This window comes from Nelumbo nucifera, chromosome 2, assembly GCF_055504915.1.
Source record: "Nelumbo nucifera cultivar China Antique chromosome 2, China Antique-T2T, whole genome shotgun sequence".
Classification (NCBI taxonomy): domain Eukaryota; kingdom Viridiplantae; phylum Streptophyta; class Magnoliopsida; order Proteales; family Nelumbonaceae; genus Nelumbo; species Nelumbo nucifera.
This window is the reverse complement of record NC_142650.1, coordinates 83,242,199-83,386,377: the sequence shown is the minus strand read 5'-3', so window position 1 is coordinate 83,386,377 and position 144,179 is coordinate 83,242,199. Positions and strand designations below refer to the sequence as shown.

At 38.5% G+C, this 144,179-nt stretch overlaps 2 protein-coding genes and 1 long non-coding RNA gene across 6 annotated transcripts; all 3 read right to left on the bottom strand.

The window, feature by feature from the left end:
- Nucleotides 1–25,940: 25,940 nt before the first annotated feature.
- Nucleotides 25,941–29,573, bottom strand: LOC104590636 (exocyst complex component SEC15A-like). Of its 4 annotated transcripts, none has more exons than XM_010249354.3 (3): nt 29,135–29,573; nt 27,657–28,528; nt 25,941–27,548 (listed from the first exon to the last, which is right to left on the bottom strand). In XM_010249354.3, exons 2-3 carry the CDS (start codon nt 28,522–28,524, stop codon nt 26,164–26,166), a joined length of 2,253 nt encoding a protein of 750 aa, XP_010247656.1. In that variant the 5' UTR covers nt 28,525–28,528; nt 29,135–29,573; the 3' UTR covers nt 25,941–26,163. The 4 variants fall into 4 exon arrangements, with proteins under 4 accessions (XP_010247656.1, XP_088754834.1, XP_010247655.1 ...); XM_088898708.1 differs by lacking the exon at nt 29,135–29,573 and adding an exon at nt 28,630–28,755; XM_010249353.3 differs by having other exon boundaries at nt 25,941–28,528; nt 29,135–29,499.
- A 22,603-nt stretch (nt 29,574–52,176) lies between these two features.
- On the bottom strand, nt 52,177–112,986 carry LOC104590635 (Cyclophilin-like peptidyl-prolyl cis-trans isomerase family protein). Its single transcript, XM_010249352.3, has 7 exons — nt 112,739–112,986; nt 98,484–98,507; nt 95,189–95,276; nt 76,308–76,400; nt 75,578–75,610; nt 52,538–52,594; nt 52,177–52,363 (listed from the first exon to the last, which is right to left on the bottom strand). Exons 1-7 carry the CDS (start codon nt 112,900–112,902, stop codon nt 52,253–52,255), a joined length of 570 nt encoding a protein of 189 aa, XP_010247654.1. The 5' UTR covers nt 112,903–112,986; the 3' UTR covers nt 52,177–52,252.
- Nucleotides 112,987–121,783: 8,797 nt separating this feature from the next.
- Nucleotides 121,784–130,044, bottom strand: LOC148802388 (uncharacterized). The gene is made up of 4 exons (XR_016082549.1): nt 125,553–130,044; nt 124,878–125,243; nt 124,333–124,431; nt 121,784–122,085 (listed from the first exon to the last, which is right to left on the bottom strand). It is a non-coding gene; the product is annotated as an uncharacterized LOC148802388 (long non-coding RNA).
- Between the last annotated feature and the right edge of the window lie 14,135 nt (nt 130,045–144,179).

Genomic DNA, 144,179 nt, shown 5'->3' with positions numbered 1-144,179 from the left:
TCTAATGCGTAACCCCGAAAGGATGTGGGTAACTCTGAGTGTATGAGAAGCGACCGGACCATATCTAATAAGGTCCTATTCCTCCTCTCTGAAACACCGTTAAGTTGTGGTGTAGCAGGAGGAGCTAATTGTGATACTATCCCACTGTCCTTTAAGTAGTCCCTGAATTCGTCAGAGAGACATTCGCCACCTCGATCTAATCGAAGGTCTTTAATTTCTCTCCCTAACTGTTTCTTGACCTCTTGTCTAAACTCTTTGAACTTTTCAAAGGATTCAGACTTGTGTCTCATTAGGTACACGTAACCATATCGTGAAAAATCATCTGTGAAGGTGATGAAATACATGTGTTGATTTCGTGTCCTAACACTCAAGGGACCACATACATCAGTATGTATTAGGTCAAGTGTGCCCGTACATCTTTCAGGCTTACCGTTAAATGGCCGTTTCGTCATCTTGCCTTGTAGGCAAGGTTCACAGGTGGGAAGATCTTCTACAGCTAGAAAATCCAAAGGACCATCCTTTACCAAACTTGTGATTCGGTCAACACCGATGTGGCCAAGTCGGTAATGCCACAGACACGTGGGATTAACTGTATCACAGGCTCTCTTCTTGGGGTTTTCAACTGACGTAGTTTCGGTTATATTAGTTTCTAGAGAAGGATGTAGAACATAGAGACCGTTCTCCAGTTCCCCGTATGCGATGAATCTGTTGTTTCTTTTAATAGTAATCGTATTACTAAAGAAGACAGAATAACCATCTGCACACAGTTTTGAGACAGAAATCAAATTTCTTCTTAAATTTTGTACATAAAGACAATCTTTCAGTACAATTATTCCTTCTCTAAAATATAATTCCACGGTTCCTTCACTCAGCCTTCTGCTTACCTTGAACCCCTGCAGTGAGTTACACGCATGAGTTGAAGCCCCGGAGTCAATACACCAGGACGCAGAAGCTACCAATAAATTGGTTTCTATAACACAAGTTTCGAAGTTACCTTTCTTGGATTCCAGGTAGGCAGGACAATTCCTTTTCCAGTGGCCGGTCTTCTTGCAGAAGTGACAGGCATCCGATGCTTTGTCTTTCTTCTGCTTCTTGCTTTTAGTGGCTTTCTTCTGAGGCTTCTTTGCCTTCCTTTTTCTCTTGCCTGTCTTGCCAGCTTCAACAAGCATGGCTACAGGCTCATCCTTTTTAATCAGTTCTTCAACTCTTTGCAACATATTGCTGAGCTCTTGTAAGCTGACATTCAGCTTGTTCATGTTATAGTTCATGATGAACGGATTAAAGGAATGAGGCAAAGAGTTAAGGATAGCATCTATCTGGGTTGCAAGGTCTAGCCCGGATCCAAGAGCCTCTAGTTCATTGATGTATCCCATCATCCGAAGACAATGGTCGTGAACTTGTTGACCCTTGGACATTTGTGTGGTCATGAACTGTTTCAAGACCTTTTGTCGAGTAGAACGATTCTGCTCTTCATACATTGTCCTGAGACTGTCCAATATGTCTTTGGCAAGTTCGATCTGATCGAACTGCCTCTGTATCGGATTGTCCAAGGAGGCAATGATGTAACACCGGGCAAGGGAGTTTTTCTCCTCCCATTCTTGATAGTCTCTCCTTCGGGCCTCAGAAGCCCTATCTCCCGGACGCTCCGAGGCAGGATTCTTTGCCACTTTGTCAAGTTTTTCAGAAGCAAGGACCAGCATAAGGTTTCTATACCAGTCAGCATAGTTTGGGCCCTTCAACTTGTTGTCATCAAGTAGCTTTGCAAAGGATCCGTTTGCCATTTTCTGATAAAAGAGCAAACATCAGTCCACGACCTAATTTGATTCATGTTCATTTCATAGATATGGATTTTAATCTACGATCCATTTCCATTTATTCGTCTTTGAGATTTCCCTCCTTTCTCAGTGACGGAGACCACGGGTTGTCTCTAGAAATGTGGGAAATCACATAGGGTGCATGAAGCCAACTGTTTCAGCTGCATAACCCCACCACCTTTCTGTGAAGGATCATATCCACTCATCATATGAGTTTTCCCTTTGGCCTCTGTCAGACAAGGTTCAGAGCCGTTTTCAGGTAAACCTTTTTGTCCAGTGAATGCTTACCCATCATATTCGTGAACGCCAAGGTACCGTGAGAGAGTTCCCATTTTCTGGTGAAGCCCCTCCCACATCGGTCTATGACGCCCCTATCATCTTATGAAACACTTAGACAAGCCCAACAGCAAATGGATAGCCCATTTTCTGGTGCGTTTCCTCATTACTGAAGGACCCATCCTCGTGCTAATGATGGAAGGCCTTTAGAGAGTTCATCATATGAATCTCCCTATCACATGCACTCATATCATCTGGAGGGAATAGATAATTATGCCCTAGTTCTATCTTTAGGTCAAACCAAAGTGGCTCCCACTGACTTTCATAAAGCCAGATTTTGGTGGGCCTAAATCGGCTAGGGTTCCGCACGAGTCCTCATGATGAGGTGTGGGGCCCACCACTGAGGGAGGTCATCCAATGACCAAAAGGGACACCATGGAAATAATGTGCATTCAGCCATGGTGTGCGAAAGAGCCACTGTCGATTGAGCATGGGCCAAGTACTTATGGCCCATGTACGTAGCACATCACACATACATCACATGCAGGGATAAATTGATCCAATCAATTAATTATCTGTAAAGCCCATTTTAAATCCATAATATTAACCATTAATATTATCTAGGTATATGGGCCGAACGGTTCAACCCATATAGCTTTATGTGTTAAGTGGGCTTTTAACAGTTTTAACTATTTAAAACAGGGCTTTTACAGGTTGGGCCGAATTAACCATTTAATTAAATATCAATCCTTAGGCCCATCAGTGGGAAAATTAGGGCCGACTTTCAGCCCTGATTAAACCCTAGATTCGGTCCAAACAGTTTGAACCAATCTTGGTTCGAATGGGTCTAGGGTTTGAATTTTAATAAAATCTTTAATTCAAGAAAATAATCTGAAATTAATTACTGATAAAAGAAAAACAACAATAAGTAAATCAGGGCTGTTCGCACAATCCATCCTGCAAAACAAAGGTTAGATCATAGAATGCAGTTTCACAAACTGCAAATCGCAGATGGCGATCCTCCCATCTGCGAAATCTTCTTCTCTGCGAAATCTCCCTTTCTGCGCCGCCATCTTCGATCCATAATTAAAATAAATAGAAATCCTATTTCTATTAATAATTACATCAGATCGAATACCTATACATTGAGTCTAGAAAATAAAAAAAAAAATTATTTATAGACCAAATGTAATAAATAAATCAAGAAACTGCAAATCTTGCAGGTTCCCTGCGCAAACCAAGATTTCGATCTCCTCTTGTACGAACAGCCCATAAATCAAGAAAATCATAAAGAACAATTCTAAATAATAATCAGATTTATATAAAATTAATTTCAGATTATTCGCCCATTAATTTTGGGAACAAATTCCCAAAACCCATATCTGCGCAAATTGGGTAGAACACCTTCTGCCCAATTGCGCAGGTTCAGATCTGAAACAAACTGGTTCAAGATTTGAACCTGGCTCTGATACCACTGAAGGGATGAGAGATCCATCCTATGGACGCCCAAAAGAATGCGGAATAAGGGGCGAATTTCAAAAATTTTTCTCTCCCTTCAACGGGGAATCGTATTCCCCATTTAGAAAATCATATTTTCAAGGATCAAATCTGAACCATAAACTGAACCAGATCTGAACCAAAAGGGAGTGGGAAGGATTATACCTGATACGGAGAATTAATATCTCCCAACGAAGGTGTTCATGCCCAAGGAAGTATCCAAAGACTGCTCCCACTGAAGATGGCGCAGTGCAGGTGGAGCAGAATCAGCAGTGTTCTTCTCCAAGAACTCTGTCCTTCGCAAGAATCAGCAAGATGGTACATGAGCACAGCTTCCTTTCAATCCTTTCTCAAAGGACTGATGTCAAGATCCAATCTTGACTTCTCCCACGAGTGGAGATCGAACTGGCAAACAGGGCGGCAAGAACAGGGAGGCGGCAAGAGAGTATTTGCAGGGAGCAGAATTCTCTCTTCTTGATTTCAGCACTAAAGAAAACCTGATGATCTGTGTGTTGTTTTAGGCTGCCGCCCCCTTCTTCTTTTATAATCTTAAAGGGATCTGCTCCTAATCAGATTAGGAGTTGCTAATCCAAATCATATTTGGGTTAGAAGTCCCTTTAAGTGATAAGGGATAATCCTTATCTTATCTGGAGATCAGATCAGCCATCTCCTAATCTGATTAGGAGGTTTCCAGATCTAAATCTTATTTAGATCTTGGACTCTCTAAGTGGATAGGGTCTAAGCCCAATCCTATTAGCTGATCCACTTCAGATTTTGCCCCTTTATTAACTAAATAAACAGCCCAGTTCGAAATGGGCTTTAGGCCCATTAAGCTTATGTGCTCACTTAACCCTCTTAACTGCTGCCCAGTTGGGCTTCCTTGTATGGCGTGGGACCCAAGCATTGATCTACACATCAGCCACATGGGTTCGGCCCAGCCTTTGTTACAAGGCCAGGCCGAATACACTGTTAAAGACAGTGCACCCCCTAAAACCCATCAAATGGGCTCTACGGGCCCAACACTTACCCTAAGAGGTCCCTGGGCCAAGCCACCTTGTAACACCCAGCGACTGTGGGTAGATGCAAGATTAGCCCATCAGATATTATCCTCAATGGTCTTACACATAACCACTCAGCCCATAATGATCATACACTCCCCGACAAGAGAGGACCTCTCCCTCGGCTGCAAGGAACAGTGTTGCACCCTCCACTCATATGGATCCCGGGAATTAAAACCTTCTTGCAAACATTTTAGAAACCATATATATATACTTTTATATCTTATATAAAATATATTTTGCAAAACAAATCTCAACGGTTGAAATCGGCTGCCGGCAGTCTTGGTTTCCATCAGTGAGAGTGCATCCCCGATCATTACCTTTGTCCGACAAAGGGGCTGATCCTGTCACTATGATCACCCACTCAGATGAATTCTCGAACTGTCCCAACATACCCAGGTTTTGACCCCCGCTAAGGATCTCACTGATTGGTACATCAAAGATAGCCCAATCCGACACCTAGTGCAGTATCATAATCGAGTCTAGGGGTCGGGTGTAACTTTCCAGTTTTGCCCATCAATCTCCAAGGTCCAGGGCAATACTGGAAATCTGGTCTAGTTCAAAGATTCAATTAATCCTACACTGTATGTGCCCATCAATCTCCAAGGTCCAGCTGAGAGAGGCCACCCCAACCAACTTGGTGGCACCACAGTGTCAGCCTTGTCAGGATAGGTCTCCCCAGACCGACCCACTGGCTGTGAACATTCTAAACTAACACGAGTCTCATTAAGTGTCCAGTTTAAGGGTATTACACAGAAACATACCAAGGGAACATGAATCAAATATGTATCTTTATTCATTTACAATAAACTCATAAAGTACATCATTCTGATTGAAGCTATGGGCATACAAAACTGTCTAACACCTACTGTTTTGGTTCAGATTTGGTTTGATTCTTGGTTCAGGATTGATCCATGAAAAATGCAGTTTTTCTAAAACAGGGAATGCGATTCCCACATGGGAGAGAGAGAAATTTTTGAAATTTTGCCCTACCTTTCTGCAAGGTTCGGCCATCCATATGATGGATCTCTCATCCCTTTAGTGGTATCAGAGCCATGGTTCAAATCTTGAACCAAATTAAATCAGATCTGAACCTACGCAAATGGGCAGAAGGCGTTCTACCTGATTTGCGCAGATTAAGGTTTTTCTAGGAAATCGGTTCCCAGTTAAAGGGAAAATGATCTGAAATTAATTTTTATAAATTTGGAATTTATTTAGAATTGTTATTTATTAATTTCTTGATTTATGGGTTGTTCGTACAAATGGAGATCGAAGTCTTGATTGGCGCAGTGAACCTGTGATTAGTAGTTTTTGTTTTTTACATTCTGGTCTGTAAATAATTTTTTTTATTTTCTAGACTGAATGTATAGGATTCGATCAGATGTAATATTAATAGAAATTAGGTTTTCTATTTATTTTATTTTCTTGATCGAAGATGGCGGTGCAGAAGGAGATTTCACAGATATCAAGATCGTTATCTGTAATTTGCAGTTTGTGAAACTACAAATTGGGTTCTGACATTTGTTTTGCAGGATGGAGGTGTGAGAACAGCCCTATGACTGATTCTTGCTTGTTCTTTAATCAGTAATTAATTTTAGATCATTTTCTTGAATTAAATCTTTAATTAAAAATCAAACCCTAGACCCATACGAACCAGATTGGCCCAAACTAGTTGGACCGAATCTGTGGTTCGATGGAGGCTTATGTTTTCCCTAATTTCCCACTTTTGGGTCAAGGGATTGATGGTAAATTAAGAAACTTAATTCGGCCCACACCTGTAAGGCAAAAGCCCACTATTTGTAGGAAAGCTATATGGGTCGAATTGCTAACTGCTATTCAACCCATATACCTAGATAATATTAATTGGTAATATTATGGATTAAAATGGGCTTTAATAATGGGCTTAACAAATATTAATTGATTGGATCAATTCTATCCTTGCATGTGATGTATGGATGTGTGATGTGCTACGTACATGGGCCATAAGTACTTGGCCCATGCAGATACGATAGTGGCTCTTATGCACGCCATGGCTGAATGCACAACATTGCCAGGGTGTCCCTAAAGATCATTGGATAATCTCCCTCAATGGTGAGTCCCACACCCCTGAAATGGATACGTGCAGAACCCTAGCCGTTTAGGGCCCACCAGAAATCTGTCTTTATGAAAGTCAGTGGGAGCCACTCTAGTTTGACCTAAATTAAACTAGGGCATAACTTTTGTTCCCTCTTGAAATATGAGTGCATGTGATAGGGAGATTCATATGATGAACTCTCTAAAGGCCTTCCATCATTAACATGAAGATGGGTCCTTCAATAATGAGGAAACGCACCATAAAATTGGGCTATCCATTTGCTACTGGATCTGTCGGAGTGTTTCATAAGATGATAGGGGCATCATAGACCGATGTGGGAGGACCTCACCAGAAAATGGGAGATTCTCAAGGTACCTTGGCATTCACGAATATGATGGGTGAGCACTCATTGGACAGAATGGTTTAACCTAAAATGGCTCTGAACCTTGTCTGACAGAGGCCAAAGGGAAAACTCATACGATGAGTGGATATGATCCTTCACAGAAAGGTGGTGGGGTTATGCAGCTAAAACAGTTGGCTCCATGCACCCTATGTGGTTTTCTACATTTCCTGAGACAATTCGTAGTCTCCGTCACTAAAAGAGGAGGGAAATCTCAGAGATGAAGAAATGGGAATGGAACATAGATTAAAAGCCATATCTATGTAAGTAACATGAATCAAATTAGGTTGTTGACTGATGTTTGCTCTTTTATCAGAAATTAGCAAACGGACAATTTGCAAAGCTTCTTGATGACAACAAGCTTAAGGGCCCAAACTATGCCGACTAGTACCATAACCTTATGCTGGTCCTAACTTCTGAGAAGTTGGACAAGGTAGCTAAAAACCCTGCCCCGGAGCGTCCGGGTGATAGGGCTTCTGAGGCCCGTAGGAGGGACTATCAGGATTGGGAGGAGAAAAATTCCTTGGCCCGGTGCTATATCATTGCCTCCCTGGACAATCCGATACAGAGGCATTTTGATCAGATCGAACATGCCAAGGACATATTGGAGCAGTTCAAGACAATGTACGAAAGAGCATAATCGTTCTACTCGGCAAAAGGTCTTGAAGCAGTTCAAGACCGCACAGATGTCCAAGGGGCAGCAAGTTCATGACCATTGTCTTCGGATGATGGGCTACATCAATGAGCTTGAGGCTCTTGGATCTGGGCTGGATCATGCAATCCAGATAGATGCCATCCTGAATTCTATGCCTCCTTCCTTCAATCCGTTCATCATGAACTATAACATGAATAATCTGAATGTCAGCATTCAGGAACTCAACAATATGTTGTAGAGGGCTGAAGAACTGATAAAGAATGATGAGCCTATTGCTATGCCTGTTGAAGCTAGCAAGTCAGGCAAGAAAAAGAGGAAGGCAAAGAAGAAACCCCAGAAGAAAGCCACCAAGTCCAAGAAGCAGAAGAAGGACAGGGCATCTGATGCATGTCACTTTTGCAAACAGACCGGCCACTGGAAGATGAACTGTCCTCAATACCAGGAATCCAAGAAAGGTAATTTCGAATCCTATGTCATAGAAACCAATTTGTTGGTAGCTTCTACGTCCTGGTGTATTGATTCCGGGGCTTCAACTCATGTGTGTAACTCACTGCCGAGGTTCAAAGTAAGCAGAAGGCTGAGTGAAGGAGAGGTGACTCTTTACTTGGGGACTTCTGCAAGTGTTGCAACTGCGGCCATAGGAACCGTAGAATTAATTTTTAGAGAATGATCCATTGTACTTAAAGATTGTCTTTTTGTACAAAATTTAAGAAGAAAATTGATTTCTGTCTCAAAACTGTGTGCGGATGGATATTTTGTCCTCTTTAGTAATACGATTACTATCAAGAAGTCGAGAAACAGTTAGGGAGAGAAATTAAGACCCTTCAATCGGATTGAAGTGGCGAGTATCTCTCTGACGAATTCAGGGACTACTTGAAGGTCAACAGGATTCCATCACACTTAGCTCCTCCTGCTACACCACAGCTTAACGGTGTTTCAGATAGGAGGAATAGGACCTTATTGGATATGGTCCAGTCACTTCTCGTACACTTAGAGTTACCCACATTCTTTCGGGGTTATGCATTAGAGACTGTGATATACGTGCTGAATCAGGTTCCAACCAAATCGGTTCCGAACACTCCTTATGAACTTTGGACCGGAAAGAAACCAAGTGTGAGACACTTGAAGATTTGGGGTTGTCCAGCACACGTTAAAAGAACGAGTGCGGACAAATTGGAATCCAAGACCAGCCATTGCCTATTTGTAGGCAACCCCAAGGGCTCTATGGGTTACCTATTCTATGACCCAAGTGAGCAGAAGGTGTTATACAATCGAAATGCACAGTTCCTGGAAAATGATTATATCATGAACAACCATCGTCAGGAAATAGTTCTTGATGATGAGAGCTCAGGAGTAGTGGGAGGTGTCCCACAAGTTCCAGGTATTGTCCAACCTAGAAGATCTACCCGAGTTTCCAGGCCACTAGTCCATTTTGGCTATGACCAGGTGGAAGCCATGACTAGTGAAGAGGATCACGTGACTTATGCGGAAGCTATGTTGGACATAAATTCCCTGAAGTGGGTAGATGCCATGAGAGCTGAGATGGACTCAATGGAGACCAATGGAGTCTGGACTCTAGTAGATCTGCCCCCCGGGGTAAAAGTAATTGGTTGCAAATGGATCTATAAGAGGAAGAAGGGCCCCGATGGTAAGGTTGAGACCTACAAAGCTCGTTTGGTGGCAAAAGGGTATACTCAGAAAGAGGGCATCGATTATGAGGAAACCTATTCGCCCATGGCCATGGTTAAATCCATTCGGATCCTGCTAGCTGTAGTAGCATACCATGACTACAAGATTTGGCAAATGGATGTCAAAACTGCATTCCTGAATGGAGATCTTATTGAAAATATCTATATGCGGCAACCGCAAGGTTTCATAGTTGTAGGTCAAGAACACATGGTATGTAATTTAAATAGATCCATATATGGACTTAAGCATGCTTCTAGGAGTTGGAACATCCGGTTTGACTCTATTGTCAAAAAGTTTGACTTTGAGCAGAATCCGGATGAGCCCTATGTTTATAGGAAGTCTAGTGGGGATAAGGTTACATTCCTGGTTCTATATGTAGAGGACATTCTACTCATTGGGAATGATGTAGGAATGTTAACTATGGTGAAAGTATGGCTTTCACAGCAATTCTCCATGAAAGATCTTGGAGAAGCCTCCTATATACTGGGTCATCGACTCTATAGAGATAGATCGAAGCGGACAATAGGATTATCCCAATCTGCGTACATTGACAAATTTTTCAAGAAATACAGCACGGAGAACTCCAAGAAGGAAAATATTCCTTTCGGGCACGGAGTCACTATCTCCAAGAAGATGTCTCCCAAGACTTCTGAGGAGATTGAGGGCATGAAAGACGTTCCCTATGCCTCATCCGTAGGGAGCATCATGTATGCCATGTAGTGCACTCGTCCTGACATTGCTCAGGTAGTGAGTGTAGTAAGCAGATTCCAGGCCAACCCAGGCCAAGAGCGCTAGACCATTGTGAAAAATATACTTAAGTACCTTCGAAGGACAAAAGAGTTTTGTCTGGTATTCGATGGTAGCTCACTACAGATCCAGGGGTATACTGATGCCGATTTCCAGTCAGATCCAGATGATAGAAAGTCTACATCTGGGTATGTTTTCACAATAGGATCATGTGTTGTTTGCTAGAAAAGCAGCAAACAGAGGTCCACGATAGACTCCACAACCGAAGCCGAATACATAGCCGCAAGTGAAGCTTCCAAGGAAGCCGTGGGGATGAAAAAGTTCATTCACGAATTAGGATTACTTCCGTCCAGCACATCACCCATCTCGTTGTTGTGTGACAACAATGGAGTTATCGCTCAGGCTAAGAAGCCACGAGCCCACTCATAGTCGAAGCACATCGAGAGGAAGTACCACGTATTGTGGGAGATTGTTGGTAAATGGGACATCCTGATTCAGAAGGTAGCGTCAGCGGAGAATGTAGCAAACCCATTGACTAAGCCACTCACATAGAAATTGTTTGATAAACACGTGGAAAGTCTGGGACTCTGGCTTATACCAGATTGGACTAAGCCACTTACTTAGCTCTAATCGGATTGATGTACATTATCACATTTAATGTAAATGAATAAAGTACATATTTGATTCATGTAATTGTTGTGTGTTTCTGTGTAATACCCTTAAACTGGACACTTAATGAGACTCGTGTTAATTTAGAATGTTCACAGTCATTGGATAAGTCTGGGGAGATTTATCCTACTAAGGTTGACACTGATGTGCCGCCAAGTGTTGGGGTGGCCTGTCTCAGTTGCCAGGGTGAGACCTGAGGTACATGCAGTGTAGGTTTACTTGAAACCCTGAACCGGACTAGATTTCTAGTATTGCCCTGGACCTTGGAGATTGATGGGCAAAACTGAAAAGTTACACCTGACCCCTAGACTCGATTATGATACTGCACTAGGTGTCGGATTGGGCTGTCTTTGATATGCCAATCAGTGAGATCCTTAGAGGGGGTCAAAACCTAGGTATGTTGGGACAGTTCGAGAATTCATCTGAGTGGGTGATCATAGTGACAGGATCAGCCCCTTTGTCAGACAAAGGTAATGATCGGAGATGCACTCTCTCTAATGGAAACCAAGACTGCCAGCAACCAATTTCAATCATTTAAAATTGTTTTGAAAAATATATTTTATATACAGATATAAATATATATATTATGGTTTCAAAATGTTTTCAAAAGGTTTTAATTCCCAAGATCCATGTGAATAGAGAGTGCAGCACTGTTCCTTGCAGCCGAGGGAGAGGTCCTCTCTTGTCGGGCAGTGTATGATCATTATGGGCTGAGAGGTTAAGTGTAAGACCATTGAGGGTAATACCTGATGGGCTAATCTTGCATCTGCCCACAATCCCTATGTTTTTATAAGGTGGCTTGGCCCAAGGACCACTTAGTGTAAGTGTTGGGCCCATTAGGAGTCCATGTGATGGGCTTCAGGGGGTTCACTGTCTTTTCAGTGTATTCGGCAAGGCCTTGTAACAAAGGCTGGGCAGAACCCATGTGGCAGATGTGCAAATCAATGTTTGGGTCCCACACCATACAAAGAAGCCCAATTGGGTAGTAGGTTGGAAGCAGTTTGAGCACTTAGACTTATTGGGCCTAAAGCCCATTTCGAACTGGCCTAGTTTGACTAGTTAAATAAAGGGGGCGGATATGGGATTAAATCAGAAGATAGGATAGGGTCTTACCCTATCCACTCAGAGAGTCCAGATCTGAATTCAAATCTGGAAGCCTCCTAATGATATTAGGAGAGAGTTGATCTAATCTGCAGATAAGATAAGGCTTATCCTTATCTCTTAAAGAGAGTCCAGATTCAAATAAGGATTTGAATCAGGAAACTCCTAATGGGATTAGGAGCTGGTCTCTTTAACCCTATAAAAGGAGGAGGGTGTGAACCATTCAGTTCATCCCAATGAGATCCCAGGCATCCAGAGATTAGATCTCTAGAACACCCAGGGAGAAGACAACAACAGTGTGACTGCGCCATCTTCTCCCTATGTTTCCTCTAGTTGCCGCCATACTGCCAGTTCGATCTCCATCCTTTGTAGGAGCGATCAAGAGGTGTCTGGACATCAGTCTTTGAAGAAAGGCTGATCAGAAGTCGTGCTCACTGCCTCCATCAAATTCTTGCTGAAGAATTCGATTCATTGGACGGACCCTGCTGATTCTACTCCACCATTCACTATGTCATATTCAATGGGAGCAGTCTTTGGAGTCTTTCTTTGGGCGTGAACACCTTCGTTGGGAGATATTGCATCTTCGTATCAGATATATCTCTCTCCTACTGTTTTGGTTCAGATCTGGTTCAGTTTTGGTTCAAGATTGATCATTGAAAAATGCAGTTTTTCTAAAACAGGGAATGCGATTCCCACATGGGAGAGAGAGAAATTTTTGAAATTTCGCCCTACCTTCCTGTAGGGTTCAGCCATCCATATGATGGATCTCTCATCCCTTCACCTAGGTATCAAAAACCTTATGGAATTAATGTGTATTTCCCATAAAGAAAAGCATTAAAAGCAAGGAAAACACAACATTGAAAGCAGCTCAAGAAACAAGATATTTAAGTTCATCGCAAATCATAATTGTAGATATTCTTCATACAATAATTTAAAAGCTTTTTAATAAAACATTCCAAAAACTTGACAGAGGTCTGATGGTTGATCTATTGTAACCGATTCCGTAATAGAGCAAACTACGCTTGAAAACTCCAGTAAAACACTTGATAAATTTGATGAGGGTGTAAAACGTTGCACTATCAAGTGCATGGCAGTGACATTAAGATGCCAATGCATGATTAACATGATCTTTCAAGATAGTATTCTCACATATGCTCCTTTTGGATGATGGGTAATTTGTAAATTCTGGACATGTTGCCACTTGTTTAGAGAATGGTGGTTGACCTGTTATCAAGCTTTTATTATCATCATTTCTATCTTCGATTTTTTTTTCATTTTTAATCATGATATGTTAAGTTGCAATTGAAAATAAAAACATTGATAAAAATGTGCATTATGTTGCAGTACAAATAACAATCCGTTGTAAGCCAGGAAATCAACAAGATTTATGCTATGCAATGATGCAAAACAATGCCAATTTCTTCTCCACAAGGGACTTTGATTCCGCAAGGGTCTTTACTGCCACAAGGGACTTTAGCACCATAAAAGACTCTGAAAAAGATATAATTTAAATGAGAAATTAATGTTTTTTTCTTAACTAAAGCAGATGATTTTTATATCTAATATGCTTTATGCCATAGTGCAAATAACAATCCACGGTATGTTGAGAAATAAGCAATAAAACATTGATATCTTAGCCACGAGGGACTTTTACTACCTCATGGGAATTTGTTTCCATGAGGGACTTTGCTGTAAGCATATTTCAAGTGAATGATTTTTAACTGAAATTTGACAAGAAACTAATGAGTTTTAACTTAAACATAGATGATTTCTAAGCCCAAAGGTAAGAGATTTTCGAAAACTGATGATTTCTATGCCCGAAGGCAAGAGATTTCAAAAACTAATGATTTCTAAGCCCTAAGGCAAGAGATTTCAAAGACTAATGATTTGTAAGCCTAAAGGCAAGAGATTTAAAAAAATAATGATTTCTAAGCCTGAAGGCAAGAGATTTCCAAAAACTGATGATTTCTAAACCTAAGGCAAGGGATTTCAAAAAATTGATGATTTCTAAGCCCTAACGCAAGAGATTTCAAAAACTGGTGATTTCTAAGCCCAACAATAAGAGATTTCCAAAAACTGATGATTTCTAAGCCCTAAGCCAAGAGATTTCAAAAACAAATGATTTCTAAGCCCAAAGATAAGAGATTTCAAAAATTGATGATTTTTAAGCCCGAAAGCAAGAGACTAATCATTTCTAAGCCCGGAGGCAAGAGATTTCAAAAACAAATGATTTCTAAGACCGAAGGCAAGAGATTTCAAAAAATTGATGATTTCTAAGACCGAGGGCAAGATACTTCAAAAACTGATGATTTCTAAGCCTTAAGGCAAAAGATTTAAAAAACTGATGATTTCTAAGACTGAAGGCAAGATATTTCAAAAAGCAGATGATTTCTAAGCCCGAAGGCAAGAGATTTCCAAAAATTGATGACTTTTAAGCCCAAAGGCAAGAGATTTCCAATGACTTATCATGGACGACGAGGAGCATTAGCGGCACGGCATATCAACTAAGGTCAGATTCCTACTTGTTCTTTTTGCTTTCTCATCTATAATTTTTCTTGTGTACAACTTTTGTATTTCTTCTTTTGTGTACTCTTTACCGTGGGAATGGTTTCCGGATTTAGGTTCAAATTTGTCAAAATTGTAGCCATTATATTTTGATTATAGGAAATATTTTTTGTATTTTAATTCACAAATAGAAATAGGTAGCCTTGCTTGTTTTTTGGGTTTGGAACAACAAGATTTTGGTTCAAGATGTTCATCTTCCATTTATCTCCAATTTCTTTATTTTTATTAGAATTAGAATTTTATGTTTTTGTTGCCAAACCTAAGCGGTTGAATTCGAATCAGTTGAACATTCGATTATTCACTTGAATTTGAATCCTATTAATGATTTTAAATATTCGACGGATATTGAATCAAATTCAAAACCTTATTTATCCAATCAAATTCAAATTTAGATATATCTTGATTCACTTCAATTTTGATCTGTGTAGATCCCTATATGTTACCCTTATCCACCTAGACTCAGGGGTTGTTAAATAGTATGTGCCCTTAGCTCTAATCAAATTGATGTACATAAAATATTATTAGTGAATAAATAAAGTACATTATTTTTTCATGTTTTAATCGATATGTTTTCTATGAATTATTCCTTAAACTGCACACTTACGAGACTCATGTTAGTTTAAAATGTTTTTAGCCATCGAATAGAGTTTGGGAGTTTATCTTAACAAGGTTGACACTGGTGTGCTATCGAACTGGTGGAGCAGCTTGTCTCAGCTGCTAGGGTTAGACCCCAAGCACATACAATGAGTGTTTAGAAAAAGCACTAAACCCAAACCAATTTCCAATTATGCCCTGGACCTTAGAGATAAATGGGCAAAATTGGAAAGATGCACTTAACCCTAGACTTGATTATGATATTGTACTAGGTATTGGACTAAGCTGCCTTTGATGTGCCAACCAGTGAGATCCATCAAGGGTTAAATACTTGGACATGTTAGGGTAATTTGGGAAATTACTTGAGTGGGTGATAATAGTAATAGGATCAATCCCTTTGTCAAACAAAGTGAATATCATGCTTTATACTCTTATAGAAACCTAAATTTTCAGTAGTGGATTTCAACTGTATTTGAAATCTGATTTAAATAATGTATCTATATGTTATATTACTATTTTATGTAAAAGGTTTGCAAAAGGTTTTAATCTCAGGATCCATCTAAGCAAAGAATATGACACTGTGTTTTGCAGTTAGGGAAAAAGTCTATCCCTGTTGACATTGTTCTAATGATTATGAGCCGAGATGATAGGTATAAAGAACCATTACAGGGTTGATTACCTGATAGACTTTATCTTACATAAGTCCAATATCCTTGGATCTTCATATGGTGGCTAAATCCAATGATCATTTTGGTGTAAATGTTGGACCCAAACTAAGGCCAAGCTTATTAGGTCAGGTGTTCACTACCCTGAGCAGTGAATCCGGCATAACCTCTTCTAGAGATAGGGTTGACCTCTTATGGACTTGTGTGAAACTTTTGTACGTCCCACACCATATAATATTCAGGACCAAAGTGGCCATGCAACACCTTGGGACATGAACCATTAGATAAAATGGGCTTAAGGCCCATTACTAATATGATTGGTTAAGTGATCACATGACAACTTGTCATGTGACTTGGGTTGAAAATGGGCATGGATCTAGGCATAGAACACCTATCCTCTTAAGAGGATAATGCTTATCAATTAAAGATGGAGTCCTAATCCAAATTTGATTTGGATCAGTTTCTAATTAGATTAAGAGAGTACTCTATATAAAGGAGAAAGAGGGGAGAATCCAATTCAACTAATTCTCTCAACTCTCTTGTTCTTTACTCTTCTCCCTTGCCTCCCAGATACCCTAATTTGACCTAGCATTGTTAGGGACTGATTTCTATCATTCCTTCACTATGTTTTTGCAAGAAAAACATCAAGGTACATTAGGTTCACAAAGCCAATTCGATCCAAGTAAGTTAGAGAATAATATTTGTTGAATCAGCTTCACATACACACTAAATCTTTAGTTGGAGGTTGATTTTGGGACTAATATTGGGTGTAAACTACAACTTTGGGAGCTGAATTTTATGGTCTCTGTATCAAGTATGATCAGTTTTAATTTGATTTTCAAATCTGATCCAGTTCAGTGCAAGAAATTAAAACCTGGTTCGGAGATGTCAAACTTCAAAATTACAAGGAAATCAATTCCTGGGTTAGGTTAGAAAATTTTTGTAAATTCGACTAGCCACCAAACCTGGTTCGGAGATGTCAAACTTGAATTCCTTACCCTTCCAACAAGGTGTGAATGGATTGAATGCAAATCGAATTAAACAATATCTGAATTCAAAACCGATTAGAAAAATTGATATCTGAATTCAATTCAATATCTAGTAGATAATGAAAATTAATGTTTGAATTCAAATTCAATTAAATATTCAAATATTTTATTCGATTCGAATTCAATCGATTAATTATTTTAGGTAATTAATAAAATGATTTAGTTAATATATATAAATTGTATAAAATATTTAAATATTTTGCATATTATATATCAATCGAATCTAAATATTTATCGAATCGAATTAGGTTATATTCGAATTGGATTTAATTGCTTAAACGGTATGGATAATATCCACCAACGCTGCCTATGTCATATTTTCTACATGTGGGATCCCTTTAGAAAAAGACAAGAAAAAGGCAGGTTTCTAATTGCCCAAGGAGAGATGGGATAGGAGAGTACATAATCCAAGTCATAAATTTCCTTGGTTTTAAAATTATCTCTTGTGAGCCATAACTTTCTCTCAGATATATTTCAGACTTCTGAAAAGGATCCACTATTATTGGGACTACCACTCTCACCCCAGATCTTAGTCCTTTTCAACTAAATTTTCTAAGCCAAACTGGTTGAAGATCATTGAATCCTTGTATAACCATCAACGTTCTACCCTAAGCTAAAATGAACTATTTATCTTCAGAACCTCCTAAAAGGGGCCAAGATTTTACAATTGCACTTAGCAATGCCCCCTCTTCACAACCTTCACAGCCTCTAATGTCTAAAAAGCAGGACAGCGAACACTTTACAAGAAAGTGTTCCCAAAGCATGTATTCTTCATCCATGCACTGTTCATAAACTAATAGACTTGATGGTCGATTAAAAAGTCAAAACAGCTACACAGCTAGACTTGTTTCTAGAATAGTAGAGGGATGAGATACAAGAAATAGAACAACCATGAGTAACTTGCACATCATTGTAGAGAAAAGGTTATTTAGTACGATGAAGTTTTTTAAAGAAAGGGTTAGGATCCATCATATGGATGGACGAACCATGCTAGATGGTTCTGCTAAATTTCAAAAACTTCTTAATCCTTTCAGGAATCGAATTCCCTACGTTTTGAAAAACTGCATTTTTCAATATTGGTCTTGCACTAAACCGAACCAGATTTGAAACCAAACAAAGAGGGAAATGTATACCTGATACGAATACCACAAAGGCAGATCCTTAGGTGAAAATTCATGCCCAAATCAGTCCTAAAACCAGCCTTCATTGAAGATGGCGTAGTGTACTCCTGAAGTCGGTTCAGCAACGTAATTTTCAACAAAACTGCAATCCAACTGTTTGAATCAAACTGGGGAGGTGAGCACAAAATTCCTCTGGATTTTTCTTGCAAAAATCAGAGGAAAACTGATTTCTATTAGTCCCAAATAAGATGTAGTAGCTAGGAAAAAGCTGGGAGACAAAAGGGTGTAGAGAGAACCAGAAATTACAAAAACATGAAGCTATCTTGGACTAGTCTGCCCCTCCTCTTTTATAATCTCTTATGGAACTATCTCTTAATCTAATTAGGAGATAATCCAAATCTAAATCAGATATGGACTCTAATTAGAGATAGACCTTATCTTCTTATAAGATTAGGTGCTTCATACCTAGATCCAAACCTAGATTCACCCCATGTCACATGTCACATGACAACTTAAACTATCATGTGATAGCTTAATTAATCATATTAATTATGGGCTTTAGGCCCATCAACTATAAGGCTCACGACCCAAGGGTGTTATATGGCCAACTTAGGCCCGATTTGTATGGCGTGGGACTCCACAATGACCCTACATAAGTCCACATGGGTTCAGCCCGACCTCTGTGAAAAGACTTGGCCGAATTCATTACTAAACACAGTGAACCCCTAAGCACATCACTATGGGCTCAAAATGAGCCTAACATTTACACTTAAATGATCATTGAATTCAACCATCCTATGAAGACCCAAGGATAATGGACTTAAGTAAGATAAAGTCCATCAGGTAATAAACCCTATAATGATCTCTTACACTTAACCTCTCGGCCCATAATGATTAAACACTACCCAACAATGAAGGATCTCTCTGTTGGTTGCAATGTGCAATGTCACACTCTCTGCTCGGATGGATCTTGGAAATTAACATTTTGCAAACATATTTCGTAAAATATAATATATATATATATATATCATATAAATATGTTTTGCAAAACCAAATCTCAAACACAATTGAAATCCACTACCGACAGTTTAGGTTTTCATCAGAGAGAGTGTAAACCCTATCATTCACTTTGTCCGACAAAAGGGCCGATCATATCACTATGATCACCCACTTAAGTGAATTCTCAGACTGCCCCAACATATATAGGTTTTGACCCACAGTGGATCTCACTGATTGGCATATCAAAAACAACTCAATCCGACACTAGTGTAGTACCATAATCAAGTCTAGGAGTTATGTGTAACTTTTCAGTTTTGCCCATCAATCTCCAAGGTCTAGGGCATAACTGGGAAATGGTTCGGGTTCAATGTTTCAACCAACCCTAGCAACTAAGACAAGCTGCCCCAACTTCTTTGGCAGCACATTAGTGTCAGCCTTGGTACGATAAACTCCCCACGTCTATCCAACGGCTGAAAACATTCTAAACTAACATGAGTCTCATAAATGTTCAGTTTAAGGGGTAAATTTTATAGAAACATATCAATATCAACATGAAACAATAATGTACTTTTATTCATTTACAATAAATGTATATGTACATCTATCTGATTGGAGGTAAGGGCATACACTATCTAACAGTTTTGTCTAACATTTGGAAAGCATTCCAAAGCTTACTACCTATAGATATGTTAATTGCTAGAACACCCCCTATAGTTTTATAGATTTGTTTAAAGTTTAAACTTATACTATAGTTTGCATTTTATTAAAACACCCCTTATAATTTGCAACCTATTTTCTTAATCGACCTTTCGTTAAAAACTATTCCTTTTGCTATCTGAAAATAATAACATGATCACCTAAACTAAGTAGAAAATGTTCAAGGGCATGAATCAATGATTGTTTATTCCAAAAATACCCCCAAACAGAGTGAAAAATGTTTAAGGGTATATATCTATGGTTGTTTATTCCAAAAGTACCCCTAACATTTTTTTGTATAAAAAACAAAATTGACCAAATAGAGAAAAAGAGTGATTGTCCATGTTTTATTAGGGCCAAAATGATATTTTTGTTTTTATTTTCTTTTGATTAAATTTATTTGAATGGATGTTAGGGTTAAAATTATAATTTTCTGCTTTCTCTAATAGAAGGTCGATTAAATAAATTGATCGCAAACTATAGGGAATATTTTAGTAAAACACAAACTATATGGTAGATTTTAGTAAATTCATGAAACTATAGGAGATGTTTCAATGAACGACCCTTAAATAAATCAAAAACATGTTTACATCTCTAATGCAAACCTTCAAATTAATATGCTCCAACTGCCATAGAGGATTGTGAAAAACATGTTCTGATAATTGCATTACGGATAATAGAAAAGAAAAAGGGAAAGAGCCACCTACTAAAATAAATCAAGAACATGTCACTCACACGTGATACTTTATACTCAAGCATGTCAAAAGTTCAAAACCCCCAAACATGCGGTTACTAGGAACTCATATTGGTGCATATAATATTCACTTTACAATGTTAAAGAACTTAAGAGTATTAAACAAAAAAAAAAAAAGAAGCTAAAGAACTTAGATAACAATTCGACAGAGTTATTAGCATATGTAGACATGTAACGAGGAACATTTTATCAACAAAAACTAGTGGGGACCTATGCGATGCACGGGATTTATTGACAGTGTTGATCCTAATGTTCATTTAAAGAAATTTAATCAAAAGAAAATAAAAATAAAAATACCATTTTTGCCCTTAATAAGACATAGGCAACTATTCTGTTGGTTATATTTGGTCAATTTTGTTTTCTGTACAAAAAATTGTTAAGGATATTTTAGGAATAAAAATTCATGGGCCTAATAGTAAAATAAACACTCCTTAATGAAAGGTTGATTAAGTAAATAAGTTGCAAAATATATGGGATGTTTTAGTAAAATGAAAACTATAAGGTAGGTTTAAGTAAATATGTAAAACTATAAGGTGTGTTCTAGTAAATGACCCTAATAGAAACACATAAGAGTATAAGATTGTTTTATATTTTCAACTTTTTAAATAATTAATAATTATGCATATTTTCTATACTACTTTTAATAATTTTTTATAATACAAAAATAACAATAATTAATTTTAGTTAGGTTTATTCATCAAACTAATGAAATTGACCAACCCGATTAACTCGACCTGAGTTGGTCACTTTTCTAGTATTTTAGGTTGGATTTGTTTCAAAAATTTCCCAATTTGACCAAGTTGGATCAGTTTCACTTTGGCCATTTGTAAACCGACCAAAATCAAATGACCTAACCATGGATATATATTAATATTTTATATTTTAAATATAATTCTTAATATGGAAAAATGAAAATTTTCTCATATTTCTTAGTCTAAAATGTTTTATATCATAAATCTAATTTTTAAATTTATTTTTTAATAATTGTATTGTAATTTTTAAAATTAAATTTAACTTTTAAGTTTAGATCTTTTGAACCGACTAACCAAACCAAAAAATTAACCCAAACCGATACAACTTGAGTGTATCGATTTTTACAAAAGGTCAGTCGATTTCAGCTGACTAACTCCCCAACCTGACCAGGTCATTCGGTTGGCCAAATAACCTACAACCGAACCGAGCCAACTCATGAGCACTCATAATTTCAACTAAATTAATAGTCTCATATATGACAAAGAACAATAGTTTAATCTCCAATAATTATTGAAAATTTATAACAAAAATACACAATTATTGGAAATATATTGATAATGAAAAATACAATAATTACAAAAAATACAATAAGTACTAAAAATATATTAACTTAGTCAATAAATAGTATAACCTCAAATAATAGTTTAATCTCTAATAAATATTAATCAATAAGTTATAACAAAAATACAATAAACATGGTTTTCAAAACCAAACCGAATTGGACGGTCAGGTCGGAAAAACCGAGATGTGACCGGTTCCGTTTTACCCCAAAACCATTAATTTGCCCAAAAACGTTGATTTGATCAACAAAACGCTAACCTTTTTAAATTTTATTACATAATTTTTTTATTTTAACTATTTAAAATCTAGTTATGTTAAATATTTTGTTATTTAAAATATTTAGTTATTTAAATACTAAAATAATATGTAAAATATTTAAATTTTAAAATATTAATTATTTATTGAATTTAATTATCCATAAAATCATAATTTATACTATTACTACATAATTTCATTATTAATTTTGTAATATATTAAACTATTATTGATTTCAATATTATGCTATAATTATTTTACTTTGAAGAAATTTTTTAAATTTATTACATAATTTTGTTATTTTAAATATTATTAAATATTTGAAAAACATTTAAATTGATAATCAGGAAATACATAATTTAAATTGCTAGTACATAACTTCATGATATATTTTGTAAAAATATAAAATTATTTTTTTATGCTTTTAATATATATTTTAAAATTATTATAATTTGTTAGAATATTTAAATTATTCTTAAATTTTTTAATCCAAACTTTATTTAGATAGATATAGATAAAAAGTAGGGGAGAGGATAAATAGGACTTGGAGATAATTTAGGAGATAAACACTCTGGTAAATTAGAGAATTTTGGAGATAAATAGGAATTAGAGATAATTTAGAAGATAAAAAGGAATTAAAGATAATTTTGGAAAAAGTGGGGGATAGTGGGGGAGGTAGTTTAGGAGAAATTTCATAAAAAGAGATTATTTAGGTTTTTGGGAAAACGCATCTCATTGGTTGTTTCAAAAATGACATTGAATTAAAAAATAAAAAATTCAAAAAGAGAAAATAACAATAATTTGTTTATTGAGAAAAGCTAAGCAATAAAACACACCAGAGTATACAATCGTTTTATATTTCTAACTTTTTAAATAATTATTAATTATACTTTTAATAACTTTTTACAGTACCCAAACCAATACAACTTGATTTAGTTGATTTTCACTAATGGTTAGTAGATTTTGGGTAACCAACTCCCCAACCTAACCATGTCAATTTGGTTGGTCAAATAGCCTACAACCGAACTAAATCAGGTCATACAATAATTACAAAAATTACAAAAATACTAAAAAATATATTAAGCTAGTCAATAAATAATGTAATCTCAAATAATAGTTTAATCTCTAATAAATATCAATGAATAAAGAACAACAAAATACAATAAATACAATACGTATATTAAATTAAATTTAAAAAGTTAAAAAAAATTAGATTAATAAAAAACTATAAATAATTACTAAAAATACAATAATTATTAATTTTAGTATATTAAATATATAATAAATATAGATTAAGATTTTAAAATCATTATTAATGAATATTATGTTTTTGAAAGTTATTTTTCAAGAATTATTAAGTGATGTAAGTGAAATTGGTTATTTAAAATATTATTTAGTTATTTAAATAATATCCTTATTTAAATTCTATAATTTTAATTATTTATTGAATTCAACAATCTATAAAATTATAATTTATACCATTATTACATAATTTCATTATGAATTTTGTAAAAATATTAAATTATTATTAATTTGCATATTATGTTATATTTTTTTATTTGAAGATATTTCTATTTTATTGCATAATTTCATTATTTTAACTATTTAAAATATAGTTATGTTAAATATTGCATAATATAATTATTTCGCTATTTTTAGTATTTTATTATTTAAGATATGTAGTTATTGAAATATTGAAATAGTATCTTATCTTTTTAATGTTAAATTGCTATTATTTGAATAACATTTAATTTGAATAATCTGGAAAAACATAGTTTATATTGTTAGTACATAATTTCGTGATGAATTTAAATCTATTGTAATTACTTCTTGTGTTTTTAATAAATATTTTAAAGTTTATACTATTATTACATAATTTCATTATTAATTTTGTATTATTATTAATTTGAATATTATGTTATGATTTTTTTATTTTAAGATTTTTTATTTTTTAATAATTTCGTTATTTTAACTATTTAAAATATAGTTATGTCAAATATTTGGTTATTTAAAATATTTAGTTATTTAAATATTTAAATAATATATAAAATATTTAAAAATACTCATTTGAATTTAAGATATTTAGTTATTGAAATATTTAAATAATTAAATATTTTTCTATATAATTATTAGCTATTTTTAGTATTTTATTATTTAAGATATTTAGTTATTGAAATAATATTTTATTTTTTAATGTTAAATTTCTATTATTTGAATTACATTTAATTTGAATAATCAAGAAAATCATAATTTATATTGTTAGTACATAATTTCGTGATGAATTTTGTAGAAATATAAAACTATTAATAATATGAATATTATTAAATCTATTATAATTATTTTTTTGTCTTTTTAATAATTATTTTAAAGTTTATTAGAGATAATTTGGAGAGAAATGTTGTTGTAAATTAGAGATAAGTTAGGAGATAAATAGGAATTGGAGATGATTTAGGAGAAAGTGAGGGAGGTAGTTTAAGATAAATTTTAGGAGAGAAGGTTGTTAGGAACGTGTGGGTAAGAAAGAGATTTTAGATAATTTTTTATGAGGAATGAGACCATCTCATTGGTTCTTTAAAAAAATGACATGGAATAAAAAAATCAAAAAATCAAAAAAATGAGAAAATTTCTTGACTGCTTTGTTTTAATATATATATATATATATATATATATACTCTCATGAGATTCTGCCATACCTACCATGACCACATAAATTTAGACATTTTAAATCAGACTCCGCCCTTCATGCGGCTCACTAAAATAGAGATGGTGTTGATTTCTTTCCTGCAAGCTTTCTGCTTCACTCATTGATAATAGTTACTGCCACTTTAGCTTGTTGTAAGCTAAAAACTGTAGCTGATCCCTGCTACTTGTCAGAAAAAATCATAGCATATGCATTAGAAGACCATCTAGATCTCTTCATTATCAACAACAATTATTGTCCACGGATCATGACATAATAACTATCTGACAAATGGTCTCTGGTTCTACCCTTTTTTCTTTTTTCCAATTTCACCATTTCAGCACAAGCAAACTTCATAACTTCATTAAGTTTCCTTTTCTTTAGGTAGGCAACAGTATAAAAAGGAATATAAATAAAGAACATAACAAAGATACACAGCCCCTAAACAAGTTCACTTAACACAGGATCAAGGTTTACAAATCTTACTCCTAGAGCAGAAAAGCAGAGTATACAGCAAAAAGAATAGTATCTAATCTGTGAAAAATAATTTCATAGAAGTTAATATAAGCTATTAGATAAAAATTGCTAAATAACAATAATATATGTATACCATTTTTCCATGATAAGTCAAACTTGTTAGCACTATGCAGAAAGACTCGTAATAAAATGGTTGAGATAAGAACTTTGGACAAATTGAAGATTCAATGTTCCAACAAAATTATTAGAATTTGGTGCATTAAGGACCTCATAAGGCCAAGATTTTATGAAGTGCACAGGATCTGGACAAAAGTTCATCTACCTACCTTCAGAAGGGAGCACAGCCAAGCCAAGAAAATTATAGACTGGGATCTACACTAAGTAGTTTATAAACTAAAGAGAAAATTCAAAACAAAGATTACAGTGTTTATAAAGCTTGAAGTTGAGATTAAATCCATTTCACCCCTAGAGTCCTGTAAGATAAAAAGTAAATTGATATTGGTAATGCAACATAACTAAAAGGAACATGGCAATATTGGTCTGGAAGTACCAGAAGAAACAAAGGACTTGCTTTGTTTAAGTGAATATGATAATAGATATTTCATTTTATTTTAACAACAGATATGGCATTGAATAGAGATTACTGGCAGAAAAGGATTCATGTAACGGACCTCTTATAGTTGGGACAAAGCTTAATGGAATTGTATATTCCATTTTAAAATTTACCAATAAAACTTCCGCATCAAGATTAATCAAGTATAAAGCAAGTCAAACAGTGATTCACAATATCGTTTTCCTCCAAATAAATATCATCATTCTTCAATTTAATAATCCAAAAAGATATCTATAAAACACTAGGAATTTCAAAATCATAAGTCTGCAATAAATACCAGTACCATGCCCATGTTTCCAATAAATACCAGTCCTTGCCCATGTCACTGTAAATTACAGTGAAGGATGCAAATAAAGAAACAGAAATAGGAGTAAGAATCAAAAAGCACACTTCAAGCTTTCTCAATTGAAATCCCTTAGTCTTCTTTTTAGCACATCCATTGACTTCTTCCGGGCATTTTGCTTTGAATTCCGGCTTGAAAGGCTTCCAAACAGCCTATCAGGTGAATCCTTATACTTTTCACAGATACTAGCAACCTTTTTATAGTCCAGTGAATTGTAGTTTTTCTCCCTTATCACTGGATTCATGAAGTTCTCTGGTTGGCTGCTTAATAATAGGTTAATCAATTGTCGAGCTTCAATCAAGCAATCTCTTAAACTATTCTCCTTACTCAGGCCCATGCTGTGAAACCTCCCATCTGCAAAATTTTCTAATATCTTTAGATCATTGTCAAGGCTCATGATCGCATTCACATTGAACCTTTTCACGCTATCACTTAGGAGAGCTGTCACAATTGAGTTGGAGATGTGTTTAAGGGCAGCACTACCAACTTTAAATAACGCATCCAAAGGTAAGATCTTCTGAGCTGTGGACATCACAGTGTCAAGGTATATCACCACTTCATGTACATAGTCATTTCCATCTTGTGGTATCTCCTCTGCTGTCCAATTGATATTTTGGGTTAGTGCCATAAACTCATCCAATGCAAAGTTAATAAGGTTCATTAAAGCATTATATGCAGTATCCTGTGATGTCTTTAGAACCCCCTTGGCAGATAAACTTGCATGAGGCCTCTCAATGGATTGCACAGGGATCCCACAGTGTTGAGCTGCCTGTTGCACAAAGAGATCGCAAGTTTGCTCAAGAACAGTTATGTTGGCAGCAATCTGCATGGCTTGAGAAACACCAGTTGTGGAACTATGAATAACTTTCAGTAGAGCTTCATTCAACACTTCTATCAAGAGTTTGTCGAGGTATTTCTTCACAACATCATAGAAGTTCATGCGCCCCCCATAAGACAAATAATTGACAGAGTCCTCAATGAATGTTCGAACAATGCGGCAAACATCAGGAACACTGGAGGAGAAAGGAGCAATATAGGGGAAAGCTGGCATTATATCTGATGTTTGGAGATGTAATGCCAAAACATTCTTGTTGTACTCAAGTTCTTTCTTTATTACCATCTTCTCATAAGTTTCATTTGCAAAAGCATCAGTCATTTGACGACAGCACTCCTCTAATAGGAGTTCATGGTATCTATCTTTGCTAGTATCAAGAAACTCCAGCAAGGGACCTACTTGGTACCCATATTGTCTAAGTGTTGCACCAAGAAGAGTGACATTGTCCTTAATCAGAAGTAAATGGCTTGCAACATCCATACAGGAAAATTGTTCCTCCAACACTGATGTCATCTTTACAACAGTCATTTTCCACATTGTCTCCATTTGATTAGTAGACAAAATCCCCACAGCAGTCCGTAGGACTCGATCCTCCACTATGAAGTGCCCTGCAATTTGAGCAAAAAATGTCTGATGGGATTCAAGAAATGGCTGTACTGAGGATATTTGTAAGTCCGAATTAAGCTGTAACAATCGATTCTTATAGTAATACTCACGGAACTTTTCTTGGATCCCAAGACAAGTATGGATGTGATATGCACGATAGACAGGTGTGAGATCAAACTTCAAAACTGAACCTTCATCAACTTCCTCGACATCTAGAGTGTATACATAATCACCTAATCCTGAATTGCTCTGCTCCTCGGCTTCCCTCTGACGATTCCTCATCTCTTCATCCCTTTGACGAGCTGATGCAGCTTGTCCTATGGCTATCTGGCCAATTTCCCTAGCCTTGTTCCTTATGTTAACCAGCCATTCATTGAACTCACTACATACTTTCTTCTCAATATGTGACTTTATTGATGGTATTCTCTTTTCAATTACCTTTTGCAGGGCCTTTACAGGGACATTCTGCAAGAAATTTCTCTCTATTTGATCAAGAGTCTTAAGAGCAGGGTAAAATCGACCTTCCTTTACATGGTCGTTACACTTTAGACAGAGGTCAAGGGCTTGAATGCAGATCTTTGACATTTTTATAGCCTCATTAATGTTCTTCCTGATTGAGTATGACTCAAGGAGATCCTCAAGTTTCAACAATAGGGAACTCCCAACCTCCTGGAGACGAAAATTATCACTTGAGAGTTCACTTTTCAGCTCTTCAGCATCAACCAAGACTCCTCGGAGTTCATCAACAGCAAGAATAAATTCCTCGTAGTGGAGCTTGCAGAGTTCCTCGATTTCAACTTCCTTCTTCTTTACAACATTCTTAAGTTGATACAACAGGGCCTCAGGTCTTCCCATTTCAAATGCATGCCTAACAATTGGACCCAAATCCTCCCCTTTCACAATTGAAGTGGCAAGGACCAAGTCTTCTCCACCATCCCCATTCTCATTAACGACTCTCCTCTTGGCTTTTGCTTGCATGGTTCTGATCAAGGTTCATGTAAAAAACACAAAAACAAAATGTAAGATATGAAACATAAGTAAATTAAGAATTCAAAACAATTCAATAAATTAGCTTCTTGATACCCATCAAAAATAAAACCTTCTTGAGGAATCCCTCTTCAAGTTCAATGAGGCATCTTCAAACATGATTACCATGAAACAACTCATGATGAAAAGAGAACAGTTTTTTTCTTACGGCTGCAGGTGGGGGAAAACTGTTTTTGAAAAGATCTATTAGCAAAAATAGATTCTTCGAAACAACCAAATAAACAGAGGAAAGAAAATCGTGCTAGAACCAGCCCTCCTCCTCCCAAAAGAGAAATAAAAAATTAATATCCAAATCATTAGCTAAAACTAGTTTGAGATAAAATGGAAAGAAGAGAGATACTTGAACAGAATGATGCCCATAAATCATGAAATATGCGATGAAAAATATGAATTTTCTTTTCATAAAACCCACCCACTAGTAGGCAAAGAAATTTTGAGTTGTTAATACCCAAGAGAGCAATAAATCGGGAAAAAAAAAAGAAAATTGAAACAAAAAAATGAGAAACAAGGGTTTCTTCTATCGGTTTCTTTGAGTACTTACAGATGAAGATAAAGGCAACAGACAACGACCCTGTCTTCCAAGAGAGAACGTTGAGAAACACGAAGAGGAAAAACCGCCGAATGAAGAAAAATCTCTCGTTCAACTACTGGTCCTCTAGACCATGGAGAGAGAAACAAGAGATTTTATTAAGCATAAACTAGTTTCCACTATTCTCTTTTCGCTAACTTTACTTTCTATTTCTGCTGTGTTGCTTTTAAATTTGCAATTTAATATTTAAATTGTATTTCTATTAATTAATTAAAGCGACATAAACGAGGATGTCCGGTTGTTTTGCTACCGTGTCTCTGTCTCGTTGAACAACCAACATCGCTGCAGCGTTCGGCCCGAGAGAATCCAATTAAATGAAGCCTCTGGCTTAGGTCATGCCAACAACCTAAACATTCCCTCCGGTCTCAAGGTCTCAAGTCTGAATTAGTCCATTTAAATTTCAAGTTATGTGGAGTAATAAATGTGATGATCTCAATATGATATTGGCAAAAATGCTTGGAATAGAATGGACAACAGATCAAAAGGGAATGCAATTGATTAAAAAACTAGAGGGAAATTTTGAAAATCGAAAAATGAAACAAATTTGTCTTTGGAAATACAATGGAAAAAAGAAAAATCTATTAATTCAAATCAATGAATTTCAAAAAGGAAATTATAGTGAAACCCAGGGGATTGGGAACCGAGTGAAAAAGAGATGACTCTCCAAATGCTATTTTCCTTAAAATAGGGAAATTTTTTAGGCTCTAATATAGCGAATCAATTAGGATAAAACTAGTTGACAAAAATAATAGGTTTTTCTCTTTCATAGGCAAATTTACCGCTAAGATTGGGTATAAAAATTTAGAGTAAATTTCTGTCCTTATAGTAGTTAATTAATTAAGTGTATCTTTACTTTTTGAAAATTGACCAACACTACTTTTAGTGTTTCTCATAATTGACTAACTCTATTATTACCATTAGATTATGTTAATATTCCGTCAAAACTCATAAGTACATGATATGTAATTTTTTAAAAATCCAATTTTACCCTCCACCACCGACCTCGCCCTCTTTCATTTTACCCTCCACCTCCAACCTCCCCCTCTTTCACTATAAATCTTTGATGTCTTCCATTTGCTCTCATTCTCTTCTCAAGAATTGTCATAACTGTAGAGGTTGAATGTTATAGGGGAATCGCAGTTACGACCTTCCCCCTTTTCCTTTTTCCTCTCATTCTCTTCTTCGGAATCACCGGAACCGCCGGAGCTATAGAGGTCGGATGCTAACATTATGTAACATTTTGCTCCTACAAGTGTTTCTCAATCATCTAAAACTCTGTTCAATTATTATGCCAATGAAATAGATGAATACATATCCAACAAGATGTTTGTTGGGTTTTCTGTATCAAAGGACACTTCAAGAGAAGCACCGAGGATTTTAGCTTGGAGCTTTAGTAATAATGGTGACTCTTTTCCTGACATAAACACAACGAAATTGCCAAGTTGTACACCACGTCTTCCACATTCGCAGTCTTCATATTTTGTGGGAGCTATATTAGGAATTGTTGTTTCTTTTTTCGCTGTTATAATTTTAATCTTTTCTAGTTCTTATTGGTTTTGGCGAAGGAAGAGGAAAAGCGAAGAGGAGGACAACATTGAAGAATGGGAGCTTGAGTACTGGCCCCACCGGTTCTCCTTCCAAGAGCTTAACAAAGTAACAAATTAATTTTCAAAAGAAAATCTTATAGGGTTCGGTGATTTTGGCAAAGTATACAAAGGAACTCTACCCAATAACACAGAGGTTGCAGTCAAATGCGTCAACCATGATTCCAAGCAGGGATTGAGAGAATTCATGGTCGAGATCTCAAGCATGGGTAGGCTGCAACACAAGAACTTAGTCCACATGAGAGGGTGGTGCAGGAAAGGCAATGAGTTGATGTTGGTTTACGATTACATGCCTAATGGTAGCCTCAACAGTTGGATCTTTGACAAGCCGAACTAATTGTTCGGGTGGGAAGGACGGCGAAGGGTGCTCGTCCATGTAGTAGAGGGCTTGAACTACCTGCATCATGGGTGGGACTAGGTGGTGCTGCACCGTGACATCAAGTCTAGCAATATATTGTCTTCTCTGGAACCGCCACTCTTCTCCAGAATCGCAGAGGTCGGCGCCCCTCTCGTTTTCTTCTCTAGAATCGCTGCAACTACAGAGGTCGACGCCCCTCTTGTTCTCTTCTCCGGAATTGGCCGCAAATTCAGAGGTTGACACTCTGAATGTTCCACTGGTTACGGTAGTTAAGAGGTTGGGGAGCTTCAATTTTTCCTTTGGCCTTCGTTCTACTAGTTACGATAGTTAAGAGGATGCGTACAAGGACTGGAGGCATCACTGCTTGGACAATTCCACGGGGATAGTGTTGTAGTGGACTAATGTCTTTGTGAAGCCTTCAAGAACAATGCCCAGTTTGTTGTTACTTTGAATTAGACCAAAGCCCTAGGGCTTTTTGCTGCATATGAGGTCAACCAATATCTGAGTATCTCTCAGATCTGCAAGGAACTCAAATCCGGCCATTATCCGTCGTTCCGATAGTTTCGGCGAAAAAAATGAAAGAGAGAGGGAGAGATCTGGGTAATCTATAGTGGAGGTTAAAATAGTCTTTTTCATATCTTTATTGACGAACGTTAAGGCTTAAGAAGAATTAGTCAATTGTTAGAAATGATAAGAGTAGTATTAGTCAATTTTCAAACAGTAATAGTACACTCAGTCAATTAACTAAACCATAAGGATAGTTTAAGAAATTTACCTCCAAAACCACTGTATTCATTTAAAAAATATGCATTTTTTTCTTTTAAATTCTAAATCTCCATTTACTCGACCATCTCACATCCACGTCATCCTAATCTTGTAACATTATTTTGAAATACCCAAAATGCCCCTTTTACCTTATGACTTTTGCCCTTGTTACAAAATACCCTCAACTAACCTCTTGCGGTAAATGTAAATCTTTAATTTTTCTCTCTCCTCCCTATTCACTTTCATTCTAGCCTCCGATTGAACGAACGTCCTTATTCAGTTCTTCCGATCTCCGGCGATTTTAGCAATGTCTCTAACAAGTAATCGGCTGTTCTAGCCCCTTGGTTATCCTCGCATGTTGTTGGAAGAATTAGAATGGTTGTTTCCTTTTGTTTTGTATGAAAGAAGTTGAACTTTTTGTTTTTTGTTCTTTTGTATTCCTTTGTTTGATAATGTATTATAGCCTACATGGTGACGAAAGGTTTGTTTTTTTATTATTTGTATATGTCTACCAGCCTAGTAATACGTTTCTTGTTGGAGAGTCATGAGTTCGCAGTCAATATGAGGTTTCTCCTCCCACAACTATCTTAAGTATGAGATTAAGTATTGTAAGTACCGGAGGAAATGTATTATCCGGGCCTCCGAAACTCCATGTAATCCCAATAGGATTTTCTACACTTGCCCTGGAAATCTTGAGGTAAATAATAATATTACCAAATATATTTGATGGATATTTGAAGGTTTAACACTCGTATTGAGTCTATTGACCTTTTTTGCTCCCGATGTGAACAGGGCAACTTGGCATTTCTTAGGCAGTCGAACCATCCTCACACAGAGGCACACATGGAAGGTCGTTGCAACTATTTTCGTTGGGCAACTCCCATTGGACCAGATGATGAAGCTACTTCGCCGGTGACACTTGGAGGAATATTGGCAACCGCCTTCTTGAGCTGGAGAGTGGGGTGTTTGATTGTCATAGACAAATGGGGTCTATTGTGGCATCTCAAGAAATACTGTTGGAAGGGATGAAGACATATAAGTGTATAATTATCTCATGTGTTGTTGTATTTCTATTTTCGTACATACTTAAGAGCTAGAAGTGAGTGGTCATGTAATAGCTATCTTTGGTGAACCTTATGTTTGAACAAGTTTTAATATCTGGATCCAATGTATTTTGTATTGTTATACATGGTAATAGACAGGGGTTGACAATGTCACCTTGTCAAGCAATGCATGCAGGATGATGTTGATCTATCTAGCTAAATTGGTATCCACACACACTGGGGTAAAGAAAGTAGTAGACTATGTTCACGACTGATTTCAAACAATAGGATTGATCCCAATTTATCTCACCAGTGTGTGGTTGCACTCAAAAGTTGGTCTCTTACAAGGATGAGTTAATAACTGAATCATGAGTGAGCATATCCCCTAAACTGGATTCTATGGTGGGCTTCTTGGACTGGCGTGCATCTTCATGAGCGCACTATGCCATTTCTATTATTAACCAATTGCTCCTTAAAGGCTTAAACCCCATGTAGCTATAGAACTGTTTCTTTTTGTGTCGAAGCTTGGTCCAATAACGACATCTAAGGTCGAAGTTGTCTAGGCGTTGAACTCTAATACAAGTAATCCTTGTGCAGGTTATGTATATTATGCTTTTCTATTCAACCTTTCCAATGGTCTAATATTCATGGCGGCGTAGATTATCAAAATAGTACATAATTGTCTTGCAAATATTTCCACTCTCACTTTTCTCTTCTTTTGTTTAGTTGTTTCGAATGGAGGATCCCTTTGAGGTCGAAATATCTTTATTGGATATTCTCAGGCAAACTTCCATTGCCTACCACCTCCTATGCCCAAGATGGATTGTAAATACGATGGACGAAACATTTTATGTGGTCGTCACTGTGACCGCTTGGGGCAAAGTGAGAACCTTCTATGAGGATATAACTGATACGTCTAATGCATCGGTTGAATAGGATGTCAGAGTGGCCATCCAATATCTGAATTCACGCCAATGCATCAACATAAAGGATGCAAACTTTGATGTCATGAAAGAATATCAACGCATTTGCTTTAAATAGGAAGCTGAACTATAGAAGATGAGAACAGAAAATCTTGCATTGAGACGTGAGATTCGGTAATTACACCACAACGTTAAATGCGTGCAGAATATGGATACATGAAACAAGTCAAGATGGCCACCATTTCTGGCATCAGATTAGTCTCTCAATGGAAATTGTGGGCGGAGTCACAAGATGAAGATGTTCCTCTCACTAATCACACGTTTTACATGTAATTGGTGTATCCAGGGGGATGGCCAATACGGTTTCATTTGACTTTTCTTGATTCATAACTATAGTTTTATTTGGTTAGTCTTTACTCTCTTATGTTAACACATTTGTCCACATGCACCGTGAATGATTTCTCTTCATAAATGCTTCATGTATATCTATATGCAGGCATGGACAACCATGAAATCAAATTTAGATTGTCCAGTCATAACATATAATCCTTTAACAGCTAAAAATTAGCAGACATTTTTCTGAATAAATGATGGAGTACCATAACAATCATAGCTTTACTAATAAATTACGTGCATGATTAAAAGTGGTTTATTGCTAACCTATATGGCAGTGTATATGGGTGATTGATATGACATCAAAAGAACATCGAGCATGTGTACTTCCTTGCATTGTAGAAGCAAACAAAGTGCTCCATTTTAAGACCACCAACCATCGCCCAATATAACATATACGCTTAGTACCCTTTTCAATGTGGTTCAAGCGCCCAACAAATAGCCTTGTCCACGATACTATTGACCTTATCCGTTATTTTCCTTTACTGGTTTCATTCTTGTCCACCGCTCGCCTCAATTTTTGTGCCAGAGGTCCCAATGAACGGCTGAGGCCAACTCGGGCCCATTTAGCCTTGTCTCGGGTGGACATGGACGAAAGCAGTGAACGTGTATTATGGTAGCATTATGTGCGGCCTAGCGTAGTCCACATTCGGTGTATCATTGCTTGCACCAACTAATATGGAATGGCTCATGGCTCATCACAATGCCAGTGTTGGAGGACCTATGTAACGTGTCAAGCCAACGGAGTACACGGTCGACATCGGGTACAGGCAGATGTGGCTCGATGGTCTCAGCCATGGGATAGACCTAGGAATTTATCTTGCCAAGGCTGACATTGATGTACTGTCAAAGAAGTTGGGGCATCTTGTCTCAACTACAAGGGTGAGACCCGAAGCACATGTAGTGTGTGTTTGGTTAAAAATCTGAACCCAGACCATTTTCCAGTTATGCCCTGAACCTTAGAGATTGATGAGCAAAACTGGAAAGTTACACATAACCCTAAGACTTGATTATGGCACTGCACTGGGTGTCGGATTGGATTGTCTTTGATATACCAATTAATGAGATCCTTTAAGGGTCAAAACATGGGTATGTTGGGTCAGTCTGCGAATTCATCTGAATGGGTGATCATAGTGATAGGATTAACCCCTTTATCGGACAAAGTGAATGATAAGGTTTGCACTCTCTTTGATGGAAACCTAAACTGCCAGTAGTGGATTTCAATTGTGTTTGAGATTTGAATTTACAAAATATATTTATATGATATATATATATATAATATATATATATATATATATATTTTATGAAAAATGTTTGCAAAAAGTTTTAATTCCTATGATCCATCTGAGCAGAGAGTGTGACATTGCACCTTGAAGCCAGGGGAAAGGTTCTTCCCTGTCGGGCAGTATTTGATCATTATGGGCCGAGAGGTTCAGTGTAAGAAACCATTAAGGGCTGATTACCTTATGGGCTTTATCTTACTTAAATCCATTATCCTTGGGTCTTCATAGGATGGCTAGATTCAATGATCATTTAACTATAAATGTTGGGCCCATTTTGAGCCCATAGTGATGTGCTAAGGGGTTCATTGCATTTAGTAGTGGATTCAGCCAGTCCTTTTCACAGAGGTTGGGCTGAACCCATGTGTGCTTATTTGAGGTCATTATGGGGTCCCACGCCATACAAATCAAACCTAAATTGCCCAAGCAACACTCTTGGGTCGTGAGGCATATAGCTAATGGGCCTAAATCCCATAATTAATATGATTAATTAAGATATCAGATGACTGCTTAAGCTATCATGTGACATGGGGCGAATTTGGGTTTGGAAATGGGTATGGAGCACCTATCATCTTAAGAGGATAAGCCTTATCTCTTAATAAAGTCTAGATCCAAATAAAGACTTGGATAATCTCTCCTAATTTGATTAGGAGAGGTGCTCCATAAAGAGATAAAATAATAAGAGGGCGAATTGTTATAGAACACTTGTCAATTTTGCTCTCTCTCTTCTTCTTTTGTCTCCCAAGAAACCCTAGCTCGACTACAGATTTTGGGATTGATAAACATTAGTTCTTTCTCTGTTTTTTTTTCAAGAAAAATTCAGAGAAATTTCGTGCTCATTCCCCAGTTCGATCCAAGCAGTTGGATTGTAGTTTTACTGAAAATTGCATTGTTGAACCAACTTCAACATCAAACTGCGCCATTTTCAGTGGAAGTTGGTTTTAGGGACTGATTTGGACGTGAAATTCCACCTTGGGATCTACACTTATGGTATCCGTATCAGATATACATTTCCCTCTTGGTTTGGCTTCAAATCTGGTTTGGTTTCAGTGCAAGAGCGATCCTAGAAAAATGTAGCTTTTCGATTTGTAGGGAATTCGATTCTTGGAAGGTTAAGAATTTTTTTGAAATTTTGCCCAGCCATCTAGCATGGTTCAGCCATCCATATGATGGATCCTAACCTTCTTTCAGTGGTATCAGAACACCAGGTTCAGCCTTGAACTAAACCAAATCAGTTTTAAACCAAAACTTAAAACGACAAGAACTAGTCTAGCCAACTTGAGTAGTTAGCAGTTTTTCTGAGAAATCAGTTCTCAGAATTGGGAAAATTGATCTAAAATTTTTGTGATTATATTCTAATATATTTTAGAACTTTTCTATTGTGAATTCTTGAATTTTTGGGCTGAAATTGTGATGGAGATCGAAATCTTTGTGGTGCCAAGTTCAATGTACTCGATATTCATTGTTTTGATAATTTGGTTTGTAATAATTTTTTTCCTTTTTAGATAAATTGTATTAGGTTTTTTCGGATGTAAGTAATATAAATTACAGTTTTTTATATTTTTTTACATCAAAAAAATCACTAGAGCACGCGGAGAAGACAAGATTTGTAGATAGAGATCAATCTGCAAATTGCAATTTTTTGTAGGGTTGCAGTTTTGTCCGGATCGAATTCAGACCATCACACTATCAGCCCTAGCTTTATTATTTATTGTTTTATTGTCTTGATTGTGAATCTTTACTGAAAATTTCAAATCATTAGTTTTGTGAATTGCTACATGTTTTGGACACCAAACCCTAGGCCGATTTGACATAGTTTTGGTCCAAACTAGTTGGGTCGAACCTATGGTTCTTTGGGGTCTAGTCATAGCCCCTTGGATCATGTTTTAAGTGACTTAAAATCGGTTTTCGGCCAGGGGTTTGATGGCTCATTGCATGGACGAATTCGGCCCTCACTTGAAAACCCCTTTTATGGTATATTAAAGCAAGACCAGCCCATTTCAGCATGGACTACTCTATGGGCCGAACTTCCTTTTGCAGTTTAGCCCATATACCAAGATAAATTTATTAGATAATTTTGGTCCATTGATGGGCTGATTATGTGTTAATTTAAATGGCTATGGGCTTTACAAGTCTTTGAATTGATTTGGATTAATTTTTGTGTGTGCTTGTGATGTGTTGAATGGATGTGATTCGTTCATGGGCCATAAGTGCTTGGCCCATGTATAGAATTATGTGGGCTCTCTGCGAACATCATGGCTAAATGTACATCATGGACATAGATCATTGCATGATCTCCCTTTTTTCTATGGGCCCCTATCTAGCTTCCTCCCCAAGAGGAACCCTAGCCTATTATGGGTCCATTCAAATCTGACTATATGAAAGTCAGTGGGAGCCACTATTGTATGACCTAAACCAGACCTAGGGACTGTTTTACATGTTCCCTCCAGATTAATATAAGTGCAATGAGATAGGGAATATTATAGGATGATTTCTTTAAAGGTCTTTCGTCATTAGCATGAAAACGGGCTGAATTGGTGGGTGGAGATGCACCATAAAATTGGGCTATACATTTTAATGATGCAGTCAGTGGGATTGCTTCATGAGATGATAGGGGCATAATAGACTAAGTGAGAGGGGCCTATCCTAAAATGGAAGACCCTTCCATGGTACCTTGGAGATCACGATATGACGGGTCTACACTTACCAAACAGAAAACTTTAACCTAAAATGGCAATGAGCCTTGTCTAATGGAGGCCAAAAGGAAAGCTCATTGGATGGGTGGATATGTGATACTTCACAAAAAGTTGTAGGGTTATGCAGTTGAAACAGTTGGCCCCATGCACCTATGTGATTTTCCTCATTTCTAGAGACATGAACGGTGTCTTCGTCACTGAAATAGGAGGGAAATCTCAGAGATGAAGAAATGGAGATGGAATATAGATAAAAGTTCATTCTATATAAGAAAACATGAAACAATATTATTGTCGTGGACTAATTAGTGTTGCCTTTTATCAGAAATGGCACACGAACAGTTTACTAAATTGTTAGACGACAACAAATTGAAAGGCAACACTAATTAGTTGAGTGGAAGCCTTGATATTCCCTCCTTCATCCTTTGTTGCCATTCTTGATATTCCCTCCTTCAACAAATTGAAAGAAAACAACAACAAATTGAATCTCTTGTCATAGAGACTAATATGTTGGTCACTTCTACATCCTGGTGTATTAATTCGTAGGCTTTCACTCATGCATGTAACATATTACAGGGGTTCAAGGAAAGAAGAAGGCTAAATGATAATGAGGTTGTGCTTTACTTGGGGACAACTGCAACTTTTGCGGCTACTGCTATAGGAACAATAGATTTGATTTTAGAGAATGAGTTGTTACTTTGAAAGATTGTCTTTATGTACCATTACTTGGAAGAATTTTGATTTCAGTTTCTAAGTTATATAATGATGGTTATTTTATTTTATTTAGTAATAAGATTATAATTAAATTTAATAACAAATTCCTTACTCATGGAGAACTTGAGAATGGCCTTTGTGTCCTCCATCATTCTCTAGAAACAAATATAACTAAAACTACATTGGAACACATCCCCAAGAAAAGAACACGTGATACAGTTAATCCCATGTGTCTGTGGCATTACCGACTTGGCCATATAAATATAGAACATATCACAAGATTGGTGAATGATGGTCCTCTAGATTTTCTCACTGTAGAAAATCTACCAACTTGTGAGCCTTGCCTCCAAGGCAAGATGACAAAAAGGTCATTTACATGTAAGCCTGAAAGATCTACAGGCACACTTGACCTGATACATAGAGATGTATGTGGTCCCATGAATGTTAGGACACACAACTAACACTGTTATTTCATAACTTTCACCGATGATTACTCTTTGTATGGTTACATAAGTCTGAATCATTTGAAAAGTTCAAGGAGATTAGACAATAAGTCAAAAAACAATTGGGGAGATAGATCAAAACCCTTCAGTCATATTAAGGGGGTGAATACTTCGACGAATTCAATGACTACTTAAAGGGACAATGGAATTATATCACAGTTGTCTCCTCCTTCTATACCACAATTAAATAGTGTATCAGAGAGAAGAAATTGGACTCTATTAGATATGGTATGACCACTCCTCGTCCATTCTGAGTTACCCATATCCTTTTGAGGGCATGCATTGGAGACTACAATATACGTGTTGAACCGGGTTTCAACCAAATCAGTTCCTAAGACTCCTTATGAGCTATGGACCAGAAAGAAACCAAGTGTAAGACAATTGAAAATATGGTGTTGTCCAGCACATGTTAAAAAGAACAAGTGCGGACAAATTGGAATCCAAAACCAGTCGTTACCTATTTGTAGGCTACTCTAAAGGCTCTATAGGGTATCTTTTCTATGACCCAAGAGAACAAAAATTGTTTGTTAGTCGAAATGCCTACTTCTTGGAAGAAGACTATATCCTGAGCAATCATCATGAGGAAGTTGTTTTTTATGAAGAGAACTCAGGAGTAGTGGGAGATAATCCACAGATTCTAGATAATAATACCCAGTTTAGAAGATCTACCTAGGTTTCTAGACCTCTAGTTCGTTACGGATATGATCAAGAAAGTTACTTGTTGAAAGCTACAAACAGTGAGGAAGATCCCATGACTTATATGGAAGTTATGTTGGACATGGACTCCTTGAAGTGGGTAGATTCCATGAAAGTTGAGATGGACTCGATGAAAACCAATGGAGTCTGGACTTTCATAGACCCATCCCCTGGGGTGAAAGCAATCGGTTACAAATGAATCTACAAGAGGAAAAAGGGCTCTGATGGAAAGGTTGAGACCTATAAAGCTCGACTTGTATCGAAAGGGTACACTCAAAAAGGAGTCGATTATGACGAAACATTTTCGCCTGTGGCCATACTCAAATCCATATAAATTCTATTAGCTCTAGCTACACACTATGACTATGAGATTTGGAATATGGATGTCAAAACCACGTTCTTGAATAGAGATCTTACTGAAGATATCTATATGCAATAGCCACAAGGCTTTGATGCCTCGGGTTAGGAACATATGGTGTGTAAATTGAACAGGTCCTATTATGGGTTGAAGCAAGTTTCTAGAATTTGGAATATCCATTTTGACTCAACGGTTAAATAGTTTGACTTTGAGCAGAATTCGGATGAACCCTGTGTTTACAGAAAAACAGTGGGAGAAAATGTTACTTTCATGATTTTGTATGTAGACGACATTCTACTTATTGGGAATGATGTAAGAATGTTAACTACGGTGAAGGTAGGCTTTTAATAGCAATTCTCCATGAAAGATCTTGGAGAAGCCTGCTATATCTTGAGACTTTGACTCTATAGAGGTAGATCGAAAAGGATAATAGGATTATCCCAATCTACTTTCATTGACAAGATCGTCAACAGGTACAACATAGATAATTCCAAGAAGGGATTCATTCCTTTCAGATACGGAGTCACTCTCTCGAAAGGCATGTCACCTAAGACTCCAAAGGAGATAGAGGGCATAGAAGAGGTTCCCTATGCCTTAGCCGTAGGGAGCATTATGTATGCCATGTTGTGCATTCGGACAAACATTGCACAAGCCATCAGTGTGGTAAGTAGATACCAGTCAAACCCAAGACAAGAGTTTTGGACCGCTGTGAAAAACATACTAAAATACCTACGAATGACTAAAGACTATTGTCTTGTCTTCAATGGTAGTTCACTACAGATGGTCGGGTATACTAATGCTGACTTCCAGTTTGACCCAGATGATAGAAAGTATACATCTAGATACATCTTCATGATGGGGTCCTATGCAGTTTAGCTGGAAAAGCAACAAACAAGGGTCTACAACAGATTTCACGATCGAGACTAAATACATTGTTGTAAGTGAAGCTACCAAGGAAGAAGTATGGATGAAGAAATTCATCCATGAATTAGGAGTTGTTCCATCAAGCACATCACCCATTCCACTATTGTGTGACAACACTAAAGCCATTGCCCAAGCTAAGGAGCCAAGAGTCCACTCGAAATCCAAGCACATCGAAAGGAAGTATCACATATTACGAGAGATTTTTGGTAGAGGGGACATCCAGATTCAGAAGGTAGCATCAGTGGAGAATGTGGCAGACCCATTGACTAAGCCATTGACACAGAAAGTGTTTGACAAACACATAGACAATATGGGACTAAGGCTTGTACCCGATTGGACCTAAGTGCAAGTGGAAGCTATTAGACAATGTATGCCTTTAGCTCAAATTAGATTGATATACAGATACATTTATTGTAAATGAATAAAAGTACATTATTGTTTCATGTTAACATTGGTATGTTTCTGTGGTTTAGCCCTTAAAGTAGACACTTATGAAACTCATGTTAGTTTAGAATGTTCTTAGCCATTGGATAGACCTGGGGAATTTATCCTGCCATGGCTGACACTTAGGAATGGCAACGGGAAGGGTATGGGGTGGGGAGCCCCCTCCCCATCCCTACCCTGTGGCTAAAATCCCTTAACCCGTCCACACCTTGTCCTCTGTATAGGGTAAAGATTTAATCCCCATCCCCGGCCCCGTCGAAGATGGGGAATCCTCGACATGTCCTCGCCCCGCAACCACTGAACTTGGGGATGGTTAATCCCCGACACATCCCTGCCCGAATGTGGAAACTTAACCAGCGAAAACTCTTCTCTCCTCTTTTGGGCTTCATCACCTTTTACTTTCATCCTTTTCTTTTTCTTTAAACTTGCAAGTTGCAAGAATTTGTGGAGTTTTACAACTTATATGGTTTTCTTTGATCTTCTAAAGCAGCTTGACTTTACAGATTACAGGAGAAACTGAAAAATGCAGAACTAGGAGAAACAACAAAAATGGTATCTAATAGCATTGAAGCCCACGAAGACATGTCAACCAATACAAAAAAATTCTTATCCAAAGTAAATGATTCGGGCTCTATAATGTGATAGTATACCCACGGGATACTGAAATCCATGAAAACTCTATGTACAACTCGGGCTCTGCTACGGCGGTGGCGGTGCCCATCAGTCAACGGACGAACGGAGAGAGGAAGAACGAAGAGTGAATCATTGATTCACTATGAAGATCAAAGGAAGACTAGGAAGTCTCAAAGGAAAAGAGTGAATCACTGTAGTGCCATGTGGTCGCCAATTTCTCTATGCTACGACAGCGGCGACGCCCGGCGGTCGACGGTTCCTCTTCTCTCCAGTTGGCAGGCAAGGCAAAGTGTAAAAACTCAAAACTCAAAAGACCCAAATTCTCAAAACCATCCTAACCTAATGCCTTATATATAAAAGGGTATTTTTATAATTCATAACTAGGGTCGGGGCGGGTTTGGGGATTTATAAGCAAACCCCGTCTCGTCCCCGGTTCGGGACAAAAGAAAAATCCTCAAACCCGACCAATATACATTTGTAACCAGGGAAAATCTGCCTCATTCGGGGCGGGTTAAATCGGGACCCAGTTTTATGGGTAAAATTGCCATCCCTACTAACACTGATGTGTTGCCAAAGAAGTTGGGGCAGGCTGTCTTAGCTGCTAGGGTGAGACCCAAAGCACATGTAATGTGTGTTTGGTTAAAACACTAAACCCAGATCATTTTCCAATTATGCCCCAGACCTTGGAGATTGATGGGCAAGCTGGAAAGTTACACATAATCCCTAGACTTGATTATGGTACTGCATTGGGTGTCGGATTGGGTTGTCTTTGATATACCAATCAGTGAGATCCTTTAAGGGTCAAAACCTGGGTATGTTGGGGCAGTTTAAGAATTCATCTGAGTGGATGATCATAGTGATAGGATTGGCCCCTTTGTCAGACAAAGTGGATGATAGGGTTTACATTCTCTCTGATGGAAACTTAAACTGTTGGCAGTGGATTTCAACTATGTTTGAGATTTGGTTTTGCAAAATATATTTATATAATGAATATATATATATATATATATATATATATATTGTTTTATGAAAAATGTTTGCAAAAGGTTTTAATTCCCGGGATCCATCCGAGTAGAGAGTGTGACACTACACCTTGCAGCTAGGGGAGAGGTCATTCCCTGTCGGGCAGTGTTTAATCATTATGGGCCGAGAGATTAAGTGTAAGAGACCATTAAGGGCTGATTATCTGATGGGTTGTATCTTACTTAAGTCTATTATCCTTGGGTCTTCATAGGATGGCTGGATTCAATGATCATTTAACTGTAAATGTTGGAACCATTTTGAGCCCATAGTGATGTGCTCAGGGGTTCACTGCATTTAGTAGTGAATTTGGTCAGGCCTTTTCACAGAGGCTGGGCCGAACCCATGTGGGCTTACGTGAGGTCATTGTGGGGTCCCACGCCATGCAAATCAAACCTAAATTGCCCAAGCAACACTCTTGGGTCGTGCTCCATATAGCTGATGGGCCTAAAGCCCATAATCAATATGATTAACTAAGATGTCACATGACTGCTTAAGTCTAGATCCAAATAAAGATTTGGATAATCTCCTAATTTGATTAGGAGAAATGCTCTATAAAGAGTTAAAAGAAGAAGGGGGCGAGCTACTCTAGAACACTTGTCAATTCTGCTCTCTCTTTTCTTCTTTTGTTTCCCAATAAACCCTAGTTCAACTACAGGCTTTGGGACTGATAAAGATCAGTTCTTTCTTTGATTTTTTCAAGAAAATTCAGAGAAATTTTGGGCTCACCTCCCTAGTTCGATCCAAGCAGTTGGATTGTAGTTTTGCTGAAAACTGCATTGCTGAACCGGTTTCAATATCAAGTTGTGTCATATTAAGTGGAAACTGGTTTTAGGGACTGATTTGGGCGTGGACTTCCACCTTGGGATCTACACTTGTGGTATTCGTATCAGGTATACATTTCTCTCTTGGTTTGGTTTTAAATCTGGTCTAGTTTTAGTGAATGATCAATCCTAGAAAAATGTAGAGAATTCGATTCCCTAAAGGTTAAGAAATTTTTTGATATTTCTCCCAGCCATCTAGCATGGTTCGGCCATCCATGTGATGGATCCTAACCTTCCTTCATATTTGTTATGGTCTACACCCCCTTTTTATAAGGGGAGATCCTAATGCCCTTAAGGGAAGGAGCCAAAAAGTGGTTTGACTCCTATTTGGAAAGCGGATCTTCGATTCAGTATTGGTTATCAGGAGGACGCTGCTGGGGGTTCGCCACGTATCACACAAGATCTTCCAAGGATGAAGTTTCCTTTCAGTTGAGGATTCTCATAGTCCATGTGCGCTACTTTACTTTGTGGGTCTCCTGTATTGATGTGTTGCAGGTGACGTCAGAGTTAGTTTAATGTGTTCCGTTTAGTCTGCTAGGTGCCCTATTATCAGTGACTTTGGCTCATTGTAGTCGTGTGAAGGTCATTTCGTCTATCGCAGGTCTGTGATGGCTTCGAGCTCATCGCAAGTGTATGACGAGTTATGGGTTCATCCCAGGTTCACAATGGCCTCCGTGATGGCTACAAGTCTAAAGCATGACAGGTTTGATGCCTTTATCATGATCACCGTTGTAGGGAAACATATGTACTTACATCTAGGATTCTCTTAAGTCTCTCGAGACTAATCTCATGTGGAGGTCTTAAAGTCTCTCCCTTTTATAGATAAACCACTAAAGCTATAATGAGAAATGAACAAATAAGAACTTTTCTCATTAGGAAAGTGAACCATTATTCTCTATGTACCTAGTAGGTAAGCCTTGTTGGGGTTTCCCAACATATCCAATGAGGATCTTTTTCTAATGTGATTCCCCTTCCCTTAGAACTCTCACATGGCACACTTTTTGCTACAACCCTTTCACGCCTACTTGTGGTCATGTGGTAGGGGTAAATTTCTATAGGTGATGACATGCTTCATGACATGGCTTAGTCTAATAAGGTGAGTTGTCATAGGAGATCATAAGCATGAGGTGTTCACTAGAGCTTCAAGTGGCCATGGGTGAAGAATATAGGACATCACAGGCATATATTATTGTGTTCGTCATGTTAGAGTAATTCCTGATCATCACAAAGGTTTACGGTTGTGTTTTCTTGGAAAATTTTCACAAACACAATACTCATCGCATGTGCTATGATAATCATCTTTGTATCATTATGATCCTCATCGCAATCCCTACGATGTTGATCTACATGTACTTACACCATTGATTGGGGACAATTTGACTATTGAACCATTTGACCCGAGCAATGGTTTGCAGTCTAATCTACTTTATTTAAAATTTTCAAAAAAATGAAATAACAAACATATAGAGAGAAAAATAGAGAGACACAAGATCAATCTCAGATATCTTAGATCTAAGATCTAAGAGAGAGAGAGAGAGGGATTCAAGGGATAAATGAGAGATCTTAGGTTCAGAGATGAGATCTTATAATAGAGATCTCAGATTACAGATCTATAGGAGAGAGATCCATCGCCACTATAGGTCACCGTTATCGTTGCCTTTGTAGGTCGCCATTGCCATCACCATGTAGGTTGCCATTGTCGTCACCGCTAGAGGTGACCCACACCTATGCTTCCATTTTCTTTCTTTATCTCAACCTTCTTTCTTTCCCTTCTTTGAGCTGACAAAGCCCTCCTCTCACATTTATTACTTAATCTGCAATTATTGGCTACTATCTTAGTTGGGGCTTAAAAAGCCAGTATTCTTCCTTCACTCTAGAAGAGGCTCTCCTTTTCTTGTCCGGGCAGAGCAAACGCCTATTGCCTCAACTTCCCCTCGACAAGGTAAAATTCCATTTCTTCGTTCCAATTCATCCTTCTTTCTGTAGCGACTGATGTGTTTTCCTTCCCGGTCCTCCCCTCTCCTCTCTGATTTTTCTTTTTCCTTGTGTGCATTTCCATGAACTCTTAATTTATACGTTATCAGTTCCCATGGTTTCAATCACATGAGCTATAAGATCAAATCTTTGATGAGTGGAAGTGGAACTAGTTAAATGGATCGTTGTCTATTTCCATAAGGTTGTTGAAAATAATTTATAAAAGATTTCAGGGAAGTATAAGCATTAGGTCCGAGCAACAGGTGCACAAGGGTACAGATCATATGTTGGAAATTGGCCTTTGGTGTTGCCATAGGACTGCCATCGTGATCTTCAATTTTCTTTTGACGTTAGAGATGAATCCAATTGAGTTGGAACTTTGTGCTAAACAGATGAAGTAATCTCTGATATGAACTGTAAGAAAACTCATCGGATGGCCTACTTCGACAATTCATTCCACTGGGGAGAACGATATTCTTCCTCTTCTTCAATATCTTTCAAGCACAATTGATCACTACTTTGTTAAAGAATTCCAAATTTGTGGGCACCAGGGAAGAGACAATGAATAGTGTGTTTTCCAGTTCTCTTGAAAATGAATTTGGAATGAGGGAGGGGTAATATTGGGTTTTAAAAGAATTTTAAACACCATGTGGTCTCACGTGCATATGGGTTTTGATGAAATAATAACGGATGCTAACAGTAAATAAAGTATTAGTCAATTGTCATAAACAGTAGTAGTGTTAGTCAATTTTCAAACGGTAAGGGTACACTTAGTCAATTAGCTAAACCATAAGGGAAGTTTAAGAAATTTACCCTTTAAAAATTAAACACTTATTTCATATTGGGCATTTGGTAGTCTTTTTCTCTAATAAGCACTTAAATAAGCATTTGTGACTATTCTGTCCTTTATTTTCTTTCAAAATTTCAAAATATACTCTTTGAAAACACATTTATAAAAATACTTTTATGAAAGCACTTTTAAGAAAGCACTTTTACGAAAGCACTTTTAAAAAAATACTTTTACAAAAACAGTTTTACGAAAGTACTTTTATGCTTTCGTAAAAGTACTTTCATTGTACTTTCATATTTCATAAAAGTGCTTTCATAAAAGTACTTCCATAAAAGAGATTTCGTAAAAGTGATTTTATAAAAATACTTTCATAAAAGTACTTTTACAAAAGCGCTTTTGTAAAAGTACTTTCATAAAAATGCTTTCATAAAAGTACTTTCATAAGTGCTTTTATAAAACTACTTTCATAAAAGCACTTTTATGAAAATACTTTATAAAAAAACTTTTGCGAAAGTATTTTTATAAAATTCAACTAGGGATAATTTTATAAGTGGTATTTTAAAATTCAACTAGGGATAATTTTGGAAGAAAAAAATTGAATAAGTGCTTATTGTATAATCACTTAAAAAAAACTGGAAATTTAGATTTAAAAAATAAGCCCTTATTTTTAAAATGAGCACTTATTTCGGGCTTATTTCCCAAATATCAATAAGTGCTTAATGGCCCAAATAAGCACTTATTTTGAATACACACTTATTTTTAAGCACTCCCAAACATGGCCTAAGACTTCTCTATCTCTTTTCCTAGTCTATGTTTCCTTTTTGATTTATTTTATTTGCTTCTTGATATTCAACCAATGACCTTGCACTTAGTCCGCTTTTCTAGCTAGACTTAGGTCTTCTGCTTTAAATATTTGGTCATCTCTATGATCTCACATTATTTCATATTAGGGAACTCGGTTTGGCCCGAGTTAGCATACTGATTAGGGCTCAGGCCATCATACCAGCCCATTAAAATTTTGACAAAAACCCAACCCGAGCCTATCCAAGTTATACAGCCACTTTTTATGCCAATTCTATTTTTATTTTGTTTTATTTATTGGATTTCCTTTACTATTGATATGACGTTTCTTTGTTCATCATCATTATCAAAGCCTTATCCCAACCATATGGGTTGGGCCAGTCAGCTATATGAATCAAGAATCCTGTTTGGCCATTCCATTTTGTTGTTTGCCTGTTCCATGCCTCTAAAACATATACCATTTACCAAATTTGTCTTACAAGATTGTAATTTGCTCAGTTTGGAAGGAATACAAATACAAATATGTACAGTATAAAACCTTGCATTTTATATTATTTTGTATATATTTGTACCGTACATATTTGTATTTGTACTCTGTGCAAATACAAATTTGTAGAGTACAAAATCTTGTATTTTGTATTATTTTATATGTATTTGCACTGTACATATTTGTGTTTGTACTCCTTTCAAACTGAGCCTTAATCAAAGAAAGAGTACAAATATATACAAAATTACACATAACACAGGGTTTTACACTATATATTTATATTTGTGTACTCCTTCCAATTGAGCCTTCCGTATAAATTGTCTCTAATTAAAATCCACGAGGACATTTTAATTTTTGGGTAGTATTTGGTTTTCCATATGGTTCCAGTTTTTTTTTTTTTCTTTTTTATCAATTCCTCGTTTTCATAGAAAATTAGCTGCAAATGGTTGCAGTCAATTTTACATTGAAGGGGTCCTGATCAATAAGAATGACTCATGTTGAAATAGCAATAGGAACAACAATCAATGATTTCTCCCGTCAACGGATCCTCAGTAAATTTTTCATCTCACCTTAATACAGGCATTTTGATAATTTGGCCGTCTCAGAACACAGTGAGATGTATTACGTGAAAATCCTTTTGAACCAAACATCAGCAAAAACATACTGCAACTATTATGTGCCCGTTTGGGAGGTTTAAAGTGCAGTGGCTTCTGTCTGTGTGTTGGGCCCACATGGACAGCTATAAGCTTGTTGGTGAAAAGTCTGAAAAGCCAAAATGTGTGTTGCCAGAGTCCGGATCTCCTACCCACAACTCTACTCACATAAGGTCGCAATCATACATGGAGAACATTTCACGCCCTTACATGATGTTATGCATGGGAGATGTTCCCAATGCATGGGAGTAGTGTTTTATGGGTAGGCCATAGGTTTGGTAGGATTGTCGTGGATAAGAGATCCGGAGTTGTGTTGATGTGCCAGTTGAAAGGACGTAGATTATCTGAGTTCTTTCTTGGACAGATAAGCCAGTTGTCAACAAACATAGCTTAACCGAATCAAAGCTATCTTCACCACAAGCCTCCCAAATGGGACCTGTATATCGATGTTGGGCTGGACTCAAAAGTATTGGGTTCATGGTTCTAATTTTCTAGGAAAGGATGGTATGGCTCCAGAACCATACCAATGTTTTTTTTTTTTTGAAACCACAAAATGCAAATAGATTCGGACAAAATGAAAAAAAAGAAAGAAAGAAAGAAGGCTCAAAATATCGCAACCTACACATCAGTGAGTTATCATAACGTATTTCAAGTTCAGTGATATGCTAGTTATTGGATATTAGGACCTTTTAACATGTTTAAATGATAATATTCATGGTATAGTGGTTATTTGTTAATATAACAAACAGAAAATATAAGGAGTATTATATGGTAAAAACAACGTACAAGTACGTTGAACCATGACCAAACAACGGGAGTCTAAAAACTGTTGACACTACTAACGCCTTACATGGAAAGTCATGAAGCTATATTTGGTGAAAAACATGGAAAGCCCAGGTATGTATAAAATTACATTAGGCAATTGAGCTGAGAAGTCAGTTTTCCAGTGGAGCTAATTTTGACAGCTTCTGTTTATTTTATTTTATTTTTTTATTTTGATATCTTAGCCCTCCCAAAAGATAGTATATTAAGCAAAAAGACAAGTCTTTTGGCCGAACCCAGATCAAATCCTCACGGAGCGCGTCCCAATCCACAGCTGCAAGTGCTGTGAGAACAAACCCAGATTCTCCTCACACCAATCTCACAGCATGTTGCAGCCCCACATCGGAAACATCTCTGATCTCCCCATGATTTCCATGCAGTTGCAATTGTTGTGAGGTTGATGTCTCCCCATGAATGACAATATAGAAGTGTGGGAGATGTTCCCGTGTGTGAATGCAACTAAGTTTGAGTTGTCGCTCTCCTCTACCACTATCACACTACACCCCCGATTCCGAATCAAGGACAGACCCTCCACTGCAAAAACTTCCTCTTCGAAAGGATTTAAGATATATTTAAGTCATATCTAATTCATTTTATTAATAAAATACAATATTTTGGTCGATTTGTAGTTCAATTTATTAATAATATATAATATCTAAATCCAGTTCAGATCCAATCAAACTCTGACAGAATCTAATTCATTGGGTCAAATTCAAATCTAGGTAGATCTGAATCAAATCCAACCAACTTATGGCCTTGATCCCGGCCCTAAAATTTCCTCAACAAATGTGAGGCCAAACGGGAAGGCCTTTGATAATGTATAGTGTATGCCTAGAGGAATAACCAAAACTTGTATGCTGTCAAGGCACTAACTATGGAGTCTGATCCTATTAAATATGTAGAAGTAAAACCAGGGTAGACAGTGAGAGAGAGAGCTTGGTACTTCCTAATGCCATGGAAGGCTTCTTATGGCAATGTACCTTCTAATTTTTTCATCTTTGGGATTAGGGGTGGCAATTTTTCACCCAACCCGCTGAACCCGCCCAACCCACCCAGAATCTAACCCGCCCAACCTGCCCATTTACTTAGCGGGTTGTGTGATCAATCCATCACCCAACCCACCCATTTAAATGGGTTGGGTTGAGTTGGGTTATAGATAACCGTTGGGTTAACCATTACAAACATAAGTATTAATTTCTTAGCCTTTTTTTTATTTTCTTTATTTAAATTAAATAATTTATAATTAATGCATTAATTTTCTATTAATTATTGACTAAATTTAGTTTTGTCTTGAATCAACACACTTCACTTAACATAAATCCAAATCAATCTCACCCAAGTCCGATTCAGTTCAACGCAGTCTGACCCGATCAAACATATACTGATTTGGGTCAACTCGAATTTAAAATAGACCTCAAACGGGGTGGCTTGGTATCGCTTGCTTTGCCCAGTTTGGGTCATTCGGTCCAACCATTATTCACACAAGCTGATCCAGGTCGACCCAAAGCCGAAGCAAGTCAAACCGGGTGAAGTCTAAACCCTAAACCACCCCACTTGCTTTGCCCGGTTCGAATCATTGGTTCAACTCGATACAACCTGACCCGAATCCGACCTGGGTCAACAATGCTAGCTAACCTATATCCTTTGGAGCCTCTGGCTTGGGACCGACCTAAAACCAACTCGACCCGATCTGACCGAAGTGTCCAGTCCAACCGGGGTCTGGCCCGACCGAGTTGAACTGGCCTGATCGGGTGTGGCCCCGACTAGACTGAATCCGATCTGTTCGGGTCTGGTCCGACCGGTTCCAATTCGATCGGGACCTAGTCTGGTCGGACGGGTCCAGATCTAAACGATTCAACCACTCTTGATGTGATTAGCTCAAAGACAATCCAATTAGATAGTTCAAGTTGGTCTGACCAGTTTGAACCTAAGTGGTTCGTCAAATCCAGAATCCGAACATAGTTAAATGGCTTTGCTACTTATGTAAAAATAATGCATGTAATGTGATTTGAAGCTTCACCACTTGTGTAAATAACTATTATTACCACTAAGCTATAACCAACTTATTTATTAGAATGGAGTTTAGTTTTTGGTTTTAAGTACATAAATATAAGATTAATGGGTTTGGGCAGATTGGATTGGGTTAAAGCAGGTTTGGGTTGAACCCAACCCATTTAATTTTAAATAATTGGGTCATTAACGGGTTGGCGGGTTAAATGGGTTGTGTTGAAACTCAACCCAAACCAAACCCAACCCAACCCGCCCAATTGCCACCACTATTTGGGACTCATCTTTCTATTAAAGATAATGGACAGGAAAATAGATATAATAACAGTACACTTATACAGTTGTTTTGGTGTCAAGCCTTTTACATTTCCCCACATTCAGCTATAACACAGGCAAGCTTAGGCCGGTTGTTAGGTCCAGTTGCCACGTTCTCTATCTTCCTCACAACCAGGAGACCTTCCCCAAGCACTCTCTGCAAGTGCAAGCAACCACGATATCAGTAGTTAGGATGGTGAAAAATAAAAACCATTCAGACATGCTATAGAGCCTGTATTACATACCACCAAGTGCTATGAAGACTGCTTTTTCTGGCAAATATAGTAATCAGATAGATAGAAGCCAAAAGAAGTAAAGTTGAGAAACATACCCCAAAGACAACATGCTTATTATCAAGCCAATCACATTTCGAGCATGTTATAAAGAACTACAAACAGGAAAAGATATAAAATTCTGATTAGAATGCAGGAACAAATATAAAAAGTGCAGCCCAGTGCACAAGGCTCCCCTGCTAATGCAGTGTCTGGGGAGGGACAGTGAGGGAACAAATATCAAAGAACAATTTTTTCTTGAATGGTACACCAAATAATAAAATTAGAGGACATTACCCTTCTTTTTAATTTCTTTGAAGTTGTTGATGAGATGGCCGCCCACTTAAGGGCAGATTTGTAATTAATCCTACTTAAGTTAGATTAATAAAAGATTAGTGAGAGAGGAGAGAACATCATCAAACTCACTTCTCCTTTCTCTTCTTCACAATCTTCTTCTTCTTTTCTGTTGTATTCCTCTTTTCCTTCATTTCTATTGCTGTAATCAGAAATTAATTTCAGATTTAGAGGACAGAATCACATCTTAGTATCAGAGCAGCCCTTCCTCCATTTTTGTTGTCCTTATTTTCCCATACACCCTTCGATTAGAAGAGTGTATGAAGAGATAAGTTTATGATTGATCAGAGGATATTTTGCCTAGTTGGTAGAGGGTTTGGAGAGTCAAAATCTGGCTGTAGATCACCAAGAAGTGAAGCTGTTGTTTTTCGCCCAAAACCCTAGCTGGCTAGAGAGATTTTCAGTTATAGGTTAAAGAGAAGGATTGGGTCTGGTGCTCAAGGCTTGGAGGTTCCTTTTGATCTCCAAAAAGGGGTGGTTGAGGCCAGAAGAAGTTTGGAGAACTCTGGTAGGAATGACTTCTTCTCCCTTTCTCTCAGGTAGTCGGGTGTAATGAAACCCTAGATTTTGAACCTTCAGGTTCTGGACTGTCCTCAATTAGGTTCATAAAGACAAAAACTTATTTTTTGAATTTTGCTTGGTCAATGGAGCAATCTGGAAGTGAGATGAAGCAAATTTCAGTATTTGGGGTTGGTCCAACAGATTCTTTTTTGACTGGTGTGACTACAATTAAACTCCAGATGGAACAAATTACCTAGCTTGGGCATAGTCTATACGGATTTATGTTTGCAGTAGAGGTAAACCGGGTATCTCACAAGTAGTAAGGAGAAACCTACAGAGACTTATTCTACATATGAAAACTGGATGCAAGAGAACTACATAGTGATGGGATGGTTAGTCAATTCTATGCAGTCTCACATAAGTCAGTGTTAGAGTTGGTCAGATGAAGGTAGATTAGTCTTTTCATTATGATTAAGTTATATGATGATGTGGCAATTTTGGTTTTACTTTTGCAGTTCACTTGTCCCATACTTGAGTAGGGGCAGTTTTGACCTTGTACTCTAATTACAATATAATACAGATTATGGTCGACTAGTAGGGTTTACACTCTCTAGTTCGACAGCTACCTCTCCTACTTCTCTCTCTCTTTCTTTCTATCAAAACAGGACTAGTTCAAACCACTAAAACATGGTATCAAAGCGCTAAACAAAGGAGAAGGCTGCGGCTTCAAGTATTATGACCTGCGATCTCTCCTCTTTTCTACTTCTCTGGGCTGTGCAATCTAAGGTACACACCTAAGTGGCTGCGGCAATAGTTTTTTTCCCTAGGACTGCCGCAGTCCTTATTACAGGAGGTGTTAGGAAGGTGCGACAGACCTACAATATCAGTTTTAATACTACTGTCACCATGAGTGACACCCAAGTAGTCGTGTGTGGTGGTGTTTGTAGTGTTGACCCTCTATTGAACAGTTTCAAGAGGGTTCTTGGTGGTTGTTTGAGTTACAATCATGGTGATTAGTTATCAGTTACCAGTAGTGGTGTGAAAAGAAAAAAAAATTGGGCTGAAAGAGTGGCCAAATGTGTCTGAATGGTAGGTAGTTTACATCAAGTTTGTTGATTGTGGCTGGTTGAGAGACCGTTATAAGTGATTTGGAGACTGCTGTAGTGTTGAGTTGCAGAAGTATTTGTTTGGTGGCTGATGATTCAGAATTAGAAATAGTTTTGGGGGACACAATGGCAGCAACTGGAGATGGTGGTAGTGATCAGAAATCTGGTGTGATGATCCCTTCAGACAATATAGGTGTGCAAATGACTTCAATTAAACTTAATGGGAAAAATTATGTGCCATGAGCCAAGTCAGTGGAAGTTTTTCTCAAGGCATGAGGAAGGTGAAACATGTGAAGGAAGATAATGTTAGACAGTTTTGCCCTTAGCTCCAATCAGATTGATGTACTTATTGACATTTATTGTAAATAAATAAAGTACATAATTAATTCATGTTATTATGGTGTGTTTCTATGTAATACTCTTAAACTGGACAATTATGAGATTCGTGTTAGTTTATAATCTTCACAGCCGTTAGATAGACCTAGGAGGTTTATCTCGCCAAGACTGACACAGATGTGCTACCAAGAAGGTTGGGATGGCTTGTCTCAGCTGCCAGGGTGAGACCTGAAGCACATGTAGTGCGGGTTTGATTGAAACTCTGAACCAGACCATTTTCCAGTTATGCCCTGGACCTTGGAGACAGATGGACAAAACTAGAAAATTACACCTAACCCCTAGACTAGATTTTGGTACTGCACTAGGTGTTGGATTAGCTGTCTTTGATATGCCAATCAGTGAGATCCTTAGCGGGGGGTCAAAACCTGGTTATGTTGGGGCAGTTTGAGAATTCACCTGAGTGGGTGAATTTATTAAATCAGAAAATGTTTATTAAATTTTATAATATATCATATTCTACATTTAATATAAAAAATCAGAATAAATTTATTAAATTTTATACTAAATCATAATTTATTATAAGTTTAGTATTAAAAATCATAATAAATTCATTAAGTTTTATAAGAAATCAGAATTTATCATAATCTTAATACTACAAAAATGAGAAACAGTTTATTAAATTTATAATAAAACATAATTTATTATAACTTTAATATTTAAAATTAGAATAAATGTATTTCTATTTACTAGTGTGAAATAAGTATATTAGAATTTATAATAAATCAGAATTAAAAATAAGAAAAGAAAATATCAGATAACCTTGTAAAAACATCAAAATGCATAATAAATCAGTAAATCGTCATTTACTAATTTGTTATTGATCTTACTTTCTTAGCTTTATATAATGGTTGGGAATAAGATAATAGTCTATAAATGTGTATTAATGCTTATTTTATCATTTTACAAAATATCATTGCATATTTCCACATTTCATAATATTTCCACAATGTCTCTAATTTTTACAATATTTCCCCTCAACATTTCCGACATATGTCCTATATTTTGGTAAGAGACATTTCCATCGACATCGACATTTTAAACCTTGGCTGGACCCAGGGACCATTTAGTATAAATGTTAGGCCTACTAAGAGTCCATACTGATGGGCTCAGGGCTTCACTGTCTTCAGCAGTGAATTCGGCCAGGCCTTGTAACAGAGGCTAGGCTGAACCCATATGACTTGTGGAGATCAATACTAGGGTTCCACACCATACAAAGAGAGTTAAACTTGCCAGCATTTAAAAGGGAAAGTGAGCCATATGACTTAATGGGCCTAAAGCCCATTTCAAACTAGGTTTAATTAGATTAATTAAAAAGGGGCGAATCTGGTTTATAATCTGATTAGGATCAGCACTACGATAAAATAAGTCTTATCCACTTGAGAGTCCAGAGTCCAAATACAGATTTGGATTAACAAACTCCTTCCTAATTGGATTAGGAAGCTGATCCTAAAAGGGTTATAACTAAGGGGGCAAATTCCTCAATAGGTAAATTCTTCTTCTGTAGTTTTCTCCCTCAGCTCTTGCCGCCCCTACCCAGTTTAATCTTCATTCTTGGAACTGATCAAAATTAGATCTTGATATTGTTTCTTGCTAGAAGAAGCAATCTGAAGTCGTGCTCACATCCTGTGTGATTCTTGCTAAAGAGTTAGGGTTCTTGTTGAAGAACCTCCTTGCTAATCCTTTCTCACCATAAGATGTGTCATCTTCAGTGGATGTGGGTTTTGGTGACCTCTTTGAGCGTGAATACCTACGTTGGGAGCTACTTGTGTGGATTTCATATCAAGTATATCCCTCTCCCTCTTTTGGTTTCAGATCTGGTCCGTTTTGTTTCAAGAACGAACCTTGAAAATGTAGTTTTTCTAAAAACAAGGAATACGCTTCCTGGATAGGAGAAGGAAATTTTTGAAATTTGGCCCAACCATCCTGCATGGTTCGGCCATCCATATGATGGTTCTCCCATCCCTTCAATAGTATCAGAGCCATGGTTTAAATCTTGAACCAAATCAGACCTAATTTGAACCTGCACAAATGGGCAGAATCGGTTCTACCTGATTTGTGCAGATTAATGCTTTTCTGAGAATTCAGTTCTCAATAATGGGGCGTATAATCTGAAAATTAATTTTTTACTATTCTGATTTAATTAGGGAATGGTTCTGTGATTATTTCGTGGACGTGTGGGTTGTATGTGTGATGGAGATCGAAATCTTTAATGGCGCCAAGATTTGCGCACCCTGCATTTTCTATTATATTATTTTGGTCTGTAAATAATTTTTCTTTTATTTTCTAGACAAAATGTATAGGATTTGATCTGATGCAATTAATAGAAAATTAAGGTTTTCTATTTTTTTTAAATTGGAAGAAGTGTTGGTTCGCATGGAGGAGAAGACATTTCGCAAATACAAGATCTGCAATCTGCGATTTGAAGATATTGAATGTTAGGTACCTGCCTAACTCAGGGCTCTTCGAGGGGCCAACCTCCTGAATTCTTGGAAGAAGAGAGAGGAAAAGAGAGAGAGAGAGAGAGAGAGTTTAATGCCGAAACAATCAATGTCCTATTCCCTTCCCTGCTCTACTACTTATAGTTTTACAGTCTTGATTATTACAGTTTTTACAAGGAAGTTGTTACAAGTGGATGGTTAGTTGTGCTGACGTGGCCTCCTCTTGTAAAACTGCTTAACTGCCTTCTGTTGGTCTGTTCCAGCAGTCTTGACAATCCCCCCTTCCTTTAGAGCAACCTTGCCCTCAAGGTCTAATGTAGGAAAATTAGATTGCAGATCTAAATAGGATTCCCAAGTTGCATCCTCTTCCGGAAGGTTAGACCAAACAACTAATGCCTCTTGTATGACTCTGCCTCCCCGGCGCACCCATATGAAATCAATGATGCGGGTTGGCTCAGTCTGCACTTGTCCTTCTTCTGAAAATATGGGAAGGGTCGCACTTGTAATGACTCTTGACTTCAGCCCCTTCTTCAGTAAGGAGATATGGAATACAGGGTGCAGTTTGGATGTTGCCGGGAGGTCCAGTTTGTAGGCCACTGATCCTAATCTCTCCAGGATTTTAATGGGCCAAAATAGCGCGGGCTGAGTTTGTTCCACTGTCGGCTTGCAACCGAAATCTGCCTGAAGGGTTGTAATTTGAGAAACACCCAATCACCTACTTCATATTGGACATTCTTGTGGTGTTTATCATAGGTGTGCTTCATCCATTGCTATGCCTGCAAGAGATGATGTCCCAGTTCCCTTAGCACCTCATCCCGTTGCATTAGCTGTTCTTCAACGGCCACTACTGTGGTGGTTCCTTTTTCATAAGGAAGTAGAGGGGGAGGGTCCTGACCATATAAAGCTCTGAAGGGTGTCATCCCCACGGCACTATGGAAAGTGGTGTTGTACCACCGTTCGGCCCAGTGGATCCATTTCACCCATTGTCTTGGTCGATCTCCCACAAAGCATCTCAGATATGTTTCGAGACTCTTGTTAATCGCCTCTGTCTGTCCATCAGATTGGGGGTGGTAGCTAGTTGACTTGAATAGTTTACCCCGTATAGGCGGAAAAGCTCAGCCCGGAAACGGCTCATAAAGACAGGGTCCCTGTCTAATACAATTGAGCTAGGGAGCCCATGTAGGCGCATAATTTCCCGGAGGAATAATTCAGCAACTGTGGGTGCTGTAAATGGGTGTGATAGAGGTAGGAAATGACTGTATTTTGTCAGTCTATCTACTACCACAAGGATAACTGTTTTGTCGGCAAAAATAGGCAATCCTGTGATGAAATCCATTGATATATCATCCCAGACTTGGGTTGGTATTAGGAGTGGTTGCAAGAGGCTTGCTGGTGTTGTAGTGGCTGACTTGTTTTGTTGGCATACTGCACAATTTCCAATGAAATTGTGTGGCGATGCGCTTTTGTGTTTGTAGGATGCCTGAGTGGCCACCCGTGGGTGAGGCATGGAATAATTCCAATGTTAGACAGTTGTATGCCCTTAGCTCCAATCAGAATGATGTACATTATGAATTTATTGTAAACGAATAAAGTACATATTTGATTCATGTTCCTATGGTGTGTTTCTATGTAATACCCTTAAACTGGACACTTATGAGACTCGTGTTAGTTTAGAATGTTCACAGCCGTTGGACAAGTCTGGGGAGATTTATCCTGCCATGGCTAACACTGGTGTGTTGCCAAATGTTGGGGTGGCCTGTCTCAGCCGCCAGGGTGAGACCCAAGGCACATGAAGTGTAGGATTAATTGAATCTTTGAACCGGACCAGATTTCCAGTATTGCCCTAGACCTTGGAGATTGATGGGCAAAAACTGGAAAGTTACACCTAACCCCTAAACTCGATTATGATACTGCACTAGGTATCGGATTGGGCTGTCTTTGATATGCCAATCAGTGAGATCCTTAGCGGGGGTCAAAACCTGGGTATGTTGGGACAGTCTGAGAATTCATCTTAGTGGGTGATCATAGTGACAGGATCAGCCCATTTGTCGGACAAAGGTAATGATCGGGAATGCACTCTCTCTGATGGAAACCAAGACTGCCGGCAACCAATTTCAATCGTTGAGATTTGTTTTGCAAAATAATATTTTATATGAGATATAAAAGTATATATATTATGGTTTCCAAACGTTTGCAAAAGGTTTTAATTCCCGGGATCCATGTGAGCAGAGAGTGCAACATTGTTCCTTGCAACCGAGGGAGAGGTCCTCTCTTGTCGGGCAGTGCTTGATCATTATGGGCTGAGAGGTTAAGTGTAAGACCATTGAGGGTAATACCTGATGGGCTAATCTTGCATCTGCCCACAGTCCCTGGGTGTTACAAGGTGGCTTAGTCTAGGGACCACTTAGGGTAAGTGTTGGGCCCATAGAGCCCATGTGATGGGTTTCAGGGGGTGCACTGTCCATAACAGTGTATTCGGCCAGGCCTTGTAACAAAGGCTAGGCTGAACCCATGTGGCTGATGTGTAGATCAATGTTTGGGTCCCACGCCATACAAGGAAGCCCAACTGGGCAGTAGTTTGGAAGGCTAAGTGAGCACATAACCTTATTGGGCCTAAAGCCCATTTCGAACTGGGCTGATTTGATCAGTTAAATAAGGGGCGAATTCTGAGATTAGATTAGCAGATAGGATTGGGTCTTAACCCTATCCACTCAGAGAGTCCAGATCTGAATGTGATTCAGATATGGAAACCTCCTAATAGGATTAGGAAGGGGCTGATCTAATCTGCAGATAAGATAAGGGTTTACCCTTATCACTTAAAGGGAATTCTGATCCAAATATGATTTGGATCAGCAACTCCCAATGGGATTAGGAGCTGATCCCTTTAAGCTTATAAAAGGAAGAGGGGGCGGCAGCCTTTAGAAGATATGCATATTCACATCCTCTTCAGAGCTGAAATCACAGAAGAGAGAATTCAGCATCACTGCGCTAAATCTCTCTTGCCGCCTCCTTCCTGCCGCCGCCATATCTACCAGTTCGATCTCCTCTTGCCAGTAGGAGTGATCAAGATTGGATCTTGATATCAGTCCTTTGTGAAAGGGCTAATTGGAAGTAGTGTTCATGTGCCGTCTAGTTAATTCTTGCGAAGGATCCGGTTCTTGTGAAGAACGTTGTTGATTCTGCTCCATCCTGCACTGCGCCATCTTCAGTGGGAGCAGTTTTTGGTTCCTTCCTTGGGCGTGAACACCTCCATTGGGAGATACTATTTCTCCGTATCAGGTATATCCCTCTCTTACTGTTTTTGTTCAGATCTCGTTCGGTTCTTGGTTCAAGATTGATCCTTGAAAAATATGATTTTTCTAAAATAGGGAATCGTATTCCCAGTAGGATGGAGAGAAATTTTTGAAATTCGCCCATTCTATTCCGCAAGATTCAGGCGTCCATACGATGGATATCTCATCCCTTCATCCAAGAGCTTTCTGAGATGAGCGGAGGCTACTGGGATTTCCAGGCGTCCTTTGAAGAAGAGTAGATCATTCTTAATTGTGTACCCGAGGTGCAGTGAGGGATTTGCCAATACTTGGGCCTTCAACTGCTGTAACTCCTTATGGGATTGGGCTTCTTTTCGCAATAGATCCAAAAGTGGAGAAGTTGGGGAAGATACTAGTAACTGAAATGACTGTGGGTGCCGTGAGAGGGCATTCGCCACTCGGTTAGGAGTCCCTGCTTTGTATTCAATTCTGTAGTCGTACCCCAGTAGCTTGGATATCCAGCGTTGCTGTTCCGGGGATAGAACTAATTGATCCAATAAGAACTTCAGACTTTGATGGTCGGTCTGAATTGTGAACCGTCTACCGATCAAGTAGGATTGCCAACGTTGGACTGCTAAGACTATTGTTATTAATTCTCGCTCATAAACTGATTTGGCCCACTTTTGTGATGTTAAGGCCTTGCTGAAAAATGCTAGTGGTCGCCCCTCTTGCATGAGAACAGCCCCAACGCCTTGACCCGAGGCATCACACTCAATGATGAAATCTTTTGTGAAATCGGGCAGTGCTAATGTTGGAAGGCTCGCAACTGCCTGTTTCAATTGCTCAAAAGCTTGTTGGGCCTGGTTTGACTAGTTAAAAGCGTCTTGTTTCAGCAATTGGGTCAATGGGGTAGCTATTAGGCCGTAGTTTTTGATGAAGCGGCGGTAGTACACGAACAGTCCCAAGAAGGCCCTCAATTCTTTCACACATTTGGGTTGCAACCAGCCCAGTATACTGGAGATTTTATCTAGGTCATCCGCTACAATCCCCTTTTCTACAACATGTCCCAAGTAGTGAACTTGGTTTTGTCCAAAGGAGCACTTGGACTCTTTAGCGAATAGCTGGTGGGCATCAAGTGTTGCATGGGTGACATGTAGATGGTTCAGATGTTCCTCCCAATTGGGGCTGTAGACCAATATGTTGTCAAAGAAAACAAGGATGAACTTACGTAAATATGGCCGGAATATGCCATTCATCAAGGCTTGAAATGTGGCTAGAGCATTGGTCAGCCCAAATGGCATGACCCGGAACTCATAGTGGCCATCATGTGTCCTGAAAGCCGTTTTGTGAACATCCTCCCTATGTACCCTTATTTGATGATACCCAGCTCGTAAATCCAGTTTTGAGAATATGGTGGCTTGACTGAGTTCATCAAGCAGCTCATCAATGACTGGTATCGGGAATCGGTCTTTAATGGTGATGCTGTTAAGGGCTCTGTAATCAATACAAAACTGCCACGTCCCATCCTTTTTCTTGACTAATAATAATGGTGACGAGAATGGGCTGTGATTGGGCTGTATTATCCCTTGCTTAAGCATATCTTGAACTTGCTTCTCGATTTCAAATTTCTGAAAGTAAGGGTATCGGTAGGGTCTTACATTGGTCGGGGCTGATCCCGGCATGAGGGTAATGCGGTGGTCATGCTCCCGGCGTAGTGGCAGTCCTTGGGTTTCTTTGAACACGTTGCCATAGTGCTGAAGGAGTTGTTGTAGGCGGCTTTGGAAGTCTCTAGGCCCATCTGGGCTGCTGTTAGCTAAGGATGGCCTGGTCCAATTTGAGTCCATGTGCATGAATATGGGCTGATCTGGATCTCCTCTTTGCTTTGTCAGTGTTGCAAGACTGATGGGCCTTGGGCCCTTGCATGTTTGCCCTTGTAGATGGACTGTAGAGTTTTCTGATGTGAAGTCCATGGTGAGACGGGCCCAGTCGCAAACCACGGGTCCTAGCTGTCTTAACCATTGAATGCCTAGCACCACGTCCGCTCCACTGAGATGGAGAGGATATAGGTCCACCACAAACTGATGACCTTGAATCTTTAGTGGTAGGCCCATGCAAATGCTATTGCAAGATAGGTTGTTACCGTTGGCCACACGAACCGTAAAGGCCGTTGTGGGTTGAACAAGAAGTCCCATTTTATCCACCAAGACTTGAGTTATGAAGTTAAGGGAGCTGCCACTATCTATGAGGATTGACACTTGGCGTCCTAGGATCAGCCCTGCAACTCTCATTGTCTGAGGGGACGCAAGTCCCGTAAGGGCTTGTAAGGATATTTCAGGCGTGCCATTGGATTGTATTTCCCAACCTGGGTTAGACTCTCCGCAACCGGTGATGTCGTCTTCCTCTTCGGCATCTGTTTGGAGGAGAAACGCTTGTTGTTTCTTGCAGCGATGTCCCGGCCCAAATTTCACTTTGCAGTTATAGTAGAGACCTTTGTCTCTACGGGCTTAAATCTCTGCCCAGGTCAGCCGTTTGAAAGGAACCAGTGGGCCTGGGCCCAATACTCCTTTCTTGCTCCCTTCTTGCTCCGGGACCCCATGGTCGTTGCACCTTTCTTGCTCGACTGAACTTGTCCTCATACAATCTGGCTAGTGTTGTCGCACTGATGACCGAAGTGGGCTGCATCGCTTTCACTTCTAGTCGCAATTCCTCTTTTAGGTCGCTGACGAAGCTTCCCACCAATGCCTTCTCCGTCCACCCTTGGACTCTCACAGCTAGCCTTTCAAACTCCATCTGGTATTCTTTTACTGATCCCACCTGCCGCAGCTTTGCCAAATTTTCATCAAGATCTTCGAACCCAAATGATCCAAAACGGACAGTCATGGCGTCCGTGAAGTCTGCCCAGGTTTGACGAGGGTGCCCCCTTCTGTACCATTGAAACCAGAGGATAGCTTCCCCTTCAAGAGGGGCAAAAGCCAAAGCTACCCTATCTTGCCCCGGTGTTTCATGGTAATCGAAATACCTTTCGGCTCTGAGAATCCAGGGAGTTGGGTCACCGCCTAAGAAGATGGGGAAGTCGATTTTGGCTATTCTTGTTGCCGCCCCTGTTCTACGACTATTTTCATTGCTGCGCTCTTCTTGGCTTCCTCTGTTCCTCTGTCAGTGTTCGTTGCCCCCTACTCCAGTCGAAGGAGGAGAGCAGTGAAGCTTTCCTTCATTTCTTTGAGATCTGAAGACATTCGATGGATCTCTACCTCCATCTGATCCATTCGGGTGTCTATTGACGTGTTTCTTGTGTTGGTCATGCTGGCTCTAATACCAAATTGTTAGGAACCTGCCTAACTCAGGGCTCTTCGAGGGGCCAACCTCCTGAATTCTTGAAAGAAGAGAGAGGAAAAGAGAGAGAGAGAGAGTTTAATGCTGAAACAATCAATGTCTTATTCCCTTTCCTGCTCTACTACTTATAGTTTTACAATCTTGATTGTTATAGTTGTTACAAGGAAGTTGTTACAAGTGGATGGCAGTTGTTACAAGTGGATGGTTAGTTGTGTTGATGTGGCCTCCTCTTGTAAAACTGCTTAACTGCCTTCTGTTGGTCTGTTCCAGCAGTCTTGACATTGAATGTGCTACTTGCGATTAACCTTTGTTTTTGCAGGTTTGCAGATTGTCCAAGAACATCACACTACAACCCTTTGATTTATTTTCTTGCTGATTTTGATTGTCTTTTTCGGCTGTAATTAGTTTTCAGATCATGTTCTTGAAATTGCATATTGTTTTGGACACCAAACCCTAGGCCGAATTTGACCTAGGGGGCAGAGCCCCTATTTTAGTCCAACAAAATGATTCAAAAAACTTGGGGAAAAGATACAAAATGAAAGAGAAAAATGGGGAGTAACCACTGTTCTAAAGCAGGAAAAAGAGAACAAAACGAAGAGAAGGAAACTGATTAATTCACCTTACCTTAGAGAATTGTGTGGGAACGATGGAGAGTTGTTGTTCTCTCCTCTTCCTCGGTTTGATTCTTTTGTCAAAGTGAAACCCTCAAAGATTATTTTGTTTTTACTTTGCTCACAACAAAAACATGATAACATCCAACAGGTTTTATTATAATGTAGAGAATATTAATGTGGTCCTCACTATGTTTGTTATGTGGTCCCCACTACTGTTTGTTTATTTATGTTAGTGGTAGTTGGTAGTCATTTCTTATTTCTTTGCTTATGTAAGCAGTAGGGGTAATTCAGGTTTTTTCCCTTATTTTATTTATTAATATAAATAGCTGAGTGGGGCGACAATTCAAGTCATAACCCACACTCTTTTTGACTTCTTCTCTTCGTCTTCTTCTTTTCTTCCCTCATTCTCTCATTCTCGAACCTCTTTTTGTTTATTGTACATTATAACTAGGACTAATTGCAGTCCTACTAGACAACTTGGTATCAGAGCCAACCTAGGGCTTCTCATGTTGGTCTAATCAGGCTGACTACATGAGAACTTCCTAGGGTTGGAAGTTCCAGTAGAGATAAGACCATTGGCTGATTCTTGGAGGTTGCTAGAAGTGTGCAGCTGATGCCCAAGGGATCGTAGAGCCTTGGAGAGTGTCCAATGATTAGGAAGAATTAGAAGAAGGGAAGAAACCTCAATGTTAGGGTTTAGACCTTGGTTTGAAGGTGGCAACCAGACTTTTCTGAGTAAGTTGGTGTTTGTTCTTGAGATCGATCTTAAAAGAAATCCTTTTTGAATATTCTAGGAGGTGTGGCTTGGAGTTCTCTTTTTTTGTCCTGAGTTTTAGGGTTTCTTTCTTGACCTATGATCAGTTCTAGGATTAAAACCCTAAGTTTGTGACTGTTGCCAATTCTGGGACAATAGTTAGACCTGTTAAAGCATTCCAGACTAAGTGATATTGTTTTCTGGGAAACTAACAGACCTGTTTCAATATTTCTGGGTGGTTGCTGAACCTATTCCACCCTTCTAGGTCAGCTGTTAGCAAGTTCTGGGTGCAATTACACCTATTTCAGTATTAAAAAGGGTGTTTTTTGACCAATATCTTGAAAGGGGCTGACAGGAATGGAGTTTAAGAATCAAGGAGAAGGTATTTTGAGGGCTGGTGGTTCTGGTAACATGTCAAGTTTGACGGATCAAATTACTTGGAATGGGCCCAATCAGCCATGATGGCTATTGGGGGTAGAGGAAAACTGAACTATTTGTTGGGGGATGTGAAGGAACCAACTAAGGAGGACTCAACCAATGCCAAAAGGGTTCAGGAGAACTATTTGGTTATGACATGGTTGTGCAACTCCATGTAGCCTCACATCAGCCACAACTACTTGTGGGTAAAAATAGCTAAGGAAATTTGGGACATCATGAAAGAAACCTATTCCCAACCTCTTAATGTTGCTAGGGCCTATGAGCTGAAATGTGAAGTAAACAACCTTAAGAAAGGAGAAAAAACAGTCTCAGTTTACTTCACCTTGAAATCCTTGTGGCATGAAATTGACCACCTAGAGACAATTGATGGGAAAGTCAGAAGGATGCACAAAGTTATAGAAAACAAGTTGAAACTAATAGGGTGTTTGAATTCCTAGCCGGTCTAAATTCTGAATATGATATTGTGAGACAACTTCTCACAAGAGAAAGTGTGACCTTATCACAAGCCTACTCCTTAGTGCACAATGAAGAAAGTAGGACAAAGGTTATGTTGTAGCATCAACCTTTTGAATCAGCCTTGGCCACAATCAAACCAATGTTTGGGGGTGATAAAGAGAGGGAGCTAGTATGTAAACATTGTAAGAAACCAAAACATACTAAAGACACCTGTTGGAAGTTACATCCACACCTAGTTCCAATAAAGCTCTGAAACAAAAGGGGAAATGCCAAATATTGTTGTTACTACTAATGGTGCATCCTCATCGAGCACAAGAGCCACATCCCTAGACACCTTAGTTGCTGTCCGGACTGCTCAGACTCAGTTGGAGAGTGAAGTTGGCAAGTCAGCACCATTATCTCAGCCATCAATCACAACATTTGCTACTCCCACTTCAGCATTTGCTCATTCAGGTACACGGGCCTTAGCTTATCATGCCTCAGCCCAGGTAACGTTGAACCTTGTTGGGTGATAAATTCAGGTGCATCTGATCACATGATTAGCTTGTCCTCACTGTTTACTATCTATCACTTATCCTCTGGCAAAGACAAAGTGTCTATTGCTGATGGCTCTCTTGTTCCCATTTCTGGCAAGGGAGACATCAAATTGTCTAATGCCATTTCTTTGTCTTCAGTTTTACATGTTCCTAAACATAGTACTAATTTGCTTTTAGTCAATAGCATCACTAAAACCCAAAATTGTTCAGTGACATTTTTTCCTGATTGATGTGTTTTTCGGGATTTGGAGACAAGGTGATTGAGATTGGCCATGCGACGAATGGAATCTAACTGTTTGGAGGGAACTCTCATGGGGAAGATAGTGAAGTTGGAGGGAACTCACATGGTCCGATCACTTCTTGTGCACTCAGAGTTACCCACATCCTTTTGGGGTTACGCATTAGAGACTGCGATATACGTGCTGAATCGGGTTCCAACCAAATCGGTACCGAATACTCGATATGAACTTTGGACCAGAAAGAAGCCAAGTGTTAGACACTTGAAGATTTGGGTTGTCCAACACACGTTAAAAGAACGAGTGCGGACAAATTGGAATCCAAGACCAGCCGTTGCCTATTCATAAGCTACCCAAATGGATGTCAAACCTTAACAGTGGATGTCAAAACCTTTTCGCCGGTGGCCATGCTTAAATCCATTAGGATCCTGCTAGCTATAGCAATATACCATGACTATGAGATTTGGCAAATGGATGTCAAAACTGCGTTCCTGAATGGAAATCTTACTGAAGATATCTATATGCAACAACCGCAAGGTTTCATAGCTGCGGGTCAGGAACACATGGTATGTAAATTAAATAGATCCATATATGGACTTAAGCAAGCTTCTAGGAGTTGGAACATCTGGTTTGACTCTACTGTCAAAAAGTTTGACTTTGAGTAGAATCCGGATGAGTCCTGTGTTTATAGAAAGTCCAATGGGGACATTGTTACGTTCTTGGTTCTGTATGTAGACGACATTCTACTCATTGGGAATGATGTAAGAATGTTGACTACGGTGAAAGTATGACTTTCACAGCAATTCTCCATGAAAGATCTTGGAGAAGCCTCCTATATACTAGGTCTTCGACTCTATAGAGATAGATCGAAGAGGATATTAGGATTATCCCAATCTGCTTACATTGACAAAATTGTCAAGAGATACAGCATGGAGAACTCTAAGAAGGGAAATGTTCCTTTCAGGCACGGAGTCGCTCTCTCCAAGAAGATCTCCCAAGACTTCTGAGGAGATTGAGGGCATGAAGGACGTTCCCTATGCCTCAGCCGTAGGGAGCATCATGTATGCCATGCTGTGCACTCGTCCTGACATTGCTCAGGCAGTGAGTGTGGTAAGCAGATTCCAGGCCAACCTAGGGCAAGAGCACTGGACTGCTGTGAAAAATATACTTAAATACCTTCGAAGGACAAAAGAGTTTTGTCTAATATTCGATGGTAACTCACTACAGATCCAGGGGTATACTGATGCCGATTTCCAGTCGGATCCAGATGATAGAAAGTCTACATCTGGGTATGTTTTCACGATAGGATCGTGTGTTGTTTCCTGAAAGTCAGTAAACAGGGGTCCTAAGTAGCAAAAATAACAGCCCACAACCCAAGCCGATCACATTGTCGTGAGGCTGCCTTATGAATGAAGGTGTTCATTCTGGAATTTGGAATTTCGCACATCACCCATTCCACTGTTGTGTGACAACACTGGACCTACAGGAGACTGATGTTAAAAGGTAGCATCAGCGGAGAATGTGGCAGACCCATTGACTAAGCCACTGACACAGAAAGTGTTTATGAAACACGTGGAAAGTCTGGGACTCCGACTTATACCAGATTGGACCTAAGTGCAAGTGGGAGTTGTTAGATAGTGTATGCCCTTAGCTCCAATAAGATTGATGTACATTATAACATTTATTGTAAATGAATAAAGTACATATTTGATTCATGTTATTGAAGTGTGTTTCTGTGTAATACCCTTAAACTAGACGCATATTGGACTCGTGTTAGTTTAGAATCTTCACAGTCGTTGGGTAAGTCTAGGGAGATTTATCCTGCCAAGGCTAACACTGATGTGCCGCCAAATTGGTTGGGGTGGCTTGTCTCAGCTGCTAGGGTGAGACCTGAGGTACATGCAGTGTGGGTTTTCTTGAAACCCTGAACCGGACCGGAATTCTAGTATTGCCCTGGACCTTGGTGATTAGTGGGCAAAACTTGAATGTTACACCTGACCCCTAGACTCGATTATGATACTGCACTAGGTGTCGGATTTGGCTGTCTTTGATACGCCAATCAGTAGGATCCTTAGAAGGGGTCAAAACCTGTGTATGTTGGGACAGTCTGAGAATTCATCTGAGTGGGTGATCATAGTGACAGGATCAGCCCCTTTGTTAGACAAAGGTAATGATCGGAGATGCACTCTCTCTGATGGAAACCAAAACTGTCGGCAGTTGATTTCAATCGTTGAAATTTGTTTTTGCAAAATATATTTATATAAAGATATACATATATATATTACGGTTTCTAAACGTTTGCAAAAATGTTTTAATTCCCAGGATCCATGTGAGTAAAGAGTGCAACACTATTCCTTGCAACGGAGGGAGTGGTCCTCTCTTGTCGGGCAGTGTTTGATCATTATGGGCTGAGAGGTTAAGTGTAAGGCCATTGAGGGTTATACCTGATGGGCTAATCTTGCATCTGCCCACAATCCCTGGGTTTTTATAAGGTGGCTTAGCCCAGGGACCACTTAGTGTAAGTGTTGGGCCCATTAGGAGCCCATACGATGGGCTTCAGGGGGTTCACCGTCTTTTTAGTGAATTCTGCCAAGCCTTGTAACAGAGACTGGGCTGAACCCATGTGGCTGATGTGTAGATCAATGTTTGGGTCCCACGCCATACAAAGAAGCCCAACTGGGCAGTAGTTTGGAAAGCATTCTGAGCACTTAGACTTATTGGGCCTAAAGCCCATTTCGAACTGGCCTAATTTGATTAGTTAAATAAGGGGGCGGATCTGGGATTAGATAGGATAGGGTCTTATCCCTATCCACTCAGAGAGTCTAGATTCAAATAAGGATTTGAATCTGGAAACCTCTTGATAAGATTAAGAAAGAGCTGATCTAATCCGCAGATAAGATAAGGACTTATCCTTATCTCTTAAAAAACACTCCTTATCCAAATACAGATTTGGATTAGGAAACTCCTAATGAAATTAGGAGCTCTCTTTAAGGCTATAAAAGGAGGGGGGCGAACCATTCTTATCATCCCAGACCCATCCAAGAATTCAGAGATCAGATCTCAGATAACCAAGAGAGAAGACAGCTACGCCATCTTCTGCTCTTGCGTTCTCCTCTAGTTGCTGCCATACTGCCAGTTCGATCTCCATTGTAGGAGCGATCAAGAAGAGTCTTGATATCAATCTTTGGAGAAAGGCTGATCAAAAGTCGTGCTCACTGCCTCCATCGAATTCTTGCTGAAGAATTCAGTTCGTTGGACGGACCTTGCTGATTCTGCTCCACCATTCGCTGTGTCATCTTCAGCGGGAGCAGTCTTTGGAGTTTTTTCTTTGGGCGTGAACACCTTCGTTGGGAGATACTACATCTTCGTATCAGGTATATCCCTCTCCTACTGATTTTGTTCAGATCTGTTTCGGTTCTTGGTTCAAGATTGATCCTTGAAAAGCAGTTTTCTAAAACAGGGAATGTGATTCCCAGATGAGAGAGAAAATATTTGAAATTTCGCCCTACCTTCCTGTAGGTTTCGGCCATCCATATGATGGATCTCTCATCCCTTCAATATTATCTCTTATAGCCAATTCCTCATGGCCTTTGTTTCCGATGGATGTTAAAAATACCTTCCTCAATAGTGACTTGCAAGAAAAAGTGTACATGCAGTTGCCTCCTAGATTTTATAGTGTAGAAATAGGAAAGAAGGTTTGTCAGAAGAATAAGGCCTAATATGAACTGAAACAGTCTCCCAAAGCCTGGTTTGATAGATTTAGACAAGCTCTTGAGAAATTTGGCTATGTGCAAGCCCAGTCAGATCAGACTCTTTATTAAGAAGGTGGTTTCCTCCTTAACACTGTTTGTTGTATATGTGGATGATATCGTGGTGACAGGGAGTAATACCTATGAGACTGGCTCTCTGAAGCAACTCCTTCACCAAGAATTTGAGGTCAAAGACTTGGGAGAGCTACGATATTTCTTGGGTATTGAGGTAGCACGATCAATGCATGGGATTTTTGTTTTCCAAAGAAAGTATGTTATTGATTTGTTGGAAGAAATAGGGAAGTTAGGTGTTAAACCTGTTGACACACCTATTGAAAACAAAATCACAAGATCAGTGCAGAACATGGAGAGACCCAGAGCCCCTTGAAGATGAAGTTATGTTCCAACGGTTAGTTGGAAAACTTCTCTGTCTCATACGACCAGACATCAGTTATGCAATCAATGTTGTTGGCTAGTATATGCATTCTCCTAGAACTACTCACCTACTTGCAGTTGAGAGGATACTGGCATATTTGAAGAGATGTCCATGCAGAAGTGTACTATTCAAAGATAATGGTAACATGAAGATAAAAGTTTACACAGATGTTGATTGGGCTAGATGTGTTGATCATAAGAGGTCTACCTCTGGATATTATGCCTTTATAGGGGGGAATCTTGTTTCTTGGAGGATTAAGAAACAAAATGTTGTTGCTCGCTCCAGTGCTGAAGCTGAATATAGGTCCATGGCGAATGAAATCCCTATCTGAGGAGTTGGGTATTACTTATGAGAATCCCCTAATGTTGTTTTACATAATCAGGTTGCTATTAATATAGCCCATAATCCGGTACAACATGACGGGACTAAGCACATTGAAATGGACCGACACTTTATCAGAGAGAGTTGCTTCACAAGAAATGTGTCTTCCATATATCACCTCCAACATGCAACTTGCAGATCTCATCACAAAGACAGTTTCTAAGACAAAGTTAGAGGCAGAACTATGCAAGTTGGGAATGGCAAACATCTATTCCCAACTTGAGGGGGAGTGTAGAGAATATTAATGTGGTCCCCACTATGTTTGTTATGTGGTCCCCACTACTATTTGTTTATTTATGTTAGTGGTAGTTGGTAGTTAATTCAGGTTTTTCCCCTATTTTAATTATTAATATAGATAGTTAAGCGAGGCAACAATTCAAGTCATAATCCACTCTTTTTGACTTCTCTTTGTCTTCTCCTTTTCTTCTCTCATTCTCGAACTTCTTTTTGTTTATTATACATTATAACCAGGACTGATTGCAGTCCTACTAGGCAACTTATAAAAATTAAAACCAACCAATAAAATAGTATATATTTTATATCTATTTTTATTTAATAAATATTATGTATTATATGTGTTTCAGTCCCCTAAGCATGCGTCTAACATATATTTTCTTGGCGTTTAGGCGAAGCGCTCTTTGAAAAGTGCCTAGTTGCCTAGGCGCCTGCCAGGGTGTCACCTTGACAACTATGCTATTGTGCAAAAGTTTCATAAACTTATTCTTACCTAGTTTAACACTCGGATCAAAATATTCGATAATACCAAAGAATATTTTGAGAACTTTTCATCCTATTTTGATGCCTTTGGGGTTGTTCATTAGAATTATTGTTCTTACACACAGACTCCTATAGCTTAAACTCAAACAATCTCCTAGAACTTGGTTTGAGAGATTTCAAGTTGCCCTTGTTTATTTGTTAAGAGGAGTAATTCCTTGGTGACTATTTTGATTGTTTATGTTAATGACATTGTGGTTACTAGTAATGACATTGGGAGTTGTCAACTATTTCTTGGGAATTGAAGTTGTTAGATCTAAGGATCGTATCTTCATTTCTTAACACAAGTATGTCAATGATCTACTTGCAGAGACTGGAAAACTTAGTGTTAAACCGGCCTCCACCCTTATAGACTTAAACCACAAGCTTTCTGCTATTTGATGAATTGTTGTCCGATAGGGGAGTGTTCCAAAAACTGCTTGGGAAGTTATATCTTTGCACAACTCATCCAGATATTTCGTATGCAGTGAGTGTCATTAGTCAGTTCATGTATTCACCTAGAGATACACATTTAGTAGCTACAAAGAAGATTTTGTGTTATTTGAAAGGCACTCTAAGGAAAAAGGTATTTTGTTGGCAAGCTTGGGCATATGAAGTTGGAGACATACACTGATGCTGACTGGGCCAGATGTATTGATGATAGGGGATCCACCTTAAGATATTTATGCTTTGGTGGTAGGGAACATTGTCTCATGGAGGACTAAGTAGTCTATAGTAGCTAGATCTTAAACTAAAGTAGAGTTTAGGGTAATGGCACATGGAGTTTTAGAATTATTGTGGCTTAGATCACTTCTGGGAGAGTTGGGTATTTACTGTGAGAAGCCAATGATGCTATATTGTGACAACCAGACAACTATCAACATTACACATAATCCCGTCCAGCATGATAGAACTAAGCACATAGAGGTTGATCGACATTTTATACAAGAGAGTTTCTTCAAGGGAAGTTTGCTTGTTGTTCTGTTGGCTGATGTCTTAATCAAAGGTGCTCCAAAAGGAAAATTGATATACTATATAAGTAAGTTGGGCATGATTGATATCTATGATCAGTTTGAGAAGGAGTGTAGAGAGACTAGGCCGAATGGGCCTAGTACTTGTATTTTGTTAAGTAGTGTTCTTTTTATTCTTATTTTGTTAATAGGCCTTTTCTTTATGGGCATGTTAACTTCTTTTTAACTTCTTTTAAGTTATTGATGAATTGGCCGCCCACTTAAGGTTTACTTGTAATTAATCCTAATTAAGTTGGATTAATAAAAGATTAGTGAGAGAGGAGAGAACATCATTGAACTCTCTACTCCTTTCTCTCTGTTGTATTCTTCTTTTCTTTCTTCCTTTTTCTTGTTGTAATCAGAAATTAATATCAGATTTAAAGAATAGAATCACATCTAAGAGAGTTATTCCCTCTATAGAATCTATGATCTTGTTGCTAACTAAAATATAATGCAGTATATCACCTTTATATATATATATATATATATATATATATATATGAGCCAACAAATTTATCAACAATAATGTAGCCATCATTAGCATGGCATAGGGACCCTTATTGGTGGGTTGAGCTAGGTCAAGGCAGGTTTTGGTTGGGTTCTACCAATTAATTTGATTTAAACTAGAGAAACAACCCCCATACTAAGTACGGGGCTAGTATTCTGATTTTTTTTATTCGTGTATTCTAATAAATTTTGTTTGAAACCCATTTTTCATGTGATAAATTTAGATTATTATTTATTTGATAATTCTTATATATAAATTTTCTATTCAATTTAAGAGATTAAATTAAGTTTTATTTCTAAAGAATAACCCACTTTATGGATCCTACATTATTTGAAATGAGTTTTTACTTTTCCCTTTTTCTTTTTAGTGGAGGTAACGACCCAAGGAAGCTTTTGTTTGAAAGTGGGAGTAACCACTTCTGAGATGCTCTTTCTTGAGAAAAGATGCACTTGTCTGATATATACAAGGTTTCAAATTTCAACACTATACGCCCGATTCAGGGTGTATCATATCGTATCTTTCAAATTCTGATACAAGATACGGTGGAAAATCGATTGTATCATCTTTTTTCCACCGTATCGGGGAGTATATCAGGCGTATCAGTACGCTAAAAAAAAGATATGGGCAAAAAACAAAAATAAAAAATAAAAGGGAAAAGAAGGCATCTTTCCCTTGAAACTCTTTCACCCCCTAAATGACTCTAAAACTCCAAGTCTCATTCATAAAGTGCTAGATATGCAAAAAAAAAAACGCAAAAAAGCACGTGTGAATCATCAATGTTATTGAAATTTTTTTTTCAAGTTTTGAAAAATATTACAAAAGTAGGTAACTTTTTTCAAATTTTCATAATATCTTATGATTTTTCCCTTGAATGCTTGAAAATATTTAAATCTATGTTAATCTACACTAAATATGTCCAAAATCACTTTTTTATGTGTTATGAGTAAATTTATGGAAACTTTATGAAGAGATTTGGAAAAAAATATAAAATAACAAAAGAATTGAAAACGTACTTTTTTATCTACCTAGAAAGACTTATTATGTTTTAGATATATGGAAACTTCATATCCATAGAGCAATTGCAATTTCTTGTTCAATAAATTTTTTATATTTTTATATTTTTAGAAATAAAAATAATTAATAATTAATTATATTTTATGATCTAATCCAAGTATTGATTAGATTATAGATCTAGGGATGAGCTATCATATCAATAGAGTAGTTGAAATTTCTTCTTCAATAATATTTTTTTGAATATATTATATTATTTATTTTTTAGTTTTATATTTTTTGAAAATAAAAATTAATTATTAATTATATTTGCACTTAGAAATTGTGCAAATGCATGTTTTAAGGTTGGATAGGATAGTTAGGTTTTCCCATCCCCTAGAACTTAAGAACTACAATTTATAAATAATAGTTAAGCATAGGGTTTTTCAATAAAATTATAATTGACAATGATGTATTTCTTCAAAAGCAATTAAAATATATTAACTTAATGTATGTACACCTCTCATTGAGGCCTTATGTTTAGTGTCATTGATGTATTTTTATGATTTATTGAAGTATTTATAATGTTTCCATGCATATCTATGTGTATCTTAATTTTTTCTCCAATACACGTGTATCCAAGGCATATCCCGATACGTCTCTTAAAATTGCCTTTCCGATACACTTAGCGTTTTCGATAATACTTTGAATCTTGGTCATTAATGGGTTAATAGGTCTGATGGATGGGTTGAAGGCTTGAAGCTCAACCATACCCAAGCAACCCAATTGCCACCACTATTGTGGAAGTACAGGCACAGAATCAAATTAAATACATTTAATCATCCATTTAAAGTATTACCTGACAACCATTAGTATTTGGTCCGCTATTTGCCTGCAATAAGACGAGGGAAACAATATCAATTCATCTACCAGTCCTGGAAATAGGTGCTGCAACACTGTAATGACTCCAATTTTCCGGAAATAAATTATAACATACTAAAGTACAATAAGAAAAGTACGAGCTGTTTTCTTTTTGTTTTCTTATATTATTTCTCTTTTTCCTAGTAGAACATAATGATGTTCTTCCCTGCCTCTAGCATTAAACATCTTATTCACCAGGAAATTACATTAAGCTCCATTTGTTTCAATGCAAAAGGAGCAGATATTTCAGACTAAATTATGTCAGCCTTGTGAGAACTATACTACTACATGGGAAACATAGTGACTGCATTAAGAATTCAACTATCTTCCTTATTTATCAATTTCAGGAAACCTGTAAAAAGGTCCCAAAATATCAAAGGTAAACATGCTTAAATTGATAGACATATTGAGTTTTCACATGACTCCACATTAGATTCATCTAGCTACCATTAAAATATAAAAAGCATGGGAATATTCCATGAATGTAAATGTAAACAATTTATGTGAATTTGATTAAAAAAGAAGAAAAAAAACTGGAAAGCAACTGCTTAAACAAATGAAGAAAATGAAAATAGACCAACATTTTAACACATCCAGACTTAATTGAGAGCCCCCTCTCCAACCCGCCCCTTTTCTTTGTAATGAGTTTAGAGAGGCAAAACATGTACCATTGACAACAGGCCAGGACCAGTGTGTTTTGCAATGAAGTTTTCATCTTCAAACTTACTTCCATAAATTGATACACACCCACTACCATCTCCCTGCAAAACAATAAAAACTGTTAAATGGCAGGGAAAAGATAACCTCCATGCAGTATGACACTTTTTTTGATAAAGGAAAATAAAATAAAGAAAATACGATAATAGGCAATAAGTTCAGTAACACGAAGGTAAGTAATTGAAGCACGATGTATTGGTGGATTATTGCCCTTTTAACCTAAAGACCTAGCTTAAAATCATCTGATTTGTAGTTTACATCAACGTTTTAACCATGTGGTTGAAGTAGATGGTCAACAAACTGATATTGACATGCCAAATAACATTTTTGAAAAAAAAGAAAATGTTATTGGCTTGGTCAACAACCAAATGACCTTATTGGTTGACCTGCTGTTTCTTTTCTTTTTGGTATTTTAGGCATTTCCATCATTAATTACAATAATCCTCATTTTTTGCAAATATTTCCGTTCAATATGATGAATATATAATATTAAAGAAATGCTAAACAAATAAGTAATATATAATCTATATTTTTGTTTAATATATGATAATCATTATAACAATAACACTTGTATAATTTATGACACCAGAAGTTGACTTGTCTAACTGAGAGGGAAATGTGGTTCCATTCTAATCATCATCATTATAACAATGCTTTTTTATCTTGTAGTCAAATAAACTAGTCAGATTGGTCCTATAACTCGATCAGCATTTTGGGTCCATTTACCACCAAGTTGTCTGCCCGTAAAAACCATTGGCTTAGTCCATAACATGATGGTCTAGCTAATTGAACCATTGAACCAATAGTGGAGTCATGGGTTAGACATTAATTCTTTTTTTTCTTAATATTTGTATTCTATTTCCATCAATAAGAAAAATAATTTTTATTTATCACATTTATTTTTTTAGTAAGATGGATATATAATATTAGAGATGTGGTTAAATTTTTCTATAAAATTTATGTTCTTTTTATATTTCATAATTTTACCTTTCTTAAATATTTATTATTCAATTATGACATCATGGGTTGACCATTTGACCTAGAAGATTACTACTAACCTGCTACCTAGATAGGAAAATGATTTCATTTTTAGACTGATTTTAAATTCTGTATTTCACTTACATCATTAATAAAAGTAATTCTTATTTATCACACTTTTTTTGTTTAATATAATTAATATATAATATTAGAGTTGTTTCTAAGTTTTTCTATATTTTAAATTTTTCAATAATTCTTTGTATGTGTTAGCCAATAGGGATAAGGATAGTTTGAGCGTCTTGAAAGCAGATTGAGAAATGCCTCTAAAACATATAGATAGAGGGTAAGATGGTAGATGATTTGGGAAAGTGGCCAAGTCTGGGTGAGAGTTTGGAACACATAAGGGATTGTAGGGAGTTGGTTAAGGATTCATTCTCCCCAATGCCTTGCTTGCTCTCTTATTTAAAAAGCAAGGGAACAAGCTATGTGCACGAAGGTATAAGAGTTGGAATATTCTGTCTCAATCAATGCTGAGGAAACAGATCCCATCTTTCTCTCCTCCAAGGAAGGACACATGTCCATGAGAACCACAAAGTTGTTAAAGCATGACCACAAGGCTCTCTGAGAGATTGGTGTGTGTCAACACGGTTACCGGATATAGTCAAACGTGGTTTTCTTGGGGCAAAGATCACATGTCTGACAATCTCACAACAGCACCTAAGTGTAAGGCTCTAACTTGGCCTTGCAAGATCAAATGCAACCATGAGGTAGAATATGGCCACAAGGCCATTGGGTTGTCAGCCTATAAATATTGAGAACTTCATCCAGCCCCACGAGGATAAGCAACTTCACAAGGTTGACGAGTCGGTGAGCTAGAATTCCATTCACACTAGATTCATGTGGTTCTGCCTCATGAGGATTTTCCCACTAAACGAGGCTTGGTCCCACTTAGCCTCGTGAGGTCTTGTTACATGTCACAGAACACTACGACAGGTGAATGCCAAACAGGAACATAAGGAAGGATATTGTAGCCAATGTGCTCAAGGACACATGGAAAGAAAAGGGAGAGCCTGATTACCAAAATCCCAAAAAGCCAAGTAGCAAGTCCCTAACTAGCCTAAAAGGGGAAATAGATCAACATGATCATGAACTTCTAGAGATCAATATGCCAACCATGTTGCGTAAGAGGGAACTTCCCAGTGATGGAAGATCTCATGATCTCCACGGAACAAGAGCGTATATATAGAGAGCCCCTTTAAGAAGAGGGGACACCTCGACGCTCAAAGAGAAACCCTAGCAACCCCTTGGGAGCCTTATACCAAACTGTGACAATAGTTCTGTCGAACCAGTTTCAGATATAGAGAAGAGAGAAAGAGAGAAAGAGAGAAGGAGAAGAAAAGAGAAGGAAGAACCGTCAGCTAAGGAAGGGTATTTCAGTCTTTTCATCATAGGTTAAGATGTATTGTTTGTTTGGTACTGTGTTAAGTCACATGTCCCATACTTAAGTGGGGGCATATTTGACATTGTACCTTGTTTTAATATATATGCCCCCACTTAAGTATGGGACATGTGACTTAACACAGTACAAAACAAACAAAACATCTTAACTTATGATGAAAAGACTGAAATACCCTTCCTTAGCCGATTCTAACACTCCCCCTCAAGCCTGAGAATATATGTCATATAGTCCTAGCTTGTTACATATATAGTTCACTCTTCCCGAACTTAACCCTTTTGTGAACAAGTTTGCCCACTGATCACCTGTTCTCACATGCTCTGTACTTATGACACCATCAAGGACTTTTTCCCTTACAAAATGGAAATCCACCTCTATGTGTTTAGTCCTCTCATGAAAAACTGAATTGGATAAGATGTGAATTGCAGCTTGGTTGTTATAATATAGTTTCATGGGTTTGCTTATTGAGAACTCGACTTCTTGCAAAAGATTTTTTAACCACACTAGTTCACATGTAGTGTGTGACATGGCCCTGTATTCTGCTTCTGCACTACTCCTTGATACAACAGTTTGCTTCTTGCTCTTCCATGTCACTAGATTTCCTCCAAAGGTGCAATAACCTATAGTGTATCTCCTATCAGAAACTGAGCCTGCCCAATCTACATCTGTATAGCCAACTATTTTGAGACGACCTCCTAGCCCATGGCCTAGAGCCCCCTTCAAATACCGCACAATTCTAAGGACTACATCCCAATGGGAAACTCGAGGGCTTTGCATGAATTGGCTTACAACATTGACAAACAAATGAGATATCTGGTCTAGTAATAGTTAAGTAATTCAATTTTCCCACTAGCCTTCTATATCTTCCGGGACCATCAAATAATTCACATGTATCACTGCCCAACTTCACATTTGGTTCCATGGGAGTTTCAGCTGGCTTAGCACCTAATAGCCCTATTTCTTTCAAAAGGTCACGAACATATTTCCTCTAACATAGGTTTATACCTTGCTTCAATCTAGCAACTTCTATACCCAAGAAATACTTCAACTTCCCAAGATCTTTTGTCTGGAAGTGATCTTGTAGAAAGACCTTCAGTCTATCAATCCCAAGTCTATCACTGCCAGTGATGACTATGTCGTCCACGTAAACCACTAGCAAGATCTTCCCAGCTTCAGAATCATAGCTAAACATTGAGTGGTCAACTTGACATTGTCTCATTCCGAACTCTTTCAATACTTCACTAAGTTTGTCAAACCAAGCACAGGGAGATTGTTTGAGCCCATAGATTGTCTTCTTGAGCTTACACACCTTATCATCCTCCCCCTGAGCAACAAACCCTAGTGGTTGCTCCATGTACACTTCCTCTAGAAGATTACTATGGAGGAAGGATTTTTTAATGTCGAGCTGAAACAAAGGCCAATCATGCATGACTGCTAAGGAAATCAACACACGTATTGAGCCAATCTTAGCAATAGGAGAAAAGGTTTCGACATAATCTAAACCATATAGTTGAGAATATCCTTTGGCAACTAAACAGAATTTTAGCCGTTCCACTCTCCCATCTGGTAGATATTTAACAGTATACACCCATTTACAACCAACAACATGCTTACCTAGGGGAAGATTGGCTTGTTCCCACATATGATTATGATTAAGGGCAGAGAGTTCCTGGTGAGGTAAGAGCCTCTTGGACATCCTTAGGTATAGACACAGAAGATAACAAAGAAACAAACTGGAAATGTGAAGCGGAAAGGTGAGAGACAGAAACATAATTGGATATGGGATGCAGAGTGTAACTACATTTACCTTTCCGCAAAGCAATAGGAAGGTCAAGGTCAGAAGGCAACTCAGGTGTAAAAGAAATTGGATCTGCAGAAGAAGTAGAAGCTAGAGGAGGTGCTGGCCTTTGTCGGTGAGTATACACTTGATGGATTGGTGGTCTTTCAGTATGATCCTACATTAGAAGAGTTGGAGACTCAGTCACAATAGGAAAAATAGGAAAGGAATTATCAACTAGAAGAGGAAGAGGAACCTCTATGGGAGAGAGAGACAATATTAGGACCTGATAAGTATGGCACAGAATCAAAGAATGTAACATCAGGACAGACAAATGACGTCCGGGGTTGTAGCACCCTTTCTAAGTCCTAGAGTAGCCAAGAAAGATACACTTAATGGAGTGTGCATCCAACTTGTCTAAACCAGGAACTAGATTATGAACAAAGCGCACACACCCAAAGATCCTGGGAGTCAAGGGATATGGAGACAAAGTGGGAAACAAAATAGAGAACGACCGGAAAGAATGATCGAGGGCATGTGATTAATGAGAAAACAAGCGGTAAGCATTGGATCACTCCAAAAACGTTTAGGAACATTCATATGATGAAGAAGAGACCGAGTTTTTTCAAGTAGATGTCGATTCTTCCTCTCAACCACCCCATTTTGTTGAGTGTTTGCATAGGATGTTTGATGAATAATGTCATATTGTTCCAAATACTACTGAAATGAAGTAAGGAAATACTCTTTGTCATTGTCTAAATGGAGAATTTTAATTGGAACACCAAATTGTGTACGTATCTCAGCATAAAACTTTTGGAAAATGGAAAATAATTCACTCCTTTCTTTCATTTAATAAATCCATGTCATTCTTGAACAGTCATCAACAAAAATAACAAAATACTTGTAACCATTATATGACTCAATTCTAATTGGACCCCAAATATTTGAATGAACTAAAGCAAAAGGACTCAACATGCAACTATCAACTTTAGGACTGAAGGAAACCCGATGGTGTTTCCCATACTGATATGACTCACACTACAAAGAAGACAAACGACTCAACGACAAAACAAGTAGCTTGAGAGCTTTAAGAGATGGATGACCAAGTCTACAATCCACCAGCTTTATGCCCTCCACCAATCTTCTTCCCTGTCTTAAGATCCTGAAAAACATAAGAGGAAGGGTAAAAAGTGATAGAACAATTGAGAGACTTCGTTTGTTTACTAACAGACATAAGATTAAATGGAAACTTGGGGGAAGTAGAACCATTGGCTAGGGTAACATTATGTGATGTGGAGGTCTGAGAAAGAGAGGAAAACACACCTGGAGTCCCAGTCAAGTGATCAAAGGCTCCAGAGTCAATTATCTAGGTAGAAGGTTTTGATGCCAAGCAAGCCATACCTAAATGAGCAAGGGTGGCAGTATTTTGATGTGAAGTAGCCTAAAGGAATCTCTCATACTCATCTCTTGGGATACTCATCATCTCCTTCCCAGAAGTAGTTGTGGATGTAGAATGTGTTGGATCAACCGGTTGATTATCACTGACTTCACTGCAACCAACAGCTGCATGATTAGCCCATGTGGAGGGTGGCCCATGTAGATCATAATAGAAGTTAATTGTGTGTTTGTCTCTTCCACAGTGCGTACATTTCCTAGTAGTACTTCCTCTTCCTCTGCCACGGCCTCCCCCTGAGTCACGACCTCTACTAATACCATGACTACGACCAGACATAGGGTTACCACGGCCCCCACAAACTGCATGACCCAATGTTTTAAAACGTGGAGGCGTGACGCAAGGCGTTCCACTACCTAGAGGCGTGAGGAGTAGTTCAGAACGGAAGAGGCGTAAGCCTCCCCAAGAGTAGGGGGGTTAGAAGGAGGATGAAGAGGAAGGGGGGATCTCATTTTTTCTTTATTTCTTAATAAAAATCTTTTATGTTAAGAAGATCAAAGATGCATAACATTAGTTGAAAGGGGGGGTCTTGTTGATTGGAGAGTGGAACAGCTGAACCAAACATTAGTCGAATTGTTTAGTTGTCAACCTACCTCAAGCATATTTAGAGGTAGCAAATGATAAATGTTTTCTTCCTTTGGAAACAGTGGTATCAAAGCACTAGGTTCAGCCATTGGACTGAACCAAACCGGATTTGAACAGTAAAAATCATTGTTTGCAGTTTTAGATGAATTCCTTGTGAAAAGAAAGAAGAAGATGAAGAGTTTCAGTAGTAGAGAAGAGAGGAGAAGAAAAGGAGTGGGATGTCAACCAGAATTGAATTAGTTCTGACCGCCAACCCCTCTTTGTATTATATACTGAAATTAAAAGAATAAGATATTACAAGAATGCCCTTAGTAGGGCAGCTACTTAAGTAGCTGAACAGTCACAACTTAAAAAACATAAACTAATGGGCCTAAAGCCCAATAACTTCTTAACTTAACAACTCAAAAATAAAAGATAAATAACTAGGCCCAATAACTAGAAATCGACCCAACTCAACACTCCCCCTCAAGTTGGGAGTAAATGTCACACATTCCCAACTTGCGTAGGTCATGCTCCAGCTTGTTCCTTGCAACACCTTTTGTGAGAACATCAGCAAGCTACAAACGGAAGCAATGTATGGGAGACAAACTTCCCCAAAAGTCACCCTTTCTCTAATGAAATGTCTATCCACTTCAATTTGCTTTGTCGGGTCATGCTGAACTGGGTTATGGGCAATGTTAATTGATGCCTGATTATCACAGTACAGCATCATAGGTTCTTCTGCCTTTACACCAATCTCTCCTAGCAAGGAATGGATCCAGAGAAGTTCTAAAACTCCATGTGCCATGGCCCTGTATTCAACTTCTACACTTGATCTTACCACCACTGTCAGTTTCTTACTTTTCCACGAGACTAGGTTACCCCCAACAAGGGTGCAGACTCCTGAAGTAGATCTCCTGTCATCAAGGCATCCTGCCCAATCAACATCTGTATAAGCCTCTAGCTTCAACTGTCCATGATCAGCAAATAGTATGCCTCTGCCTGGATGTCCATTCAGATAAGCAAGAATTCTGTCAACAGCCTCCCAATGCTGAACTCGTGGGGCATGCATGTATTGACTCACCACACTCACTGCATAGGAGATGTCTAGTCTTGTCATACACAAATACAGCAGCTGCCCCACAAGTCTCTGATATCTCCCAATGTCTTTTACCATCTCACCTTCTGATGCATTAATTCTGTGATTCTGATCAATAGGAGTATTGATTGCCTTTGTTCCAAGCTTCTTTGTTTCTTGTAGAAGATCCAGAACATACTTCCTCTGAGAAATAAAGATTCTATGTTTTGATCATGCAACTTCAATGCCCAAGAAATACCTAAGCCCTCCAAGATCCTTAATTTCAAATTCCTTGTGTAGATTCTTCTTCAAACTGCCAATCTCACTTAGTTCATTTCCTATGACAACAATATCATCAACATAAACAATTAGGACTGACACCAAGGATCTCCTCCGCTTCACAAACAAGGTATGGTCAGGTTGAGTCTGAGTGTAGCCAAAAGCAACCAAGGCCTTCCTGAACCTGTCAAACCATGCTCTGGGAGACTGCTTTAAACCATAAAGTGACTTCTTAAGTCTGCATACCTTCGCCTTTTCAGCATCACTATAGAAACCGGCAGGAAGATCCATCTACACTTCCTCTTGCAGATCTTCATTTAGAAAAGCATTTTTCACATCAAGTTGAAATAGGGGCCAAGAGTATGTGGCAGCAAGAGAAAGAAGTATCCGAACAGAAGTCATCTTTGCACTTGGTGCAAAGGTCTCTAAATAATCAATGCCATAGGTCTGTATGTACCCTTTTGCAACAAGTCTGGCCTTATACCTTTCTATACTTCCATCCGCCTTCTATTTGACTGTGTAAACCCATCTGCATCCAACAGTCTCCTTGCCCTCTGGTAGATCCACAATCTCCTACGTCTGATTCTTAATTAAGGCTTCCATCTCTTCCTGCACAGTTGTCTTCTACTCAGGTTTTGAGAGAGCCTCACTGACACCCTTGGGTATAGACACAAAGTCAAGAGAGGAAAGGAAAGCACGGTAGGAAGGAGAAAGTCCATTGTAAGATAGATACTATGAAATACAATGAGCATTACACTTTCTTTTCCCTTTTATGAGAGCAATAGGAAGGTCCAGGTTATTTGTAATGGGATTAGTAGAATCAATGGGAACCGAAACAATAGAGAGATCAAGAGGAATACCTGAATCCGTGTCAGCAGAATTTGGAGTCTCCAAGGAACCGACAGGAAGTGATGTGAGTTGTTCTTCTGCAGTGGAATCAACCTCCCTGTGAAGTCTCTGTCGTGTGTAACACTGAGAAGTAGGACGAAAAGGAGGTGATAAGGTAGGTGACATAAGAGGACCAGACACAGGAATGGACACAGGAACTGGAACTGGAAGAGGATTAGACTGTTCACTCACTTCCCCAAAACACTCCCCCTGAGAAGGATTTTTCGAGAAGAAGGATGTGGACTCAAAAAAGGTGACATCCATAGTAACATACCGACTCCTAGAAACTGGATCATAGCAGTAGTACCCTTTTTGATTTTCTGCATATCCACGCAAGACACTTCTTTGCCTTCAGATCAAGCTTCGAGCGGTGAGGACAAAGAATATGCGCAAAGCAAACACACCCAAACACCCTGAGAGGAATATGGAACATCTCCCCCTCAGGAAAAAGGAGACTGAATGGTGTGCTGAATCCAAGTATACGGGAGGGCACCCTATTAATCAAAAAGACTGTTGTGAGAACTACATCACCCCAAAACCGAACTGGAACAGTAACTATGATCATCATGCTTCTTGCAATCTCAACAATGTGTCTGTTCTTCCTCTCTGCAACACCATTTTGTTGTGGACTGTAGGAACAGCTACTCTGATGGACAACACCATATTCTAACAGATACGAAGCAAGGTGCTTTTCAAAATATTCCCTGGCATTGTCTGATCTGAACACCTTAATTCGTATCCCAAACTGTGTTAGCGCCATCTAATGAAATTGTCGAACCAAGGATGGTACCTCATCTGGAGATCTCATCAAATAAATCCAAGAATATCGAGAAAAATCATCCACAAATAAGAGAAAATATCGATAGCCACCCATAGAAGGAACATAATATGGTCCCCACACATTAGAATGAATAACATCAAAAGGAGATGAACATCTTTTATTACTAGCTTTAAAGGAATGTCTACAATGTTTTCCAAGTTGACAACCTTCACACTCCAAACTGAACAAATTAACAGACTCAAAAAGCTTTGGAAATAAGAAACTCAAAGAAGAAAAGACAAATGATCCAAACGATTATGCCAAAGCATAATCTGACTCACTATCCCTGCTGACATGATGACCCTGATGATGAGGAAGCACATCCAGGAGGTAGATTCCATTCACTTTACGACCACTCCCAATCGTCCTCTTTGAATCCAGATCTTGCAAGACACAATGACCGGGAGAAAAAAATACTGAGCAATTCAAGTTCTTAGTCAAACTACTAACAGATAATAAGTTAGTACTTAATCTGGGAACATGAATGACAGAGGGAAGGGAATTGGAATCATTAATCTTGACAGACCCCTTCCTAGCAATGGGAACATGAGATCCATCAGTTGTGGAGACTCTGTCTCTGCCAGAACAGAGCTGATAAGAAGAAAAAATAGTGGAACTATAGGTCATGTGCTCTGAGGCTCCAAAATCTATAATCCAAGGAGGTCCCTCCTTACCTGTAGTAGAAACAGAATTTGCAGTGGCATGTGAACTACCTGTGTGAGCAAAGGAAGTAGAGTGTGCTCCACCAGAACCACCGGTACCTACCTGTCCACTTATTGCTGAATTAGGACTGACTGTACCCTACTGATTCAAGAACTGCCCATAAGTTCAGCCCTCACTGCAGCAGCTGCAACAGACTCCAGATGAGTTGTAGGAGGGGCCATTATACCACCAATGACTGCCATGTGAGCATTTCCCTTCTTGTTTTCGAGTCTATTTGGCACAAGATGAGGATGAAGCTTCCAGCAAGTATCTCTTGTGTGTTTAGGCTTCTTACAGTAGTCACAAATCAAATCCTTTTTGTCTTCCTTCCTGATTTCACTGCCACCCCGGTCTCCAACTTGTTTAGGTTTCACAGTGCTAACCATGGCTGATTGATCAAAACCAGAATTTTTCATCATCACATTTCTCCTGCTCTATTCCCCTGATACAAAAGCATATGGCTGGGATAGAGTAACACTGTCCCTGGAAAGAATTTGTCTTGTAATATCATACTCGGGATTAAAGCCAGCAAGAAATTCAAAAACCCTATACTTCTCTAGGAGCTTTTGGTAGGCAGCTGCATCCTTAGTGGTTTCCCAAACAACTGTCTCCAGATGGTCAATCTCCTGCCACATGGTTTTAAGGGCTGAAAAGTAAACAGCAATAGGTCTATCTCCCTACCTTGTAGCAATAATATGATTCCTCAACTAATAGGTCCTAGCAACATTCTCACTCTGTGAATAGGTTTCTGCAACCCCATCCCATATTTCCTTAGCTGTATTTGCCCACAAAAAATTCTTACTTGTATAGGGTAGCATCGAATTACACAGCCAAGCCATCACCATATAATTTTCCTGTACCCACCGGGATCTGTTAGTTTCGGGTTTCACTTCCTCACTAGTGATATACCCTAACTTCCCGCAAGCACCAATGGCCATATTTACAGATTGTGACCATTCTAAGTAATTTGAACCATCCAACTTAACTGTAGTAATGGTCCCAGCCCCGAAAAGGTCTCCGACACCTCCCACTGGTCTCATTTCACTCCTGGGTTTGTTTTTAACTCCGTAATTCTCAAAGAGAGGTTAGAAGGTTACTGTAAAATGAAAAAATATCAAATAAATCACTTCTGGTACAACTGACACCCTTTTGGTGCCCTAGATGATCTTCCCACAAAAGATTCCTATTTTGCGGGATGGGAGAAAGAGAGAAGAGGCAGCCGCTCTCTCCAAAGACCTCCAAAACAGGCAAGACTTGAACCGCCCCCTTCAGAAAACTCCAAGGAACCCTAAAAAATTAAGGCCCCTCTTCCTAGGTCAAAATTGAAGAGTCCAACAGAAACAGGACTCTCTCCCTTTCTCCAGTTTTTCCTGAATTTGATGGGAAACCCTAGACCAGCTACAAGGCAAAACAGATCCACCAAAAAATCCAAAAACTAGGCTTACCTGAGGTCTTCGATCAGCCTCTCAAATCACCATGCAGTCGGCCGATCTAGGACTGCATGATAAAACAGCTCAAGGAACCTTCGACCTGCTCTGATACCAAGTAGAAATCATAAATTGCAGTTTTTGATGAATTCCTTGTGAAGAGAAAGAAGATGAAGAGTTTCAACAGTAGAGAGAAGAGAGGAGAAGAAAAGGAGTGGGATGTCAACCAGAATTGAATTAGTTTCGGCCGCCAACCCCTCTTTGTATTATATACTCAAATTAAAAGAATAAGAAATTACAAGAATGCCCTTAGTAGGGCAGCTACTTAAGTAGCTGAACAGTCAGAACTTAAAAAACATATAAACTAATGGGCTTAAAGCCCAATAACTTCCGAACTTAACAACTCAAAAATAAAAGATAAATAACTGGGCCCAATAACTAGAAATCGGCCCAACTCAACATGAACCAAATCTCAAATCGGGAAGAACTAGTCTAGTTGATTGGAGCACTTAGAAGAAAACTCTGAGAATTCAGTTCTCACAGTGGGCCAATGATCTGAAATTTTTATAGACATATTATGATATATTATAGAATTGTTCTATTATGGATTCTTGAAATCTTGGGTTGAAAGTGTGATGGTGATTGAAATCTTGATGGTGGCAAGATCTGTGCACACCAAATTTATTAATTTGATTATTTGGTCTGTAATTAATTATTTTTTTCTTTGCACACCAAAATCTTGGGACAATGATCTGAAATTTTTATAGACAGATATGATTGTGAATCATAACTGAGAATTTCATATCATTACCATGTGAATTGATGCATGTTTTGGACACCAAACCCTAGGCCGATCTGACATAGTTTTGGTCTAATCTTGTTGGACCGAAGCTATGGTTCTTTGGGGTCTGATGGCAGCCACTTGTAGCACTGTTTTAAGTGACCCAAAATCGATTTTAGGCCAAGGGTTTGATGGCCCATTGCATGAACCAATTTGGCCCATACTTTTTTTTTATCAATAAGACTTTCATTAAATCATCAATAGAAGATTTACAAGAGGAAGACGAACACACTTATCTTCCAAGAGCAACAGAGAACCTCAAGAAAAGGAGAAAAAGAAAACCTCAACACTAAAGTTACAGCTTAGCCCAAAACATTGAATCCTTTTCTGCCCCTTGTTTAACTAAACCGTCAGCTAGGGAATTTGCCGATCTTTTAACCCAACAAGTCTTAACTTCCATCTCTCGCACCAGCCACTTGAATTTCCGCCTCTCATTATTGTACTTCCATAAACCATTGTGCTCTTTAATCAGCCACCCTATCACCACCTCTGAATCCCCTTCAATTAAGAGTTTCTTGATGTTTAATTCCTTTGCTCTCTGGACTCCTTCCATAACTGCAAAGATCTCAGCTCTAAGGGAGTCACCGACTCCAATTGGGCCTGAGAACATGGCAGAAATGACCCCATTTTCATCCTTAAAAACACCCCCAATCCCCGATTGTCCCGGATTTCCCCTACTACACCCATCAAAGTTTAATTTCAAGAATCCACTAGGTGGAGGGATCCACGCCACATTCATTATTGACTTGGTCTATGTGCAATTAGCAGTTTCACCCCACTTCCTCAACATGTCACCCACAGTGTAATCTGTGAATAGCTCCAAAGATTTCAGCCACTGTACCACCCTAATATGTATGATAGCCATCAGATCTATTGCTCCTCTCTGAGCTTCTGAGAATATCCTGGAGTTTCTTTCTTCCCAAAGTGTCCAACATACTGCAGCCCTTAGTCCTCTCTACATTGTCCTTCCCCTTTTTATCCACCACCTGAAAAAAGAAGGTGAAAAAAGGCCCTGCAAGTTTGATGGGAGATTCTAGCTACATCCAAATAGGGAGAAAGCCCAATCCCACATTGACCACGCAAAATGGCAAGACACCAGTAGGTGAAAACCAGTCTCCCCATCCACTTTACACATAACACACCATTGAGGTGACAAGCAAGTATTGGGTATCTTCTTTTGGTGTAGATCACCGGTGTTGATTCTTTCCAGATAGGCTTCCCAACATAAACTACCAACCTTAGGAGGTATTGCCAATTTGGCCCATACTTGAAAAACCCTTTTATGTTAGATTAAAGCAAGACTACCCCATTTCAGCATGGACTGCTATATGAGCCGAACTGTTTTTTGCAGTTTATCCCATATGGCAAAATAAAATTATTGGATAATTTGGTCCATTGATGGGTTGATCATGTGTTAATATGAATGTATATGGGTTTTATAAGTTTTGAATTGATATTGGTCCATTGATGGGTTGATCATGTGTTAATATGAATGTATATGGGTTTTACAAGTTTTGAATTGATATGAATCAATTATGTATGTGTATGATGTGTTGAATGGATGTGATTCGTTCATGGGCCATAAGTTTTTGGCCCATGTATTCAATTATGTGGCTCTCCATGAACATCATGGTTGAATGCACATCATTGCCATGATCGACATGGATCATTACATGATCTCCTTTTCTAATGGGCCCCCTCAATAGCTTCCTCCCTAAGAGGAATCACGCGGGAACCCTATCGCATTAAGGGCCCATTTGAATATGACTTTATGAAAATCAATGGGAGCCACTATGTATGACTTAAATCTGAGCTAGGGATTGATATACACGTTCCCCCATGATTAATATAAGTGCAATGACATAGAGAATATCATAAGATGATATCTCTAAAGGCCTTCCGTCATTAGCATGAAAACAGGCTAAATTGGTGGGTGGAGATGCACCATAAAATTGGGCTAACCATTTCACTGAGACAGTCAGTGGGATTAATTCATAAGATGATAGAAGCATCATAGACTAGTGGGAGGGGCCTATCCTAAAATGGAAAACTCTTCCACGGTACCTTGGGGCTCCCGATATGATAGGTCTACACATACCAATTAGAAAGGTTTAACCTAAAATGGCAATGAACCTTGTCTAATGGATACTTTGGGACCCTATGCAATAAGAAAATAGTCCACGACCGAGGGCAAGCACATTGTCGTGAGGCTGCCTAATTAGTATGGATGAAAAAAAATCGTCTTGGAATTTGAAATCCTACCATATCACCCATTCTAAGGCTAACAAGGCTGACACTGATGTGCTACCAAAGAATTTGAAGTAGCTTGTCTCAGCTACTAGGGTTAGACCCAAAGCACATGTAGGGCGTGCTTGGATGAAACACTAAACTCAAACAATTTTCCAATTATGCCCTAAACCTTGGAGATTGATGAGCAAAACTAAAAAATTACACATAACCCCTACACTTGATTATGTTACTGCACTAGGTGTTGGATTGGGTTGTCTTTGATATGCCAATCAGTGAGATCCATTAAGGGTCAAAACCTAGGTATGTTGGAGCAATTTAAGAATTCACTTGAGTGGGTGATCATAGTGATAGGATTGGCCCCTTTGTTAGACAAAGTGAATGATAGGGCTTATACTCTCTCTGATGGAAACCTGAACTGACGATAGTGTATTTCATCTATGTTTGAGATTTGGTTTTGCAAAATATATATATTAATGTTTTATGAAAAATGTTTGCAAAATCTTTTAATTCTCTGGATTCATCCAAACAGAGAGTATGGCACTGTACTTTGCAGCCAGGGGAGAGGTCCTTCCCTATTGGGCAGTGTTGTGATCATTATGGGCCAAGAGGATAAGTGTAAGAGACCATTATAGGGCTGATTACTTGATGGGCATTATCTTACTTAAGTCCATTATCCTTGGGTTTCCATAGGATGATTGAATTCAATGATCATTTAGTTGTAAATGTTGGGCCCATATTGAGCCCATAGTGATGTGTTCAAGGGTTCATTGTGTTTAGCAGTAAATTTGGCTAAGCCTTTTCATAAAGTTTGGGTTGAACCCATGTGGACTTATGTGAGGTCATTATGGGGTCCCACACCATACAAATCAGACCTAATTTGGCCATATAACATCTTGGGTCATGAGTCTTTGAAGGAAATGGGCCTAAGGCCCATAATTAAAAAGATTAAGTATGCTGTCACATTACAACTTTAAGTTGCCATGTGCTCTAGGTCAAAATCTAGGTTTGGAAATGGGTATGGAGCACCCATCCTCTTAAGAGGATAAGGCTTTATCTAAGTTCAGATCCAAATTAGGTTTGGATAATCTCCTAATTTGATTAGGAGAGTGCTCCATAAGGAGATAAAAGAAGAGAGTGAACCAGACTAGAACACCACTTTCTCTTGTTCTCTCTTCTCTTTTGTCTTCCAAGGGTATGTCACCTAAGACCCCTGAGGAGATTGAGGACATGAGAGAGGTTCCCTATGCCTCTGCCGTAGGGAGCATCATGTATGCCATGTTATGCACTCGGCCAAACATTGCTCAAGCTGTGAGTATGGTAAGTAGATACCAATCAAACCCAGGACAAGAGCACTGGACCACTGTGAAAAACATACTCAAATACCTTCGAAGGACTAAAGAATATTGTCTTGTCTTCGATAGTAGTCACTACAGATGGTCGGGTATACTGATACCGGCTTCCAATCAAACCCAGATGATAGAAAGTTTACATCTGGTCACATCTTCACGATGGGGTCCTATGCAATTAGTTGGAAAAGCAACAAACAAGGGTCCACAGCAGATTCCACGATTGAGGCCGAGTACATTGCCACAAGTGAAGCTGCCAAGGAAGCAGTTTGGATGAAGTTCATCCACGAATTAGGAGTTGTTCCATCCAACACATCGCCCATTCCACTGTTGTGCGACAACACTAGAGTCATTGCACAGGATAAGGAGCCAAGAGCCCACTCGAAGTCTAAGCACATCGAGAGGAAATATCACATACTACGGGAGATTGTTAGTAGAGGGGACATCCATATTCAGAAGGCAGCATCAACGGAGAATGTGGCAGACCCATTGACTAAGCCACTAACACAAAAAGTGTTTGAGAAACACGTGGACAGTATGGGATTGAGGCTTGTACCAGATTGGACCTAAGTGCAAGTGGGAGCTATTAGACAGTGTATGCCCTTAGCTCCAATCAGATTGATGTACAGATACATTTATTGTAAATGAATAAAAGTACATAATTGTTTCATGTTATCATTGGTGTGTTTCTGTGTAATTACCCCTTAAACTGGACACTTATGAGACTCATGTTAGTTTAGAATGTTCTTAGCCGTTGGATAGACTTGGGGAGTTTATCCTACCAAGGCTAACACTGATGTACTGCAAAAGAAGTTGGGGTAGCTTGTATCAGCTGCTAGGATTAGACCCGAAGCACATGCAGTGTGTTTGGTGGAAGCACTAAACCCGAACCATTTTCTAGTTATGCCCTGGACCTTGGAGACTTATGGGCAAAACTGAAAAGTTACACATAACCCTAGACTTGATTATAGTATTGCACTAAGTGTCAGATCGGGTTGTCTTTGATATGCCAATCAGTGAGATCCTTTGTGGGTCAAAACCTGGGTATGTTGGGACAGTCTGAGAATTCACTTTAGTGGGTGATCATAGTGATAGGAACAGCCCCTTTGTCGGACAAAGTGAATGATTGGAGATTTGTTTTGCAAAATATATTTATATGATATATATATCATGTTTCAAGAAAAGTGTTTGCAAAAAGGTTTTAATTCCCGAGACCCATCCGAGTAGAGAGTGCAACACTGCACCTTGCAGTCAGGGGAGAGGTCCTTCCCTATTGGTCAATGTTTGATCATTGTGGGCTGAGAAATTGAGTGTAAGAGGCCATTAAGGGTTGTTTACCTGATGGGCTATATCTTACTTAAGTCGATTATCCTTGGGCCTTCATAGGATGGCTAGACTCATGGATCATTTAATTGTAAATGTTGGGCCCAATTTGAGCCCATAGTGATGGACTCAGGGGTTCACTGCATTTGGCAGTGAATTCGGCTTGGCCTTTTCACAGAGGCTGGGCCGAACCCATGTAGGCTTATGTGAGGTCATTGTTGGAGTCCCACGCCATACAAATTGAACCTAAATGGGCCAACAACTCTCTTGGGACGTGAGCCACTTAATTAATGGGCCTAAAGCCCATGATTAATAAGATTAATCAAGATGTCACATGACAGCTTAATCAATCATGTGACATGGGCGAATATGGGTCTAGATCTGGGTCTAGAGCACCCATTCTCATAAGAGGATAAGACCTATCTTAAAGATAAGAGTCTAGATCCAAATAAAGATTTGGATAAACCTCCTAATTCGATTAGGAGAGGCGTTCCTTAAGGATTAAGAGAACAGGAGATCGAACTGCTCTAGATAACTCTGCTTTCAATTCACTCTCTCTTTGCTCTTGCCACCCAGAAACCCTAGTTCCATCTCTGAATTTTGCAAGAAAATTGCAGAGAAAAACCGTGCTCACCTCCCTTGTTCGATCCATACAGTTGGATTGCAGTTTTGCTGAAAACTGTGTTGCTGAACCGGCTTCATTCCAAGTTGCGCCATCTTCAACGGAAGCTGATTTTGGGATTCAATTTGGGTGTGAACTACCACTTTGGGAGCTACATCTGTGGAATCCGTATCAGGTATACATCTCCCTACTTTTGGTTTCAAATCTGATCCGATTTCGGTGCAAGAACGATCCTAGAAAAATGCAGTTTTCTGAAACTAGGAAATGAGATTCCCAAAAGGCTGAAAGAAATTTTTGAAGTTTCACCCAACCATCTAGCATGGTTCGGCCAGCCATTTGATGGATTTCACCTTCCTTCATATACCACCAGTTGAGAGTACTCTTCAATAACCAACCTTCCCAAATTTAACTCTTTTGCTATTTGGGCCCACAAAGTACGGCAAGGTATTCAGCTCTAATGGAATCTCCTAGGCCAATAGAACCCAAGAAAATGTCTAATATAATCCCATCTTTATCCCTAAAAGCCACCTTACCACCCCAATGAAGATGGGCCTGCCTTACATATCTATCTTACACTGCACATCCGGAATACATGTACATTTCATCTTGTTGAAATGAGATTGATCCAGATGCATGGTGTACAATGCATTTGTAAGGCATAGACGAAAACAAATTTGTATACTTTGAAATGCTCTTCTTAACATAGAATTAACCCGTTGAATAAACAAAACACATGGAGCCAATCATATTACTTCAATGGATTTACTCTCCCCACCACTGTTTTTTTTTTTTTTTTTTGATAAATTACTCTCCCCACCACTGTTATGGAGCCAATGACATGCAGGGAAAATTTTGTTTTCAAATACTTTCAAATTAAGGTTTAAACATTCTGTGAGAGGACTGGCCAGTTGATACTTACTAGATAATTCAAATTAAAAAATTCACAAAGATAATTATACACAAAAAAAGAACCAGTTGAGCAATTTGATAAGCCCATAACCAGGCAAGCCTAGATGAAGAGGACCAACCTTAACAAAGTCTCCGGCTTGTATCATAAAATCCTTGATCACCCTGTGAAATTGGCATCCCTTGTATCCTACTGGAATTCCTGCTTTTCTGCCCATTCCATCCAATAAATGAAAAAAAACAGAACTATGAACATAACAAAATTTTTCTTCAAAGGAAAATATATAGACTTAAGTATATTCAGGCTTCATGACATGGGCACATCCATTTATTTCTAGTTAAACAATTCAATGATAATTTGGACCAAATAAGCAAAAGAAAGGAAGGAAAAGAAAACTAGCTACTACATTACAAAACTTATTCAAGACAGCTCTAAATTTATAATTGTCAACTATCTAGATTTACATCCCATAAACATTTACAATCCAATAATAAAGGTGGTCAGACAGGTCTTAGTTCATTCATCACAGATAGACATCTAGTAGAGAAAAATGCACAGAAGCCAAGGCTGGACATTGAGTTGGAAACAGAAACTCAGAGTGGATTTGGAGTCAGCCAGAGACCTAGATGACTTGAATCAGCTACAATGAGCAAGAAAAAGACTAGTTCATTGAGAGAATAGAGTAGCTAAAAACAAGGCTACAAACTAAGGCAAGCTGTATTAAATTATTGCACACTGAAATCCAACAGTACAAACCAAATAGCAAACCATTAACTGGTCCTATTTCAAATCTACTTTTCATCCTCATCCTGGGAAACCCAAACTTAACTAAATGTCAATAGGGGATGGATTGGTTGCATGGGCTTTTCCAAACGAACAACTTAGTGTTGAAGACATGCTGGATTCCCAAGTCCTAAAACTATACAGATTCTGGTGTGATACTTGTAATAAGCAATGCAACTTTTCCATGCCACTAGGAGGTGTGAACCTCAAAAGCATATCAAATGACTTTACAAAAAGAGATGAAAGTTTCAAGAATATGTAGAAATAAGTTTTCAAGTCCGAATAGGATATTCATTTGTTTCTATTAATGAGGAAAAAGTACAAGACCAGGGCTAAAGCTGCCACTATTTGGTGGAACAAATTACAAATAATATTAGTTACTATTTTGTATACATTCATCTCCTAGCAGTGACCTGTGTAATGCATGGACTTGTGCTATCCTTTTTGTCTATCGCATTATTTTTTGTATATGTGAATACCTGCTGCCTATCAATGGTTTTGAATTTAATGGTGAAAGTGGTTGAATTGTTGATACTCTTGCTATTACCTATAGATATCACCATCTAGAATAGAATTTTTTTCCTCCATGGAAATTCTTGAATTGTTCTTAACGACGTCGTCTGCACTAGACCCACATCCCTCATCAAATAACCTTAACTAACACTTGGACATTTCAAGATATCTTCTCTTATAGTGTATGTAGCCAAGCTTTTAGAAGGGGAAGTAATTGCACTCGTGCTCACATGCGGGCTCTAGAAAAAAGTGAGAACTCCAGTACTACTGTAACTGCATGGACATGTAGTGAAACCCTAACTCGCCCATGCACCTCAAATCCAACAAACTCATAACAACTTTCGTACTTTGAGAAAGTTTCCCTCCTTTCCCAAGGAGATTCCAATAAATAAGGGATCTCCAAAGATCCCCCCATGCATTCTTGCCTAAACCTTACGTAACCTCTACTAGACTTAAACCCTAGCTTCCCTTCTTGCTCTTAGCCTCCTAGAAATCTCCCTTCACCGCCATCTACCTTCTTTCAAGTAGACCATCTTAGTGCCTCCCACCCTAGACCTACACCTTCAAAACAAAGTGAACATATAACATGCATTATGAGTTTGTTGTATTTTTATTCACTCTTTTTTTCGGTTTTTTTTGGGGGGTCAGGGCAAACCAATGCACAAGGCTCACACCAATGCAGAGTCTGGGGAGGGACAAATGTACACAGCCTTGCCCCTGCAGATTGTTTCCAAAGTGAACATATAACAGAGAGGTTGTTTCCAAAAAAGAAAAAACAAATTACAAAGCTGAGAGAATAGCATTGCTATCCCTCCCCAAATAAAATTACAACAGTTGATTTCTGGCTCAATCTAAGGGCATAAAATGCCATTCCAACCTAGTCTAAATGCTAGGTAAAGTTGAGCCATGCCCAAGTTGGATTTGCACTCATACTGTGAAGGATAAACAAGGATTAAACCCTCTATGACCCATTTTGATATCCAAAATAAGAAAAACTGCAATCATTTTAATAAATCCATCAGTCAAATCCCATGTAACAAGGCATTCATTCCATTTTTATCTGGACATGTCAGATATTGTCTTTTTTCTGAAAAAAGCTAAAAAACTCTAGTAGTTCCATTCACACAAAACATAGTTCACCATCTCTTAACACATGCTGGACCGAATGATTTGTCTTTATCTTTTAGTGAACAAGACATAAGTTATTAAGGAAGTTGTGAGCTCCTTAAAGATTGAATCTGATTGGATTGATTACAATACCTTTGAATATTTTATTACTTAATTATTGTATAGACTAAGACAAAAAAAGCCATTCAGTTCGGCCACTTCATCCATTGTCAAACAGTCCCTTACCTTACAAACTTGAATGAAATTTCAGCAGAAACATATCTAGCATGGATGAATGAAGTCATACAGATACCAAAACTTCTAAGCCCAGTAGGCTTATCCCAGAGTGGAATACTATATATACTCTTTAGACCTAAAAATATGGGCCTACATGTCAGGCCCAATGTGCATTCTGGGCCCAGGCTTACATAGATACCCATGATCACCTTTACCACTGACCACCAATTTGGCAAATTCATGAAGCACTGGTATGAATCATTGTTTTTTTTTTTTTATTAGTACTGACATGAATCAGTGTTCAATTTAATGATAGAAATAAAATGAAAAGGACTGCAACACAAATTGGCTAAACAAAAAACTGCAAGACAGCAAATATTTTGGGGAAAACTCGAAAGTTTTTTTCTTGGGAGAATTTTACCACCTTGATGTAATACCTTCGTTTTGAAGTCAATAAAATTTATCCTTATTGATCAAAAAAATAAAATGAAAAGGAAATTGTATCCCCTTGCCAAATTTCTGAAGCTCTCCTACCTAGGGTTTAACCAATCTCACCAGGCTGAGATCTCAGTTAAAACACAGAAATTTAGAGCTGAAATTGTTAGTTCTAGGAAAAATATATTGCCAAATGCAACTATTACTTATGTTAACACATATACTCAACTGCCAGGTTACCTTCAATAATACTTGAAGAGTGCTTACAAACATTAAATGAATAACCCAGTTCCAAAATGTCATCACCTTTTCAGTTCATTGAAATGAGAGAATCCACCTACCTATATTCACCAGTGCAGAACTGCCTGCCAAATCAAAGAAAGAAAATTAATCCTAAGAAATGGAGTAAAAAGAAAATTCAGTACTATAAAAAATCTTCAAATAAGGATATGAGTCCATGAGGTGATGTAGGACAAGCTCAATTCCAGTCCTTAGAGAATGTTCAATGGTCTTCTTAGATCAGAAATTTATGGCTTTGATGGCTGTAATGGCTTCTTTTCTTTTCTTTTTTTTTTTTTTTTGAAGAATAAAGAGTAAAATTTTCATTAAAAATAAAAGAGAAAGCATTACAATCTAAACGGGTGTCAAGATGACACACCAATATAACTAGTCAAAATGAAAAGATCTACATTACATGCTTGCAGTTCAAGGACATCCCAAAAACTTTCTGTCAGATCAGACCTGTTAACTTTCTCAAATTCTGGAAGAACAAAAGCCTAATCTATTACAAGCTTTCCACTGAAGCTAATATACTGTTTTCAAACAGCCTTCTATTCCTTTTGTTCCATATTGTCCAACATACTGCAAAGGAGATACAGTTCCTTACATTCCAGCTTAACAACTTCATACTACCTCCTCCCCCCCCCCCCTACTCCTATTTAGTCTCACAACTTCAACCCCTCAATCCTCCTCTTCTAAACACTCATTTTCTCCCCCTTCTTCATCCCAACCTTTGTCCTCCTCTGGTCTTTCTTTTTTTTATTTTTTTCTCTTCTCTTTTTTTTTCAAATTGTTCGAAAGCAATCCTCACAAAGCCACCCAGAAGAAAATTTGAGGGATTTTCCTATTATTACCTCCTTTTCCACCAACTTAGCACTCTCCACTTCCCCATTCTGAATTGCTTTTATACTATCTTGAACACTCTCCCCCCTTCCTCCTACCTATTTCCCATGCTCATTTTCCCCTTCCTCTATCTCTTTGCCTTCTCCCAACCCTCCCCCTTCACCCCAGTGTTCCCACAAAAGACCCCAACAGCCTCCTCCTATAATACTTTGTGAGCCACCCCCTTCCATCCCAGACTACCACTTTCTCTTACCCCCGCCTCTCCTCTCCTCTTCTACCCCTATTCCCTTCCTTCTCTCCTCTACTTCTTTTCTCGACTCAGAATGTGTCAGAGGTGAGTGGAATGATTGTATTTACCTCATAATTGTGGAAGTCACCATTGATCTCCTTTTCATGTAAAGTCTCTTCTCCCGCTTTCTCTACTGTTCCCATCTCCTCCACCATTCCAGTCTCTAAAAGACTAGGAGACACCCTGCTTGTTGGGTTTGGTCTACCTATATCATCACTGGACACACTCCCACCTTCTTCAAGTCTTCCTGCTCTCTTCCTTGTTGATCCTTGATTTGCCACTCTCGCCTCTCTAAGCTTTCTTGGTTTGAACTGCTATCCCATACAACCTTCTTGGCTCCTCTCCCTGTTCTCAGCACCATCGACACCTTTCCCCTCAAACCTTGTTACCACCCAAACCCAGTCTTCCTTTGATTTCTTCAATCTCCTCAGCTTTCCCATTTTTGTTTTTCTTTTTCCAACTATACCCCTTCTTTTTGCAACCCCTAACCAGAAAACACCTGTAGGTCTTCCCTTCTTATTGTGGACTCCACTTCACTTATCTGTCAATCCACCACCTTCTACATCCCAACCATTTTTGCCTCCCTCCCCTTTTTTACTCGCCTCTTTACCTACCCTTCCTCACACTACACGTGTCCCTCCATCCTTCACCCTTCAAATTCTAAGCTGAAAGTTTAAAGCAGGAAGCAAATAGTTGGTAATAAAAAGAAGAAGAAGAAGGTGAATGGGGAGAAATTAGTATGTGGAGTATCATTATGATAAGGTTGGAAATTGCAAGAGGGAGAAAAAAGAGGGGATTTTTAGGGGTGGTATAAAATTGGTTGAACTGAAAGCTGAAATGAAGATCCTTTGCTGGAATATAAGGGGTTTAGGAATTTCAAAAAAACAGAGGATTATTAGAAATGTTTTAACGAAAGAGCGACCGAACATTCTAATGTTACAAGAAACAAAGCCCTCTGAAGCAGATAGAAGGTGGATAAGAAGTATTAAGGCATTGGAAGTTTGAGCTGATTCTACGCCCCATCTTGGGGTGCATCAAGGGGAAGCCTGACAATTTGGAGAAACGAGGAAGTGGAGAGTATGGAGAAGCTGATTCGACAATACTCAGTCTCAAAAAAAAAGTTAAAAAAAGTGGGAGATGGAAGGGGATGAATTTTAACAAATGTGTATGGACCTACTCATATAGAGATAGGGGATTGTTTTAGGAAGAATTAGCATCAATCAAGGGCTTATGGGAGGGACCTTGATGTTTGGGTGGTGATTTCAATGTAATAAGATACAAAAATGAGACAAATAACCCAAATCAAACCATAACTACTGGTATAAGGAAGTTCAATGAGTTGATTGATTCCTTAGAGCTTAAGGAACCCACCTATTGCAAGCTCCTGACCATTTTTTTAGGAAATAACAATCTGTTCCAAACCGGATAGATTTTTTAACTCAGTTGACTAGGAATATTTGTGGGGAAATTTGGTCCTAAAAGCTCTCCCTTGAGTAACCTTTGATCATTACCCTTTGACCTTAAGTCCAGAAACCTTTCTTGGGGGCCCTATACCTTTTCAGTTTGAAAATATGTGGCTGGAAGATCAAGCTTTCAAGGAAAAAATAAAAATTTGGTGGGCGGAAAGTGGCTCCCTAGGAAGAAGGGGGTGAGATTTATAAACAAGCTTAAGAGACTGAAAGAAAGGATCAAAGAATGGAATAAGGAGGAATTTGGGAGACTGAAAAAACAAAGGATAGAATTGCAGAGAGAATAGAGGAACTAGATGAAAAGGAAGCCAGAAGAGAGTGTAACTTGGAGGAAAGAACAGGAAGGTGGAATTTGAAGGTGGAATTGGAGGAGAGAAAATAAGAGATTTCTTGGAGATAGAAATCAAGGTGTAAGTGGTTGATGGATGGAGATTGAAATACTAAGTTCTTTCACTCTCTAGCTCATGGTAGAAGGGAAAACTTGATTTCTATCATTGAGATTGGGGACCGGGTAATAAATAAGGAGGAAATTGTTAAGGCCTTTGTAGAACATTTTAAATCAATCTTTGCTACTATAGGAGAGAGGAACTTGGATTTGGAGAATCTGGAGATGTTGGAGTGGAACACAATTCCTATGGCCTAAACAACCTCCTTAGAGAGAAATTTTAATGAGGAAGAGGTTCATAATGCTGTCTTCCCAATTGATAAAGCTAAAGCTTCGTTCCTCAATAGCTTCTTTGCGGCTTTCTACCAGCATTGTTGGGACTTCGGCAAGATCAACTAGTGTCTCTCCTTGGAAATCCATACATGCAGTTCTACCCTCTTTTCTGCAACATATCAGGTATGACCTTTGTTCTGGGAATCAAGTCAAATTTTAGGAACACATTTTGGTGGGTAATTTACCTTTGAAAGAACAATTTCCATTCCAGCTTTCACTTTCCCAATATAAAGGCAAGGTTGCTTCTCAGTCCAAATTTGTGTTTGATTGGGATCTGGGGCTAAGGAGAGGCCTAAAGGATTCAGAAGCTGAAAGTGTAATGAATCTGATTCAAATCTTAAATGAGGTGGTATTGGATCCCTCTGAAAGGGATAAGAGACTATGGACTCTAACTCCTTCCAGGTCTTTCTCTTGTGCTTCCTTTTTCAAGTCCCTCTTGCCTTCTAACAATAACCCTACACAAAGTTTCCCAATTAAGGAAGTTTGGGGTGAGCCGATTCCTCCAAGGATTGGAATTTTTCTGTTGGGAAGATGTAACACCTGTGACTTACTCCAAAGGAAAAGGCCTTATTGGTGCTTGTCTCTGAGTTGGTGCATTCTCTGTAAGGCTAATGGTGAAAGCTCCTACCACTTATTAATTTCTTGCTCTTTTGCTTCTGTTATTTGGGAATGGTTTTTTCCCTTTTTGGTTGTAGGTGGACTCCCCCCCCCCCCCCCCGGTCAAACATCCAAAGTGTTTTTAGCTCCTTGTTCTTTAGACGGCCTAAAAGAAGGGGAAGGATTATGTGGAGAACCAGGAGACAGGAGCCCAAGGGGGTAAGGAACTAATCCCAGATGAGAGACATGAGCATGGTGATAAATTGGTGTTTCGGTAGGAGAACCAGGAGATTACAGAAGATACTCTGGAGGGGGTACAAGTTCTGGTTTGGCCAAGTCAAATAATCTTTCGAGGCCTTCCCAACTAGTTAGAACTAAAGTCGGGGGTTTGGAGAGGTTCCAGAAGGAAAAGGGCACCAAAACTCCTGTGTCTAAGACGCTTGTCCTTTCTTCTCAGCATTCTGGTAACTTCAATAACACTGTTGGTTTAATTTTTTATGATAACTTGTGTCGTGTTGATCCTATAGTATATCCAGATCCCATCCAAGGCTGTGATTTGCCCATGAATCTACCAGAAGAAGAAGAGAATGCGAGAGAGATAATAGGAGAGGAAGGAGGGGAGGGTGTGTTTGAGGCTTGGGGTGAAAGGAGGCAGAAGGACAAGGAAGGAGCAGGGACTAATAAGGGAATGGGTATAGAGGGGGACAAAGAAATCCCAAACTGATTCATTCACAAGAAGATGAGAATGATGGGGGGGTTGGAAGGGTCTTAACTAAAGAGAAGAAAGAAAAGGAGGTGGGAGAAAGTAAAAGTAGTCAAGAAGATCATAGTGTTATGGATCCTGTGGTGGTTATGGCTGAAAAAAATCATGGTTTCAAATGTCGCGAAATGTCGCCCTACATATGTCGATGTCGAGGCTCACCGACATGAAAATGGATGGTAATATAAAAATTACATTATTTTGGTTGACAATTCCTATATTTCTGAAATGTCAACCAAATCGATCCAAATAACCAAAAAAAAGACAGTTTTTCCTATTATGTCGACAGGATGTCGACTAATGTACATTAATAATATAATATATTATTATATTATATTATATTATAATACAGTTTATTAATATAAATTATTCCATTAATAATTTCTATTTAATATTTCAAATAAAATATTTATAAAAAAGAATTAACAAAATATAAAAACAAAAGAATAAATTAATTACTTTATAATATAAAACATAAAATATTTTTCAAGTAATAAAATATTAACTAGTTAGTATTTTTTAAAATATTTATTAAAATCAGAAAATGTTTATTAAATTTTATAATAAATTATATTCTACGTTTAATATAAAAAATCAGAATAAATTTATTAAATTTTATGCTAAATCATAATTTATTATAAGTTTAGTATTAAAAATCATAATAAGTTCATTAAGTTTTATAAGAAATCAGAATTTATCATAATCTTAATACTACAAAAAGGAGAATCAGTTTATTAAATTTATAATAAAACATAATGTATTATAACTTTAATATTTAAAAAAATCAGAATAAATGTATTTCTATTTACTAGTGTGAAATAAATATATTAGAATTTATAATAAATCCGAATTAAAAATAAGAAAAGAAAATATCAGATAACCTTGTAAAAACATCAAAATGCATAGTAAATCAGTAAATCGTCATTTACTAATTTGTTATTGATCTTAGTTTCTTAGCCTTATATAATGGTTGGGAATAAGATAATAGTCTAGAAATATGTATTAATGCTTCTTTTATCATTTTACAAAATATCATTGCATATTTCCACATATTTCATAATATTTCCACAATGTCTCTAATTTTTACAATATTTTCCCTCGACATTTCCGACATATATCCTATATTTTGGTAAGCGACATTTCCATCAGCATTGACATTTTAAACCTTGGAAAAAATGGGGTTGAGAGTGGAAAAAATCAAAGAAAAGGAATCTCAAATGGAGGCAAGCAAAGAAAAGGGGGGCAAGAGGAGAAGGAAGTTAAATGAAGTTGAAAAACTCATTAGTGATGTGGAAGAGGATAAGGAGTTCAATGCTAGGGGAGGGAGGAGGAGGTCTATAAGATGTAGGGGGGCTGGGTTCAGAATTGTTGTGATCATGAAGATTGTTAGTTGGAATGTAAGGGGGTTAGGCAGTGCCACAGAAAGAGTAGTCAAAGGGGTATTGAGGAAGGAGAGACCTGATTTTGTTCTAATTCAAGAATCCAAAATTCAAGAAGTTGATAAGAAGTGGATAAGAAGTGTGTGGGGAGAGAGGAACATTAATTGGAGCTTCGTTCCCTCTTGGGGTGCCTCAGGGGGCATCATAACAATGTGGAGGGAAGAAACAGTTCAATGTTTGAAAGAGCTGGTAGGCAGATACTCAATTTCTATTAAGTTGAAGGATGTGCAAGACGGATTTGAATGGGTTCTCACGAATGTCTATGGGACGAACTCATATAAAGAAAAGAAGAAGTTGTGGGAGGAGCTTGGAGATGTTAGGGGTCTCTGGGATGGACCTTGGTGTCTAGGAGGAGATTTTAATGTAGTTAGGTATGTGAGTGAGACAACAGGAGGCAGGCAAAGAACCACACTGAGTATGAGAAAGTTCAACCCCTTTATTGAAGAGTTAAGAGATATTACTTTTGGGCAATCCTGTTATACTTGGTCAAACCTTCAAACTTCCCCTATCCTATCCAAGCTTGATAGGTTTTTAGTCTCACCTGACTGGGAAGAGCACTGGTCAGGTTTAGTTAGAAGAAATCTACCTAGGGTCACCTCAGACCATTGGCCCATTTGTTTGTTTGAGAGAACCAGTGATGGTGGCCCAATCCCTTTCAGATTTGAAAATATGTGGCTCACTCACCCGGATTTTAAAGAGAAAGTTAAGGTTTGGTGGAATAGTTTGGGAACACCTGCAATGTAGGAAGGCCAGAAGTTCCTTAAGAAGCTTCAATTGTTGAAAAAGGAGATCAAGGAATGGAATAGGGTGAAGTTTGGGAGATTGGAGGAGAAGAAGGTGTAGTTGATTTCTTAGATAGACACAATAGATAGCAAAGAGGTGGAAGGAATTTTAGATGTTGGTGATAAAGAGTTGAGGTGGAATTTGAGGAAAGAACTAGGAGAGACCTTATTGAGAGAGGAAATCTACTAGAAGCAAAAGTCAAGAGAAAGATGGATTAGAGAAGGTGACAGAAATACAAAATTTTTTCATACCATTGCAAACGGAAGGATAAGTAAGTGCATGATTAACTCTTTAGTGGTGGGGGAAAATGAGATCACGAATCAAGATGAGATTGCTAAAACTTTTGAAGAGCATTTTAGATCAATTTATAGAAGACCCCTAAGTGAGAGGTGGAAGATTGAAGGCTTTGATTAGGAGATTCTGGATGAGAATCAAGTCCAGTTTTTGGAAAAAAAGGTTTGAAGAGGGAGAGATTAAGGAGGCAGTTTTTTCTATGGACATATCAAAATCTCCAAGACCCGACGGTTACACAATGGCTTTCTATCAAGATTGTCGGGAGATAATTAAAGGAGACTTGGTCAAGGTGTTTAATGAGTTCTACAGGAGAGGGGTGATAAGTCTGGGAATGAATTCTACTTTTTTAGCTCTGATCCCAAAAAAGAATAATGCCAACCAACCAGGGGATTTCAGACCAATAAGTTTGGTCACCAATATTTACAAGGTGATTGCAAAGGTGTTGTCTCTAAGGATTAAAAAGGTGATCTCCCATTTAGTTTCTCAAGCTCAAGGGGCCTTTGTGCAAGATAGACAGATTATTGACCAAATATTAATTGCAAATGAACGTGTGAAGGCTCATAAAAGATCAAAGAGGAAGGGAGTGGCTATCAAGTTGGATCTAGAAATAGCCTATGACTTAGTGGATTGGAAATTCTTGATTAAAATTATGAGGAGATGTGGGTTTGGAAACTTGTGGTGTAAATGGATCATGGGATGATTGCGAACTTGTCATTTTTTAGTTATAGTTAATGGGATAGTGTATGATTTCTTTGAAGGATTCCGTGGGCTTCGGCAAGGTGACCCCCTCTCTCTTTTTATTTTTACCCTGATTGCTGAAGCATTAAGTAAATTGATCTCAAAAGCAAATAGTGTGCAATTATTCAGGGGATGGTCAGTGGGGAGGGGCAATGTTTTAGTAATTCATTTACAGTTTGCAAATGACATTCTTATTTCCTTTGATGGAGGAAGTAGGGAGGGAGTGGTAAATTTGAGGGTGGTTGTGAATCTCTTTGAGGAGATATCTAATTTGAGGATTAATTGGTCAAAGAGTTTACTGGTTGGAGTCAACATTGAAGAAGATGAAGTGAGATTCCTAGCAAGTTCTCTAGGTTGTGAGAAAGGTGAGTAGCCAATGAAATACTTAGGTTTACCCCTTGGAGATAATCCTAAATCTGCTAGTTTTTAGTCTCCGGTGGTGGAAAGGATAGAGAAACAATTGGCGGTGTGGAAAATAAATTATATTTCATTGGGGGGGTGGAGAATAACCCTAATTAAATCCACTCTAGCAAATCTCCTAGTGCACTATATGTCAGTGTTTAGGATGCCACAAAGGATAGTGAAGAAGATTGAAAAAATCATGAGGGATTTTCTATGGGAGCCAAGGGAAAAAAAGAAGGATCATTTGGTTAGATGGGAGAAGGTGAATAAACTGAAAGAGGAAGAGGGTTTGGGAATTGGTAATGTTAGAATGAAGAATCAGGCTCTGCTAGGCAAATGGCTCTGGAGGCTTCCAAATGAAAATAAGAAATTATGGCACAAAGTGGTTGCAAGCATTCACGGCATGTCGTGCAACGGATGGGATGTTGGCTGTCTACGTAGGGCTAACTTGGCTGCTCCCTGGAAGGCCATCCATGATGTCCTCCCTATGTTCCTCAATTTTATCAAGTATGATTTGTTTTCTGGTAGTAAAATCAGATTCTGGGAGGATTTGTGGATTGGTGATTCTCTTTTAGGGGAGAAATTTCCTTCTCTTTGTGATTTGTCTAGGTTCAAGGGTAAGCCTATTTCTGATTTCCTAAACCATCATTCTCATCTTCCAGGATTGAATTGGAACCTTGGTTTTATTAGGAATCTTAGAGAGTCTGAACTGCTTGCAGTCTCTGAGTTGTTAGGATTGTTGAATTCAGTTTTCTTGGGGGAAGGTGGGCCAGATTCTATAATTTGGGGTCCTAATTCTGATGGATCTTTTTATTATAAATCCTTTCTTCATTCGATGGTTGCCACACAGTCTTCTCTTCAGTTTCCACTCAAAGAAATTTGGTGCCATCCTATTCCCCCTAAAATTAATGCTTTTTGTTGAGAAGTCTTTCATGGTTGTATTAATACCTTTGATGTACTTCAAAGGAAAAGGCCAAATTGGTGCTTGTCCCCTAACTGGTGTGTCCTGTGTAAGTTGAATGGTGAGACTGCTATCCACCTTTTTCTTATCATGCCCTTTTGTCAGCTTTATTTGGAATTGGTTTACTTCCCTTTTGGGTGCAGGTGGTCTTCTCCTGACCGGTTGGAAGGTTTATTCAACCCTAATGGTTGCAGTGGTAAGACAAGGAGGGGAAGGATTCTCTAGAGGGGCACTAGAGCAGCAATACTTTGGACCATTTGGAAGGAAAGAAATGATAGAATATTTGAAAGTAAGGAAAAATGCAAGGAGGCTCTAGTGGAAACAATAACATTGAGGGTGGCACATTGGGTAAAAAGTTTAAAGCAGTTCTCAGATTTTAAAGTTGAAGACTTCTTCAGGGTTTTGGGACTTATTGCGGCTTCATCAACTATGAGGCGACAGGTTTGTGAGACCTGGTCCCCTCCAACAGAGGGTTGGATGAAGCTGAATTTCAATGGGAGTTGTGTGGGTAACCCAGGCCCTTCAGGTATTGGGGGGGGGGGGGCCATTAGAAATGAAAATGGTTCCATTATTGCTTTGTTCTCCGATCCTATGGAGGAGGGTGATGTAGCTAGGGCAGAGTTTCTAGCTGCAGTATATGGGGTTGAGAAGCCCAAAGAGCTGGGGATTAATAGACTGATCATCGAGGGAGTCTCAAAAACTGTCATAAAATGGTTGCAAAAAGGGGAAGGAGTGACATGGCAACTGAAGAATGATTTTAGAAGGTTCAAATGGATGTCAAGAAATATGTCTATTTAGGTGGGTTGGGTTAGGAGATCGGCCAACAGCTTGGCTGATAGCTTAGCAAAGCAAGGGGTTCAAAGAACAGATTGCTTTGGGCACATTTGTAATTCTGTCTTGGGTCAGCTTCTATGCTGATTTCTTTGTAACTTCTTGTTGTATATTAAAGCATCTTAATTAATGAAATTTTTCAGAGTTATTGATCAAAAAAAAACCCACAAACGTCCCTACTAAACTTGTTTTCAACACCCTCATCCTATCTTCCATCTTTCCTACCTTTCTTACATCAACATGAATCAATGATGTCTCCATCTTGGTAATATTTTAGCCATATATGGAGCTCTAGAATCCTCTCCACATATTTATTTGTGATTTGCTAGCTTAGAAAATCCATGTACACATGAACCCATGTGTGAATGAACCTCATAGACATGCCCACAGATCAAGCCATCTAGGAAATAAAGAAAAAGAAGATTGATCAAAAAATATAAAGAAAAAGAAGAGAGATAATACCTGGAATCACTCACCATAACTAGCATAAGCTTAAGAAAAGTCAATAAATTTCATTGATTTTTGTGTTAAATGTTCATACATATTTATAGACTAAACTCATAATAATCCTAGGAGTCTAACTGTTAGATTTCATATTAAACAAGACTCAAACTAAACTGTCATATCCTATTTCAATTCAAAAAAGACTCAATTATTACTATAGATCCTACTTATTCAATGACTTCAAAGTTTTAACATAAACAAACTATAACAAGACAAATTAAACCCTATCCTTAAATCCCACAGAAAATTGCAAAATGATAATAATACCCCTACTATCCAAAATACAGAAATACATAAAATTCCATTTTTGACTCTTTAGCTCCTGCATCATCCCCCCCCCCCTTTCAAAAGAACTCATCCTCAAGTTCTTATGAAAAGTTGATATGCCCCAGTGACAAAAGGAGTTGGACTTCCCACAGCTACATGCTTGGGCTGTGTCTATAATTTTTACTCGAAATATGAGAAGTCCATATTTCGCAATGTTTCCACCATGTCTATAATTTTTACTGTTTTACAAATATTTCCATATGATGTTTCCAACATTTCCAACATGTTTCCTGTATTTGGACGACCAACATTTCCATCAACATCGACACTGTAAACCTCAGATCTGACCAAGGTTCTAAATATCGATACAGGTCGATACGTCAGTGTATCGATGCTTCTTTTATGTTTTATTTTTCTTTTTCAAAACCAGTTCAGAGGGGTCGGTTTAAGTCCCGGCTACCCTCTGAACCATGGCCTGACCCGATACACCCCCTGTAGGGGTGTGTCGGGAAGGCCCCGATACAATACGTATCGGCCAATACGGGCCAATACGTAACGATATTTCGAACCTTGGATCTGACCACCACAAACAACCTTACCTTTGTGCCCTAAATGCAACATTTAAAACATTAAATCTAGCCAACAGCATTGAAGGAGCGAGCGAGAGAAAGAGGGAGAGAGGGAGAGATATTTAGTTGACCAATGGCATGGGAGAGATGGTGAAAGTCAGCGAGGGTGACAAGGGGAGAGATCCAATCACGCCAATGGCATAGAGAGAGAGAGAGAGAGAAGGAAGGGATCTACCTGTGAAGTGGACAAATGAACGAAAGTTAACAGCAACACAAGGTGGCAATGGTAGCAATAATCCCTTCTTGGTTGGTCTCTCTTTCTCTCTTTCATTTTACAAACTGTAGAACCGAATATATAAGATATTCCCATCCAAAGGCAGATAACCAACACTAGATAGAAAACCAGGTTCACCTCCGGGTTGGAATTTAAAACACTGGTCCTAACTAATGCTGTTATGAAAAGTGTATGTGAGCCAAAAGTCCAGGGTGGGACAGGATTTAGGAATCTTCAGACCATGAATAGGGCATAGCTGCCTAAATGGTAGTGGAGATTTGGTTGTCAGTAGGGTCAGTTGTTGAGGGGGCAATTACAGGGAAGTTTGGTAGGTCTGCTATGGATTGGGATACTCTAAACCCATCTCAACCTTATGGATGCATCCCTTGGAAAGCGAGAATTAGGATCCATGCTGGCTACAGACCTGGTCTGAGTGATTATATCCATTTCAGGGATGATGTTTGATGTGGGAACAGGCCACTGTGTGAATTCTGTGAGGGAGAATTATGAAATTTTGGGATTTCAGATTGTATTGTCACCACATTTCAGACTTCAAACGTAACCACAATGATTGGGAAATTGGGACATTGGAGGAGATGTTGGCTAGTTTATCATTGGATTACATGCAGCATACTTTGGGGGATTCCATGGTTTGGAAGGGCAGCAGGCCGGATATCTTATCTGCTAATCTTGCTGCATCTGAAAGCTCTGTTCAGTGGCAATGGATATGGAAAGCCCATTTCCCCTCTAAAATTTGATTTTTTGTGTGGTCTGCAATCATGGAGCAGATACTCACCATAGATTAGCTCATCTGTAGGGAGTGGGAGATAACCTTGGCCAATGTGTGGATACATTTTGTGAGACTTTTTGATGTCCACAGGGTTACCCCATCAGATTTACAAATCTTATATTCAGCCAGGAAGCAGGGAGGGCTGTCCGAGAGAGGCAAATCTTTGTGGAACACTATCCCTTTGGCCATTTGTTGGGCTTTATGGAAAGAAAGAAACTCGCACATTTGTGAGTCCAAATTTCTACCAGAGAAGGCTCTGATTAAGAAGATTGAATGGCAGATTATTAGGTGGATGGAGTGCCTGAAGTTTTTTGAATAAGCCAACATGGATCACAGATCACTTCACGAATCACAGGCACCAGCTTATTCATGGAAACTGATAACAGGATTTTTTGCACAAAAAATACCCTATTTTGTACAGTGGTTGAGGGGCCCTCTCCCTAGCTTTTTGGGAGAAAGGTAAAGTGTTTCATTTTTTTTTAGTGTCTCATTAATTAACAAAACATGTATCACAGTCCTCGCACAGTAAGGTACTGGACAAGGCAGGCATTAACTTTGTACATCCCAAGTTATATAATGCAATTCTTCACTAATCAAAAACAAAGAAAACAGAAAAAAGTCTCAGTTGTCCATTATTATTAATAAGCTAGGCATGTCTTGCATATATGCACCAGCTTGAGGGGGAGTATTGTGAAAGGCATTGGGACTAGCTACTATTATAAGAGATTGAAACATAATAAAAGAGGGAATTACTGTAATTGCACTATTGGGTATACTTTGAATAAAAGGAAGGGAGTAATAGAACAAATTGATTATCCCTTAATTCCCCAAAAGCATTCTTCAATCAGGGATGAGGAAAGTCCAAGAAATAGCCTACTGCTGATTCCCAATGAAGTGCAGCAGCAATACTGAAGGTGATGTTGATTCAGTCAATTAATAACTATCTTACAACTAATGTCATCGTGAAAGAACAGGAGTTTTTTTGAGCTAAAACATCTCTTACTGTGTTTCGGTAAATTTGTGGTGTGAGCTTTGGTGAACGAAGATGGTAGAGATAATATCCAAGAATTTACCCCCAACATTGGCACAACACTAGCTTTCTGGGCTAACTAGCACAGGCATGGTGAAAACCTTGTGTCCTGGGACTGGCACATGCATCCCATTGAAGTTCATTCATCAAAAAAAATCCCATTTAAGTTTTACTTTTACCTTCAAAAACAATACCAGAAAACGAGAACCTCAAACCAAGTACACAAGAGTATATCATTTTATAACTCTGGTTGCAACTCAAAATAAAAGAGGAAATTTGCAAATGAAATAACATGCTCAAGAGATCCGTTCTTTGTGATTGAAATTCCCTTAAATGGGCCCACATGGCCACATGTGTATGGAAATATGCAACAAAGGAAGTCCACAAAGATCAGAGACCCTTTGCAAATAAAACAACATGCTCAAGAGATCCTTTCAGGTAAGGCGTAAGCCAATGTCCATGACTTGATCGACTACCCAACTACCTATAACGCTTATACAAAGCAATAGGATGAACAACAGAAACCCTGTAAGCAATGGCGTAGGCACAAGCATTTTCACACAACCAAAGACCCTATCTTTGAAACTTGATGCAACTGATGTACAAAATTTAAAATACTGATCCAGTCGTAGTTCAGCTAATGCTCAACCACGCTCATACAACTTGGACATCTCTAACAAAATGAGAAGAACAGTATAACGACACTCAAGAGACTTCTGGGGTTTTAAAATCTCCAGTGCGAATAGGGTCCTAAAGTACCTGAAGTTTTCGGCGGTTTTCGGAGCAATATCAGCGAAGAGCTCCATCTTGATTCTTCCCGCGGGGATGGTTCCGACCGTGACGTCGAAGAATACGATTGGGTTTTTAGGGTTTGGAGGTCTCTGGTGCCATTCTACAACTGTGTTACCTCCTGCAGACGCCATGAGAATGGAAGACTCGGAGTCTCGGACAGACAAAAGCTCTGGATTCTGTAGGTATTGTTCGATATAAGTAATTATTCAAATAACAAGCACTTATTTGCTGAAGCATTTTAATAAAATTAAGGGAAAAGTACGGGCAGGCCCATTGCATAAATCTGAACACATGGCCGGTCCATGCAGAATTTACAATGACTCTCGAATTCAACTTTTGAAATTATAAGACCGATTCTCACGCCATGTAAGTGTCACCCTTTTATCTATATTTTTCCTGTGAGGTGGCAATCCAATTCGGATTACATGTCACAATAACATTTATTTAAAATTTTCTTTCTCTTTGACTGTTTCTCCAACTGCAACTACAAATTCTCCTCCCCAGCGGTGCTCCTCTTTCTCACTCTCATTTTCTCCTCCCTCACTCCCCCTCAGTCTCCCCAGTGGCGCTCCTCTTCTTTTACTGTTTTTCCCTGCAACTTTTCCCTTGGCCTTTGATTGACCCTTGACTGAACTTCGGCTGCTCTCCCTCTCCTTCAATGGTTTTTCCCAATGCGTTGAAGACAATCCTTATTGACAAAGCATACTAACAGGTATTTGATAATTTCTCTGTACATAGTTCATTTTGTTTTAGTTATTGAAGAAGTCCATTCAATACATTTGTTTGTTGATTCTCCTTGCATGCCTGCTGTACTTAATGGACAGTTGTTTTTAATTCACTTTCTAACATTGGTTAGTTGGCGTGGAATTTTCAAATCTGAAATGGGCCAAATTCCCAAATCTAATAGTTTCGTTAAGTTAGGTATGAGTGAGGATGTATGACAATGATATGAGCTAACCTATATTGGTACCCATTTACCAGTTTAGGGAAGTAGAAAATATTTTTGGATTGTTGTGAAACCTCAAATCTTTCTCGGGCTAGACTGGACAAATCATTATTCATTTATTAATTGTGAAACCAAATACACTAACTTGTTTTACTATTATTAGTAGAACATTGAGGACTAGGTTGTCTCTAAAACTTAATTCATGGTGTCTTCAGTCCAATTTAGATGACATAAGTATCAGTCTACAACTCTACACTATCTGTCTTGTGTTCAAGCAGTACAAATACAAAGCATTAAACTTTGATCCAAGTCCCACAAGCACATGAACACACAGCAAGAAAAAATTAAAAGAACTGTGAAACCTTGCACATGGCACTTTCATTATGAACCCACCAGGTCTATCCCAGCCTTTGATGCCCTTAAACATTAAATATTTCTTGGTGTGGCCTAGTTTTGAATCTTTTGAACCAAAATGCTGAGAAGAAAAAATCAACTGAATTTAAAGTTCTGCAAACTGCAAACCATAATTAAATAAGGCATTACCATCATTTGCCCAGAAAAGTGACAAATGACATTAAGATGATTCTTACTTCACAATTTCATACTTCTAGATTTCATCAGACAAAATTCCCAACCTGAAATCTTCAATGGTTGGATTCATTTGATCAAAATGGTCATGACTCATGAAAGCAAAAACATGGATGAAGAGAAATTGCATATATATGGCTATAGAACCATTTTCAGTTGATTTGAAAACTGATTTATTTCCTTGAACTATCTTATTGATCTAAGATTACATGAATACCACAAGGCTTCAAAAATTCAATAAAAGGCACCACAAATAAAGAATAAAATCTCAAGTTAAAGGCATTGATACTTCAGATATAGTGCAAAAGAACAAATAACCTATAATATTGATCCAAGTCTATGGAACCTAACCTAAGAAAAGAATAATAGGAAAAAATCACATTAAACAAAATGACAAAATGTTGAGCATGCACCCAAGAACTGAAGGGATGAGAGATCCATCCCATGGACGCCCAAACATTGCGGAATAAGGGGAGAATTTCAAAAAAAAATTTCTCTCCCTTCAACTGGGAAGCGCATTCCCTATTTAGAAAACCATATTTTCAAAGATCATTCTTGAACCTTAAACTGAATCAGATCTGAACCAAAAGGAGTAAGGGAGAATTATACCTGATACGGAGAAGTAGTATCTCCCAACGGAGGTATTCACACCGAAGGAAGGATCCAAAAACTGCTCCCACTGAAGATGGCGCAGTGCAGGATGGAGTAGAATCAGCAATGTTCTTCTCCAAGAACTCTGTCCTTCGCAAGAATCAGCAGGATGGTACGTGAGCACAGCTTCCTTTCAATCCTTTCTCAAAGAACTGATGTCAAGATCCAATCTTGACTTCTCCCACAACTAGAGATCAAACTGGCAAACAGGGCGGCAAGAGAGTATTCGCAGGGTGCAGAATTCTCTCTTCCTGATTTCAGCACTAAAGAAAATCTGATGTTGTGTGTCTTCTCAAGGCTGTCGCCCCCTCCTTCTTTTTGTTAACATAAAAGGATTAGCTCCTAATCCAATTAGGAGCAGCTTATCCAAATCATATTTGGATAAGACTTCTCTTCAGGTGATAGGGATAAACCCTTATCTTATCTGCAGATTAGATTAGCTTTCTACTATCCTGCAGCAATGAAGCCTTGCGGCTGCTACATATAGATATCTTCAGTAAGATCTCCATTCAGGAATTCAGTTTTGACATCCATCTGCCAAATCTCATAATCATGGTATGCTGCTACAGGTAGCAGGATCCTAATGGATTTAAGCATGGCTACAGGCAAAAAGGTTTCCTCATAATCGATGCCCTCTTTCTGAGTGTACCCTTTCGCCACCAGACGAGCCTTGAAGGTCTCAACCTTACCATCGGGGCCCTCCTTCCTCTTGTAAATCCATTTGCAACCGATTGCCTTTACCCCGAAGGGCGAATCTACTAGAGTCCAGACTCCATTGGTCTCCATTGAGTCCATCTCTGCTCTCATGGCCTCCACCCACTTATGGGAATCTATGTCCAACATAGCTTTCGCGTAAGTCACGGGATCCTCCTCACTCGTCAAGGTTTCCACCAGGTAACTATCCTAGTCATAACCATAATGGACTGGTGGCCTGGATACCCGAGTGGATCTTCTAGGTTGGTCACTACCTGGAACTTGTGGGACATATCCCACTGCTCCTGAGCTCTCCTCATCAAGAACAACTTCCTGACGATGGGTGTCCAGGATATAATCGATTTCCAAGAATTGTGCATTTCGACTGCAGAACACTTTCTGCTCACTTGGGTCATAGAATAGATAACCTACAGAGCCTTTTGGGTAGCCTACAAATAGGCAACGGCTGGTCTTGTGTTCAAATTTGTCTGCACTCGTTCTTTTAACGTGTGCTGGATCTTCAAGTGTCTGACACTTGGTTTCTTTCCGGTCCAAAGTTCATATGGAGTATTCGGAACCGATTTGGTTGGAACCCGATTCGGCACATAAATCGCAGTCTCTAATGCGTAACCCCAAAAGGATGTGGGTAACTCTGAGTGTATGAGAAGCGACTGGACCATATCCAATAAGGTCATATTCCTCCTCTCTAAAACACCGTTAAGTTGTGGTGTAGCAGGAGGAGCTAATTGTGATACTATCCCATTGTCCTTTAAGTAGTCCCTGAATTCATCAGAGAAATACTCGCCACCTCGATCTGATCGAAGGGCTTTAATTTCTCTCCCTAACTGTTTCTCGACCTCTTGTCTAAACTCTTTGAACTTTTCAAAGGATTGAGACTTGTGTCTCATTAGGTACACGTAACCATATCGTGAAAAATCATCTGTGAAGGTGATGAAATACACGTGTTGATTTCGTGTCCTAACACTTAGGGGACCACATACATCAGTATGTATTAGGTCAAGTGTGCCTATACATCTTTCAGGCTTACCGTTAAATGGCCGTTTCGTCATCTTGCCTTGTAGGTAAGGCTCACAAGTGGGAAGATCTTCTACAGTTAGAAAATCCAAAGGACCATCCTTTACCAATCTTGTGATTCGGTCAACACCGATGTGGCCAAGTCGGTAATGCCATAAACATGTGGAATTAACTGTATCATAGGCTCTCTTCTTGGGGATTTCAGTCGACGTAGTTTTGGTTATGTTAGTTTCTAGAGAAGGATGGAGAACATAGAGACCGTTCTCCAGTTCCCCATATGCGATGAATCTGTTGTTTCTTTTAATAGTAATCGTATTACTAAAGAAGACAGAATAACCATCTGCACCCAGTTTTGAGACAGAAATCAAATTTCTTCTTAAATTTTGTACATAAAGACAATCTTTCAGTACAATTATTCCTTCTCTAAAATATAATTCCACGGTTCCTATGGCCGTGACTGCAACAGTTGCAGTAGTCCCCAAGTAGAGTGTGACTTCTCCTTCACTCAGCCTTCTGCTTACCTTGAACCCCTGTAGTGAGTTACATGCATGAGTTGAAGCCCCGGAGTCAATACACCAGGACACAGAAGCGACCAACAAATTGGTTTCTATAACACAAGTTTCGAAGTTACCTTTCTTGGATTCCAGGTAGGCAGGACAATTCCTTTTCCAGTGGCCGGTCTTCTTGCAGAAGTGATAGGCATCCGATGCTTTGTCTTTCTTCTGCTTCTTGCTTTTAGTGGCTTTCTTCTGAGGCTTCTTTGCCTTTCTCTTTCTCTTACCTGTCTTGCCAGTTTCAACAAGCTTGGCTACAGGCTCATCCTTTCTAATCAGTTTTTCAGCTCTTTGCAACATATTGCTGAGCTCTTGCAAGCTGACATTCAGCTTGTTCATGTTATAGTTAATGATGAACGGATTAAAGGAAGGAGGCAAAGAATTAAGGATAGCATCTATCTGAGTTGCAAGGTCCAGCCCGGATCCAAGAGCCTCTAGTTCGTTGATGTATCCCATCATCCGAAGACAATGGTCGTGAACTTGTTGACCCTTAGACATTTGTGCGGTCATGAACTGTTTCAAGACCTTTTGTCGAGTAGAACGATTCTGCTCTTCATACATCATCCTGAGACTGTCCAATATGTCCTTGGCAAGTTCGATCTGATCGAACTGCCTCTGTATCGGGTTGTCCAATGAGGCAATGATGTAACACCGGGCAATGGAGTTTTTCTCTTTCCATTCTTGATAGTCTCTCTTTCGGGCCTCAGAAGCCCTATCACCCGGACGCTCCGGGGCAGAATTCTTTGCCACTTTGTCCAGCTTTTCAGAAGCTAGGACCAACATAAGGTTCCTGTACCAGTCAGCATAGTTTGGGCCCTTCAACTTGTTGTCATCAAGCAATTTTGCAAATGATTCATTTGCCATTTTCTGATAAAAGAGCAAACATCAGTCCACAACCTAATTTGATTGATGTTCATTTTATAGATATGGATTTTACTCTACGATCCATTTCCATTTATTCGTCTATGAGATTTCTCTCCTTTCTCAATGATAGAGACTACGGGTTGTCTTTGGAAATGTGGGAAATCATATAGGGTGCATGAAGCCAACTGTTTCAGCTGCATAACCCCACCACCTTTCTGTGAAGGATCATATCCAGTCATCATATGAGTTTTCCCTTGGGCCTAAACATTTATGATTTTGTTAAAGAGTGCTATTTGAAAGAAATTCAACAGGCAATTTACTCCGAGCACATACCTGCGATGCCTAATTCAGATATGCTTGATTTCAATAATGAGTCAGTTACTTTTATGAGTAGTGGTGTTAATCATAATGTTGTGAACTTGTTCATCAAAGAAAAAACGTCAACCTGGTTGACCTAGGACTAAAAGAATTTAATCACAACCAATTGAAAGAAGGGAAGTCCATTGTAGTCAGTGTAGAGAAAGTGGTCACTACCGATGCATCTACCGAGCTGCAATCGATTAGTTGGATGCATTCCCAAGTATTATTAGCACAGGTACAAGTTTTTGTCTTGTCTTTTGGTATTGTACATGTCTTACATTTTGAATTTTTTGTGTAGTAATTGTATTTTTTGTAAGTAGTGGTGTAATATTTTGCAAGTTGTGACAAAAATAGAAATTGGAATTAGCAATGAAAACACCAGCTTTATTTTCCACTAGTGGTTATGGCTTGACCTGTTTCAAGATTTGGTGATGTGGAAAAACATTGATAAAGAGCAAACCAGATCTGATTAATAGTTTTCTTAGGGGCCATTTGATAACATCTGAAGATAATGCTGGATTGAAAAGTGTGAGATGTCAATCTGGAAGTTCACTCATTTGGGAGAGTCAAGCTACATTTAGAACCCTCTTGTACCTCTGATTTTGATCTTTCTTTAGAAACATGCATATTGTGCCACCAGGTGAGAAACTTGCACCAACTTTTGGATTGATCCCTTAAAAGTTAATTTTAGCTGAGTAACAACATATTCAATCCCATCATCAATTTGATAACATGGGTATTTGGATAGCATAAAGCTGTTACCAAGAATATGCAAGCAGCATAATCTATAGTATAAATTAAACTAGAATCACCTGTCACTCAAAGATTGCATCTTCTTTGATGTCATCTATAGTGGGTTCATGCTAGTAAATTGAGGTTTACTTGATTTGATTTCCAAGGCCTCATTTTGTTAGATTTTGAGTGTTCATTGTTAAGAAAATGGTCTTAAACTAAAAGTAAAATGTGCTCGACTATAGGGAAGCAAATTTTTAGAATATAACCTGAGGTATTACAGTTTCAAAATAGATTAGAAGAACAGGTAGTTAGGTTGATAATGACATATGACGAGTAATTATATGCTCTAGAAAATGAATAAATAATGCATTTGAGCATTAAAAATCAGTCTTGTCACTTCAAAATCTAGCATCATTTATCTATCCAACTATAGGTAATGTTTACAACATGGGTTCAAAACCTAAAAGACCCCTAGTAAGGTAATGGAAAGTTTAGTTTCTATTAAATGATAATGGTACTTGGAGAAATGACTTGATTCACTTACTATTTGTTCCACAAGTAGTAACCAAAAGTATATTTAAGACTGCCAAATCCTCTTTTAGGTCAATACCAAATTCAGTGAAAGCCAATGAAAAACTGTAAATTCACAGTTAAGTTGGTCTATATTTCCTATAATCAGGACCAACTCTCCACTTCATCTGCTCTCTACTCTCCTAAATTGGTACCTAATCTAGAAAGCATAAGTGCCATTTAATCTCCACATGTTTTTCTTGAAAGCTGCCTAGGGAGGAATTCAAACCAAGGATTGACTCGGTTTCCTTAATGAAGATGATTCGTCTGAGTCCTTTGCAACACCCACAGGAAACTTTCGACCACCTTTTTTTCACATGTTCAACTTTAAGACCAATTTGGATGTCATTGCACATAGGCATCAACCTGGAGGACACAACAAACCTATAATTACACAAAATCTTCTCAAATTGGTGGTCAACCAAATTGAATCATTCACCAAAATTTGGTAAGCAACAGTTATATGCTTGCAAAAATTCCTCATTGTGCTTAGACTCATATGGAATCAAATAAATAGGATCATGCATAACGATGATTGTCTATAGCCAATACAGTTTTGGAGTTAATAAAGTCGTATCTCTTCTCTAAAATAGTAGGCACCATTGACCAATTAAAGCAATATTGCAACACACAAATTAATACCTCACATACTTTCTCCATATATGATGTTGGCTTTTATGATGATCCACACTTAGAAGTAGCAGCAACATCTTATGTTATTGTGGATTCTAATAACTTTGTAACTGTTGCAGTAGCTAAAGTTCACATAAACTCTGAACAAACAAAAGCTAAATGGAGAGGTATCCTTGAAGTATTGATGTAGGCTAAAAATCAATGACTCAACATTATTTTGCTCTATTCTGATGCCTCAGTAGTAGTCAAATCAATCCCTCATCCTTAGGCAAGACTATTCTGGCAATATAAACATATTCTAGAGTATATACTTAGTTGAGTATTTTTTTTGGATGCAAATATTATGTGTGTCAATAGAGAAAATAACCAACTATCACATGCTCTAGCTTATGTAGCTTGTCAAAGGGCTGAAAGAGCCCTATATACTGAATATGAGTCTTCATGTACATCACTTTCATAAGCTAATAGAATGATCTTTTTTGCCTTAAAAATTCAAGAGATTTAAAAAGTATATCTTATAAATTATACAATATCTGTATTCCAAGAGTTGTTTTTGTATAAAAATCAGTATTTTGATGATTTCAAAAACATGAATTGTTTTTGGAACAAAACTAACTTGTTTTTGCTTTTCCAAACAAAGACAAGGTTCAAAAACAATGTTCTATTGCCAATGTTCCAAAACAAGGTTCAAAACCAATATTTTGATGTTTGGTTTTTTGCCAATGTGTCAATTTCAAAAACAAGTGAAAGCAAAAACATTCACGTTGTAGAACACCAAAATGGTTTCACCCTAAGAGCCAGTTTTCGATCACCATAGTGCCTTTCTTTGTTTCCACTGTAGTGGATTCAACTGCTTCCTCCCCAACATCTAGCAAAGCTTTCTTGGCATTGAATGGGATTAGGATAATAGTCCCAGGATGGGGCACTACTAGCAAAATTATTTAGTTACTCTTCTTCATGGCCACTAAGGGGTGGGGGTAGTTGATGCCATGATCAACATCTGTTGCTAGATGGATATTTGGTAAATTGTGGTCATATGAGCTAACCTGGTAAATTTCAATAATATGGGGTCCTTGGAAAATGGTCATTAAGGAATGGGTAAACACATAATAATAGACACTATTTTACCATTTGTTATTAGTTAATTCATACAAAACAGATGTTCCAATTGTGGATGATATGTTCTCTTAGATAAACTTAACCAACACCTCCAATTCCATCTTAGTAAATCTTTACAAAGGTGGTTGTTAAGGCACGTATGACCATTACGTGAATGAAGTTGGGCATTTTAGCCCATCAAGCCAATATTGAATCGTAGTCTGATGTGGAATTAACAATTACTCCATTGTCGAAAATATTGCAAGTGAGTAATAACTCCATCGTCCAAAAATATTTAACCAACACCATAATAGTCCTTATGACAATTTTTTGGTATTTATAGTAATTACTATACATATGAATTTAGCAAAATAAATTCAACAAATCATCCTTAGTAGATATGATATGCCTATCCAGAAAACACCAAACATGATCTTTGTTCACCATTAAGAAAGATCAAAATAAATGCTACATCTGAAAGTATGATATTGCTTTTGCATCCACCTCCATCGGGAAGAACCAAGTTTTGTAGGTAGATTGAAGCTCCCTTTCCAAATCACTTGATACATTCCATAGAACACCACCACCTGTGACCAATAAAAATTGATTAGAATCAATATATGAGCAACTGAAAGTAATTCCCAATCTTTCTTTACAACTAATATAGAGAAATGAATTAGTACATAATTTAGCAAGGCACAAAATAAAGTACAACAAGCATGTATATGAATTGCATTGAATGATATCTATTAGCATACCAAATTAACTTTCATAACCTAATACTCAGTTATTACAAATTCATACTCAACCATCACATATCTATATCTATAATATGCCTATGCAAATCCCACCTAAGATGCTTACAAACTCATACTCATACTTAACCATCACCTTCTACACCATGTTACCCTTATTTTAAAAAAATCCTTGAGATGATACTAGGTAGTTTGTAGATGGGTTGTATCTAAAACTAGTCCATAAGATGAAATGTTAGTTGTTTGGTATTGAAACAAACTTAGCAGATCAACAACTTGGGCTAGTGTGAATAAAGACATGAATGTAGAATATGTAGGTGAAAGATCCAATTCGGGTCCCCATCAACCTCAACCAATAAGTTCTTCTTGTTAAATTATCTCACCTACCAAAGGTAGGAGGTACAACTATTATTGGAAAAGTTTCTAGTTATAATAAGACTGATATGAGATGCCAAAAAATGCCGAATTGCACGAAAAGCCTTTGCCCGACCCAACTCAGTTTGTAGCAAATGTGAAATATTCATTACCAGCACTATGGGAAATATTCTAGACTAAGTAAACCCCATTTCAATTCTGTTGTCATGCTTCAGGTTCTAATGTTTACAGATGGGTCTCACGTGCCAACAACTAAGGTTGGAGGGATTGGTTTTATGATAATGTATGAAGACTTGGCTTCTGTCTATACAAACGGAAGAAGAATCTGTTGCAACTCAATCTAAATGAAGTGCCATAATTGATGGTTTAATGAAAACCAAGAGATTGAAAGTAAAACATATGATGGTTTTTTGCAACTCTACTAGTATTACATATGCAATTGTCGAAGACATGGAGGTGGGTTGGTCTATGAAGAATTTTGAAGATTCCACTCTGAACCTAATTAAATATTTTGAGTATGTACATAATATATCTAGATTGTCAAACTCATATGCCCATCTACTAGCTTATAATGCTTATAAGTTTAAGAATGAAGGTTCTTATGTAGGTAGTTCTGATGTCTCATATAGTATTCCGACTCATTTAATATAAAGTTCATTATCTATTCAGACTCATCTAATATAAAGTTCATTATTTAAACACTATGAATAAGAAATGGTCTCAATCTTTCTAACTCATACCTCAATAGCACCACATGCCTTGATAGCAATATTGATAAGATGTAACCAAGATGAGCATTGGCTTAGTTTTTTGGCATAGTATGAAATTTCATCTCTATTGCCATTGAGACCTTACACGAAGCAAGTTTTGCACCCCCTCTATTCAAGAATTGATTGGTGTCGATAGAAAAGCAAATGAAAAAAGTTCCAAACCATACTGTTGTAACTTATACACCACAAGTAATACATCACCGATAATTAATACACTATTCCGTTGTAACACACACAGCTATATAGATGGGGTGGATGACTTGAATGAGTTAGTGATGGTTTACTGTAGATGGGATTGCAATATTTGTGCCCCAATCTTCCATCGTAAAATTTATGTATCATTGAAGGCAAAATCCCATGGGGCACTTCATGCACTTCATTACAATCCATGCACTTCATTATTTTACAATACTTAAGATATGTATCAGTATAATAAAGATTGATGGTAAACAACGTGATAATCATACCCATTGGCATGTTGGGATGGAGCATCCTTGCATACTTTAAATCCCCATTTGCTTGTAAACCCCACTCCCAAGAGTTTACTCCTATAGTAGTTGGACTAAGACAAATATTGATTACAAGTCAATGATGATCATGGATTAATATAAAAACACTTGCACATGAAAATATTGCAGTGCATAAACGCATACCACTGTTTTGGCAAGTTGCTTATATATAACAGACTGGTTTGAACTATACATTTCAATGCAATCGCTATCCCCATTTTTTACCAAAATATGTCAATGCCCATTATTTTGCAAGGGTATAAATACTTTGCTATACTATTGCCTTAGAAGAGGGCCAATATCTCTATTGCAGCATCATCACCCGTTTTAATCATTTCCTGGTATATGTATTTGAAAAGGGAAAAATAGATTATTCAATATATGAGTACATAATAAATGAAATAAAAAGGGTTAAAACCCAATACCTGCGCAAATGTGCTAATATAGAAAAACCTCTCACATTCAGAGTTGCCCAATTTATGCCGCTGCCTTTCAATCAAAAGACATCCATACGCATTTATGGCCTACAAAAAAAATAAATGTAGCCTAATAGTTATATACAAATTATAACAAATATATAATTATTATAGGTGGAAAAAATTGCTGCAAGATTTACATACATCATCCCATATCAGGCCACCATCAAATAGTGAGTATAAGTGTACCCCAACCAAGCTGTTGGTTCCATCGGTCCAAATAATTTCATTGCATATGTGGAAACTATATTAATAACTCGATAAATCAGGGGTGTTCTATTTACCAATGTCTAATGCATGTGTAATCAACCTAGTAATCGGAGCTGATAGAAACCGTATAATAGTTTATTGTTGGCTCTTAGGTAACTGGCGTTTGAAGTTGCAAGATCTCCATAGTCTCTTTCCATCGATGACTTGAAATATAAAATGTTGCTAGGTTGTCAAACTTGTTTTGCCAACCCATCGTATTTAATAGATACGATATGAAAATATACCTCCTTATTTGATGGTGATGTTGTACTATCTGCATCAATTATATGCATTTTCTCAATCATTTTTGCTCATTCGTTAACAAACGGTGAACACAAAATAGGAGCTTTCTTTCTTTCTCGCATGGAGTGAATCTTCCTACCACCTTCTTCAGGTTGATCTTCTTCATCACCTTGTTTTTCTTTCCATACTTGTGATGGTAAAAAGGACCGAAGATAAATGTTCTCCTTGGTTAATTGTGCAACATTTGACTTAAAACTTCTAATTTCCAAAACCAATTCCTGATTTGAGGAGGCTCCTTCCTCCTCATCTTCTCCATCATCCAACATAACCACTTCTTCACTGGAGGTAGGAACTAAAATTTGAAGAACCTTAAAAAAATGAAGCACAAAATGTTTTAGAACAATAATCTATGTTAGAAGATTAACAGTATAGATAAAATCCCATTATACCTCATCATCCGCAAGCATGGCAATAACATCACTATATGTTCTCTTTCGACGATAAATGGTGCTAGACCATTTTGCAATTCTTGGAAATGCATCCATCATGGAAAGAATCCATACAGTGGAATGTTTAAACAACCAAATTTGCAGGTGACAAGATAAGAAGAACTCACTCAATGTTAGCATACAAGATTTATTAAATGGAATTAATTTTTATACAAAATGTAAACTTACGATGAATACAGTAGCACAACCACGTAGCCACCCAGATTTGGGTGGTGCCTCCTTCATCATTGACATAGAGAGTTCATTCAAACTATTTAGTAGTTCCCTATGAACAGCACCAACCCAATCATAATCTCTTAATTCTTCAAGCTTATCAACGTACTCAAACCATTTATAGTCAATGTTATAGCAGGTCTTTGTAAAAAGGAATTGACCCAATATATAGAAGATAAACAACTTTGGGACATATTTCCTTTCTGTCTTCTTGTTTCCTAACAACTCCCTAATTTTTTCTTCTAAATCACCCCATTGTATCACATTTTTTCCGAAGATTTTCGTTTGTAGATGTAATGTATGTGGGTCATGTACAAATCTACAAATTTGCCTCTCGTAGGCAAACCTAAAATCAAAGCTACATTAGAGGCCGTGAGTGTGACAAGCTTTCTCCCTAACCTAAACAAAGCTGACTGCATGTCCCAACATTTCACAAGTGCACATAGAAGTGATTTTTCAGACATTACATCTGGGGAGTCAAGAAAATGTGCAAATGGTGTTTGTCCTATGACATCTTCAACACCCTTATGGCTAGACAAGTTAAGTGATGAAATAAATTTCACCAAATGGGTGATACTATTTGTAGTGTATACTTGCATCTTGCGTTGTAAATATCTGCAGAAAATAATCAAGGTCATTTGAAACAAGTATATATACATAAAGAAATAATGAAGAATTCATAGTGCTAACTATATCAGTTTGAGATAAAACAATTGTATAAAGTTTTCCCTTTTATCTGATTAAAACTCAAACAAATTGGCACACCATTCAACAAGAGAAAAAAAAGAAATAATAATTACTATGCAACCAAACAACCTCATGTCAATTTCGGTGATACACACCTTCTTAAGCACATCGGTGATGGAGGAAAGCAATTTAATTCATTAAAAACATACTTAGATATGATGAAACATGATAAGTAAAACACAATTACATTATTGGTAAGATAGGCAATAGGAAGGGTTTAAAATAGATATTGGTCACCCAAAGGAAGGAATTGAATTAAGTGACATAACTCAAATATTGATGCTGGGACATTAATTCCACTTGCAGATGGTTATATCCACATCAATAAACTTAATTAATGCCTTACACTCATATTTGTAAATATTTATTAGTTTGGCATTTAAGGAAATTGTGATAACATGATGGAAGTGTAATTGACACCAATATGTGTAGTAGTCTACATTTAATTCATTACCTAACAATATTAAATCAAACTGCAAAAGGTAGGGGGGAGGAGATGTACATCTCAATAAAAGATTTGTCAACATGAAAAACCATATAAAGATTTGATCAAACTGCAAAAGGAATCAAAATATTTCAATGAATTAAATTGCTTTTAAATCAGATAGGGGAAGGTAGGGGGAAGAGATGGGACCAACAACTCTGGTGAGCTTGTTGTTTTAAAGTTCAGAGTGAATACCCATGAGGGATTACAAAGGTTGAAAGGGGGGTGGGGGGAGGAGGTGACGGTGGGGAAGGACATGTCTCTAAAGACATGCAAAAGCCATAGAAAAAAAAACAATATCATTTGACAATAAAAGAATATCTTGGTTTGTTTTTTAGACTGTGATAGAGGTTGTTTGGAGAAAAGATTATAAGATTTTGCCATTCGGTTCTAAGGGTATTAGTATGAGATCTGTGAGATCAAAGTCAGGCTTTTGGAATTATTTCCTCTTTGGGTGATGGCTTATCACCCTCCAAATGTATTTTTTTTCCTAATGAACTTTATCTTAATTCTTCAACAAAAAACATCTTAATGGCCCCTTGGCAGATATGGTGCCAAATGTGCAAACTTGGTAACTATCAACTAACTTGATAAAAATTTAGTAAGATGGAGTTAAAATGACAATTTTTAATATAAAGACCTCCAAAAGCCATTGCAAACAAGCAATATCACTTGACAATAAAGTAATACCTTGGTTTGTTATATTGGATTGTGATAGAGATTGTTTGGAGAAAATATTATAAGATTTTTCCATTCGGATGGGTATTAGTATGGGATTTGCGAGATCAAAGTTGGGCTTTTGGAATTATTTTTTCTTTGGGTGAGGTGTTATCACCATCCTAATGTATTCTTTTTCCTAATGAATTTTATCTTAATATTCAACAAAAAATATCTTAATGGCCCATTGGCAGATATGGGGCCAAATGTGTCAACCTGGTAACCAGCAACTAACTTGGTAAAAATTTACCAAGATAGAGTTAAAATGACAATTTTTAATATAAAGACCTCCAAAAGCCATTTTATACAAGCAATACTAGTTCACAATGATGGAACATCTTGGTTTGTTTTATTAGATTGTGATAGAGGTTTTCTCGAGAAAAGATGATAAGAGTTTGCCATTCGGTTCTAGGGGTATTAATATGAGACCAGTGGGATCATTACTAGGCTCTTGGGTTTATTTCCGCTTGGGTAATGCCTTATCACCTTCCTAATGAATTTTATCTTATTTTTCAAAAAAAAAAATCTTAATGACCCCTTGGCAGTTATGGGGCCAAATTTGCCATTTGGTACTATGAAAAAGGTTGGTAAAAATTTACCAGGATGGAATGAAAATGACATTTTCAAATATAAAGGCATACAAAAGCCATAGGAAAGAAGCAATATCATATGGCAATAAAGGAATATCTTGGTTTGTTTTTTGGACTGTGATAGAGGTTGTTTGGAGAAAAGATTATAAGATTTTATCATTCGGTTATACGAGTATTAGAATGGGATCTGTGAGATCAAAGTTGGGCTTTTGGAATTCTTTATGGATTATCACCATCCTAATGTATTCTCTTTCCTAATGAATTTTATCTTATTCTTCAACAAAAAAACAAATCTTAATGGCCCCTTAGCAAATAAGGTGCCAAATGTGCCAACCTGGTAACTTGGTAAAAATTTACCAAGATGGAGTTAAAATGATAATTTTTAATATAAAGACATCCGAAAGCCATTGCAAACAACCAATATCATTTGACAATAAAATAATACATTGGTTTGTATTATTGGACTGTGATAGAGGTTGTTTGGAGAAAAGATTATCAAATTTTGCCATTCGATTCTAGGGGTATTAGTATGGGACCAGTGGGATGATTGTGGGGCTCTTGGGTTTATTTCCTCTTTGGGTGATGCTTTATCACCTTCCTAAGGTATTCTTTTTTCAAATGAATTTTATCTTATTTTTCAAAAAAAAAAATCTTAATGGCCCAATGGCAGAAACAGGGCCAAATGTGCCAACCTGGTAAGCATCATCTAACTTGGTAAAACTTTATTAGGATAGAATTAAAATGACAATTTGAAATATAAAGGCATGCAAAACCCATAGAAAAGAAGCAATATCATGTGACAATAAAGGAATATTTTGGTTTGTTTTTTGGATTGTGATAGAAGTTGTTTAGAGAAAATATGATAAGATTTTGCCATTCGATTCTACAGGTATTAGTATGGAATCTGTGAGATCAATGTTGGGCTTTTAGAATTATTTCCTCTTTGGGTGATGCCTTATCACCTTTCTAATGAATTTTATCTTTTTTCTCAAAAAAAAAAGAATATCTTATTGGTCCCTTGGCAGATTTGGGCCAAATGTGCCAACATGGTAAGCATCAACTAACTTGGTAAAAACTTACGAGGGTGGAATTAAAATGACAATTTTAAATATAAAGGAATGCAAAAGCCATTGCAAACAAGCAATATCATTTGATAATAAAGGAATATCTTGGTTTGTTTTACTGGATTATGATAGAGGTTGTTTGGAGAAAAGATTTTAAGATTTTGCCATTCGGTTCTAGGAGTATTAATATGGGACCAGTGGGATCATTACTAGGCTCTTGGGTTTATTTCCGCTTGGGTGATGCCTTATCACATTGCTGATGCGTTCTTTTTCCTAATGAATTTTATCTTATTTTTCAAAAAAAAAAAAAAAATCTTAATGGCCTCTTGGCAGATATGGGGCCAACCTATTAACCATGAACTAACTTGATAAAAAGTAACCAAGATGGACTTAAAATGACAATTTTTAATATAACGACCTCCAAAAGCCATTACAGACAAGCAAAATCATTTGACAATAAATAACAAAGTATTTTGGATTGTTTTTTTGGACATTGATATTAGACAGTTTTGTATGCCCTTAGCTTCAATCAGAATGATGTACTTTATGAGTTTATTGTAAATGAATAAAAGTGCATATTTGATTCATGTTCCCTTGGTATGTTTCTGTGTAATACCCTTAAACTAGACACTTAATGAGACTCGTGTTAGTTTAGAATGTTCACAGCCAGTGGGTCGGTGTGGGGACACCTATCCTGACAAGGCTGACATTGTGGTGCCACTAAGTCGGTTGGGGTGGCCCCGTCTCAGCTACCAGGGTGAGACCCTAGGCACAAACAGTGTAGGATTAATTGAATCTTTGAACTGGACCAGATTTCCAGTATTGCCCTAGACCTTGGAGATTGATGGGAAAAACTGGAAAGTTACACCCGACCCCTAGACTCGATTATGATACTGCACTAGGTGTCAGATTGGGCTATCTTTGATGTACCAATCAGTGAGATCCTTAGCGGGGGTCAAAACCTGGGTATGTTGGGACAGTCCGAAAATTCATCTGAGTGGGTGATCATAGTGACAGGATCAGCCCCTTTGTCGGATAAAGGTAATGATCGGGGATGCACTCTCACTGATGGAAACCAAGACTGCCGGCAGCCGATTTCAACCGTTGAGATTTGTTTTGCAAAGTATATTTTATATGAGATATAAAAGTATATATATTATGGTTTCTCAAATGTTTGCAAAAAGGTTTTAATTCCCGGGATCCATACAAGTAGAGAGTGCAACACTGTTCCTTGCAGCCAAGGGAGAGGTCTTCTCTTGTCGGGCAGTGTATGATCATTATGGGCTGAGAGGTTAAGTGTAAGACCATTGAGGATAATACCTGATAGGATAATCTTGCATTTGCCCACAGTCCTTGGGTGTTACAAGGTGGCTTGGCCCAGGGACCACTTAAGGTAAGTGTTGGGCCCACAGAGCCCACTTGATGGGTTTTTCAGGGGGTGCACTGTCCTTAACAGTGTATTCGGCCAGGCCTTGTAATAATGGCTGGGCCGAACCCATGTGGCTGATGTGTAGATCAATGCTTGGGTTCCACGCCATACAGGGAAGCCCAACTGGGCAGCAGTTAGGAAGGTTAAGTGAGTACATAAGCTTAATGGGCCTAAAGCCCATTTCGAACTGGGCTATTTATTTAGTTAATAATGGGGCGAATTCTGAGATGGATTAGCAGATAGGATAGGGTATTGACCCTATCCACTCAGAGAGTCCAGATCTGAATGTGATTCAGATCTAGAAACTTCCTAATGAGATTTGGAGAAAGCTAATCTAATCTGCAGATAAGATAAGGGTTTCTCCTTATCACCTGAAGAGAAGGCTGATCCAAATATGATTTGGATAAGCAGCTCCTAATGAGATTAGGAGCTGATCTTTTTAGGTTAACAAAAGAAGGAGGGGGCGGCAGCCTTTAGAGACACACATCAGATTATCTTCAGTGCTGAAATCAAGAAGAGAGAATTCTGCACCCTGCGAATACTCTCTTGCCGCCTCCCTGTTCTTGCCGCTCTGTTTGCCAGTTCGATCTCCAGTTGTGGGAGAAGTCAAGATTCGATCTTGACATCAGTTCTTTGAGAAAAAATTGATAGGAAGCTGTGCTCACGTGCCATCCTGTTATTCTTGCGAAGGACAGAGTTCTTGGAGAAGAACACTGCTGATTCTGCTCCATCCTGCACTGTGCCATCTTCAGTGGGAGCAGTTTTTGGATCCTTCCTTGGGCGTGAACACCTTCGTTGGGAGATACTATTTCTCCGGATCAGGTACAATCCTTTCCTACTCCTTTTGGTTCAGATTTGGTTCAGTTTCTGGTTCAAGAATGATCCTTGAAAATATGATTTTCTAAAATAGGGAATGCGATTCCCAATTGAAGGGAGAGAAAAATTTTTGAAATTCGCCCCCTTATTCCGCAATCTTTGGGCATTCATACGATGGATCTCTCGTCCCTTCAATTGATAGAGGTTGTTTGGAGAAATGATTATAAGATTTTGACATTTAGTTCTAGGGGTATTAGTATGGGATCTGTGAGATCGAAGTTGGGCTCTTGGGTTTATTTCCTATTTGGTGGGTGATGCGTTATCACTTTCCTAATGAATTTTATCTTATTCTTCAAAAAAAATCTTAATGGCCCCTTGGCAAATATAGGGCCAAATGTGCCAACTTGGTAAGCATCATCTAAATTGGTAGAAAATTACCAAGATGCAATTAAAATGACAATTTTTAACCTAAGGAGCTGCAAAAGCCATTGCAAACAAGCATTATCATTTGACAATAAAGGTGTTAGATAGTTTTGTTTGCCCTTAGCTCCAATCAGTTTGATGTATTTATGACATTTATTGTAAATGAATAAAGTACATATTTGATTCATGTTCCTGTTGTGTGTTTCTGTGCAATACCCTTAAACTGGACAGTTATGACACTCGTGTTAGTTTAAAACGTTCACAGCCAGTGGGTCAGTTTGGGGAGACCTATCCTGACAAGGTTGACAATGATGTGCCGCCAAGTCGGTTGGGGTGGCCTGTCTTTGCCACCAGGGTGAGACCCGAGGTACATGCAGTGTAGGATTAATTGAATTTTGGAACCGGACCAGATTTCCAGCATTGCCCTAGACCTTGGAGATTGATGGGTAAAACTGGAAAGTTATAATTGACCCCTATACTTGATTATGATACTGCACTAGGTGTCGGATTGGGCTGTCTTTGATATGCCAATCAATGAGATCCTTAGCAGGGTCAAACCTGGGTATGTTGGGACAGTTTGAGAATTCATCTGAGTGGGTGATCATAGTGACAGGATCAGCCCCTTTGTCGGACAAACGGTAATAATCGGGGATGCACTCTCTCTGATGGGAACCAGGACTGCCGGCAGCCGATTTCAATTGTTGATATTTGTTTTGCAAAATATATTTTATGAGATATAAAAGTATATATAATATGGTTTCCAACCGTTTGCAAAAGGGTTTTAATTCCCAGGATCCATGTGAGGAGAGTGCAGCACTGTTCCTTGCAGCCGAGGGAGAGGTCCTCTCTTGTCGGTCAGTGTTTTGATCATTATGGGCTGAGAGGTTAAGTGTAAGACCATTGAGGGTAATACCTGATGGGTTAATCTTGCATTTGCCCACCGTCCCTCGGTGTTACATGGTGGCTTGGCCCAGGGACTACTTAGGGTAAGTGTTGGGCCCATAGAGCCCATGTGATGGGTTTTAGTGGGTGCACTGTCCATAACAGTGTATTCGGCCAGGCCTTGTAACAAAGGCTGGGCTGAACCTTTGTGGCTGATGTATAGATGAATATTTGGGTCCCGCCATACAAGGAAGCCCAACTGGGCAGCAGTTTGGAAGGCTAAGTGAGCACATAACCTTATTGGTCCTAAAGCCCATTTCGAACTGGGCTGATTTGATGAGTTAAATAAGTGGTGAATTCTGAAATTGGATTAGCAGATAGGATTGGGCCTTAACCCTATCCACTCAGAGAGTCCAGATCTGAATGTGATTCAGATATGGAAACCTCGTAATGAGATTAGGAGAAGGCTGATTCAATCTATAGATAAAATAAGGGTTTACCCTTATCACTTAAAGGGAATTCTGATCCAAATATGATTTGGATCATCAACTCTTGATGAAATTAGGAGCTGATCCCTTTAAGGTTATAAAAGGAGGAGGGGGCGGCAGCCTTTAGAGACACACTTCACATCCTGTCTTCCGAGCTGAAATTACAAAAGAGAGAATTCAGTTGTACTGCGCTACATCTCTCTTGTTGCCTCTTTCCTTCTTCCGCCATATCTGCCAGTTCGATCACCTGTTCTCAGTAGGAGTGATCAAGATGAAATCTTGATATCAGTTCTTTGTGGAAGGACTGATTGGAAGTAGTTCTCACGTGCCATCCAGCTGATTCTTAAGAAGGATCTGGTTCTTTTGAAGAACGCTGTTGATTCTGCTCCATCCTGCACTGCGCCATATTCAGTGGGAGCAGTTTTTGGTTCCTTCCTTGGGCATGAACACCTCCATTGGGAGATATTGTTTCTCCGTATCAGGTATATCCCTCTCCTACTGTTTTTATTCAGATCTGGTTCGGTTCTTCGTTCAAGATTGATCCTTAAAAAATATGATGTTTTTAAAATAGGGAATACGATTCCTAGTAGGATGAAGATAAATTTTTGAAATTCGCCCATTCTATTCCGCAAGATTTGGGCATCCATACGATGGATATCTCATGCCATCAGTGGTATCAGAGTTAGGTTCAAGTCTTGAATCGAATTGGATCAAATTTGAACCTGCGCAAATGGGCAGAAGAAGTTCTACCCGATTTGCGCAGATATAAGGTTTCCCTGGAAAATTTGTTTCAAGTTGATGGGCGATTAATCTGAAATTAAATTTTATAAATCTGATTATTATTTAGAATTGTTCTTTATAATTTTCTTGATTTATGGGCTGTTTGTACACAAGGAGATCAAAATCTTGATTGGCGTAGGGAACCTGCGATTTGCAGTTTCTTATTTTTTTTATTACTTTTGGTCTGTAAAAAACTTTTATTTTTATTTTTAGACTAAAAGTATAGGCATTTGACCTGATGTAATTATTATAGAAATTATGTTTTCTATTTATTTTATTTTGGATCGACGATGGCGACGCAAGGAAGGAGATTTCGCAGATGGAAAATCGCTATCTGCGATTAGTAGTTTATGAAACTGCAAACAGTGATCTAACCTCTGTTTTGCAGGATGGATTGTGCGTGATGAGAGGAGAATTTATCATATTTTTATCCCCAATTATTCTGTCTTTTATACTAAATTAGCATCTAATTGGACTCATTTCTCTTGTATTTTGGTTCAGGGTATGAAAGAAGGCATCAAGAGCAAAGAAAGACAAATCGGATGATTTTTCACAGTTTCTACGTCATTCAGTGATCTAGGCCTAACTCGCGTCTCCAAACTCCGAATTGGCTGATTCAAGATCCACAGGAAAGATAAGAGAAAAAGCCACAACTTTCATGTTTTGGGCTTTCGCAGATTCGGCCTGCATCGAAGTCAAATCCGGGCCCGAAGTAGGGGAAATTTCGTAGAAAGGCCCAATCCGCAGCTGAAGCCCAACTCACAGAAAAGCCTGGCTGAAGCCCAATTCGCAGAGGAGGTCTATTACGAATCCAAGAACAAGAAACTAAGAAGAATGCTTTTAGATTTAAATTCTTGATGTAATCTTAGAGTGAAAAAAGGATTGAGTTCAAGAGATAAAGAGATATGATTAGAATTAGGATAGGACTTTTTATTTCTTGAAAAGATCAACTTCAAGAGAAAGTAGGAGACCACCCTCTCCCCTTTGATCTAAAAGAAGGAGGGGGCAGACTAGGAGGATTATCACTTGATTACTGACTCATTCAATCATTCAACTTCTGATCTGAATCAAGAAGCAAGGAGCAGTCAGTCAAGAAGGGTTCAAGAAAGGTTGAAGAATTCAAGAAACTTGAAGAAGAGGAGATCTCAGCACCATGGGCGAATTCAAGAGTTCTTTCTTCCCCTTTGTTTGTTTTAATTCTTCCATTATGAACTGATTTGTTTCTTGTTAGGGCTATGGAAAGCCTAACCATGTTAATGAATATATTTTTTTATCTTCTTGATTTATCCAAGATTGTGATTTCCATATAGTCTATGAATTATTGTGCTTAAAGCAATTAAGAGCTTGGCCACCTCTTAATTGATTTGGGTTATGTGAATGAATTGAGAGAGGAATTCACATTATTGACAGAATAATTCATAGTGTGAATTGCATGGTATATAGAGATATATATACATGATTCATCTGAATTTAATGGTTTTCTTGGACTTAATGCACTTCCATCTTGAGAGCTCTACTCGAGAGATCGAAGGGTTACCTAATGGGCATAGGTTTAGTATATCTCGAGAGAGAATATTAAATAAATTTGTGAAAATCTCAGCTTATGGGAATAACAATTAGTCTTGGATAATTGGACCCATCAATATTCATTACATTGGTTAGGTGGACCTAAAGTCCTAGCGATTCCATCAATTGCATATTCGATTAGTGATCACCCTTGTTTTTTCTTTGTTCCAGTCTTTATTTTCAGTAGTTATTGTTTCCTCAAATCTAAATTTCGACTATCCAAATAATTAGGGAAGACTGTGATTCTAATACTTATTTTGTTAAATCCCCGTGGGTACGATATTATTATACTACTTGATAACTAGTGCACTTGGTAGAGTTATATATTCATAGCTATCAGTGCGAATAGCCCTATCTGACTGATTCTTGATTTTCTTTTATCAGTATTTATTTTAGATTAATTTCTTGAATTAAATCTTTAATTAAAGATCGAACCCTAGACCCAATTGAACCAGATTGGTCCAAACTGGTTGGACCGAATCTAGGGTTCGATCAAGGCTGAATGTCAGCCCTATTTCTCCCACTATTGGGCCTAAGGATTGATAATTAATTGAATGTTTAATTCGGCCTAACCTGTAAAGGCCCAATTTTAAATTGTTAAAACTGCTAAAAACCACTTCGCAGATAAAGCTATATGGACTGAATTGATCAACCCTAATTTCGGCTCATATACCTAGATAATATTAATGGTTAATATTATGGGCTTTAAAATGGGCTTTACGAATATTAATTGATTGGATCAATTCTTCCCTGCATGTGATGTATGGATGTGTGATGTGCTACGTTCATGGGCCATAAGTGCTTGGCCCATGCTGATTCGATAGTGGCTCTTGCGCACACCATGGCTGAATGCACATCATTGCCATGGTGTCCCTACTGGTCATTGGATGACCTCCCTTAGTGGTGGGCCCTACACCTCCTGAAGAGGATACATGCGGAACCCTAGCCAATTTTGGCCCACCGAAATCTGGCTTTATGAAAGTAAGTGGGAGCCAGTTTGGTTTGACCTAAATCAAACTAGGGCATAATTTTCCGTTCCCTCCTGCAGATATGAGTGCATGTGATAGGGAGATTCATGTGATGAACTCTCTAAAGGCCTTCCATCATTAGCATGAGGATGGGTCATTCAGTAATGAGGAAACGCACCAGAAAAAGGGCTATCCATTTGCTGTTGGGCTTGTCTGAGTGTTTCATAAGATGATAGGGGCATCATAGACCGATGTGAGAGGGGCTTCACCAAAAAATGGGAACTCTCTCATGATACCTTGGCGTTCACTAATATGATGGGTGAACACTCACTGGATAGAAATGTTTACCTAAAAATGGCTTTGAACCTTGTCTGGCAGAGGCCAAAGGGAAAACTCATATGATGAGTGGATATGATCATTCACAGAAAGGTGGTGGGGTTTTGCAGCTGAAACAATTGGCTCCATGCACCCTATGTGGTTTCCCACATTTCCAGAGACAGGTCGCTGTCTCCGTCACTGAGATGGAAGGGAAATCTCAGAGATGAACAAATGGGAATGGAACATAGATTAAAAGCCATATCTATGTAATTAACATGAATCAAATTAGGTTGTGGACTAATGTTTGCTATTTTACCAGAAAATGGCTAACGGACAATTCACCAAGTTTCTTGATGACAACAAACTTAAAGGCCCTAATTACGCTGACTGGTACTGTAACCTTATGCTGGTTCTGACTTCTGAAAAACTAGATAAAGTTGCCAAAAACCCCGCCTCGGAGTGTCCGGGTGATTGGGCTTCTGAGGCCCGCAGAAGGGACTACTTGGAGTGGGAGGAAAAGAACTCCCTAGCCCACTACTATATCATAGCTTCTCTAGACAATTCAATACAGAGGCAGTTCGATCAGATCGAACTGGCCAAGGACGTATTGGACAGTCTGAAAACTATGTATGAAGAGCAGAATCGTTCTACTCGGCAGAAGGTCTTGAAGCAGTTCATGACTGCTCGATCACGTCACCAAGGTAGACACCATTCTGAATTCTTTATCTCCGTCCTATAATCAGTTTGTCATGAATTATAACATGAATAAGCTGAACGCCAGCTTACAAGAGCTCAACAATATGTTGCAACGTGCTGAGGAACTGATTTGTAAGGATGAGCCTGTCGCCATACTTACGGAATCGGGCAAGCATGGCAAGAAGAGGAGGTCTAAGAAGAGGCCCCCGAAAAAGGGCAACAAATCCAAGAAACAGAAGAAGGACAAGGCATCGGATGCCTGTCACCATTGTCACCAGACCAGCCACTAGAGAAGGAACTGTCCTGCCTACCTGGAATCCAAGAAAGGTAATCCCGAATCCTGTGTCATAGAAACCAATTTGTTGGTTATTTCTGCATCCTAGTGTATTGACTCCGAGGCTTTGACTCATGCATGAAACACATTGCAGGGTTTCAGAATAAGTAGAAGACTGAGTGAGGGAGAGGTGACACTTTTCTTGGGAACTTCTGCAAGTGTTGCATCTATGGCCATCGGCAGCGTAGAATTGTTTTCTAGAGAAGGAGCACTTGTACTTAAAGATTGTCTTTATGTACAGAATTTAAGAAGAAATTTGATTTTCTATCTCAAAATTGTATGCTGATGGAGAACAGTCTCTATGTTCTGCATCATTCTCTAAAATCCAACATAGCCGAAACTACGTCAGTTAACGTTCCCAAGAGAACTCGTGATACTGTTAGTCCCACGTGCTTGTGGCATTACCGTCTTAGCCATATCGGTATTGACCGAATCACAAGGTTGGTAAAGGATGGTCCTTTGGATTTTCTAACTGTAGAAGATCTTCCCACTTGTGAGCCTTGCCTTCGTGGTAAGATGACAAAACGGCCATTCGACGGCACGCTTGAAAGATGTACGGGCATGCTTGACCTTATACATAATGTTGTATGCGGGCCCCTGAATGTTAAGAGTCGTAACCAACACGTATACTTCATCACCTTCACTGATGATTATTCATGATATGGTTACGTGTACCTAATGAGACACAAGTCTGAATCCTTTGAAAAGTTCAAAGAGTTTAGACAAGAGGTCGAGAAACAATTGGGGAGAGAAATTAAGACCCTTCGATTCGATTGAGGTGGCGAGTATCTCTCTGACGAATTCAGGGACTACCTAAAGGTCAACAAGATAGTATCGCAGTTAGCTCCTCCTGCTACACCACAACTTAACGGTGTTTCAGAGAGGAGGAATAGGACCTTACCTGATATGGTCCGGTCACTTCTCGCACACTCGGAGTTACCCACATCCTTTTGGGGATACACATTAGAGACTGCGATTTACGTGCTGAATAGGGTTCCAACCAAATCGGTTCCGAGCACTCCATATGAAATTTGGAGCGGAAAGAGACCAAGTGTCAGACACTTGAAGATTTGGGGTTGTCTGACACACGTTAAAAGAATGAGCTCGGACAAATTGGAATCCCGAACCAGCCGTTGCCTATTTGTAGACTACCCCAAAAGCTCTATGGGCTATCTATTCTATGACCCAGGAGAACAGAAGGTGTTTTGTAGTTGGAATGCCCATTTATTGGAAGATGATTTCATCCTAAACAATCATCGTCAGGAAATTTTTTTTGATGAGGAGAGCTCAGGAGTAGTGGGAGATGTCTCACATGTTCCTAGTAGTGACCAATCTAGAAAATCTACTCGGGTATCCATGCCACCAGTCCGTTATAGTTATGACCAAGATAGTTACCTGGTGGAAGCCTTGACTAGTGAGGAGGATCCTGTGACTTACGCGGAAGCTATGTTGGACATAGACTCCCTTAAGTGGGTAGATGCCATGAGAGCTGAGATGGACTCAATGGAGACCAATGGAGTCTGGATTCTGGTAGATCTGCCCCCTAGTGTAAAAGCAATTGGTTGCAAATGGATCTACAAGAGGTAGAAAGGCCCCAATGGCAGGGTTGAGAGCTACAAAGCTCGTATGGTGGCAAAAGGGTACACTCAGAAAGAGGGCATCGATTATGAGGAAACTTTTTCACTTGTGGCCATGCTTAAATCCATTAGGATCCCGCTAGCTATAGCTGCATACCTTGACTGAGATTTGCGAATGGATGTCAAAACTTCATTTCTGAATGGAGATCTTACTGAAGATATCTATATGCAGCAGCTGCAAGGCTTCGTAGCTGCGAGTCAAGAACACTTGGTATGTAAACTAAATAGATCCACATATGGATTTAAGCAAGCTTCTAGGAGTTGGAACATCCGATTTGACTCTACTGTTAAAACGTTTGACTTTGAGCAGAATCCGGATGAGCCTTTTGTTTACAGGAAGACCAGTGGGGATAAGGTTACGTTCTTGGTTCTGTATCTGGACGATATCCTACTCATTGGGAATGGTGTGGGAATGTTGACCTTAGTTAAAGTATGGCTTTCACAGCAATTCTCCATGAAAGATCTTGGAGAAGCGTTTTATATATTGGGTCTTCGACTCTATAGAGATAGATCGAAGTGGATAATAGGATTATCCCAATCTGCTTACATTGACAAAATCGTCAAAGGGTACAACATGGAAAACTCCAAGAAGGGAAACATTCCTTTCAGGTACGGAGTCAATCTCTCCAAGAAGATGTCTCCCAAGACATCTGAGGAGATCGAGGACATGAAGAATGTTCCCTATGCCTCTGCCGTGGGGAGCATCATGTATGCCATGCTGTGCACTCGCCCCGATATTGCTCACGCGGTGAGTATAGTAAGCAGATTTCAAGCCAACCCTGGGCAGGAGCATTGGACTGCTGTGAAATGCATACTTAAGTACCTTCGAAGGACAAAAGATTTTGTCTAGTATTCGATGGTGCATCACTACGGATCCAAGGGTATACTGATGCCGATTTACAGATGGATCTAGATGATAGAAAGTCTACATTTGGTTACGTATTCACGACAGGATTGTGTGCTGTTTGCGGGAAAAGCAACAAATAGGGGTCCACGATGGATTCCACAACCGAAGTCGAATACCTTGCCGCAAGTGAGGCTGCCAAGGAAGCCGTGTGGGTGAAGAAGTTCATCCAAGAGTTGGGATTAGTTCCATCTAGCACATCACCCATCCCGTTGTTGTGTGACAACAATGGGGCCATTGCTCAGGCCTAGGAGCCACGAGCCCACTCGAAGTCCAAGCACATCAAGAGGAAGTACCACGTACTGTGGGAGATTGTTGGTAGAGGGGATGTCCTGATTCAGAAGGTCGCTTCAGCGGAGAATGTTGCAGACCCATTGACTAAGCCACTCACACAGAAAGTGTTTGAGAAACACGTGGAAAGTATGGGACTCCGGCTTATTACAAATTGGACCTAAGTGCAAGTGGGAGCTGTTAGACAGTTTTGTATGCCCTTAGCTCCAATCAGTTTGATGTACTTATGACATTTATTATAAATGAATAAAGTACATATTTGATTCATGTTACTATGGTGTATTTCTATGTAATACCCTTAAACTGGACACTTATGACACGTGTTAGTTTAGAACATTCAAAGCCAGTGGGTCGGTCTGGGGAGACCTATCTTGACAAGGCTGACACTGATGTGCTGCCAAGTCGGTTGGGGTGGCATGTCTCTGCCACCAGGGTGAGACCCGAGGTACATGCAATGTAGGATTAATTGAATCTTTAAACTGGACCAGATTTCCAACATTGCTCTGGACCTTGGAGATTGATGGGCAAAACTGGAAAGTTACACCTGACCCCTAGACTCGATTATGATAATGCACTAGGTGTTGGATTGGGTTGTCTTTGATATTCCAATTAGTGAGATCCTTAGCGGGGTCAAAACCTATGTATGTTGGGACAGTCTGAGAATTCATCTGAGTTGGTGATCATAGTGATAGGATCAGCCCCTTTCTCGGACAAAGGTAATGATCGGGGATGCACTCTCTCTGATGGAAACCAAGACTGTCGGTAGCCGATTTCAATCGTTGAGATTTGTTTTGCAAAATATATTTTATTAGATATGAAAGTATATATAATATGGTTTCCAACCGTTTGCAAAAGGGTTTTAATTCCCGAGATCTATGTGAGGAGAGTGCAACACTGTTCCTTGCAGCCGAGGGAGAAGTCCTCTCTTGTCGGGCAATGTTTGTTCTTTATGGGCTGAGTGGTTTAGTGTAAGACCATTGAGGGTAATACCTGATGGGCTAATCTTGCATCTGCCCACAGTCCTTGGGTGTTACAAGGTGGCTTGGCCCAGGGACCACTTAGGGTAAGTGTTGGGCCTTAGGAGCTGATCCCTTTAAGGTTATAAAAGGAGGAGGGGGCGGCAGCCTTTAGAGACACACTTCACATTCTGTCTTCAGAGCTGAAATTACAAAAGAGAGAATTCAGCTTTATTCCGCTAAACCTCTCTTGTCGCCTATTTCCTGCTACCGCCATATCTGCTAGTTCGATCTCCTGTTCTCAATAGGAGTGATCAAGATCAGAGCTTGACATCAGTTCTTTGTGGAAGGACTGATTGGAAGTAGTGCTCACGTGCCATCCAGCTGATTCTTGTGAAGGATCTGGTTCTTTTGAAGAACGCTGTTGATTCTGCGCCATTTTTCAGTGGGAGCAGTTTTTGGTTCCTTCCTTGGGCGCGAACACCTCCATTGGGAAATATTGTTTTTCCGTATCAGGTATATCACTCTCCTACTGCTTTTGTTCAGATCTGGTTCAGTTCTTGGTTCAAGATTGATCAATGAAAAATATGATTTTTCTTAAATAGGGAATACGATTCCCAGTAGGATGGAGAGAAATTTTTGAAATTCGCCCATTCTATTCTGCAAGATTCGGGGGTCCATACGATGGATATCTCATGCCATCAAAATGAATATCTCAGTTCATTTTATTGGACTGTGATAAAGGTTATTTGGAGAAAAGATTACAACATTTTGCCATTCGATTCTACTGGTATTAGAATGAGATCTGTGAGATCAAATTTGGGCTCTTGTGTTTATTTCCACTTTGGGTGATGCTTTATCACCTTCCTAATGTATTCTTTTTCCAAATGAATTTTATCTTATTTTTCAAAAAAAAAAAATCTTAATGGCCCATTGGCAGATATGGGCAAATGTGCCATCCTGGTAATCATCATCTAAGATATTATTTCATTTACTTTGTGGAAAATCTAGCTCCATGAAATGATTGAACTTAAAAGTTGTTGCTTAGTCCAAGCCATTGAATTGGTTGTCTGAGGGGGCCATTGGTGGTGCAATGGTAATGTCCTGGAATGCCAAGCAAGAGAATGCTGGCTTCAGTCTTGTCCAAAACTGCCAAAGATTAGGACTTAATTCTGGAATGCCAAGCCTTGGGATCATTGTAAGGTAAAGTCCCTTTATTGGATGGTTGGATAAGAACTTAGGTCTGGAATACGAAAACCAGGATTCAATTCAGTGTAATATACACTGCAGTACTCTCTTTTATTTAGTTATTGTATCCCATGGGGATGGTAAGGTTTGGGTTGAGGAGATTCTTAACCTTGTTATTTCATCAGTCACATATCTCAATTTTCTGGATTTTCATGCTAATGTGTCTTCAATCTCAATCTATAACTTATCATCATTTTGCCTCACACTCTTTGGTTGTCATTTTGGAATGACAATAGGTTACAAATGGTGTGATGGAATTAACTTCTGTTTTGTTCTCAAACTTTTGTTTGTATAATTTTTTTCCACTGATTTGCTTTGTTCCATGGTTACTACCTATTTGTTATAAATTTATTTTTATCATAAATTTCTTTTTCTCCATTCAAAACATGTTTGTTTGCTTTATTCCATTCTTAGTGCTGTCCTTCGTTGTAATTACTTTAGCATCCTTCCATATTAAGGTTATAAGGTTATTATTCCTAATGTGGCATAATCCGACTGCTCCCAGTTGGATATGATCTGGCTGCCAGCAATGATGAGAACTGGGTTTCTGAAAGAAATGAGTCAGAGATCCCGGGGTGGCTCACCCGGCGAGGATACTCTGATGGCTAAGTTAGAGCACAATGATAGTAGAGAGCTTGAAGATGATAACAGTGAGAGAGCTAGAGAGTGAAGATTACACACACAACAATAAAAATAGAACGTACCTCACCCCTAGGGGGGCAGAGTCTTTATATACTGGGGTCCATGCGGGTTGGTGGAATAGTTACCGGATCCTAACTGTGACGGGACTTGCTTGTGTGTTAGGTGGGCAAAATGCTGTCAAACGGAAATACTGTCATACGCTGTCAAACGGTAATACTATCACACGCCATCAAACGATAATACTGTCCCTTCCCGTCAGAACCGGGGAGTTGGTGAACCAATGTGACCGTTACGAGGTATGGCCCTGTGGGATACAGAGTACTGGGGTGTGCTCCTCGAAGTTGCCATTCGGAGGTCCGAATGGTAGGCGAGTCCCCTGTAGGATATCGAGCTGTTCGATGGCGAGCTAATTGGTAGCGAGCTCCCCGCGCTTGTGCTCCTTAGGTCTGCTCTGACACGAATGCTGAAGTGCCCTTGGGCTGAGGTGATCCATCGGTCCGGGTACGATCTGTAATGAACTTGGTTTCGTTTTGTCGCGACCTGGTGCCGAGACGATCTTAGCTCGAAGTGACTTTAGTTCGGGGTACCTGTCTACCCGAGTT

What these genes read in the sequence shown, in the direction of transcription:
- LOC104590636 (XM_010249353.3), bottom strand. Translation starts at nt 28,524, where the DNA reads ATGCAAGCAAAAGCCAAGAGGAGAGTCGTTAATGAGAATGGGGATGGT.
- LOC104590635 (XM_010249352.3), bottom strand. Translation starts at nt 112,902, where the DNA reads ATGGCGTCTGCAGGAGGTAACACAGTTGTAGAATGGCACCAGAGACCT. An exon ending in AAAACCGCCGAAAACTTCAG is followed by an intron (nt 98,508 to 112,738) that starts GTACTTTAGGAC and finishes TTGATTTGGCAG; the next exon opens with GCAGTTCTGCACTGGTGAAT. An exon ending in ATAAGCATGTTGTCTTTGGG is followed by an intron (nt 52,364 to 52,537) that starts GTATGTTTCTCA and finishes TTGCACTTGCAG; the next exon opens with AGAGTGCTTGGGGAAGGTCT.